Below are 144179 nucleotides of genomic sequence, written 5' to 3'. Positions count from 1 at the left end.
ATAGATGTCATCTACTTCACAAGTGAAGGTACAGTACTTTCCTAACAGCAATTTTACACTGCAGTCCTGAATAGAGTTACATCATTCTAGCCCATTTACTTCAATATAATTCTGGGATTACACTATTACTCTGGGTTTTTTTGTAATCCATCCCCATTTGAATTCCCTTTTGGGGGGGGGAGTTATCATTATGGTATATTTTAACTTATGTTGTACACTTCATGAAAGAGTGTACCTTTTCATATCTATAAAGCAACAGAATAAAAGCATCATCATGTATAAACTTTGATGGAACTGTGATGGTAGCCTATTTTTATACAGTTCACATTAGAGGGTGCAGATTTTCAGTCAACATTCCCAGAATTCAATACTGCAATTGTGCGTCATACTAAAACAAACAGGATTTCTCTTAATGCAAGACTGGTTTGTTGGTAAAGCTCCAACCCCATAGGCCAAATCTGTTCCTTGTGAAAGCCCACTGAAGTTTGTTGGGCTCTACCACAAATGGATCTGGCCCATATGCAAACAGATCTGTTTTATGCTTTAGAACAGGAAAAAAGTCAGAGTTCAGTGTTTCTGGGGCAGGAATGTGCAAGCTAATGGAAAAACGTGATTAATTTCTGCTCTACTTAGAATTTGGTCACACTAATGGGTGAAGAGATGCGTTTATTTAATGGGAATTGTATTGTAGATTGTTGAATTAATATTACCCCCTCCCCCCAAAAAACAATTATTGAGAAACCGAAACCTGGCATTACTATGGAAATGTAGAGACGGATTTGTTACTGTGTAAATATGCACAAGGCTTAAGACTGGTTTGTACAAAGAGTAAAACTGGTGATTCAAGTAAGTGATGCTCACTGCGACGGCAGTATTACAAGCCTAGTCTATACAAGCAACAGAATATGGTGGCAGAATTCTGGAAGACTTTAGACTACAGGTAGAAGTACTTGCATTTTGGATGTTCTATCAAAAATACCCAGCAAATTGAAGATCAGGACCTCAGGGGGAGAGACTCTGGCATAATCCTACCCATTCTATGTTGGTTTTCCATGCACAGAGATTGGTTAATGAGAGCCAGCACTGTATAGTGGTTAGAGCATTTGACTAGGATCTGGGAGACCCAGGTTCAAATCCCTACTCCGCCATAGAAGGTTGCTGGTAACCCTGAGCCAGTCACACGTTTTCAGCCTAACCTACCTCACAGGGTTCTTGTAAGGATGAAATAAAAGAAAGGAGAATGATTTAAGCTTCTTTGGGCCCGTATTGAGGGGAAAGGCGGGCTATAAATGAAGCGAACAAAATTAAAAGCAACTTTGAAAAAAAAGTTACCTGTGGTCTGAAGTAGCACATTCTATTCTGCCAACTCAATCCGCAGATCACTCTGGGGTGTGTCTAAACCAGACAATACTTGTTAGTACTCCTGAATGGACATTCCCTCAGTGAAAAAATCTTCTTCTCTCCCTATCCCCTGAGCCTACACTTCACTTTATTTTCTCCCGTACTCAAAAATCTTCAAGTATTATTAGTGTGCATATACAGAGGGATGTCAGCTTTTCCTCTCTTTCTGACAACTGTGTGACGAGAAACAGAAATTCAGATGGTGCCATTTTCCCCAGAAATCAGACAGGAAATGCTTCACCTAAATTTAGGAAAGAAGTCAGTAATACTTAACATGGCTTACATACAATTCCTCCTGTGTAGAAAAAGTTTTTATTGTTTTACAGTTAAATGCTGGTAACATATTCTATTGTTTGTTTTTATCTTACTTGGGAGTAGCTGCATAGCTGCCTTATCTTTTTATGTAGTTTGGCTTGTTTAATGATTATATGTTGACTGATGGTTAACACCATGAACAAAAAAGATGAAAACCACTTATTAGCAACTGGCGAATTACAACTGACAGCCAGAGCAAACCATAGCATAATTTTCAGGCCAATTAGGCTCTACTTGTGGAACATAAGGGTTGCCAATCTTCAGGTGGCAGCTGGAGATCTCCAGGAATTATAATTGGTCTCCAGGCCATAGAGATTAGTTTGGGGGAAATACAGGGGTCAAGTTACAAATAGAGATGGGGTGCCCATGAGGTTTGTGGTTTGTGGGTTTTCATGAACCAAGAACCACAAACTGGCACAAACTGAGGCAAGTTTACGAACTAGTTCGTGGTTCGTGGTTCATGGGGTTTAAATGCCCCTTTCCAGCCACTTAGCAGTGGCAGGGAAAGAGGCATTTGACAGTTTAAAGGGCCCTTTCTTTCCTTGCAAGTGGCAGGTCCCTTTAAACTATCAGCTGGCAGGTGGCAGGGGGGGATCCTCCCCTCTCTGCCTGCCAGTGAATAGTTTAAAGAGACCTACCGCTTGCAAGTGGCAGGGCCCTTTAAACTACCCAAACCCCAGCCCCCAGCCCCGCCCTGCCCCCACCCCGACACTTACCTTACCCTGCGGGCCTGCGGCGTCCTCCCCCTCCTCCCACGAGGGGTGGGAAAGCCATTTTTGGCCTTTTCCGCTGCTGCGTGGGCCCGCAGGGCAGCAGCGGAGGCTGAAAACGGCCTTCCCACCCCTCAAATGGCTGCTGCTTTGGTATCAGAGGCGTGTGGAGTGAAGGAGAAAAGCTGCCAGCATTCAGTGAGTGCACAGTCCCTTTACGGATGTGTGGAAATGGCCATTGTTGCAGCAGGCTTGCTTGTAACTGCAGATTGATGAAACACCCCCAGAAATATTGGAAACCAAGTCTCAGAAAATAATATCGAATGAAGAATATTGTGTGAGTGTAGTCACTATGTGAAGCTGTCAGATTCAAATTCAACTGTCTAATTACTAAACCACTCCTTGCAGCTCCTAGTATTGTTATGTGCCCCTGACTTCTCTAAGCAGTGAGAAGTTCTAGGGACAGTTTTCTTTGGAGGAGAAAGCACCAGATACTTAATGAGGTTTTTGTAGCATTTATTTCCAAAAATGGAGGCAAGAAAGCACTCCTGCAGGGCAGCAAAACTGTTACTCCATATCAGATCTCCAGACAGAAAGACAGGGCACCCACCAGCTGCTTCAGCTATACGGCTTCTCTCTCTGTTCCTATCACAATCTCAACTGCTATTATTGCCCCCTCCATTCAGTTGGTTATCCTAATGATTGCTTGCCATTTCAATTAAGACCCATTGAGGAAACATATACAATCATTAAGAAACATTGCTTTTCTTTTGTCGTAGACTGTAGCTCTACTTTAGTCTAAGTCTATAAGATAGATCAATTCATAATCAGGTTCAAAATTCACAACGGTATCCCAGAGAAGGAGATTTGGATGGGGAAGGCAGGAGGAATTTTTCAGTTCTTTAGTTTCTACCCTGTGATTCCTTGCTAGCTTTTCCAGTTGGTATTACAAAATCCAAAAGTCTTAAATAGCGTACCTTTCGTGTCATTCAAATTAATCACACACTGTATTAGGAAATAATGTCGGTGTACTAATTACATTAATGTAATACCATATTGTTTGCATTTCTCTTACTTCCTGTTTATCTATTTCTTTGGGCCATCTCATGTGTCTAACTATTTAGGACATCCTCAAGATAATTTGGACAAATATTGCTATATAGATACTTGAGGGTAGGGCAACTATATTATCTCCTTCCAAAAATGCTCAAATGATGACACTCTATAACAGCGAGGATCAAATAGAGGCATTTTACAGTGAAGTCCTAAACAGACTTAACTCTTCTACAGCAGTTGACTTAAAGGCATTTAGAAGGGTTTAACTCTGTTTAGGATTGTTCTATTAGTTACTTTGTGATTTTGTAAGTTGTCCCTGTTGTTGCCTTCAGTTTTCTGTTTTCTTTGTTTTTGATTATTCCTTTGTTGCTTTTATGCCATTTTTATATAATTTTGTTCATTTTTATCTACTTATAAAATTTATAACCCATTTTTCTGCCCTTATCTGGGCCACCAATGCAGCTGACAGATTAAAAACACACATAATAAAAACAGGGCCTAAAAACCATTAAAACCAAACAAAAACACATCATTAAAATAATGAAATCCAAGCAAAAAGACACATATAAAACATAAAGATAACGAAACACAAGAGAGGAAGAAGAGATTGTTGAGGAAATGCTAGACAAACAAACTGGCAGATGGTGGCAACGGAAAGGGACAGGTGGGAACAGAGTTTCAGAGTTTGGGTGCCATGACTGAGAAGAGCCTCTCCCAGGTTGTCACCCACTTAATCTCAGAAGGTGGGGGCTCCTGAGGCATGACCTTGGAAGATGACTGTAGTGGTTGGGTAGGTAAAGGGTGTAAAGGAATGTAAAGTTGAAAAAGCTGACAAACAAAACCAACATGGGGATATTTAAATTCAACCAAATAATTTTTGAACTTGGAATGAATCCCTGCTACAGAACTTCTTTAGATTCATTTGGCAGTCTTTTGTCCTTTGTTTTATTGCACATTGATTTGAGGACTGTATGATGGAAAAGTAAATTATAAATTTGGATATAAATAAGAGACTACTACGAAATTAGTATAGTTTCTGAGCTGGTTTACAGTTGATTGCTAAAAGACCACCTTGGCTGTTCAGTTCTCTTTTCTCATTCTTTAGAGGCAGTAGAGACTCTCAAATATTAGAATTGAGTTTTTGCCTGTTATCATCACTGGAATTATATAAAATCTAGCAAGACAATGGAATGAATAAAAATAGCCATGCCCTAGGAAAGACACTTAATGAAAAGGATAAAAACCTTCGATAATCTGCAACTGTGGCTATGAGGAAGAAAATTCAGTCTCCAACTCCATCACTCTCATTTCTGTTGGTTGCATTATACCAAAGACTCAATCTGAAAGCTAAAATGATGGAAGTTTTCCCTAAAAGATTATTATTTTATTCATGTAAAAGGAAAATATAATATGTGTGGACATGCTATGGAACAACCCCTATAGGGAACACTGGTTTTAGACTTCCTCTGTCCTTAACAGAAATGACACACTTGTCTCGGGGGGGGGGGATCTTGTTTTGCTGGGCCTTTTCCAGATGGCTTACCTGAAGCCGCTCCATGCCGCAATGTTGTGGATTGTGCCGGGGAAAACGTGAAATACCGCGTTTTCCCCGGCACGATCCACAACATTGTGGCATGGAGCGGCTTCAGGTAAGCCATCTGGAAACGGCCTTGTTCTTTCTTTCATTTTGTAGTGTTCATTATACTAATTATGTAGCCTGTAGGTAGCTCTGGTAGACTTCACTTCTAAATATACTACTATTACTATTACAATTACTGCTGCTGCTGCTGCTACTGCTACTATTACTACTGTTGTTGTTGTTGTCTGTCTTTTTCACTCAGACCCAAGATGGATTATATAGTGCAAGTCAATACAATATAATCAACAGCTAGAGCATTCACTGAACAGAATACAATATAATCAACACTTTGGACATTCATTCAACAGATACAATAGGATATGGTTGCAGAAAATTTTTTAAAAAGCATAAATCCAAACACAGAGGTGAAACATTTCTGAAACAAAGTGTAACTAATTAACACATCTTTAGCAATGTGGAAACTACTCAGAGGGAGGATATCTATAGTACCCAATAGTATAGTCTATAGTTCCTGTCCTGTACCAAGGCATCTATTTGATCTATCTCTTATGACCCAGCCCTATAATCTGAATAGAAAGCCCTTCCGAATAATTCAGTTTTGCATAGTTTGCAATTCACTCTTCTGTATCAAGGGTATGCTGTATTCCAAACATCTGTTCTAGGTCTTCGGGGCAAGATATGCTAGAGAATCTCTTACTTGTTCAATTGGTCTAAATAAAAACTGCACTCGAGAATTTAATGCAAGACGGCTGATGAATCACCTTTGAGAACACAAGAGAGGCCTAACAGAGAGAGTCTTGCATCCATTGTCCCTGTTCTGTTTTGCAGCCAATAGGCAGTGGTCTTCCTGAGCCTGGCAGGCAGACAAGAGTCAGGGCATGCAGGCAGCAGGAGTTAAAGTGAACTACCAGGCCAGAAGCAGGCAGGTGACAAGGCAGACAAGAGTCAGGAGGACAGGCATAAGGCAGGCGGGGTAAGGCAGAATGGGCAGAGTATGGAGGCAAGCAGGCAGAAGCCAAGGCAATGACAGCAAGCTTATGGGAGCAGTTGAACCAGCAAAACTTTCAAGCTTCTGCAGGCTTATATATGAACCAGGGATCCCTGACCATTCTATGATCTGGTTAAAGTCCTAGGTCATATCAAGAGCTACTACATCTCACCTCCCTTTGAGAGACTAGAAAAATGCAAGTGCTGGGCATCTTATTGTATGTTCCTTCATCAGGTCCCTGTGTCTGCCCCGTCCTCCCGAGTCTCTGACTCTGAAGATCGGGGGGGGGGGGGGCTCTGTGCTTGGCAGGGCTCCTTCAGCAGCCCAGATCATTGGAAAGTGCCAACAGGGTGCCGGACTTTCCAAGTGGTTCCTAGTCTATTGGCTTACTTGGGGCAGGGTGCACAACTGCCTGCAGTGGCAGGATCATAGGGTCTGCTGCAGAATGTTCAGATGGGTCTAAACCTCAGAGATCTCAGGGCCTGAGAGGGACTCAGTGTCCCAGTAGAACCCTTCCATCAAAATGAACTTCCATCTTTCCAGGTAATTGCCCAATTAAATGGCTCTTAATTACTCACAGGAATATCTGTATCTTGGGAATTTTTTTCTGTTCCCTTTGTCTGTAGTTAATACATGCTGGAATCAGTCCTTCCAAATTCACTGCTAATAGAAATTCTACCTGGATTATTTTTTTTTAAAAAAAATTGTGATCCAAGTTGATTTGGTAATTAAATGGAACTGCATGCATAGTCTTTTCACCCATTTCTCATACATGTGTTTAGTATTGGAAGGGGGTTGGTATGTATTGGCGAGTTTATAATTGTTAATGTTAGATGAATTACTTATTACTTTGGTGTGGGTGAGTTCGGGGTGTCTTACAGAATATTCTGCCAGATTCTGTGTCATGCACAGGTGATAACAGATTGAAAACCACTGGATTTAGAAAATCTCATTTCCCTTTCCCTCATTTCCCATCAGGGGATAAGAGATACAAAGGTCAACTGTACTAGAAGCAGAAAATGAATTAAAACTCCTGTCTAGTTTTAGTGTGTAGCCATGTGGGTCTGCAGTAGAACAGCAGGATTTGAGTCCAGTGGCATCTTAAAGACCAGCACAATTTTCAGGGTATGAACTTTTGAGAGCCGGAGCTCCCTTTTTCTGATACTCTGAAGAAGGGAGCTCTGACTCTTGTAAAGCTCATACCCTAAAACTCTTGTTGGTCTCTAAGGTGCTACTAGACTCAAAGCTTGTTGATCTCCTGTCTAGGGTTTCATTACCTTGTCTGCTCTACTTCCTATTTAATATCAGCTAAATAGATCACCAGGAAGTCTTGCTATTGAACATATTGCTATTGAACATACAGGTTCACAGCCTTGGAATGCTGCTAGCTCCATTGCTGGGGCTGGATGCCCAGTTGCGGCATCTGTTATTATTATCATCTGCTGAGAAGGCTACAGTGCTTTTCATCAGAACTGGTGTGATGAAAATCTGGTGACTACAATTCATTCTTTTGTAACTGTAGCTATTGCTGCTGTTATGATGCTGTCCTTGACAACTATTTCGAAACTTCAGCTGAGGTAGCAAACTGCCATCTACTTCTTGGTGGTGGTGGTTTCTCCAAAAGTATGTTGTATTACTGTTTAAGCTTTGTACTGGCAGCTGTTGTCTTCCATGTACAAGTCAAGGTTTTGTTTGGCCTACGATGGCTTCAATTGAACATGTTTAGGAAAATGTCCGTATTCCACAATTAAAATGATGAAAAGCCTTTTTATTGAGCTACTATCTGTGTACATTGTTAGGACATGATCAAATGTATTCTTGTGACCAACAACTGTGGAACGCTTCTTTCTGCATATGCCTGAGCATCTTTCAGAAGTACTGTGAGCCTTTTTTAAAAATGGGCTTTTTATTAAATTGGTGAAGGGATATGGAACAGTATAGCATAGCCCGATTTCAGATCTTAGAAGCTAAGTAGGGTTGCTGGCTGGATGGTGGACCACTGAAGAAGACTCTGCAGAGGAAGACAGTGGCAAACCACCTCTGCTTCTCCCTTGCCTGGAAAGCCCCTTGTTGAGGTCACCATAAGTCAGCTGCAAATTAATGAGTACATATATACATATTACATTGGTAAGAGTCACATATCATTTTAGGATTTGTTTACATTCACCTCTTTTTAATTGCCTGTTTTGATTGGTGTGTGAAGGTAGGTTACCAAGTCCTGGTTGGGAAATTCTTGGAGTTTTGGGGTAAAACCTGGGGAAGGTACAGTTTGGGAAGGGGAGTGACCACAGTGGGGTATTATGCCATAGAACTCACCCTCCAATCCTGGGAATCTGATCTCTGTAGTTTGGAGATAGTTGTAATTCTGGGAAATCTCCAGACCCCACCAGGAGGTTGGCAGACCTAGTGGAGAGACATCATGGGAAGTTGCATCATGGGACTACAGTGCATCTGTGATTGGTTTAGCATACAGGAGAAAATAATTTCTCTGTAATCATAGTGGGTTCAACCACTTTTAAATTCTTGTAAAGAAACATAACTTGATTTTATCATGTATCTTTTTTAAAAAGAGAGCAAGGGCAGTTTTTTTTACTCAGATATATATGCAAATATTTATAAAAACCATTAAAATATATTCAGTAAGAATATATGAAATCTGGGACTATAAATTATAGTCCGTCCTTCCTTCCTTCCTTCCTTCCTTCCTTCCTTCCTTGGAAAATGAATTCTCTTTCTTCAATCTATAGAGACAGCCTTGAAATTAGTCAGGCCATTGAAGCTCCCTTCCCCCCTGCCACCACTACAGGAAGCCCTGCTTAACTCCCACTCCGATGTTTGAGTACCAGAACAACCTCTCCCTATATGCGTTGAACAAAGAAAAGGGCTTGGTAGATGGCCAAGTGAACAAAAGTTCCACATGGTCTCCTGCACATTCTGATCCTCTGTTTATTCAGAAGAAAGTCCCACTGAGTTCAATGCCTCCTGCTTTTAAACAATTGTGGATAGGACTGCAGCTGTTAATCTCCTGCTTTCTGCTGCATGGAGCCTGACAGGTTCCACACAGGTAAGTCTAACAGATAGATTTATGGTTCAGTGCTTTGCATCTCTTTGTTGTTGCCATGGTGGATTTAGAAACAAAGGGAAACCCTGGAGCAGGACATCTCCTTATCCCCAGTTGACTTGGTATCCCTAAAGGAGATCCTTGCTATCCTATGTTAAAAGGAAATCACTGTACGTAATACTGCTAGTCTAGTCTCATAGTTTAGAAGCTTGGAAGCTTAGAATGGACTACTCCAGCCTGGGAGGGAAGGCATTAAGGATGTATGGATATGCCATTCTTTTATTTTATTTTTCAGATATGTTTACTGTTAATGTTTTTGTCCCGGCTATTTTATTTGCTGGTTTTTGTCACTATTTATTTCTTTTTTGCCATTTTTATATGCAAAACCAGGCATCAAATAACAGTAATATTTCTACCACATTTTGTAGATATGATAAAGAGAAAAGATGAGTAGTTTTGTTCCACGTGAGGAGAGTCCATGTGAAGAACTGGAAAAGTGTGCCCATGAAATTCAGTAACATCCCTAGAAAACACCCAGATTCTTCTGCTCTGAGAGCTCGGATATTGACTAAACTCCATGTGCTACTCCTTGTGACTCTGGGAGTGGTTAGTTCTTGATCCCCTGCTGTCCACCTTCCTCACATGTACCTTCCTTCCATACACCATAGTACAGGATGATCTTATTGGTCCAGGAACCGCAGTCTTCTCAGGGAGCTACTAGTTGTCAAATCCTTCTTCTTTGTGTTGGTCAAAGATTAAACTACGTCCAATGCTTGCCTTTGAAAATGCCTCATGTGTATTTTATTAGTTCTAGAGGGGTTGCTATGCTACTCTTTTAGGAGCCTTCTGGCACTTTAAAGACTAACACATTTACTGGTTGCCACCTACAGTTCCTAGATTAAGGCAGCCCAATGTACCATGAAAGATCTAGAACCCATCTTTGGTAATCAAACTTCTTTCTCACAGACTGTGGGGTCAAGTCTTTTCTTGCTTACAGACAGCCACCTAATATAATACAGCTTCTTATGAACAATAATGGGCCACCTAACAGATACACAAACTCAGGGACCATACCCTTCAACAAAACAGGACACCAACTTTGTCCTTCTGTACTCTCAGGAAATACTATTACAGGACCCAATAATATCAGCTATACCGTCTTGGGCTCATCCTCTAGCTCATCCTCAAATGTGATATATGACATCATTTGGCAACGATGCCCTTCTCTACATAGGACAAGTAGGTCCTTATCTACACAAAAGAACAAATGTACATAATTCTGACATTAAAAAAATCACAAGATTCAGAAAATAGTGGAAGAAAATGTTAATCTACCAAGATGCTCAGCTTCTGACCTGAGAACCACAGTTCTTCAGCCAAAGAATTTCAAAAGAAGAAGCCAGTGTGAAACTGCTAAATGTGAATTCACACTACCTCTCCCCAGTAATGAAGAAGTAGTTAGGATTTTTGACACACTGGTAATTATTTTAATAAAATCTGGACCTGCCTGCCCATTATGGGTGTTAGCTAGCTTAGCATAACAAGTGAATAGTCTTCAAATTTTTCTTAATTAGATTTGAAGTTTACATAGTTACCTTTCATCTTAAACTTCCTGCTTATCCTGGCCCCTGCTGTGTATATTCTTTTCATAGCCATTTCATAATATGTCTGCATAATGAGAATCCACTCATTGCATATGAAGAAGTGAGGCTCTAATCCACAAAAACTTATACTGGAATAAATTTTGTTAGGCTTTAATGTTCCAAAAACCTTGTTTATTGCACTTTAGGCAGATGTTCAGAGGCAGGAATTTATTCTGATTTTCATGTAATAATAGCCAGGATGTCCACAGGGGCTTAGAGCCTTCCATTATAAAGCCTATGCAACAGTCATTGACCCATAAACAATTAGCCTGAATAATAATATATCATATATTAATGTTATTAATCACTACTTGTTATTACTTATTATATATTCCAGTGAGTAGCTGTTTTGGTCTGTAGTAGAAGACCAAGATTAGGGTCCAGTAGCACCTTAAAGCCCAACTAGATTTCCAGGGTTATGACCCTTCCAGAGTCAAAGTGCCCTTCGTCAGATATGAGGAGAGCTCTGACTCTCAAAAGCTCATACCTTGGAAATCTAGTTGGGTGCTACTGGACCCAAGTCTTGAACTTCTACTTATTATATATCAGCTTTTGAACTAGGGAAAAGAACAGGAGCTACAGACAATAGAAAATGGAATGCACATTTTGACCAACATCCCCACTATGTTTAATTAACAAAATAGTACTGTCTACATAGGATTTCCCAAGCAATTGAGGGAAACAATGCACTGGAATAGATGGAATACAAATAGAGCTATTTCAAGCTACAGAAATGGAGTCCATCAGAATCTTAAAAAGAATCTGTGAACAAATATGGAAAACAATACAATGACCCACGGACTGGAAATGCTCAGTCTACATTCCAATTCCAAAAAAGGAGATGCCAAAGATTGCAGCAACTATCAGACTATCACATTAATTTCCCATGCAAACAAAGTGATGCTCAAAATTCTACAGCAAAGACTCTTACCATATATGTAACGAGAAATGCCAAGTGTTCAAACTGGATTCAGAAAAGGAAGAGGCATCACACTGCAAATTTTTGATGGCTAATGGAACATACTAGGGAATTTCAGTAGAAAATCAGCCTGTTTTTTATAGATTACAGCAAAGCTTTTGACTCTGTGGATCATGAAAAGCTATGGAGAGTTTTAAAAGAAATGGGAGTGCCACAACATCCGATTGTTTTGATGAACAACTTGTACTCTGGACAAGAGGATACTGTCAGGAGAGAATATGAGGAAACAGAATGGTTTCTAATTGGCAAAGATGTCAAAGGTTGCATATTATCTCCCTACCTATTAAATCTCAATGCAGAGTATATCATAAGGAAAGATGGATTAGATTTAGAAGAAGATGGAGTAAAAATTGGTGGAAGGAACATTAACAATTTGAGATATGCAGATGACACCATGTTACTCGCAGAAAATAGTGAAGACCTGAAATTACTACTGATGAAGGTTAAAGGAGAAAGAGACAAAGTAGGATTACAGCTGAACATCAGGAAGAGTAAAGTAATGACTACTGAGGAATTACACAATTTTAAAGTTGACAATGAGGAAATTGAAATTATTCAAGATTTTCTATTCCTTGGCTCAGTCATCAACCAAAAGGGAGACTGCAATGAAGAAATCAGAAGATTGAGACTTGGAACAGCAGCTGTGAGGGAGCTAGATAAGATCCTTAAAGATAAAGATGTCTCTCTGGGAACCAAGATCAAGATAATCCAAACTATGGTATTCCCCATTATGATGTATGAATGTGAAAGTTGGACAGTGAAGAAAGCTGACAGAAAGAAAATTCATTTGAAATGTGGTGCTGGAGGAGAGTTTTGCAGATACCACGGACAGCCAAAAAGACAAATAAGTGGGTACTAGATCAAATCAAGCCTGAATTCTCCGTAGAAGCTAAAATGTCAAAACTAAGGCTATCATACTTCAGTCACATCATAAGGAGACAAGATTCTCTGGAAAATCAATAATGCCAGGAAAAATGGAAGGCAGTAGGAATAGAGGAAGACCTAAAACGAGATGGCTTGACTCAATTAAAGAAGCAGGATTTGAGCAAGTCTGTTAATGATAGGTCGTTTTGGAGGTCTTTCCCTCATAGGGTCATCAAGGCAACTTGACAGCACATCACATGCATGCGCGCGCACTCCTGTCTACATACATAGTTTGTTGTTCTAGGCTCTATAGCAGCAAATAGGCCATTCTCCTTAGAAGGTTTCTTTAAGTTTCATTCAACTGGCCAGATGTGTCTTTTGATGTAGCTGGGATTAAGCACATCTCTAGGGTGTGCAGAGGTCACAAGATGCTGTACATGACTGGAGCCTATGACTAAAAGTTCAAAGTTTCTAAACACAGTGTAAATTCCACAAATGAGATGTGTTGTAATGATAGAAAATATATATTAATGAATGAATCATTGACTAACATTATAGAAACATTTCTTTGGGAGGGGGTGGGATTGTAGGGAAATTTTAAGTAAGAACTTTGGTTCCAGTTCTAAAAGTCTTCTGTGACAACAAAGTATAATCTGCTGCTGAAAAATTAATTTTCAGTTTAAAGCTCCAAAACTTTCTGCTTCTCAAGGCACCAAGTGATTAATCACACAATAAAGCTATTAATGGGAGTTCCTTAAAAGAATGAAGAATGATAGGAAGATTCCAATCTCATTTATAATGAAGTAGATCCATACTCACTCCATTGTCCTTGGAGAATTTTATGTCATTATACTATTATTAATGAGAGCAAACTTCCAACCATTGTTTAAAAATATTGGTTGCCACTGGGTCCAAGGAATGAGAAAAAAGAATTAGGCTGCATTCAGATGGCAAATTTAACCATGGTGAAGTTAACAAAGAGTACGAACCTGATGCTGGGCTTTTTAGGTACTATGCATCTTGCTTCCTCTCCTGCAGTGCGTGATGAAGGAATCCCAGTTAGACTCCAGTCACCCATGATGTACAAATGCTGACATGCAGAATAACTGAAACTAGTTTTCCTCTATAAACTAGGATTCTGTGGATAAAAATCCTGGTTGGTAGGGGCAGAAACTAACTGTGGGCCAAACTACATGTGACGCCTGACACTAGTTGGATGCTTGTCAGCTTCCCTCAAGTTTTGATGGGAAAGGTAGGCAACTTGACGGAATGTTGGACAAGTGACAGTTGAAAAGTCTATTGGACAGCAGTCAGAGAGCCAAGCTGCAAGACCAGGATGCCTACATTTCCCATCAAAACTTGAGGGAAGCTGACAAGTGTCCAACTAGTGTCAGGCATCACTTGTAGTTTGGCCCTGAGGCTAACCTGTGCGCCTGTGTTTTTATGCCATGGGTAACCAAAATTAGTTTCTAACTGGAATTCCTTCATTGTGCACTGTACAAGAAGTGGGTGGGGGAACAAGTCACAGAAGCCTGCCAACACATGACAGGATATCAGGCTTGTTATTTGCATACTTGTATTATGGCCTCATTTAAAGACGTATTAGCGTTTTCTCTTGAGGAACAGGAACAAATATTGTCTGGCATGCACTCCATTATGCAGGAGACTCTCCCCCCATCTGAGGATCATAATTGGGATAATTTTCAATTTTTGAAAACCAAACAAGTTAAATTTAATTTACATGCAGTGACCCTCTATGATTATCATATGGCTCAGCGCATACCGAGGGGGTTGAGAATTCAGAAACACCCGGGTATGTTTTTTGATGACGATGAATTTAAGTCTCAATGGGCGGCAGTGTTCAATAAATGCAGCTTCGATTTGATGCTTTTGCTCATTAGGAGATGTAAGAAGGAGACTGAGTCCCTTAAGGAGGAAATAGACAGGGTAGGGGAAGAGATCAAGTCTACTTCAGAAATCACAGATTTTGAGAGTCGGTTAGCATCCATTGAGAAGGAGGTAGCAGCATTCGAGCAGAGAACTAAGGAAGTAAAAATTACGAAATTTAAAAGGGACAGCCTGGATTACACGAATGGCCGTGTTTATTTATGGTGGGACCAGGCCCCGGCTGATAAAGGAACCAGCAAAAGGAAGCGAGTAGCCTGGGCTAAGACATTAGAAACTTATTCCAATTTGGAAACCTCAGGCCCCTTGGGAGCGGAAAGCTCCGGTGATGAGGGGAGTACTTCTAAGACCTTATGCAGCTGCACCGTCTCTTATCAACAACGCCCTGTTTTAGGGAAGGGCCAGCCCCAATCCAGAGCCAGGAACAGAGTGAGAAATTGATTTTCAATTTATCCTCCCGATCCTTGAGCCGAGAGGAAGAATGTGTATTAAATAAAGGCTTAAATTTTGTTCCAAAACCGACTTACAAGCCCTTTCAGACCCGTGTGGATTTCTTTAAATTAGTGAGGTTAGTGAAACTGAGAAAATTCTTCACGGATGTTCAGATTGGCAATAGAATGGAGGGGGTACCTGTTAAACTGAGACCCAAATCTAGCTTTGTACCTACAGTAGAAGATCACAGGATTGCAACGTTTGAACACATGGTTCTGAGAGATATAGAAAAACTGAAGGCGAAGGGCTTTAGGGGCTGGAATAATTTGTGTAACACAGAGCGCAGGGCGTTAAAGTCCTTGGATGAAGATCCCTCAATAATTATTAAGCCAGCAGACAAGGTGGGTGGGATAGTCATCTTAGATAAAACCGTATATGTGAATGAAGTAGAAAGACAACTCTATGATGAAAGCAACTATAGGAGAATCCCGTACGATCCCACGGGTGAGATTAAAAAGCTTATTAAAATAGTTCTCAATGAAGCCCTAGCAATTGGGGACATACAAGAAGAGGTTTATGATGCACTACATAAGGAGGCAGGCAGAACTCCAGTGTTTTATGTACTGCCTAAAATTCACAAGAAGTTGTTTCCACCGTCAGGCAGACCTATTGTTTCTGGCTGCGGCTCTGTCTTAGAGCCACTTGCCATCTATTTAGACTCCTTTTTGCAGACAGTGGTGGTGAGTGCACCTTCGTATATCAAGGACACGGGCAGTTTCATCAGAGTCATTGAGAATGTCCCTATAGAGGATAATCATGTCTTGCTCACCATGGATGTGAACTCTCTGTACACCTCCATTCCCCACGAAACGGCCAGATTAGTAGTAATGGATGTTCTGCAAAGAAGACAGCATCCCAGGCCAAGTTCTGAGTTTCTGATACAACTCCTTGACCTGATACTTGAGAAGAACTATTTCAGATTTATGAACACCTTCTTCTTACAGGTCAAAGGCATTGCTATGGGGTGTGCTGCTGCCCCTAGCATCGCTAACATCTTTATGACTGTATGGGAAGCCAAATACATTATGAATCCGACTAATCCCTTCTTTAATCATATACAAATGTTCAAGAGGTACATTGATGACCTCTTTTTCTTAATCCAGGATAAGAGTGTGATAGAAGGATTTTGTCAATGGCTCAACAGCCAAGATGAAAACATACAGTTCTCTTGGTGTAGTAATGAGCAAGAGATAAATTTTCTGGACATCACTGTATACAAAGATGATGATAAGGTTCTCAAGGTATGCCCTTATACTAAATCCATGGATAGAAATACATATTTAACTTATAATTCTCATCACCCAGTGCACCTTAGGGACAATATACCATTTGGGCAGTTCCTAAGAATTAAAAGGAATTCCTCACTACAAGAGGACTATACGCGCGGTAGTGACACTATGCAGTCAGCATTTAAGAGCAGGAGTTACCCTGATAGAATCATACATAAGGCAAGGTCAAGGGCTGATCGTATCTCTAGACATCAGTTGCTACAGCCGAAATCTCAGAGTAAGAGGGAGGGACTATTTTGGTCCTTGGATTTTACACCTTTATCCAAATCCTTACAGAACATAGTCAACAAGCATTGGAACCTTGTAACAGACATTGCCGGTTGTGAGAATCCACCATGTGTTAGTTTTAGACATACCAGAAACCTCAAAGAAATGGTTTCACACTCTGACATGATCCGCTCTACAACAGATACCCATATGCCTAGGGGCAATTATAAGTGTGGACATTGTGCCATCTGCCCATTAATTATAGAAGGCAGTGTGCTTGAAATACCAGTCTCCAACAGGAGAATTCATCTTAAGCATTTTGCGACCTGTCAAAGTTCTGCAGTGGTGTACCTTCTTATATGCCCTTGTAATAGGCTTTATATGGGCAATACAATTAGACCTTTAAAGGTGAGAATTTTGGAGCATATCTCACTGTTAAGAAATAGAGTGATGGAAGCACCACTGACAGAGCATTATTTAGAGGCTCAGCATACTACTGCAGACATCAAAGTTGCTGTACTTTTTGTAGCACGACCTACCCCCTCTCACAACACCAATAGGGAATTGCTCAGACGAGAGACAGAATGGATTTTTTCTTTAAATACCCTTAAACCACATGGATTAAACACTGAACTTTCTTTTCAGTGTTTCCTAGGTTAATATTGTGGTCACTGCCCTTTAAAATGTGTTTGGTCTTCTTAATTATTCCTAGAGGATGGTTCCCATATAAAGATTAGCAACACCTGGGAAGGCACGTGGATTAGCTCCTCTGCGTCTCTCCAGGGTGTGATGGAATGAGTCAGCATCAGGGTGAGTTTACAGGGTTTGAATAGACACATAGAGAAAAGGACAACCTGGTTGTTATAATTGTATTTATTGTAATGAAGTTTATTGTCATTTGTGAAATGGTATTATAGCTATGTTGTTTACTATTGCATAGTGAGCCACCAGTCGTCCTGACGAAGTCGTCCTGATGAAAGCTGCCACTAAGCCAGTTGCAGTTAGGACTGTCAGTGGCTGTTTGACTTCTATACCAGCTTTGGGAAGATTCTGTAATCATAAGAAACAACATGAATTACAGAAGACTTTTATGAATGCACTTACCATCATACCATCTTTTTCGCCCTTGGAGTACTTACCTTGCTCAAAGAAGAAACAGAGTGGGGTGTGGAGCCCCCTGTGATTAATGAACTGATTCAAAGAGTTCTGGAGATTCAATTAGTACTATGTACAATGATTGTATTTATGAGCATGATTGTATTGTTTGTATAAACAACATATTTGTATTTTGACATTGAAGAGAAATAGATATAGTACTTTTGTTAGATATCCGGGTGTTTTTCGCTCTGTGTATTGTAACACATGACATGAGGCAGATACATTTAAACTTAATTCAGTTAAGTTTGCTGTCTATATGTATACCATGCCAAAGTGGTCTTCCAGCAGTTATGCATAGATTAGCCCAGATGTGATGCACAATGTTACTGAAACTTTGAGTAGTGTTTTATTTATATTTTCATTCATAACTCACTTATGTAGCATATGGTGCTTAAAGCTTCTGCATTGCTATTCATGTAGTAGTGGTGGTGGTGGTAGTAGTGGTGGTGGTAGTAGTAGTAGTAGTAGTAGTAGTAGTAGTAGTAGTACTAGCAGCAGCAACAGCAGAAGCGCCATTACTAATAACAATAAGAACAGAACTGGAGAAGCTTAACTTATGATGAAGCTCTAGAGTTAGTCATTATTATGTTGTCTACATTTTCAAATAATAGGTATCATTGGTCCCAAACTTCTTTGTTGAAATGATCTTTAGCAAATCCTCTGTGGGTAGACATATGGAAGTCAGACCAATTGAAGAGGTCAGGACTCTGACTGGGTAGCTGTACTCAATCACCTGAATGGCTTGGCAGAGACTGTCAGGTGTCCTCACATTGGCCAGCCACATCAGCAGGCTCTGGGCCACTCCAAAGAAATGCAAGGCGTGCTGTTCCTCTCAGCGTTCTGGAAGCCTCCAGCTGTTCCACTCCACTTCCTTGTCAGCCCTACATCATCCCAGTCAGCAAAGTGGATGTTCAGCTCTTTCAGCAGTCTTGGATCTCCAAGCCAATCAGTCTGGACAGAATCAGCAATCTCTCTCCAAAAGCAGAGCATCAGCTATAAGCTCTTTAAGAAAACTAGGGCACCTTCTTATTTCTCTGTTGCAGCAAAATGGCAGTTTGTCAATTTCAGCTTTTCCTACTTTCAAATAAAAGAGGACTGGGAACTGAGCTGTGGGCAGCCTTTTCTCCCTCAATATGTCCTCAAGGCTTTGGCTTGGTTACACCTTACCCAGGGTAGGAAACACCCACATTTTATATGCAGTAGTCCCCCAAACCATAGCACAAAGTAATAGAACATTTACTTTATTTGCTTACTTGCTTACCTGTTTATATTCCACCATTCTTGCTGAGACTCAAGGTGGCTTATATAACGTAAATCAGTGAAATCAACAGGATGAGGAGACATCTCATAAACAATGTAATGGGACTAGGATTGCAGAAAACTGAAATAATGCAGAAGTATTAAATGGGGCATGTTAAGCAACGGAAGAAATGGTATTACATAAACAGAAATATAATGCAGTGAGAGCAAGATAAAAACATAGACAGTTTTAGAATAGATGGGGGCTAACAAGCTGAAACTTAATCCTGACAAAATGGAAGTGTTATTCGGGGGGGGGGGGTCTGACTCAGGAAATGGGTTATCTCCTGTTCTAGATGGAATTGCTGTCCCTCTAACAGTTCATCATTTGAGGGTTCTGCTGGTTCTGGGCCTCTTGTTGGATAAATAGGTGGCAGTGGTTGCCAGGGGTGCCTTTGACCAGCAACTACCCTTCCTGGGGCAGAAAAAATCTTGCCACTGTAGTACATGCCCTGATAACATTTAGATTAAATGACTGTAGGGTTGCCAGCCTCCAAGTGATGGATGGAGATCTCCCGGAATTACAAGTGATCTCCAGGCCATAGAGATCAGTTCCCCTGGAGAAAATGGCTGCTTTGGAGGATGAATTCTGTGTTGAGGTCCCTTCCCTCCCCAAACCTCACTCTGTCCAGGCTCCACCCTCTAAATCTCCAGGAGTTTCCCAGCCTGGAGATGGCAAGCCTAGACAACTGCAATTTGCTTTACACAGGGCTGCCCTTGAATACTGTCCAGAAAGTGCAGTTGGTACAGAATGCTGAAGCCAGAGTGTTGACTGGAGCAGGTCGTAGGGGCCGTATCACTCCAGTGTTCCATCTACACTGGCTCCCAGATTGCTTCCAGGCCCAATTCAAGGTGTTAGTATTGACCTTTAAAACCCTGTACAACTTGGGGCCAGCATACTTTGAAGACCCCCTTCTCCCATATGAACCTACCCATTCACTCCAGTCATCTTTAGAGGCCCTGCTTTGTAGCACCCCAACCATTTGAGCCTAGATGTGACACCCCAAGAAAGGGCCTACTCAGCCATGGCACCAAAACTTTGGAACTCCCTTTCCAGGGAGAATAATCTCTCTTCCTCTATTGCTGTCTTCTGCTAGCAAGTGAAGACTTTTCTGTTTTATTTGGCATACCCCAATAACTGTTACAGGCCCTCCTTCTTGTTCTCGGAGTTGTGTTTTTTAGTGAGTGCATTTTATTGAATTATTTTTATACTATTTTAAATGTTATTTTATATTAAAATTGTGTTAAATGTTGTTTTAAGTTTTTTTTAATGTTTGCTGCCTTGGGGACCCTATTTGAGTACATAGGCAGTATACAAATATGAAAAATAAATTAAATAAGTAAGTAAACTTGTTGGTATTCTTTTCCCTTTGTCTCTACAAGAATTTAGAATACTCAGAGCTTTTTTTTTAATGGCACTCACTGGTACTGAGTATCGGCACCTTTTTAGAGGGCAATCCCAAGTCCTGAGGGGGAATTTGTGGGAATTAGGGCAACTTACAAATGAGTTGTCCTAATTTTTTTTTTAATTAAAAATTTAATTTTTTTTTTTAATTTTAATTTTTTTAAAATTAGGACCTTTTTTAAAACAAAAAATCTTTTTAAAAACAATTTTTATTTATTTATTTATTTTCGATTTATATTCTGCCCTCCCCACATTTCCAGCGGGCTCAGGGCAGACAAAAAAGCACTGAGAATTCAGCATTCTCAAAAGACTACCTGGGCCGATTCCAGACGACTAACCTGAAGGCGCTGCATGCCGCCATGTTCCGGATCGCGATGGGGACGTCGCGCCAAACTCGCGCGAGAAAACGTGATATTTCACGTTTTCCCCGTCGTGATCCGGAACATGGCGGCATGCAGCGCCTTCAGGTTAGTCGTCTGGAATCGGCCCTGCTATGCACGCAGACGGTCCTCAGCACTTCCAAATAAAGGTATATGATGTGAAAGACCCCTTTCTGAGATTTTGAAGAGATGTAGCAATTCAAAAGTAGACAATACTGGCCAATAGACTGACTCTCTAGTCCTATTCACACATTGCAGTCAACACATGTACATCCTGCAAGTACATGCATGGATCTGTTTGTAAGAGAAAGCCAACTTGCATTTGAACTGGCGACTGGTACCTGAATAAATGTGTGGTTTCTATCACACACATTCAGCTGTACATGCATTTAATGGAATGTGAGAATTACTCAATGCATGTACATTGCGTGTTCACTGTATATGCATATGCATGTTCACTGTAACTTGTGACAAGGGACAGAGTAAGGCAGCTTTGTGTGTTCTAATCTGGCCAGAGAAATGGAGACACTGAAAAAAAACACTCCTCGCACTGCTTTTTAAGTTTAAACTATAGGTAAGGAGATGTAGCCGTGGATGTGCAACGTAAGCAGCTGTGCTTTTTGCTTCAGGTCTCTAATTTTTACTCAGATGCATGCAAACGCAACTGAATAGCTCATTAATCAGCTAAACATTATATTAGTGACTTTAAAAAACAAAACAAAAATCAGGCAACAGCATCAAAAAATCATCAGTATTGGAAGTGAGACCCATGTATGCCACCCTAAACTGAGTGGGTTAAAAATATGCCAGAAAGATAGATAATTGTAATATCTTAGAATAGCCAGTTTTGTGTAGTGGTTAAGAGCAGTGGGACTCTAATCTGGAGAATGGCATTTGATTCCCCATCCCACTCCTTCACTTGAAGCCAGCTGGGTGACCTTGGGTCAGTCACAGCTGCTTGGAGCTCTCACAGACCCACCCACCTCACAGAGTGATTGTCGTGAGGATAATAACAACACACTTTGTAAACTGCTCTGAGTGGGTGTTAAGTTGTTCTGAACGGTGGTATATAAATCGAATGTTATTATTAATAGTCTAATTGTAAGGGGTGTTTTTTCAATAGTAATTAGAATGCAGGTGCTGTATTGAGCACAGAGTGATTTACATAGATAGCATCAGGCTGAAAGTAAACTGTTTTTACTGGCACCATATAAAAACATGAGGTTACAATAGGAGAACACAGCAAGACTATTGCTTTCATAACAGAGAGTAGGATTAATGAATGGATAAGGGCAGAAGTTGGTTGATTCCATCTGGTTTGAAACCTGCGGAAATATTTTAATATCAAATGTTGCAGTGAGTTACCGATGCTATCTTTTGAAAGTTCACGCCATTAGCAATACTACAACAGGCCCAAACTCTTTCCCCAGGTTCTCATCTTTTCTTCTGTGTAGCAGTTCAAGGCACAATAGTCCATAACAACACCCCTAAATTTGAGTTTTATGGTTACCAACTTTTCAGTAAGGCTGCCATCTTTGGACTGGGTAATTCCTGGAGATTTGGGGGCAGAGCCTGGAGAAGGTGGATTTGTGGGGAGTGAGTGAGCTCAACAGAGATGTGATGCCATACAGTCTATCTTTCTAAGCTGCCATTTTCTGCAGGGGGACTGATCTATGTAGGCTGGAGATCAGGTATAATTCCTGGAGATTGCCAGGCCCCGCCTGAAGGTTGGCAACCCTACTTTTCAGCCAACCCCTAATGCTGACTTGAACTACAACATACAGAAGAAGAAAAGGCTGGCAATTCAGCTGCTTTTAAAAACACAGCTTAGAGGGCTGCTTGAAAAGCTGATATCCCTGGATGCTGTGCTATGGTATCCTTGCAAAAAAAAAAGTTCATATTTTATTTATTTATAAAAAAAATATCTACACTGCTTTCTACCCAACTTGGGTACAATATGTTGAGGCATTAAGAATATTACACTTCCATTAAAGGGACTGGCCATTTTTTCCTGGCTAGTTGGGTGTCATGTGACTCATGTCTGTGCCCTATCCATGCCATACTTAATGCTGACCTATTGTTTCCGAACCAATGTTTCATGCTATAACTTGATGTCATATTGCCAATGCCATAACTGTTTCCTCTCACAGGCTTATTGAAGCTCCAGGTGCCTTATCTAATGGGCTGTAGAAACTTTCAGTGCTTCTGGCCTTGTATACTGCTCACACCCATGCACTGCTATGCCTCAACTTTGATCTCTTGCTTTCTCAGTGTCTAGACTTGATAGTACAAATATGCAAGATGTTCCCAGGACGAGTTCGCGCCAAAAGTCCTGTTTTACTGTTGGGAGGGGGAAGGGGCAAACGTGTGTGTTAAGAGGAAGGATTTTCCCACAGGTCGCTATTCCTGTCAACCTGTTCTTACTGCTTAGATGCTTACCTTGCTTCTGAGTAATTCTATGGACATATCTGTGGAAATGATCTGATTTCTGAATAAAGCCATTTAACCAAGAGCCTGGATTTTTTGTTGCAATGGTACAGGGATCTTTCTGCCATAGCCTGTCATCCATAGCCTGACATTGGGAACCTTACTAAACTACAGAGCAACCAAAAGACAAAAAAAAAAGATCAGAGTTATTTTTAAAAGACCATAGCAATTTAAAAGCGAGAGGGGAGTGTTTGGTACAGTGATGCCCCTGGAGGTGACAAATATGCTACCTGCCCAGACTCTCTTTTCTTATTTCTTTACAGCTTCCAGAAGGTGCAGCAGAACTAATGAACGTGTGGCTGGGAGCTGCTGAGTGTAATGCAGGTGCCTTAAAATGGAGAAACTGCTTTTTGCCTCCCATTCATCACTTTATCGAGAATTAGCACTACTTGTGAGTCAAGCGAAGAACAGCTCAGCCTTCAAATCCCTTCTTACACACAGAAAGCCAAGTAATTGTTGAGTTTAGCAAATTTATTGAAAAGAAATACCTGTCTCATTAAAGAGAGAGGTTTTGTGAGGGGATTGTAAAGGTTGAGGACAAGATGGCTGCGCAAGGAAGCTGTTGTTCCAGCCTTTGGAGATGCATGGAAGGAGATATAATAGACATGATGATCCCATGAAGCTACCTTAACACTGTGTCAAACCCACTTCTTTTTTCCTTTCTTTAAAAAAGAGGTGCCAGCTTGTGATTTTCACCACCTTAGGGGCCCAAGACTGCTGGCTGAAAGAGGTGCCCATGCTGCAGAAAGATGTGCTGGTCCTGTGGAAAGATGCGCTGGTGTTGCATACTGCCATGTACCCCCAGAAAAAAGCCCCGGTCAAACCATTAGTTTATCAAGGTTGGTACTGTGTATTCTGATTGGCAGGGGCTGTCCAGGGCCCTAAATCTTTCATATCACTTACTACTTGATCCTTTCAGCTGCAGATGCCAGGGACTGGATCTGAGATCTTCTGCGTGTGAAGTAGATGCTCTACGACTGAGCAACAGCCCCTCCCCAGAGATCAGCAAGAAGGCCACAATCACTTTTAGGGTTGTCAGCTCCCCAGCAGGAGATTTCCTTCCCCTGCCTCTGTTTCCTGCTGCCATTCTAAGGAGCAGTTGAAGAAAAAATATAAAAAATGGCCATTCAGCTGATGGCATCTCAGTCCCAGGGAAAACCCGGAAGTGATGGGTTTTCTAGGAATTGCTGGAAACTCTCTGGTTTTACCCAGGTCTCCCTTCCCCTGCCATCTCCTGCTGGTTGCCAGGCACGGCACCCTAGTAACTTTCATATTCCATCTATCACATTGTCATCACACCTTTTTCTCGAAGGATCTCAAAGTATTGCACATGGCTCCTGCTTCCACTTCATCATTGCAACAACCTGCTGACATAGGTCAGGCTGAGAGGCCCAAGGTCATCAGATGCATTTCATGTGAAGCAGGTATTTGAACGCAGGTCTCCCAGGTCTTACTCTGATGCTGTAGCTTCTCACACCAGTTTCCATTCTTCCACAGCTAGCACAATGATGTCACTTCAGGAGGTGACATCACCGTGCTAGCCAGGAGTTTTTGTGCTGTCCATTTGCCCAGGCTGCCTGCTGGTGGTAGGCGATCGCCGGGTGGCTTGACACCTTCTGCTGATTGGTGATCAACAGGCAGAGGGGCAAATCACCTGGAATTTGCTCACCACCAGCGGGCACCTGGTAACCCTAACCGAGGTCCTGTATCCTCTCTGAAAAACAGAAGAGTATGACCCTTCCCATGCCTTGTTACCACACATCTTAAGGATGTGCCTGTCCTCAATTTGTTAAAGCAATGTGGGATTTTCAACTTTCAAAGTGTTTCTACTTGCATCTCTTATCTCAAAGCATTTCTCTGGTATGTTTTCAGTGGAATCTTGCTGTAATCTGAACTTGAATATGATAGAAATGAAGCTGGTAAAGAAGCAGGCAATAAAGCCGATGGTACAAGTAGGATTTTTTAAAATTACTATTCAGATTAAAATTCCCTATGTCTTTTGCCAAGAAGGCTTTTGGGGGATGGGGGTGGGAACCTACAACTAAATATAACACACGGTTATAAACACTGTGTTCCGATAATTAAAAACTAATTTATGAAAGTTATATAATAGACAAAATATGAAATTGTATTCAATAGCAAATTGTACAGTTATAAAACAGTTAAAAAACAACTACTTGAAAAAGCAAGTTTTTAGAACAGCAAGTGCCTGGTCTATCATTTGGATTGTTTAAAGAGAGGAGAACAAAAATTTCACTTGAATGTGTAAGAGACAAGATAATGAACCTGTAACAAGCAAGTTCTTCTGGCTCAACATAAAAGAAGGCTTTTTAAATTTTCTATTAAAGCAAATATTATTAGCCTCTTTCATCTTTCGATGTTCTTTCAATGAGAATGCAAGTGCAGTAACGATGATTTGGTGAGAGAAGCTGCTTGATATATGTCTCAGTACAGGATGATGCAATCCTTTTATGTTATGCAGGCTATCGCTTGTGTTAAAGTTCTAATGCTACAAAGATTCCCTCGGGATTACACATTGCAGTAATTTGTTACTGCAGAAGAGATCTAATTATTTCCTAACTAGGTATTCTCATGACAGTTCCCAGAGTTTATGAACATGTTATTAATTCTTAGGAGAGTTCTTACTAGATCTTAAACAGTCCTTAACTATTTTTATTAATCTCACACATTTTGTTCATGTTAAATTGTATGTATGCCCTCTAGTTCTCTAGTTTCTAAAAGCCCATTGAATTCAGCTTCACAAGCTTCACGCTGAGTCTCAACAAATCACTCCAGCTCTAAATCTTCCCAGAGGATCTCCATGATTCCTCAAATTTTAAATCCCACTGGGACTCAGGGAGTATGAGGCTTGTTTCAGTGCAATATAAACAGAGAGAGAAAGCCCAAGGAATTTGTAAAAGGAAAAAAGCCAAGGTGTCCCCCTTCCCATAAATCAGTGTGGTGGCAGCTAGGTTTAGCCTGAAGGGATGGTGAGATTAAATGGTGCCAGGGGGCGAGCCTTTAACCTCACCTGTGGCAACTCCTCTGAGAGGCAGTACTGAGTGCCAGGCTACACTCACAGAGAAGGTTATTATAAGGCCTAACCTTGTCATACAAGGATTCAATCTATCTTACTTTATTTCTACAGGCATCGGCCTGTGATGTATGCCTAGGTGTGAATTGGCTTATATCACCCAAATAATAATGATTGCATCCACACAGAGAATGTATGCTGCCTGACTCTCAAACAGGACCAGTTTTTTTAAAAATCATCCACACAATGCCATCTTCCGTCCATACTCCTGTGGCCTTCTGTAGTTTCCCATGTTTTCCACAATCGTTCTGGAAACATCCGTCAAACCAGATTTCCCCACAATGTGGGCAGAGAGGTGCAGATTTATGGACCTGTCCACCCACATCAGTTGCCATTTCCCCTCTTTATCCCCACACACCCATCATCCCCCGTTGCCAATCACAGAATTTTTGCCCGCTTATTTTAAAAAAACAGTAGAAGATAACGGTATACTTCAACACTACAGGAAAATATCTTCCACTTATTTTGATAAAGGAAGATCTGCTGATAGGAGAAAGACAGGATAAGGAGGAAAGAAAGAGAACCACCGCTGTGTAGACACACCACTGCAAATGCCCATGAGGCCACAAAATAAGGGAATTGTCCCCATCTGGACACAGCCAAGTGCTCCAGAAAAAGGCAGCAGACCAGTGCAAGTTCAAATTGAGTACAACAGTTCAGCTATAGTAAGTGTGCAAGAAAAGAATTCATGCTAGAGAGCAACACAAGGAAAAGCAAAGGAATTATCAATCTCACACCTATGCTGGCTAGATCTTATGCCCCGCCCCCAATCATTTGTTAGTCTTTACGGTGCCATCAACCTTTGAACATTTTGCTGCAACGGATTTGACTTAAGGTTCCTGTATGCTCCCAGGCATATAAGAGACCCTACTGTCCTTATCACCTGTCTTTGCAAATCTTTACAGTTCATTTTCCAAAGTCATAATAAACTGGGTTTATAATCCCTGTGTTCTAAATTGAGAGCTACTGTCAAGCTATCAAACCCTCGTATGTAGACATTCTTCAATAATCCAGGATAAATTGGGGCTGGTTGTCACCTCGTGGTGTTTGTCAAAACCACTCTGAAAATGCTTACTCTTTATTATCTACTCATTCTGAACTGTTGGACCTGCACAGGCAAGCAGATGAAGGGAGGGGCTAGACACGCCAGTAACAGGAGCCATGTCACTTTGAAAAGTGCGCTCATCCGGTCACATGTAATGTCTTGTCTTGTGGTTCACCCTCAAGTTTTGCTAATTTGAAATGGGAAGGGCTGCACAGAGTGCTAACTGGTTGGACACATGTGACAGTATGTCTTGCCTTTGATGGACAGGTAATGAAGAGAGCCAATGCAATATGTTAACAGGACACAACTTTATTAAATACAGAAAAGTATCTTTAATAAGGAGCATAAATTACAACAATTCCACTCCTGTACTGGGCATAAAGCTACCAAATGGGATGCAGAGGATTCAGGCCTCCTCTATATAACCACTCCTAAAACCAGGACAATTTCACTCTAGATACAAAATGCTACTCCTTACCAAACTTTGATGTATGAGGAAAGTGTGCCAGAACCTTTCTCTCTAGCTGTGAGGTGTTTGGGTCCTAGATCAGCACAGCGAAATGGGTGTTCCCATCCCATTTCCTGAAAAGACTTTAGGCCTGAGATCCTGGTCTGAAGAACTTCCCCTTCCCCTTTGAATTGATGCCAGGGAGGGAGGGCAGCAGACTTAGTGCTTCTAACTGCTTTACCCACACTGCAGTTGCCAGTTGTGTCCAGGTACCCTCTCAACATCAGCTAAGACTCTAGAAGTCCCTGCTTTGACCTGCAGAGTTAAGTAGGTAGGAGAAAGGGCGGGGGGGGGGGGGAAGCCCTAACAAGGTCAATCTGGTTAATGAGGTTTAGAACTCTTACTTGGCTCCAGAAAGGTGACTGTCCATAAGCCCACTATATAGAGTTGGGAGGGAAGGTGAGTGATGCTTCTGCAGAAAGAGGTTGGGAGCTGGGAAATGGCTGCTTAAATAGATGTCTCTAGCCCCTCTCCTATTGGCTGCTGCAAAAGCAGCTTCATCCAAGAATCTATTGCCCACCCCATGCAGTGCCTCCATATAACCCTCCCAGAAATGGCATCCTCTCTCTTCCCAAAGCAGTTGTTCAGTTTAAAAATAAACTATTTACATTTTTAAAAAGAAGAATCAGATGCTGAATTAATGTTTAAATGTACCAGTGATGGTCTTAGCCACTGGGGAATCAGGGCAGCTACCTAAGGCTCCATGATGGAGGGGGGTGCCAAACCAGCTACAAACACCCCCTGGATGAAGAGCAAGCTCCCACTCATGCCCGCTCTGTCTAGGGCCAAGGAAGCCAGCTTCCAGGGGGCGGGTGGTGGTGGCTCTCACTGGCCTTGCATAAGGGATGGACCACACGTCATGGGGGGCTGGTGGGGGGTAGTGATTCTGGAGCCCCATCACCACAAAGATTGCCTCTGAAATGTATAATAATAAAAACTATGCTTTGAACAAGCATAGCAACTAGTAGGCTGGTTTAAAGTGCAGTGTGTTTGTTTTGATTTAATTGTTCGAGCATGCTTTAGACATGCCCTGTGCAATTTTAAATAATCCAGATACATTTTAAATTCAGTAAGTAGCAATTAAATCCAGTGAGATTAACATCATTTTTTTTTAGTAAATATTTTAAGGATTGGACCGTTAAAGTGATAAAGGCAGCTAAATGTTATGAGGAAACAACCTGAAAACAGGACCTACAAGCTTGTTTAGCTGGATTGGTAGAATTCACTCTGGTTTGGCTGCATGGAGTAAACTGGCTTCGTTCCAAATAATCTCGTTTAACTGGTTTGCGGATTGCTTTGCAACCTTAGCCCCTGGGGAAGCTGTGTACCGTGGTGAGAAAGTAATACACTAGCAAGTTGTTTGCTACTCAGTTGGAAGGCGGGACATAATAAGAAAAGTGCCAGAATTTGCAATTAGGTTTGCTTACTGTCAGGAAAGGGAGTGGGAAGACATAAGCACGTTTCTGTCCCCTTAATAGGAAGGCGGCTGTCCAAAAATCAGCCTATGAAGCGCTTTCTGGCGCGGAGTTAAACACGACGCGCCGCTAATTGCTGCAGATCACTTCAGAGGAGCAACTTGGCAATCTCCCCTACAGTCTACCTAGGCGGTCTGCTTTGCAAGCGATTCTCACAAGGGCGGAGTGCATGCGTGAAAGCTAGTTCGGAGCTGCAAGCTTAAGCAAATTTATTTGGAAACAAATCCCACAGGAGCCCATGGGGTTTACCGCCGGGATCAAGCTGCGAAAAACTCATTGCCTAAGCACATGGCCTCTGACGATTCGCTCGGGTGACGTCCCCGCCACAGGGGCCGGTGCAGCGGCCGAGCATCCAGCCCGCCTCTCGCCGGCGCCGCGCCGCTTTCCCATGCACGCGCCCGAGTGTGACGTCACTTCATTCATACCTAGATGTGCCGAACAGTCGAGACGCCGGGAGCGCGGGAACAAAGGGGCGGGCAGGTGGGTCGTCGCGCTTCGCTCCTCTAGCTACAAATGCAGCCGAACGGGTCGTGTTGGTTGCTAACCACATGCCAGGAGCAGGGCGACCTCTGCCAGCGCTAAATGCAGGTCTCTGTTCTTACTTATGTTTCCGCAGCGGGCTTTCGGTGTCAGCACAGACCGCCGAAGAGTGCCTCTCCCCCCCCGCCCCCTCGCAGATCTCGGTGGTGCAATCCATTTTTGACATTCCGCAAGGAAACCTGTCGGGCTTCCTCAGCTACAGGGGACGAGGTCGCTGCTTGGTTTAAAGTCTGACTCTTTTTAATGGACTTGAATGTAATTCTCATCTTTGGAGGGGTGGGGTGGGGTGGGGGGAGAAAAACAAAGGACAAGATCTGGGCAGAGTTTTCAGCGGGTGAGAAATGTAGTACAATCCTATGTAATCGGTACTCTTTAAGTCCCATTGCCTTTAATGGGATTTACTTCCTGGTAAGCATGTGTAGGGCAGTATCCTTAGTATCTCTCTCACTGAAATCAATGGATTGGAATTACTTAATTTTGAATGAATGATGTCCAGCAAAGATAAGGGCTTTTTTTAAAGAAGAAGAAAGGCAAGCAAAACGTGACAATGTTGTACAGGAACATTAAAAAGTAAATAATCTGTAACATTAAAAAAGAAATAGTAAAAAGAAGTTACTGTTAACAATTATCCATTCAAACAAAAGAAACTGTGGAAATATCTTTCTAAAGTCTGTTACAATTATTCTGTGCAGTAACATTCACTGAAAACATTAAGCAAGAAAAAGACTTATAAATACACACATGCAAATGTGAATATTGGTTGTTTGCGAAACTGAATTTTGCAGTTGCTTTGTTAATGCAATTTCAACGGAAAGGATGGTTTGGACTCTGCCAGGGGCCAGCTAACAGGCTGCATCATCTCCTACCCTGAAACACTACCATGGGAGAGAGAAGGCCTACCCAGGCTGGCCAGAGAACAGCTTTCTTCATCTGTCTCCCAGAAAGAACTCTGAAGGTTACTGTCACTTGGTTGTTGTCATTACAGGATTGAAGGCCATTGAATAGATGCACTGCCTGTATCCCAGCACCTCCAAGGGAAGATCAGCTTGGATGCCATTGGATGATAATCCCACTCTTTCACTCTACGTTGGTCAGACTGATCTTCCTCCTCCACCTTTTCCCATTCTCTCTTATAAGGCTGTAAACATCAGGAATCTCTCTTCTAGTATGGTTAGATGAGTAACCATGTTGGTCTGCAGTAGGACAGCTGGATTGGAGTCCAGTGGTACCTTGGAGACCAACACGATTTTCAGGTATGAGCTGTCCAGATTCAGCTCCCTTTTTCAGACAGCTCCCTTCTTCGGAAGAGCAAGAATCCAGTAGCGCCTATAAGATTAACAAAATCTGTGATATGGTATGAGCTTTTGTGAGTCAGCTCCCTTCTTCATACAGACTGAGAATCTTGTTGGTCTCTAAGGCACCTGTGGACTCACATCCTGCTGTTCTTCTAGTATGGTGCTTGCTGTCTGCAATTTGAGGGCCAATATTAAAAAATATTTTAAGAGCATAAGAAGAGCCCTGTTGGATTGAACTAGGGGTCCTAGTCCAACATTCTGTTTCACATAGTGCCCAAACCAGGTACCCCAGAGGTCCAACACAGAGCATAAAGATCAAGGCCTTTCTCTGATACTGCTTCCTAACTGGCATTTCAGACGGCTGCCGTCTCAGACTACAGAGATTTCCTTTGGTCACCATGGCTAGTACCCACTGACAGATCTGTCCTCCATAAATCGGCCTGATTCCTTCTCAAAGTCATTAATGTTTGCAGTGATCACTACATCCAGTGGCAGTGAATTCCACAACCGAATCACTCATCGAGTGAAGAAGTATTTCCCTTTGTCTGTCCTGAATCTGTTGCTCATCAACTTCGTTGGGATGCCCCGGAGCGCTAACATTTTATCCGTTTCATTAATTCATTATAGTTAGTAATATAATATTAAAACATTGTCTAATATATTATCATGGCCCCCTTAGCTGCCATTTTTCTAGAGTCCCAGGTTCTTCAGCCTTGCCCCACAGAAAAGGCACTCCCACTCCTTAATCATCTTTTCTGTACCTTTCCCAGCTCTGCAATCACCTTTTTGAGATGTGCCAACTAGGACAGTTGGTGGTTTGTGTACAAAAGAATGGCCTTGGTGAGCCACCTCCATCCATCCCAGTATGCTATAGATGCTCAGATGCCTCTGGATGCTCCCAAGCAGGGCATGAAGGCCCTCCCTCCTAATCTGCTCCTCTGTACATTGGAGTTCAACACTCCTGCTTTAAGAAAATGTGCATGGAGGTAATTCTTCCAGAGTCATAGCTTGGTCTGAACAAGATGATTTACAGTTCCATCACAGGAATGCTTTCCAGGGAGTGAGCTACCACCCTCAGACTTCGGTAGGATTCTGCATAGACCTGCTTCGCAGCGAGTCCATTGTTAGACTGCAATCCTAACAATACCTTCCTAAGAGTAAACTTTTAATCCGGCTCCTGCAATGAGAAGGAATTCTTCATACTCAACCATGCCTAACAGTTTAACAAGTTTAGTCAAAGATTAATAGTCTACTATGAGTGGGGTTGCCAGTGTTTCAACTGGTCCCTCTCACTGTCCCTTGAATATCAATTCAATCTCCAAGCAATTGTCAGGTAATGTTATTTAACTTCATGCCGTGAAAAACATCAGTAGCCCTTGTTTATTAATTTAATACCGGCTCAAGGGACAGAGCAGAAAGAAAAAGCAAACCAGGTGGCATCACACTAAATGCAGAATAGGACTAGAAATAAATTATAGATTTCAGATTAAGTAAATTGTCATAACTAGAATGAAAATTCCTAGTGCGAGGCTGCTTTAACTGAGATAATATTACCCCTACCCTACAATTAGTTGGTTACCTGTTCGTTCCTGACGAATCTCAAGATGGGCGATGCAACACTTTGATATTCTTGCCCAATATTATCTCCAGCAATAATTGACATTTGTATACATAGGGTCACTAAACTGTTTATCATTTATAACCCAACTTTCTCCCCTGCAGAGACCCAAAGCAGCTTACCTCATTCACCTTCATTTTATCATCACAACAACCCTGTAAGGTAGGTCATGCCAAGAGGGTGTGATTGGCCCAAGGTCACCCAACCAATTTCTATGGCCCAGTAGGGATTCAAACCAGGCTCTCCCAGATCTTAGTCTGACACATCACACTGACAAACAAAATATGAATGGATAGCTATTAACATATTTCAGACATGGTACATGATGAACAATGAACAACTTCACTGTTGTATAATCCTGTTGTTTTTTTAAAGACAAGGTAGAAGTCCCCCCCCCCCCATCAACTTAAGAAAATTTGGAGCAATAATTGATCTAGTACCATTTATGGGTTAAATGATCTGGAGTCAGATAACTAATTAATAGAAAAAGGAAAACTTTAGCCACAAATATGTACTGGAAAAGTGGCTAAAATTATTGATTGGGCAGTTAGGATGCTTAAAACTAACCGAAGTAAACTTGGGGATACACCGTGAAATCTGTTTCAGTTGGGTAGCCATGTTGGTCTGTAGTAGAAGAGGAAGATTTGGGTCCAGGAACACCCTTAAGACCAACTAGATTTTCAGGGTATGAGCTTAAAGCTCCCTGCGTCAGATCCCAGATATCTGATGAAGGGAGCTCTGCCTCACCAAAGCTCATACTCTGGAACTCCAGTTGGTCTTTAAGGTGCTATTAGGCCCAAATCTTACTGTGATTGTTATTGATCCTGAGACCCCAACCAGAAGATGATACTTATTCCAGACCAGAAGTACTTGTGAACACTTTAGTGCAGCAAGATCTACAGCAAGGTGACACAGAAGTCTCACTGGAGTTCAATTACTCCCTGCCAGGTGCATCTAAATGCCAATATGTAATAAGCAACTGCATTTTTAAACTTTATTTCCAGAGCATATAACGTGAAACAAGGTTGAGAGGAGATGGGGGAAAGATGGGTCCCCACCATACTGTGGTTAGTTCGTATTTTCTCCTTATAGCCTTACAATGACACCATTCTTTTTTTTAAAAAAAAAACCTGCTGCTTTTGTCCAGGGCAGAGGCCAAGTCTAGGGAAATAATCCAAATGACAAAAACGACTGAAACCAGCTTCTCGATTTGTGACGAACAGCACTTTGTTCTTGGTGGGATTTACCATTCGAATTTGCAAACGTTGGGCTAAATCCGTTAGCAGTTTTCCCGGGGGAGGGGCGGCATCCTCTCGTTCAGCATCAGGAGGAAGGCGAGCGTGAAAAAACGGTTGCGAGGGCCGTCGGGCGGGTGATTTCGTTCCGACTGTTGCCAGTGCCTCCCCTCCCCGGTTGGAGAGCTGCCTGGCTAGGAAAGGAATGAATGAGCTGAGAGAAGCGAGGGAGGGAGCGGCACTAAGACCGCCTCGGCTGGGTTTCCGCCTAGGGTGGATTGCAGAAGCAGAGAGGAGGAGGAGATCTCCAGACACGAGAGGAGGTTATAGGAAGCGGCGAAAAAGCAATGCTCCATCAAGGCTATAGCTGAGAGAGCGAGGCAGGAGAAGGCGAAGCGATCCCCGGCCCAGAGGCGTTCCGAAAAGGGTCCCCGGCAGACGGCAGAGGAAAAGCGGTTCTCCCCAAGACCGGTCCAATGAACATGTCAGTGTTGACTCTGCAAGAATACGAATTCGAGAAGCAGTTCAACGAGAACGAGGCGATTCAATGGATGCAGGAGAACTGGTAGGTGGCGGCGGCTAGCGCGGGACTCGCCCGGTTGGGTGCGCAAACGTCTGGCGCTGGAGGACGAGCCCTTTCTCCCCTCTCGGATGGTGTGGGGAGAGCAGAGCGCGGGGTGCGTGGAGCCAGGCTGGGGCGAGCCGTGCGTCTGCGTGCGTGCGCCGCGAGCATGTGTGTGCGCGCACACGGTATGGGGCTACGCATCGCATCCGCGCTTTCTCGGAACGGGCCGGTCCGGTATTGGAGAACCTGGTGGGTGAAACGGATGTCTGCGGCGAGGGAGCGGGGCTCGGGCTCCGCAGTTGGTTTCAGAGTCAAATTATATAATACGGAACGCCTTGCGAATCATTTCTTGCTGCAAGAGAATCCAACCGGCTTCCTCCACTCATCCCGTAATTGTACGCGGGGGTCTCCGATTCCACCCTTCCTTTCACCAGCGCTTAAGCAGGCCCCGTCCCCAACTAGCACAAGGTGGGGCGGGCCAGACCACTTCCAGGCCTGCCCGCCCCCAATGCAAAGACCGCTTTGTTGCTCTGCTGCATCTCTGTTGCTATTCGCTTTCGCTCGAGGCAATTCGGCGACTCTCTTACGGGTCTCTCTCACGATCGCTTGGAATGAGGAGGGATAATCGCGTCAGGGCTTGGTTGTTGCTTGGCGGCGGAGAGGCCGGGAAGTTGGGAGAGCCCAAGCGGTGGTGCGGAAGACAGCCGGGACGCACAGTAAGCAGCGCTCGGGAAGAACACTTGCATTTTACACACGTCCCTTATTGCTTCCGCTGATACAGCGAGACGCCGATGTGATTCTGCATCAGGAGCCCCATCTGATCGCTATAGACGATCTCTGTTCTAGCAGACTGGTGTGTGCCTTTGATTGCCCAAATTTCGGCGCCCTGGCTCGCCTGAGATGCCCCCGTGAGAATGACGATGTGCATCTCGGGGAAGGGGTTCCGTCTTTCCAGATGCTGGTTGGCAGCATCCCTCCGTAAGCCCATCACGAGCCTGCTTGCGCCTGCCTTTCCCCCCAAGCACGCCCTTCCCGACTCACGGAGAGGGCGCGAAAGGAGGCGAAGCTCTCGGAGTTCTGCGCCCCGGCACCTATCGGGATGGAAGCCAGGCGCAAGGCAAGGCCTTGGCCTCCTGAACGCAAACGGGGATTAAGGGCTTCGGGGCCGAGAGTAGCGCCGTGGGGGGAGCGGTGCAGGGCGCGTTGCACGGGGTGAGAAACTCCTCTTTGCCCTGTTAAAGCAGAGGATGAAGCCGATAGGGGCTGCGTGGTGCCGCTTGTCTTCCGGGCCCGCTGGTACTGCGCGGCGGCCGCCATCCTCCGCTCTCCCTCGCGCGAACACGTGCTCGCTCCTCGCCCGGCCAGGTTCAAACCTTCCAGCCGGCTTTCTCCTCCTCCCCCGCCCGCCGGCCGATCTGCCTAGGCGGGCCTTAGCGTGCCGGAGCCGCCCCTCGCTTTCCCAGCCGCGCCGCTTTCTCCTTTCAGGAGCGTGGGGTGAGGTGCCCGGGCCCAATCGCAGAGGCACCGAGCAGAAGGCGGCGGCCAGGACGGACCACGCGCTGGTCACCGTCGCGGGGGGAGGATTGCATCACTGTGCTCCGAGCCTTTGGACATCAGGCCATCCGGCGCTGCCCGGCTGATCCTTGGCCCACCTGGCTCCGAGCTGACAGATTAGTAGTCTGGAGCTCATCCTTCCCAGGAGTGTGCCAGCTGGCCAGGAGAGAGAAACCCTGGCCAGACGTGCACTTGTTCCTTTTAATAAGAGACAGGAGAAATGAGCGAGTGAAAGGAATTGCAAGGTTTGGGTCCAGTAGCACCCGAAAGATAGACTGGATTTCCCGAATCTTGCTCTTCTTCTTCAGACCAATAGGGCTACCCACCTTAAGCTACGTTCATGAAAGAACTGTTATCGCTTCATGATTGCATTGGCTAAGACTTGGGCTGCAGGGCCAGTTCCTTTAGTTAATGGAAATAACTGTTCAACATGTTGCCCTACAGATTTTGGAAAAATAACGTTTTAAAATTCTAAACCCTGTCTCAAAACCTGATGCTCCCTGTATCTCCACATTCGCTACCGTCCCCCCTACAACCCTTTTGCAGGTGCTGGGAAGGAAACACTGATCTGGGATTTCTCCTGTGTCTCCTGCTTGTTTTATCAGGAAGCAAAGACGCCAAGCACATCAGCAGGCCTGCATGACTTGGAGCCCTACAAGCCTGTAAAGCTTCTCCCTTCTCCCGTCTTGCCCTCCTCTCCGCTCCCTCTACTCTTCTCCCCCAATAGTGCTGCTTGTGATCCATAGACAAGGGAAGCAGCCCCTGCTGCTGTAGGTGCCACTGCCGGAAGGGAGGCGAAATGTTTCCTCCCTCCTTGGGTAAACACAGCAATAAAGTGGGAACAGAAAACGCAGCCCATTCTCTTACTTGTATTCTTACTTGCGACTTGCCACACTAAGAGTGGCTATGCCTAAGCGAGAGCTGGTCTGAACCACCTCACATTCTTTCTTATAGAGAGATGGTGTGGTGTAGTGGTTAGAGTGTTGGAGTAGGATTGGAGAGACCCAGGTTGGAAGGTGCCACTGCCATAGAAGCTGGCTGGATGGCCTTGAGCTCATCATAAACTCTTAACCTACCTGACAGGATTGTTGTGAGGATAAAATGGAGAAGAGAACAATGTAAGTAGCTTTGGATCCCTGTTGGAGAGAAAGGTGGGGTATAATGATGTAAATAAGTATTCTCTTATACTTGTGCCGGAGAGTGAAAGGGTCTCGTATATCATACAGTGGCCCTTAGTTCTCCCATGGTGCTGTCAAGTCATGTCAGACTTATGGCAACCCCTCTGGGGTTTTCAAGGGAAGAGACTAATAGAGGTGGTTTGCCATTGCCTGCTTCTCCAACCCTGGTCTTTCTTGGAGGTCACCCATCCAATTACTAACCAAGGCCGACCTTGCTTAGCTTCCGTGACCTGACGAAATTGGGCTTGCCTGGGCTGTCCAGGGCAGGGCTAGTTCTCCTTTATGTATAAGAATTCCAACACATCTGGCGATACTGCCCTTCCCTTGTTCCCTCCCTGACCCTTCTCAGCCCTTTCTTGGTAACATGGGAGGATCTGGGGTTCAGACCTGCTTGGGAGTAGCACACTGTCTTGGAAACAGCTTTCCCCTCCTCCTAGATGTGTGTGTGCTAACTGTAGCTGGTTAGGGGAAGGAAGACCACTCTCTGTTTCAGCCCTGAGGCTAAGCCCTGGTTCAAATGAAGACCTGATTGCCCCTATTCTGACTCCCCACCCACTGCGCTCTTAGCTCTTGTGCTGCACCGCATACCAGCATCTAGGTCCCTGTTCTGCATGACCATCCAGTCCTCAGGCTGAAAATGATTTAGAGCCGGGCAGAAGCTGTTTTGCAGCTTTTCTAGTGGTATGCAGTTTTCTGTAGGATCCTCTGATGAACTTGAGTGGAGAATTGCCATTCCTTGTGGCCGCTTTTCTCATGTTAATCCAATAGCACAGGGAGCCTCTTCCCTATTTGTGAGAAGGCGTGTTGTGGGACCAGTCAGGTAGCTCTCTCCCAGCCAGTTGTTGATTGGGCAAAAGAGCCACCCAAATTGGCCCCACTCTCCTTGATGTGCTGTATAGATGCTGACAACAGCAGCTTAGGATTTTACCCCAGGTGCCCACGTTGCTGAGCAGTCATGGAAAAGGCTCAGGTATCTGCCTTCCCATGTGGTTATAAAGATCAGGCAACAGTCTTCAAAGTGGCTACTGTATGGCTTCCAGTAATATAGCCTGACACATTGTAATGGAGTCACATAAAGTGGTATGTCTGTGGTTTCTGACAGTGTAGTTCAGCACAGCTGTCTGCTTCATTTATAAATTGCTGCGCCCTAAATCTAGTGCATAGCAGTAGGGGCTGACTTTTTCTAATGGTCAGAGACATCATAGCTTTAATGGCTGCATAACTGCAATCTAAACGGGCCATGGTTTTCCAGTGCTCAGTTGCCTGTAGTCCAGCTGTTCAATGGCCAGAGTTCCTGGCCATAAAAAGGTAGTGACTCTAAGTAGGACAAAGGCTTCTACCATAAAAGCCTGCCCCCACTACCATTCAATCTAAAACAGATGTCAGTTGACTTAGATGGGAGTAACTGTGCATAGGATCGTACTGTTAAGTGTCTTAAGTCTGAGTATTGAGCGTGTTACTTAGTTAATGTATTTTTTATCTCAAACTGGAAGGGGAATTTCAGAGGATTTTGTTTTGCTTATTTTTGGTCAGTTTTGTTGTTATTTCTTCTTTGGAAATTAAAATTTAAATTGCCCGGAATGTAATCTTGATAATTCTCAGGTCCAGTCCAATGATAACTCTCTCATAAGGAGAGGGCTTCTTCTCTGGAGCCTGCCGGTAGATAGCAGGGGACAACTGTTCTGTTGTTGAGCAGGCTTAAGTTCCATCTTCCAAAAAGTCAGATACCAGCAACTTTTAGCTGAAATGAAGAACCGAACCCAGGGCTGTCATAGTTTATATCCAGGTCACCAGCCTTCTCTTTAATGAAAGCTGCTTCTGAGTAATTTATTTAATAACTTCACCAAATGTTTTTAATTGTTCTTAATTGTGTTTATGTATTTATGCTGTAAATCCACTCTGAGCCTGCAGGGAGAGTGGACTATAAATTCAATTAATTAATTAATTAATTAATTAATTAATTCTCCTTTCTCCCCAAAGCAGCTTACATCGTTCTCCTCCCCTCCGTTTTATCCTCATAACAACCCTCGTGAGGTAGGTTAGGCCGTAAGTGTGTTACTGGCCCAAAGTCACCCAGCAAGCTTCCATGGCAGAGGCCATATAGAAGCATCCTTCATGCCCCACCTCCTTTTATTTCCAAACACCCACCCTCTCTCCCTCAGGCACAAGCTTATCTTACCAGAACAAAATCTACAAAGATACATGAAAATATGCTGATGTGTTTCTCTTTCCCAAGCCCAACATGTTACCAAGTTTTGTTCTGGCTTAGCACCAGAAAGGAAGCTATCAGCTAAGCAGCACAGAGAAAAATCCTATGAAATAAAAAAAGCATGGAGACTCATGCTTTACAGTCTTGAAAGTGTCCTGGCTTTATTAACCAAACTGGAAGACATTGTAAGACAGTTAGGTAAAACTTCGTAGATTTTGTTCTGGTAAGATAAGCTTGTGCCTGAGGGAGAGAGGGTGGGTGTTTGAAAATAAAAGGAGGCGGGGCATGAAGGATGCTTCTACATGGCAGTTGGACAATAAGGCACAGGAAAAATCAAGGATGTAGTCCTCTTTTAGCAGGAGCTACTCAGGCATGGCATTCTACTTCAGCTGAGATACGTCTTTGATCAAACTCTGCTGCCTCAATCGTTTCTCGACATCTTTGTATCTGTATTCACACAACCCCTTCCGGGCAGAATGGTGCTGTCTCTGGTTTTTGTTAGTATCATTTACCCTCCTCAGCTCTCTACTACTATTTCTTCCTTATGCATTTGCATTTTTGTTTTTCTTTCCCATATGGAATGTCATTCAGTTCTTCCTCTTCTGTATGGTGCGTACTGTTGTTTTCCTATAGTTGTCAGGGCTGTACCCTGTTCCGTTTGTGTATTTAAATATTTGTAGCCTGAGAGACCCAAAGCAGCTCACAACAGCTAGAGGTAAATAAAAAGAAGCCGACAAGAAGCAAGGCTGCTGCTCCAGAATTTCATGTAACAACAAACAGGGCTTCCCCTGGGTGGACCACAGTCAAGAACAGCAAAAAAACCGGAGGAGAAAAAATATTTTTAACTCACAATTTGAAACAGAGTATATATTAGTCATGCAAGGTAAGAACCTACTAATGGTGTATTCAGTAAGTGTATCATCTACATCTACAATCCTATGTAGGATTTTCTCCACGTCGCAATGGGTCATGTAGCAGGCAAGTTTGGAATGTGACACCATAAGGTGGTTGCCCCTGAGGAAGTCTCCAAGGACGAAGAACTAAAGAGATAAAGTGCCGGCTGTGGTTCCGGGCATAATCTACAAAAAGAAAAGATATAAGAGAAGAAAACAATTATATCAGAAGTCTTTGTATAACATCTTTAAGGCTTACCTGTTTTGTTTCCATCTGCCTGTACACCCTTGAATCCCCAGCGTGGGGACTCTGTGTTATGAATTCATGATGTATATGTGTAATTAATGTGAAATGTAGATGATACACTTACTGAATACACCATTAGTAGGTTCTTACCTTGCATGACTAATATATATTCTGTTTCAAATTGTGAGTTAAAAATATTTTTTCTCCGGTTTTTTTGCTCCAGAATATCATAGCTGGCTTGTTCAAACAAACTAGCTGTGAGCCACGGGCTGAGTCCCAGGGCCCAAAGCCCATTAACTTTTAGGCATTTCAAGTTTCTAGCCATTTTGGCCTGTATAACCTAAGGAAAGGAACAGCTAGTACAGTCCTAAGCAGAGTTACACACTTCTAACAGGGCAATCCTATGGTAAGTTATCCCATCTAAGCCCATTGAAGTAAATGCGCTTAGACTGGAGTAACTCTCCACAGGATTGCAGTGTATGGTTCACTTAAAGTCAATGGGCTTAGGTAGGTAATATCTCTTCTTGTGACTGCACTATAAATCTTCAAGGTAACTTCAAGCCACTTTCCAACTGTGTTTTAAAACAAAGTTAATTTGTTGCAGTACCTTTCAAATCTGACAAGGCGTGTTTGGTTATCATTATACAGTGTTCTTGTTATTGAATTTGATATATTAATTGAAAATGATGACATTAGATATTGAAGCACCTGACTGAAAGTACCATTACTATGCTATAGTTAAATATCACATTCCATTCAGTATCATGTGCAGACATAAACATTGTAATAATTATGAAGGTGGAACAGCAAGTAGATTAAATTATCATGAGACGTTATGGTCTAAGCGCATGCTTCGGAGTTATAACTATGCATTTTTAGTTAGGCCATTCTGTTTATTGAGTGGCCTTGCAGGAATCTTGTATCTGCCTCTGTTTCTCTGGTTGTAATACGAGGATGCGAATGCCTGTCCCAAAGAGGATAATTAATCCTTTTAATATTTTTGGAATGTGCTGTGAACATGGTAAATGCAGAATGTGGTGTGTTGTATTAATAATGAGAAACAGCAGTCATCATTATAAAAACCCTTGGGTGCCTTAATTTGTCGCAAAAGTTTACCTGCTGGGATTTCAGTAATGGTAAACTCACATCTAATTCACAAGAGAAATCCTTACTTAGCACTTCTCCCTGCCGTCTTCAGATGCTGAGTCAGTTGCTTGTTGGCTTCAGAAGGTTGGATGGGACCAACTCCTCCACTGTTGAAAAGGGGAGGAGACGGTCCCCTTTGACCACCACCAAAACTGTGATGGGGATCATGGGATCCGCATGAAGAAACACAATGTGGGACACAGGCTCTAGGAAGCAGGGGAGTTGGTCATGAGGTTGCAAAAATAAACCCAAACCTGACTGGATCCAACCAACAATTCTGTTAGATTCTAAAAATGGCTATCTTCCTTTTCTATCAGCTGTTTCAGCCCCCATGGTGGTTTGAAATGAGGAAACACTAATGTTAGAACACTGTAGAAAATGGAATAGAGAGTCTAGAATTGTTCCCTACATTTCTTGAATGTACTAGGAATGTTTTTCTTATTTAAAGGCACTCAGTTTGTTAATATGGGAGATCCATTTGGCTACTGGACAACTAATTTCCCCAGTATTCCAGGGATGAGTACCAACTGCGCAAGCTGGATGTTTGGAGTTTGCTTCTCCCTTTTGGATTTTGCTTTCCTCATTGTTAGAGAAACAAATTCTTGAATCTTTCTTTTATGCCATTTTCTATGTATTTGCACCAAATCAAGTGAAGGATTTTAAAAATCCTGCTTCTTTTTTTGCAGCCAGCTTCTGCCTTGTCATGGGGGCTACATCGTTTTCCACGTTGTGGTTGGAGACCTGTCAAAGTAAACCATTCTCTCCCACACACAAAAGCAGTTCACTAACAAAGGACTAAGCTATTATTTCAAAATCGTTCTTCCAGTTGGCGTATCAGTATCTGGAAGGACAGATTGTATTGCTTCGGGAACTGGAGCTGGCCTATAGGACCTGCCAGCTGCCTCATTGCTGGAATATAATGCAGTCAAGGGTAACAACTCCCAAACGTGGATAATATTGATTTACGGATCCGTGCTGCAATTCAGCATATAATCATTGGTTCATAACTCCTCACTGACTTCAGTGTGATTTAGGCAACTTAATTTATGGCCGAAATAATGGGTTTTTAAAGCTCTAAATGAATATTCTAAGCAAGTTCCCTTTCTAATTGTTGTATAGTAAATTTGAATGTCAAATGGCTGAGATTCAAATGAAATACTAAAGTCTCTCCAGACTGTTATCCATGTTGTTGTCCCAGAATAGCAGCAAAGGTGTATGGGTCCATGTGCACAGACATGGGAAGCAGCAAGTGTTGTTGTTATCCAAGATATTTCCAACCCTGCTTTTAAAAAATGCAGTAGTTGGTGGAGTTGCCTTTGCTCAGAATTGGCTCTGTCCAGGAGGTTGCAGTTGCTCTTCCATTCCCACTCAAGGTGAGCCACTTAAAACCTCTTTGCTGCAGCTTTGGAGGTCTAGTTCACACATGACGGGGAATGAGATGGCAGTGGGGTGGCAAAGGCCTGAGGTCATAGAAAGGAGTGCACTCCTTCAGACCTATGGTTAAAACTCCATGGAGAAAACCAACATAGACAGAGGTCACTCTTGTGCTTGATTTTCATTTGCATTGAGGGTTTTTTTTAAAGCCAAGGAACTGGATCTGCAGTCTGAAATGGTATGGTCCATCCCACCCCTACCCCCCATTGCCCCTTTATATTCTTGCATGTGTGCACCAAGCTCAACAAGCATGTCTCCTGCTTTTCCTTGCAAATTGTAACCATAGCAGCTTGCCCAGAGAGCCCTTGGGGGTTGATAAGAAACAAATAACATCACCAATGTACTACAGACCTGTATTTGGGCATACCCAGGCTCTAGGCAGGCAATAATAGTTGCAGGAACAAGTCCCCCTGACCCAAAAGGTTATATGAGATGGCAGTGCAAGCCTCCAATCCTTAAGCCACTTTATAACTTTCTGATGTTCACATTGAAGGTGCAACATGATCAGATTACAGAAGCAATGATTGGTGTTTTGTTTGTCTGGATCAGGGCTTTTTTTCAGCTGGAGCGCGGTGGAACAGAGTTCCGGCACCTCTTGAAAATGGTCACATGGCCGGTGGCCCCACCCCCTGATCTCCAGACAGAGGAGAGTTTAGATTGCTCTCTGTGCCGCTCCAGCGGCCAAGTGACCATTTTCACCAAGGGTGATTTAAACTTTAAAAAACTCCCCCTCTTGTTCCAGCTGACCCAAAGTGACATCATTATGCGGTCCTGAGTTCCACCGCTGAGTTCCACCACCTCTTTTCCCAGAAAAAAAGCTCTGGTCTGGATGATACGGGTTTTATGTTCTCTACTGTAGATAGCACTTCATGTACCTTAACACTGGGACAGGGTGCTTCTTGTCCTCTTTGCATGGGTCCTTATGCACATAGTTCTCTGCCATTTAAACCTCTTCCCCCAGCCACTCCAATCCCTCTGTAGCACACATAGTCATAATCTCTGCCTCTTGGTCCTCCGTAAGACTTTCCTTTTTCCACACCATCCCTCTGTATTCCTTATACCATTCAGTGGTGTGTCTTTTTTTCTTTTGAGCAGTACAGTGATATAGCAGACTGTTCACTGGCTCAGCAGCTGCGATTGTGTATGGATGTCCTCTGAAATTCAATGTTTAGATTTATCTTGTTATATAACACCTTCATTTTTTTGTCCAAACAACAACAACAAAAGATTTACAGGAAGAATGAACAAAAATGTGCTTCTGGATCTCTACAGGTTCTCTAGGGTTTTTTTCTGATTATATATATATATTTAATTTATAAGATTATCTGGAAGTAAAACTACACAAATGCAGTAATAGACATGTCTCATTTGTGTGTTGAGTCGAAACAATCTACTTGACATTCTAGGTACTAGTCTGATCCTTCTTTAACGTGCAGAAGGCAACCAGAGCAGATTTTAAACATTTTTTTTTTTGCAAAGCATAATGAATTCACATGAGCAAGTTTTCATGTACCACATCTGCTGTCACATAACACTACGTTTCTGAAACTCAATCCTGTGGCAAGGCTGCACCATTTGCCACGCACCCATAAGCAAAGTTTCACAAATGACCTCAATGACCTTGTTATAACCCTGCTTAGAACTGAGCTTTTAGTCAATTGGCAAAATTAATCAGTCAAATTTTTTTGATTGGTTAAAAAGTTGTCTGATTAATTAGGCACCAGAAATGATGTGAACAGTGATGTGTGCATTCAGATTCCTTTTCTCCAGAACTGTTACTTATATGCAAATTTTATCAGTGAATGAATAAAAATCAGTGACCGTTTCTTCAACTGGGTGATGGCTATGTGTCTTAGCTGTCATGGACAGTGCCACTTATTTGTACGCAGGCTCTGTCCATTAATGTGCAGTGGTTCTGGGAACCCTCCTGTTGGTCAAAGAACCTCATAGTACCCACTGCAGAACCCCTTGAGCCTTATAGAAAATGTGGGGTCAAGCTTTAGTGAGCCCAGTCACTTTTTTGCAAGACACTGGTGAATGCTGTGAGACGTCATTGCCATGCATAAATTGAAGAGTGTCCCTAGAACAAGCTTTCCCAGCAGCTGGCACCGCAATAGAAAACTAGTCATGCTGAAAAAATGTCCATTGGCGAAATTTTCTTTGGGGAACCCCTTGGTAAGTTTCCAAGGAATGCAGCGTTCCTTGGAACACAATTTGAAAACCAGCAGCTTACAACATGACAGTTGCATGTGACGATATGAAGTCCAGTGAGCCTTTAAAGAGAGAGAACATTGATTCCAGCATGAGCTTTTGTGAGTTCACTTCTCCCAATGCAATGCAGATACATATCTGTATAGGGGATTTACAAGTTGATGGGACGGTGATCAAGTTAGATTATAGGCATGAGGTTTATGAATGAGCTTAGATCCCCATTCAACTGTGAACCGCATTATCACTTCCCTCAAACAATGAAATCTCTTAATGTGCCAGCCAGCACACGGCAATTGTGGCAGTGCAGTAAAGACTGTAAAGGACTTGGCTGAAAGGTACTAGAGAAAGAATGTCGAATTGTTTCGTTACAATGTGTATGAAATGAATATAGGTTGTGCTTGCTAAGGATTTAAGACCAAAAACTTTCCAGGTTTGTTTGGTTGTTGCTGAAATGAGGTATATTCTGTTGAAACATAGCTGGGCATTAATTTTTCATTTAAAATATTTATATTATGCCTGTGATGTGGTAGCAAACCCCTCTATGCTTAAGGACAAACACTGAGTTGCATCCTGCCAGCTTTTTTATTCCATTTCCCTCCTTACTACAGCCCCCATCCAGTGTGGCTTTTATACATGCAGGATCACCATTTTTTTTTGTGTTTTACCAGTGGAAAAGCTGATTGGATCCATCCCATCATTATTGTTCAGCAAAGATCACACCCAATTTTATTTAGAACATTTTAAGCCTGCCTTTCCTTGATACCAGACTCACGGCAGGTCACAATGATAATAAAAACAACATGCACTTTGAAAATCTACAAAAATACTGACCAATCCGTCTTGTACAACTTACAGAATCTAAATAGAGTAGAATCTTTTCTATCAGTTTCAGAAATGTTATTCTGAACAGCAGTGAAAATAACAGTAGACCTGTAGTGGCTGCCCTAACGGTCCTGCAGAAGAGAACAGCCAACAGCTGTTGGTCCAAAGAGTGGAACTATTTCACAACTGGTACTGATACTAATTTTTTTTTTTAAATTTTAGTTTGTATAATTGAATAACAGTTAACATTTCAACTTTCAAACAATATAAAACAAATCGACAAACAAACATAATACATGTATTTCTCAGGTATTAGAACAATGTCTGAACATTAACTTAGGGCAACCAAAAAAAAGATAAATGTTTAGGAGGATGTATATCATTGATAATTAGAAATTCAAAAAACGGAAACCATTTAGTTACAAAGTTAGATTCTTTTGAACGGAGTTGTGATTGACTAGTGAGGTCCGCAATTCTTTCTTGGATAAAGAAATCCCATAGCTTAATTAACCAATTCTCAATAGAGGAGATGAATTCCAGTTGGACGCTAATAGAGACTTGGCGGCCATCAAAAAGTTGCAAATTAACTCTTTCCTTATTTCAGGAACATCTACAGATTCGCATTGGTTCAAAAAATTAGTTTTGGATCAAATGGGATAGAATATCCAGTGATACCTTGTATATTTGTTAAAATTTCTTGCCAATATTTCTCAACGTATGGGCAAGCCCACCAGCAATGTGCGAACGTGCCAACTTCGCCACACCCTTTCCAGCGGAGTGGAGAATGCTTTGGATAGATTAAAGAGAGTTTTGGTACTGATATTAATATCTGTAGGCATTTCTTAATTGGAATCAATTGTGTGGGAATCCTTCAAGCCTATAAAATGAATTATATTGCCATGCTGCTAAATAGGATGACTGTTTTTACTATGGGAGAAATATTTTAAGGAAATATTTCCCGTTTGAATTGCATTTCCCCTCCCCTGAGTGTCAGGGGGCTAAGGGGACAAACTTCTGGGGATTTTCATCACCCTGGAGGCACAACAAGACAGGCAAGTCTTGTGATGGTTCTCCAGAGGAAACCTTTGAAAAGGGGACCATAATTAGGATTCCCAGGTGCCCACTGGTGGTGGCTAATCTTCCAAGAATTTCTGCCTCTGCCCACCATCTTTGGGCACTGATGGTTGCTGGGAAGAGGCCAGCCTCCTTGGGATTGCCAGCCCACAGCAAGCAGGTTGGGGAAATGCTTACATCCCTTCCCTTCAGCTGTCAGGAACCCCACAGAACAGATCGGTCCTCTCTTGATTAAACGTCCCTGGAGTACTCTTCTTCTGACTTTTCATTGCATTGATTAGAAACAGAAAGTTTCCAATCCACCCGAAGTTTGAGGAGCAGTATCTGACGTGTACAGGCAAACATATCAAAACTAGCACAGAAGGAAAGTTTTTCTTAGTTTAAGCGGTACATTTACTAGCACTCCAAGTCTCAAAAATAAGATTATGTGGCATGGTATAACTCTACAGCGCACTGTCATCTTATGTCTGGTATTGTGTGTGTGTGTGTTTACTGAATCTATCAATTAAGGCAAAATTTTACCCAAAACTAAATTAGGAATACACTCCACATATTTTACTTGTTTTCTTTTACAAAACTAATTAAATATAGACTTGTCTTGTAAATGGATTGTAGACTGATCAGAAATCAATTAAATGAAGAACTGGCTCTTTCTAAAGAATACTTAGTTATCCATGTGTTGTGCAGGATGTCTCCCCACAGCAGACATCTTTTGGGGAGGGAGGTATTTTTTATCTTTTTAATTGTATTTGATTTTAATTTGAAATGTTTATTACCTGAAACCTGCTTGGAGCCAAAAGGAAAGACAGACTCAATAAAATAAACCCTGTTCCTGTTCTTCCCTGTGAGAGCAATCCTAAGCAGATCTGTTTAAAAGTAACTCTCATGTTTTTGAATGGGGCTTACTCTTAGGAAAGCAGCCTTAGGATTGCAGCCCATGAGACTTAAGAGAATACACTGAATAGTTGCTGTTGCTTTGAAGTCAGAAGCCTAGTACCTGAGTTGAATGTTGTTTGTTTTCCTGGGTTGGGGTGTAAGCAGGGCTTTTTTTCAGCTGGAACGCAGTGGAACGGAGTTCCAGAACCTCTTGAAAATGGTCACATGGCTGGTGGCCCCGCCCCCTGATCTCCAGACAGAGGGGAGTTTAGATTGCCCTCTGCGCTGCTCGGCGGCACGGAGGGCAATCTAAACTCCCCTCTGTCTGGAGATCAGGGGGCGGGGCCACCAGCCATGTGACCATCTTCTCCGAGGGCAACCCACTGAGTTCCGCCGCCTCTTTTCCCAGAAAAAAAACCCCTGGGTGTAAGGAGTGTGATGGGCCTGTATTCTGTTGGGTTGCATCCAGTGAGCTTTTTTGCTTGATCTTGACTAATTCGGTTCCTTATTACAGGCCCTATTCTGCTTTTGTCCATGCAGTTCCCAGGATCCCCAGGATAGCCTTTTTGGTGGCCTCCTCCCTTTTTCATGAACAGAAAAGCTGGTTGGATCCAACCCATTCCTTTCTACGTGTGTGTTGTTTAATATATTAAACGTGTGTTATTAAACATCCAATACAGTGTAGTTCCACAGAACCTCCAGTGCTTTATTATTTAAAATTTAACTGAAGATAGTTGACTCATGACTGATTGCGTTGTTGTCTTGGTAGTAACGTTTACTTTTGCTCTAGATGTTGAACTCTTCTAATCAGAATAAAGGCAGAGTGGGCTGATGAGTCGTTATTAAAAACATGCTAGTTTCCTCTCTGGGCATATCCTAGTGGTAATCTTAAACTGGTGTAAAATGCATGTATTTATTTTCATTTATACTCCTTTCTCACTGGGACTCAGGGCTGCCAATTCCACCAACCTAAAAACAGAGGAGGGGTGTGGGGATCTGGGGCAAGAGGTATGGGTCAATGATGTCACTTCCAGCACAACCTGGAAGCAACAGGTCTCACCAAGGCAATTCAGTAAAAATCAGCCCAAAACATGGAGTTTGGGGGGGGGGGTTTACTGCATCGGCCCTGTGTGACCCTTCTCTCCTGGGTTGATCATCATGCAGAAACACAGATGCCCACAGACCTGCATCCCCAGCCTACCTACCTCTATTTCGTCTCTCTTTCCCCTGTCAGCCAGAAGAGCGGCAGCAAAGCCAGAGGATCCCCCATCCACATGGGAGATCAAGCAACCTTACTGTGACTCAAGGTGGATTACGATAGAACTATTCAGTCGGCTAATTACAAAATATGACAATGTTTGAATTGTCATGAATTCCACCAGATTGTTCTCTGAATCGCATTTTGGTCAGGGTGCTGAATTCTCTTATAACTTCTATCCTCCATGGAGCAGCAGTGAATTCACTGGGAAGAGGCAATAATTTTAAAGTTTAAGTCTATCATTGTCGGGTTCAGCCACGGGTGCAGCAGTGACTGACCCCTGAGCTTCTGCGGGGATAGTCCCAGAGACGTCCAGGCTCAGCGTAGGCTCCTGCCTAGTGGTCGGAGGGGGGTATATATCACCCTCGCACCCTCTCAGCCATTTCTGGGCCTACTCCGCCACTTGCCTCTACTCCCTCCTCTGTTCCTTGCTACATACCTCCTCCTTCTCCTCCTCCTCCTCTCTCTCTCTCTCTCTCTCTCTCTCTCTCTCGTACTTGCAGTATGTGACGCTTGAGATGGCAACAGCCCCTTTTATGAACTGACTTTCTCCAAATCTCACCTGCAGATTTACCAAATTATTAAAATGTGCCTAGTTTTTACCTTTTCCTCATCTTGAGTTGCCCACTTGCTAATCTACCTCCATCTGTGTCTCTCTGCTTCGTGTTTATGTTCCAACCAACATCCTTCCCTTCTCCCAGCCCTGCAATTCCAGCATGTGCTATTTAATCTCATGTATCAGATTGCCCAATACTGGGCAAGGCTTAGATTAGGCAAAGTCTCATTCTCTATGCTGGCGCTCTTGCCTTTGTTGTGGTAATGGGACACAGCTTGTTTACTGGCCTAGACAAAGATGGAGAAGAAGAGCAGGGCTCAGCATCCAAATGGGAGACTAAAGGGAGAACAAATACAAATGTTCCTGCATTTATGTTGCCTAAAAAAACAGGATGAGGGACCTTTGCCAAGGAATCATGTAATTTTAGCCTCAGGGTATCCTTAGTCCTGCCACAGCCTATTCATCTGCCTGTTTACCTGACCTGGTGTATAGTCCTTCTCTAGAACATCATTCTGCCTAAGTTTATCTGCAGGATGGCATAAACATAAATTTGGCTTTCTCCAAATTAGGTATGTGCCACACATTAAAAGCATATGTACTACATGCATACCTGTGGCATTCTCCATACATTTTAAGAGGGAGAAGCATCTTTTTAATGATACTTTTTAATGATACTTGGCAAGGACTCAAGACCCACTTGTGCATTCCCTTGAGGCGCATACATGCTTTTGGGGGGAGGGGCACAGGTTCTTCTTCTTCCACATTATGGGTAGGTATAGTACACTTGGCAATTTCATAAAATGTATTTATTCATTTAAAGCCCACTTTTCTCCCCAACTGGTTCCCAAAGTGATTTGCAACATTCTCCCTTACTCCATCTTATCCTTGCAACAAACCTGTAAGGTAGGTTAGGCTGAATGTGTGTGACCGGCCCAAGGTCATTTAGCAAGCTTCCATGGCAGACTGGGGAATTTTAATTTTTTTAAAAAATTATTTATTTATTCAATTTTTTGCCCACCCTCTCCACGAATGGGCTCAGAGCAAGTTACAACAGATATAAATATAATATAAAATCACAATAAAATCAGGTAATCATAACACACATAAAATTTACAGCTTGCAATCCCCAAGATGGCGGTCCTCATCCTTGGCATAGTAATAATACACAGGGGAGGAAGGGAAGGAGGGGGCAATGTTCGAATTGTGCTGATTCATATGGGGGGGCAGGATGATTATACAGCCCCCTCCCAAACAGGAGACAGGTAGGGAGGCTCACCAGATAGCACAGAATGGTCTCAACCATATACCTGGCGGAACATCTCTTTTACAGCTAGGAGTGCCATTCACCTGCCCGGGGCAGGAGGTCCCCTGCTCTCACCCTTCCCCCCTGCACCTACTTACTTGGCTGTGGGGGCATGCTCCCCGCAGTGCCCCCCCCAGGCAGTGTAGCGCACTCCCGTGCCCACAGCAACCTGATTTGGGCCGAAACATGCCCTGTAGCAGGTCTGTTTCAGGCAAATCGTGCACCTCAGCGGGCCGATCCAACCCATGGGAGCACTCCCAGCTGCCCTTTGACCCCGGAAGTGACATCATCATGCAAGCCAGGAGCGTGCGTGCAAGACTACGACCCAGGAGCACCGCACGGTAGGTGCTAGGCTCCCAATCTCCTGCTGGGGGAGTCAAGAGACCTGGAAACCCTACTTACAGGCCCACCAAAAAGATAGAAGGTCTTGGCATGCCCAAGTGTCCACAGACAGAGAGTTCCACCAGGTTGGAGCCAGAACTGAGAAGGCCCTAGCTTTAGACTAGGCCAGTTGAGCCTCCCTGGGGCCGGGGACCACCAGTAATTGTTTGTCAGCAGATCTAAGTTCTCTCTAGGGTACATAAAGTGAGAGGCGGTCCTGTAGGTATGCTAGTCCCATTCTACTTAGGGCTTTCTAGATCAAAACCAAAACTTTGAATCTGATCTGGAATTCCCCAGGAAGCCACTGTAGCTGTTGCAAGATGGGAGTAAATATGTGCCCTATATGGGTTCCAGTTAGGACATGCGCAGCAGCATTCTGGACCCATTGCAGTTTCTGACCCAAGGGAAACCCACCGTAGAGCGAATTACATTAGTCCAAACTGGAGGTGACTGTTTCATGGATCACTGTTGTTAGGTCATGGGTTGACAGGTAGGGGGCAAGCTGCCTGACCTGCCAGAGATGGCAAAAAGCAGATCGGGCAACTGCTGCAACTTGGCCCTCCATTGATCCACCTCAAGGTTTCTGTCAGCTGGAACGGGCACAAGTTGTGCCCCATCAAAGGTCAGGAGCCGGATCCCCAAACCCGAGAACCCACAGGACCTCTGTCTTCATGGGATTCAATTTCAGTTGAATCTCTCAGATCTTAGTCAAACACTCTAGCCACTACTCCATGTATTGGGCACATGATCTTGGCTTTTGAGCCCCACCAAGTTCTGCCTTGAAAAATGTCTAGCACATTCTTTTGGTCATGGTTAAGTATTTAGGAGATAATTATCTTTCCCTTGTATCTGTCATTGGTCTTAGTCATGGTTGCCTTGTACAATAAAACAGTATAAAAATATTTCCAAATTGTAGAGTACATCGATGGATTCTGAGAGATGCCACCACATTTGTTTAAGTGAGCAGCCACATAACTTACATTGTAGGATCCCCAAGCCTGAAGCGCTTCTGTTGTTATTATTTCCTTTATTTCCTTTGTGGTTCAGAACAGCTTACAGATTGAAATGTAAAACGGAAAGGACAATACAACCCCAACTAGCCGCCTTGACCTTCCCCAAAATTCCTGCAGCCCACAACTAATTTGTCAGAAGTACATAACATTGCGACTGAAGATAGAAGTGAATGAACAAAGGTGCATAAAGCCAAGCTGATACTCAGTTTCAACTCATTCTTTCTTATTCATGTTACTTGTGTATAATTTCTGACTTTGAATGTAAGCTTTCAGGAAGGGACTATCTCTATTTGTTTCAGTGCACCGTGACTGCCTGCTGTAGCCTCTTGATAAATATTAAATATGATTGGGAGAGATTTGTGTAGGTTGCAGGATGAAAATTTAGGAATGCGAAAGTATGCAGTTCATACAGTCAGATTTGATGGCTTCCAAATACTGTTTTGTCTGACTTTTCTTCCTTGTCTGACTTTTCTTCCTTTATGTTTGGGGCTCTGTGGTTGACCTGGAATAGATGAACTAGCCATGCTACATTTTGGTACAGCCATTTCAAACACAGAGACAACTTAAAAAGGAATTTGTTATTTAAATCTTCGGTATAGCAAACTCCTCTGCTGATTGTTACTTTTGCAGCTGGATAACCATACTGGTAGATATTTTAGTCATGTTTTGGTCTGACTGTTCCTTCCGTGGAAAGTTAGCTAAGTGCAGTTTGCAGATGGTAAACTGCCACAGAAATCAGGTGAGAACTGTGAAATAAGCAACAGAGCTTGTGTGAAGATTGATAGCTGAAAAAGTATCAAAAATTGGTTGATGGCTGTACAATTTGCAACAAAAAAAGCCACAAAAAGTCCTTGTGCAAGCAGCAAATTCCCACTCTTATTCATTTGTGCATTGTCAGTCTTTTTGCTATCAGCAATGAATGACAGTTACTCCCCTTGCAATTGTCCAGCCAATAATAATCATCTTCTGATGACTGCTGATGCAGAGTACACCAGTAGGAAGCCAGGAGGCCACTGCTGACTGCTCAGATATTATGTGAGGCTATGTCTTTGGAAGGCTTGCCTGAAATGCCATCAAAACTTTGCTCATGTGCCAGTGCAACTGCTGTGCAGCGTTAAGAGCAGCTCTGCTTTGCAGAACAGTCAGTTTTTAAGACCAGGTTTGCTTTTAGATTCATGTATTTCTGACGTTTGATTTTTTTCCCTTTAAAATTCTGATGAGAAGCTTAACGTGGAATAAATGCTGCCTATAGGTCAGACTGAAAGCATGCTTTCAATATATTTAACACAGTCTTAGTAGCTGAAAAGGCTTTGCTTCTACTGAGGCAATGTTCAAATAATCTAAATCATATGTTTCAAAAGGCATCTTTATAAATCAGTGGCAAACAGACCTGTATGCATAATGTTCTTTACAAAAAATTACACAAGCAGTTGCTTGTTCCATGGTCACTTTTTATTACCAAGCAAGCCAAATTTTAGTTTAAAATGGCCTTGATTTAACACTTCAATGGCAAAATATAAAAATAGATTTTTGATTAGAGTTCTAAATTCTCCCTTTCTCTCTCTTTTTTTAAAAAAGCAATTACTCTCCATTGTGTTCTAATTGTACCTATTTATGGACATGTGGGTACCACCTAATTACGGTACTTTGGCCAAAGTATTGATTTTAAATCACATTTTGAATGTCATATAGTTTCTTGTCAAGCATGCAGGTTACTTGCTTTCTGTACACAAGTGTACAACTTGTTAGTTCGGTATACATTCTAGCAGCATAGTCTGAAACAATAGGCCAGTTATTCTACATGCCTTTTGCCGTTAGGGTTACCATCTTTGGGCTGGGAAATTCCTGGAGATCTGGGAGTGGTGTCAGTGGAGGGCATAGTGGGGGGGGGGGAGGGACCTCAGTTGGCATAATTCCATTGAATCCATCCTCCAAGGCAGCCATTTTCTCCAAGGGAACTGATGTATGCTGTCAGGAGATCAGTTGTAATCCTGGGAGATCTCCAGGCCCAGCCTGTAGTTTGGAAACCTGGTTTTCATTATGGCAGGGAAATGTGAAATTAAGAATTTATGGTCTGGCTCTCTCTAGGCACATATTAAGGATGCTAAACAAGATGATTTACTTGAAGATCACATATCAGGAACTTAGCATAAACATGGACTGGGCGGAATAGTGTTTCCCCATCGCACTGATGATTTGCATAGTCAAATTATGAATTTTTAGACTATAAAGAATTTGACTGTGTAACATTTGCATTGCTTTTGCCCCTGTTTTATTCTTTTTACATAGAAAACTTGACTTTGTATCGTGTTCAGATTCTGAAATGCAGAATCTACTTCAGGTTATCTGGTTCAGAAAGTCAATGTGGTGTAGTGGGTAAAGTGACAGCCTAGGATCTGGGAGACCCAGGTTCAAATCCCTGCTCTGCCATGGAAGCTTATTGAATGATCTCATGCTAGTCATGCTCTCTCAGCTGAACCTACCTCACAGAGTTGTTCTGAGGATAAAATGGAGAAGAGGAGAATGATGTTAACCACTTTGGGTCCCGAGCCCATCTGTGGGGAGGGTGAGGTATAAATCAAATAAATAAATAAATAAAGGCGGGGTATAAATATAGTAAATAAATAAAATTCTGTTTTGAGAGATTTGAGAGAGGTTTTGATAAGTTTGCATTCTATTCATGTACCACCTTTAAAACCTCTTATGTGATAGGGGTATGTATTGTAATTTTTTAAAAGTATTTTGATCTTTTTTTAAAAAAATGATTTCTTTTTAAAAAACTGAATACACGTTTACCCGCCACCAGCGGACACTTGGGAATCCTAATGCATAGAGAAGTGAGATAGATTTCATCGATTAAGAAAAAAATACATTAAAATCCTAACGCTTCACCCTTTAGGTAGGCTTTCCCCTCATTGCCATTAACAGAATGAACACATTCTATCCTTCCCTGGTGTGAAGGGTTAGCGGAATTAATCCCTTGTGTTTTCTTTGTTTAGTTGATTCCTTGCCATCACATACAATGGTTCTGAGGATTAATGAAATAAAACTGGGCAGGTGAGCCTGATCTTGTCAGATCTCAGAAGCTAAGCAGGGTCTGCCTTGTTTAGTAATTGAGTGGGAGACCTCCAACAAAGACCAGGGTTGCAGAGGCAGGCAATGGCAAACCACCTCTTTTAGTCCCTTGCCATGGAAACTCCACCAGGGGTCGCCATGAGTCAGCTGTGACTTGAGGGCGCTCACCATCACTAAGGTGCTACTTCGAACTAAAATGTTTTGATCAGGGCTTTTTTTCTGGGAAAATTGGTGGTGGAACTCAGTGGGTTGCCCTCAGAAAAAATGGTCACATGGCTGGTGGCCCCATCCCCTGCTCTCCAGACAGAGGGGAGTTTAGATTGCCCTCCATGCTGCTGCACGGAGGGCAATCTAAACTCCCCTCTGTCTGGAGATCAGGGGGCGGGGCCACCAGCCATGTGACCATTTTCAAGAGGTTCCGGAACTCCGTTCCACTGCGTTCCTGCTGAAAAAAAGCCCTGGATTATTAGAATTCTATTTGTTTCTCTGTACTGTCTAAATATAAACTGAAATAGCCATTGATCAATCTTTTAGTACTTAATTCTCTTGAGACGTATTCCTTCTTTCCTGTCTTGATTGTAGTGACCACTAGGGCATTCCTATGCAGTTGTACTGGTCAAAATCAATAGATTTCAATGGTTTTAGGAGACTATCATCCAGTAGAACAAAAACCCTGTTATGTACCAGTTGTTAAATACAGAGAACTGGATATGCAGATCGTTTTATTTATTTATTGTTCATTCAGTCTGAACCATATGCTATTGCAAAATGGCAAAATATCCTGAGAGCTCTCATAAAACGAAAAGCTCCTCTGTGGTTTGAGAACGAATGGAGGGCGGTGAGAGTCTGTTTCTTCAAATAAAGAAAAGACCTGTGCTTTTTAGCATGACCCAAGGCCAGTTCACTCAAAGATCCATAACCACTGTGGACAAAAGGTTGTCGATGAAGGGCAAAACTTGGAAAGAGCCAAAGTGGTTAGGAAGCTAAGGGGGACTTGAATGCTGTCCTAGCATTGTATTGCAAAGCAGTGATATTGCCATTATTACAAGGGTGTGATGTTGATGTTAGTGGTGCATCTTCCAGTACCAGTTTTTAGGGTTGGTGTGGTTGTGGCTTATCAGGTTATCTCAGGTTTACACAAGAGTTAATGTTGTATCAGAAAAGTCCCATTGTTTCCAGCAATATCAATACACAGTTTTTGCTGACCTACCTTATTTAGGGGAGGGGGAGGGTTCCTATTCCTTCCTTTGCTAGCAGTGATGCCAAACAGAAATTCAACATATGAAATATTTTTCCTTGAATGAAGAAACGTTAGGTAATGTTTCACTTGTTGACATCGCACCTGGCATCCAACTGATAAAGACAGAGGAGACCCACTGGGAAAATGGTGACAGTTGCCCCTCATGACAAGAGAAAGTAAAGGGCTTTGGCGTGTTAAAGTTTCTCTGAAATCAAGGAAGCTGCAGAAAAATGGGGTGCCTCACAAAGCATATTTTTGACAGTAAAGGTTAAACTCAGGGCTTTTTTTCTGGGAAAAGAGGCGGCGGAACTCAGTGGGTTGCCCTCGGAGAAAATGGTCACGTGGCCGGTGGCCCTGCCCCCTGATCTCCAGATAGAGGGGAGTTGAGATTGCCCTCCGTGCTGCTCAGCGGCGTGTAGGGCAATCTAAACTCCCCTCTGTCTGGAGATCAGGGGGCAGAGCCACTGGCCATGTGACCATTTTCAAGAGGTTCCGGAACTCCGTTCCACCACGTTCCTGCTGAAAAAAAGCCCTGGTTAAACTAATATATATTTAGATATATTATTTGGGGTATTTATTGCATGCAGTCTACTGAAAATAATTATGATATCTCAAAGTCAAGAGAGCTGGTGTAGCCAAGGGGCGTAGTGTGCGTTTTTATCAGTGGCTAGCTATCTGCTTCTAGAACATTCCCAAGTGGGACATCAAGGCAAAAAGCTTTGATTTGGCTACCTGACTATGCACTATTGATAATCCTAGATTCTGTGAATTTGCTCTGCTCCTTTTAAATCTATGTAGGCTAGGGCTATCCCTGCAGTTTGTGATGCTTAATCCCTAGGTAAATAGTGCATTTGGTGAAGGACTTTGGAGTGGGGGGATCAATTTCATTGAATGATTCCAAGTTATGAGGGAGAGGGCTTTATTTAATCTCTCTATACCATTCATAATTTTACTATCCTTTCTCTCAATCACCTTCTTCCTACCTTTAAGTAAAGAAAAAAACCCCAAGCACTTTATCTTTTGTCTTGTAGGGAAGATGCTCCAATACCTTTGTCTGTTTGGTTGTTCTTTTCTGTATGCCATTCCTTTTTTTTCTTTTTTTTAGTATTAAAAATTTTATTGAAACTGCATAACATACAAAAAGATGTAAAGGACATTAGAAATCGTACAATGCTAATTACAAATAATTACAGATAAAAATGAAACAAAACACATTGCATTGAATTACAAGAGATTATAGCTTTTGTATTGCAGATTTCAGAGAAAGTGTGTTAAACAATAACCAACATGGATAATCTTTAAACAATAAGCAATATTCAGTGTAAGCACGAAGATAACTTACACATTTGCATACATATGAAATAATTTTAAACCAGGTAAGGAACTGCTGCTTTCAAGGTACTCAAAAAATGGAAACCATTTCTCTATCAAATTTGTAGTTCTCGGAAAGTGTTCTATTTGATAGACTTTATCATATAATTTCTACAAAATAATCCCAAATTTTTGCGTACCAGTTGTCAATAGATGGGATAGATTTTGATTTCCAGATGTCTCTTTCGAGATTGGGCAAACAGAACTGTGCACGGTGAAACTGGATTCAGTGTTTTTGTTCTGCTGATGTTGGAGCTTTCCCCTACTGCAAATAGCCTTGTGCCACTGGGCATGCCTCTTCTGCTGGAAGGACATTGAAGGAAAGTACCACTGTTAGCAGAATGGTAACGTTGGATCTAACCCCCAAATCCAAATGTGACAGCATCGTAGATTTATATTAGTCCTAACGTGGGTAAAAATGTTATGTACCTCCTCCCTTGGAAAACCTGCTGGGGAGGAAGTGTTTTCATGATTGATAAGAGGACCAACCCATCACCACTGAGGTAGCTTCATAATTGATACAAAGACCGGCCAATCAGTACTATGCCAATCTGGCTCCTGCTGCAACCTGAATCCTGTTTTCCATTGAGCTGATCCAGAGGAGAAGGCTGCATGTCTGCCAAAGTGCAGTGATTGGACTCACAATGGACTGGCCAGAGAAATATGTACCCCATACTTACACCTACAGTCTGTGTAAATACCATCCAGATTTTTACCCTGCCAGCCTTAAACAGAAATGGATAAGAAAACTGTAAATGTGGCCTTACCAGAAATATTGTAGAAACATATAGAACCTAGTGCAGAAACGGAGGATTTGACAGAATCTGATACATTGTTTAGTTCAGCAGACTTGGAAAGAGGTCTGATTGCATATATTGATATTAGTAATTGGAATTGTGTGTAAACCTAACAGATGGGGGAGACTTGCTGAGTCACTGTTGTGCTATTTCTACTCTCTTCCACCCTCACAATTCAATTTTTAAAACCTTTGCGACAATGGCTGTGCTTTCAGATTGCATGCTAACTTGTGTGATTATTTAAAACGTAATTTTCCCTGGCAATGCTACTAGACAACCTCTGTTTGCCTGGCTATCTGATGAGATGTGCATTTAAAATCTCTGACAACTCTTCCAAGCCAGGCCGAGCTGGCCTCTCTCATATTACAGCCTCCATTGTATAGTCAATGCCATTATTGACATTTGTTCGGCAGTTTGGCAGCCTTGTGTGCAAATCCGGAGTTGCACCATGTTGCTCTAATACTGGATACAGCTGTTGCTCATTTGTATTTTCCTGCAGTAGTTCCTAACAAGGCCTGTAAATCTCAGTCGTAGAGTGTTCCCGAATTTGGTAGCTGAAACTGGGAAGAGCGCAAGATTCGTTCCTCCGTTGAAACTGTTCAGTTGTCCCGGAGAAAAATCTTTTTACTGGATCTGCATTGGGAGCAAAGAAGCTGATTGGTTCCCATGCACTTTGAATTTCCTGTCTTCCATTTTTTGAACTGGCAACATCAACACCTTTTTTTTTTTTGAGGGAGGGGTCTTGTAATAAGTGAGGCAAGTGGTATACCTAGCCTACTATCTAGGGCTGTGGTATCCAACCATAAGTTGACCCATAAGATTGAATTTGATTGGTGGGCAGGCCCAGTGTTTTTTGGGACCCTAGGTGATCTATGGTCTTGGTGAGCATCTCGTCCAGTGTTCCATTTTCTACAGTGGCCAGCCATAAATTTCTGAGAAACTGACAAACATCCCACAAATGATGCAGTTGCCTTCAAGCAACGTTCCAAAGTACATAGTTTTTGCCTTTGACTGCCCTGTCCTTCTCCATTATTCTTTCTAATCCCCTCTAAGATTCTAAGATACCCGTTTTCTTTATCAATCGCATGCATATGCAGTGAATTAAAAATACCAACTATTGCATGTCAATGGAAGACATTGTTTCTGGTTTCCAAAATACGGGTTGCCTTGCCTTGCCTCAAATTAAACACTGAAGTTTGTTCTTCTAAGAGCCCCTTCACACCTGACGACTTTCCTATAGAAATGTTATTCTTCATAAGAAAACATGTATGCCTTTCACTCATAGTCAAATGTCATGTTTTGCTTTCTGAGGTAGTACAGTTGGTTGCATTCATCATACATGGTAGCGTATTTTCTTTTCTCTGCAAAACAGAAATATCAAGGCAGGTAAACCATATAACAATGGCCCCTGGGGATGGGTGGTATATAAATTGAAAAAATAAAATAAATAAATAAAAAATAAAGTTTTCAACCTCAGTACAGTGCAAGGGGCTTAGTGTGGTACAAACTGTGAAAGCACCCATTTAAATGTAGAAGACAGATATGGTTCTTTTACTACTGGGTAAAAAACACCATGCATGGGAGAGTAGCTGCTAATACAGCTGTTAGCTCAGAACTGCTTAACATTGAGCATTATACTGCCTTTAACCACCTTCAGAGTGGTTGAAGTGTTGACTTTCATCAGTGTTTGCATTGTGAAAAGAGGAAAGATTTGACACATATTACTGATTTTCTGAGTAAAATCAGTAAAGGTACTGTAAAGGGTCTGGTTACTGGGTGGCTTTTCCCTTCTCATCATTGTCAGAAAGGGAGAGGGAGGCAAGAAAGTTGGTAAGGAGGAACAGCAGAGAAAGAGAGTAATACAAGGAGCAGCCATTAGGGAGGGCTTGCCTGCAACTCACTTCGTGAACCACTTTTGGGTCCCAACCATGATGATGTCACAAAGCCTATGACTAGGAGTGAAAGGCATACATGTTTTCTTATGCAGAATAACATTTCTATAGGAAAATCATAGCCTTACTACCAAAAATAGTCTTAAGAATTAACTTTGGGGCCTGATCTGTACCATAGCAGCAAATTTAATCAGAACACTTCAGTCAACTGTCAGTTCTTCCCAATAATTTCCTCATCCCAGCATTAATAAAGAATTATGTTATAGCCAAGACAATGGATTTTTAAAAAAGCATTTGAATCCAGGATGGAGCCAAAATGCAGAGAGACATCTTTTGTTACAACTTTGTAATCCCCCCCTCCCCACACACACACATGCATACACTGCGCCATACATTTTGGTGATTTCATGGAGAAAATGTTGCCCATTCAGAGTGAAGGAATGAATATCATTCTTGCTCTGGTTTGGCTTTGTGACATCATCATGTAACCAAATATGATTGGTATTGTGCTTACCGGTGCAGTTGGTGTAATTCTTGACCGGCTGAGATCATTTCAAGAAGCCTTTAAAAAAATGGCATTTTGAAAAAATTCAAAGAAGCAACTGTGAATAGGTAGCAAACAGAAAAGGTGAACAAGGAGGGACTTATGAAACTTTTTGTTCCAACTAATTCCCCCTCCCCCCTTTAGCCCAACATTTTCAGGGCTGAAGGGCATTTCCATTCAATTTGTAATAAAATATTGTTTCACATGAAGTTCAGAACAATCTCATTTGGTGGAATGATCAGGAGAGATTTATGCTGTCCATGGACTGGTCTGTTTATTTACAACTTGACAGCATGAGCAGGGGTTATCTGGGGTACAGAATGAAACGCTTGGACAGTATCAGCACTTTATCAGGATAGTATCTTACAAATCTAAACTAGCACAGTCAATATCAAGGACATTTCCATAAACAATGCCATAGGGTAAATAAACACGTTTACAAAGACATAAATTAGCAAGAATCCAATACAGAGTTGAAGAAATGGTGAAACAGACTGACATTAGACAACATAGAACTACCCAGTAGAGTCATACTTGAAGCACAGGAAGCACATAGGAACACATACTTGAAGCAACTGATAGTACATAAGGCAACATATATTGAATCCATTAACTTCTACGGCAAACTGCGGACGTAACCCACCCACCCCCCGCGCCGCCTCTTGTGCAAGCTCCATTAAAATGATAGGAGCGGGACAAAGGACCAGGCCTTTTTTATGGGAAAAGAGGTGGTGGATGGAACTCAGTGGGTTGCCAGCACAGGGGGCAACTCCTGCTGGGAGGTGGTGCCCCTGGAACTGCATGCGCAAAGTGCACGCACGTTCCCGAGACCGCGCAATGATGTCACTTTGGGTCAGCTGGAACGGGGGGGGGGTTAAAAGTTTAAATCGCCCTCAGTGAAAATGGTCACATGGCTGCTGGCCCCTCCCCCTAATCTCCAGACAGAGGGGAGTTTAGATCACCCTCAGCACTGCTCCAATGGTGCAGAGGGCGATCTAAACTCCCTTCTGTCTGGAGATCAGGGGGCGGGGCCACCGGCCATGTGACCATTTTCAGGAGGTGCCGAAACTCCGTTCCACCACGTTCCAGCTGAAAAAAAGCCCTGCAAAGGACTACATGTTCTTGCCCAACTCTTCTTGATTTTAAAGGGATGTTGTGCAGGAAAACTTACAGGGAATTATGTTATCTAGCTTTCTGTGCATATTGTACATACCTCTCTCATATATTGTAATATACTTAAATTTTTATAGAGGCTCTGCAGTCTATGCTAGGAGGCTAGCAGAAGCATTAGAGATGTTCTTGTGCTTGAGATGCAAAGCGTGGCCTGATCAATCTTTGGTAGCAAAACAAAGAATGACGTTTCTGCTGGTACTGTATGTTCGTCCTTCCTCCTTCTGCATTTGCATTTCTTTCATGTCAAAAGCATATTGTGTAAAGAAGGTATTTGTAAAGAATGGCAAAACTGCAAGGGGGAGGGTGGTGCATTGGTAAAGGCCCCTGGCTCAATGCCTGGAATCTTCAGTTAAAGCATCTTGTGCGGGCGGAGGAATGAATGTTAGGAAGGACTCATCTCTGCCCAAGAGCCATTCCCAGCCAGAGCAGACCACACTTAAGATAAATGGACCAAATAGCCTGAATGAATACAAGACAGCTTCATATACTATATGTAAATTCAGAAATATTTTTCCCCTTACACCAGAAAGGATGCAGAAACAAAAACAATTGCGGGACTAAATGAAAATTGTTTGAATACCTCTGATGTCTCTTAATGGATAAATATTTCTTAATGTACTACAGTGTTTTTTGTAAGGGAAGGGATGGATGGCTTCCACTATTTACCTGGCACAGTGCCACACTGAGTACATTTGAGTACTCAGGAAAATGTATTCCTCTTTCTGTCTGTGTGATACCTGTTCCTGTAAGCTTTATCCTATAATAACCTGTATCTTTCGCTGCTGCTGTATAGTGAATTACTCAGAGTAAGGTTGTTTAGCTTAATACTCAAGCAAGGAACCTCTTGTAAGGGAATGCTGCATTTATTGGCCACATTAAGCTTCTTTCTGTGAATGAGCTGTAAGCACTTCCGTGCATATGTGGGAAGAGGTTGTGTTTCTTTCTGGTGCAGCCCCTTGGTTCTTAGGGGTGTTACTCCAAAGAGGACCCCAACTCTGGAAGAATTGTTGGGTTCCATAGTTACTGTAGCTGGAGGAAGGGGACCTGTCTGCCAGGTACACCCTGTACTGCTTTGGCTGTCTGACTACTTGAGAGAGAACTGCAAGCTGGTGTACCCTAAGCTACCTTAGTACATGCATATTAACTTTTATTAACTGAAAAACAGAAAAATTAGGAGTTAAACAGAAAACGCAAGTTTTGTGGTAAATAACATAAAATATATTATTTGGTCAGGAAAAGGGTCATGTACAATCAAACTAATAGTGTATTTTGATATGCAGTTAAACTTTATAATGTTCAAAGCATCAAACCAATCAATAGTGTATTATCAGCATACATATTATAGCATTTTAATTATATGCAAAATTAGTCACATTTAAAAATTAAAGTATCAGCCCCTCACATTTCTAGTCAGAATCAGTTTCTGAAACTTTTGTTTCTGAGCCTTCTTTTTTATACTCTTTAGAAAACTTGAGGTTTGTGCAGATTAAAACAAGTTTCTCTACTCTTTCATACTGTAGGTGCAGAAATGCATCTTGGATTTAAGGACTGTATATGTCTACAGCATGCTTACCTTGTCTTTAAAAGCATTTCACACATTCTAAAAGAGAATTTCATAGGAGGAGTTGTTTTTTTAGTACTCCCCAAAATTTCCAGTTTTTCTACTGGAAACAGTTTTTTTTAAAAAAAATCTGTTTTTTATGTTTCCTATGAGGAGAGGATGCTTTTCTGGTGCTTTTCAAATTTGGGGGGGGGGGGGACGGCTAACAGGGGACATAATAGAAGTTTATAAAATTATGCATGGTGTGGAAGAAGAGGCTAGAAAGTTTTTTCTCCCTCTCCTATAACACTAGAACGTAGGGAGCATCCAGTGAAATGAATGAGCAATTGGTACAGAAGAGACAAAAGGCAATACGTCTTTATTCAATGAGTAATTAAATTGTGGAATTCACTGCCATTGGCTAGAAGTGTGTGTGGTTTTAAAATGGGGGATTGACAGATTTATTTATTTATTTTTTATTTTATCATATTTATATTCCGCCCTCCCCGCAAGCAGGTTCAGGTTCATCAGTGTTTAGTAGCATTGGTGTCTAAAGGGAACCTCCATAGTTAGCGGCAGCAAACCAATGAAAACCAGTGTTAGGAGGTGACATCAAGGGAAGATCTTGGCCTCTTTGCCATGCTTGTTGGCCCCTGTATAAAAACAGGATGCTGGACTAGATGGACCATTGGTCTGACTCAGTAGGGCACCTCTAATGTTCTTATAGACAAATTTAAAAACGAATTATCTTTCATTGAAAATTAATCATGATAGCTAGATGGAACCTGCATGTTCAGAGACAGTCTATCTCAGGTACCAGGCACGGGAGGACATTTTTCATGCTCTCAGTCTAGAGGCATCTAGCTGGCCGCTATTAGAAAAGGAATGCTGAACCAGATGATCATCTGATATGACTCAACAAAGTTCTGTAGGTCTTCTTGTTGTAACCTGGGCCGTTCCATGTTCTCCGATCTGAGCAATTACCAGACTGTCCTGCAACTTTCTAATGTGTGAACATACAGTATAATAAGGTTCCATTCATATTCTATGGTAATCTGCAACACAGGTGTTCGTAGGTGCCTCTTGTTCCTTTCTCCTGGCTCATTTGAATCCTAGTTTGCAGTAACATGGCACTTGATCCAGCTAGCAATTGTTCATTTAAGCTCTGTGAGCAGCAAACTATGCTCAAAGTGGAGTTTAATTGCAGCTTATTATGACATCTGAACACAGTCTCAGTGGTGAAACAAATATATATATTTGCTACTCCCAATGATGCATGTATAACCTACAAGAGATGGACAGTAAAAAAAACACCAGCATTTTTTTAAAAAATTCAGGTATCAGGAAGGTCATAAATATTGGTAATCCCACTATTTGGGTCCGCACATACTGATTTTGTATTTGGAACTGAGGGTGTTTTTTTCAGGATTCTGATATTATTTGGCTCCATTATTCCCTATGGGGGAAATCTTTCAGGGGTAGGGACACGTTGTGGGGCTGTTTTTTATTCAAATCTCACCAAAATTGCAACAGAGTGAAGGCTGCCTGTCTTCTAAAGACCCCTCAAGTTTCAAGTAGCTTGGGTCAACGAATCCAATTCTGCAGGTCCCTGAACAAGATGCTCCTGGCTTGTTAGGTTATTCCTGAATATTTCTAGGATTGTTCGAGACCACCAGTTCTAGTATATCTGATACGATCAGGATTCCTGAATTCATAAGGTATATCTTTACTGGATTCATCGAATCACATACCCGTATAACCTACATATCTAGAACTTATATTTATGTAGGAAATTGTTAGTAAGTGAAGCAGCCCCAAGTCATGACATCTTCAGCCTTTGATAATCATGCTGCTACCATGTTAATCTGGCACTTTTTCTTTTCCTTCATCTTGCTCCTGCAATTTAAATCATTCTTAGACACACATGAATTTTAAATCCCACTGAATTTAGTGATACAAACAGAAATCCATCTAATTTTTTGTAGTATAGCAAAGTTGAGGTTGTCCTTAAATATCTCTCCAAAGATCCATTTGAAGGAACACAACAAAGCTGCCCTTCTGTTAGTAGAGGAAGCAGATTTTTCTCTCATGGCTGCCACAAAACCATGGCCGTTTCCAGATGGCTTACCTGCACCCGGAACATCGTGCCACGTTGCAGGGAAAACGCGAAATACCGCATTTTCTCGTGCAAGTTTTGTACGACGTTCCAGGTGCAGGTAAGCCATCTGGAAACAGCCCATGTAGAGAATGTGGAATATGTAACATCATTAAGACTGGCAAGTCCTGTAAAGCTTCCCCTCTGGGTGACTGCAGGCACAGAACCCAGGGGGGCTTGTTTGACTCTTTTTGCTTCCCACTGTGGGTCATCAAAAAATCGTATCGGTGCCCTGAGTCACAGCAGGGTTGCAACTTTTAGCACTGTAACCTTCTTCTGGTAATGACACGGGAAGGGAATAGCTGGAAAAGGGACAGTTGCGAGAAGGGTTTGTCCAACTGTATCTCCTTCCTTTAGCTGCACAGAGAATAGGGGGAGCAGCTGTAGCTAAATCCATTGTTACAGCTAGCTGTGATGGAACATTTGGTGTCTATGGCTGTAATACTAAGAATAGTTTCCTGGGAGGAAACCCCAGTGAATATAATTGTACTTTCTTCTGAGTAAATATGCTCAGGATTGCTCCCTGTGTATCAGGATGTTCATTTACAAGATATAGTTGGAATTTAGTTGATGTAAAAATGACGAGAAACAAGAAGCTTAACATGGTAAAATTACACAACAGCCCAATCTGGTGCAGTTGACATGATTGCTAGACAGTAGCTTAGGTTGCAAAGTATTGATGTGTGGCTGACTATTAGCCTAAATTAATGATAAAATTTTGTTTTAAAATAAATTATATCATCTGTTTTTAGTGAATTTTACTTTTTAAAAAATACAACACTTTGAAGAGGCTCATCCACTCTGGATTTTGAATCAGTTGATGGAGTATTGGAAAGAGATGAAAGGGGATATGGATGTTCGATGTATTGTCGAAGGCTTTCACGGCCGGAGAACGATGGTTGTTGGGGGTTTTCCGGGCTGTATTGCCGTGGTCTTGGCATTGTAGTTCCTGACGTTTCGCCAGCAGCTGTGGCTGGCATCTTCAGAGGTGTAGCACCAAAAGACAGAGATCTCTCAGTGTCACAGTGTGGAAAAGATGTAGGTCATTTGTATCTACTCAGGAGGGGTGGGGTTGAGCTGAGTCATTCTGTAAGAGTTTCCCAGGGTGTGGAATGCTAATGGCGGGAGGCTTCATTGTATCCTGAGGAGGTTCTTTTGCATATGGATTGGTGCTTGATGTGCTAATCTTCTCTGCAGGGCTATTGTCGGGTGTGGAGTGTTTTGTTGGCCTGGTGTTTTTCAGAACTGGAGCCCATGCTCTGTTCATTCTTAAGGTTTCTTCTTTCCTGTTGAAGTTTTGCTTATGCTTGTGAATTTCAATGGCTTCCCTGTGCAGTCTGACAAAGTAGTTGGAAGTGTTGTCCAGTATTTTGGTGTCCTGGAATAAGATACTGTGCCCTGTTTGAGTTAGGCTATGTTCAGCCACTGCTGATTTTTCAGGCTGTCCAAGTCTGCAGTGTCTTTCATGTTCTTTTATTCTTGTCTGGATGCTACGCTTTGTGGTCCCGATGTAAACTTGTCCACAGCTGCAGGGTATACGGTATACTCCTGCAGAGGTGAGGGGGTCTCTGCTGTCTTTTGCTGATCGTAGCATCTGTTGTATTTTTCGGGTGGGTCTGAATACTGCTTGAAGGTTATGCTTTTTCATAAGCTTTCCCATCTGATCAGTAATTCCTTTGATATATGGCAAAAACACTTTTCCTGTAGGTGACTGTTTTTCCTTGGTTGTTTGATTCATCCTGGGTTTGATTGCTCTTCGGATTTCATTTCTGGAGTAGCCATTTGCCTGAAGTGCGTGGTTTAGATGATTAATTTCCTCATTGAGAAAGCGCGGCTCACATATCCGTCTTGCACGATCCACTAATGTTTTCATTATGCCTCTTTTCTGTCGGGGGTGGTGATTGAAGTAACTGGTTGTCAGACAATGATGGAATAAGGCTGTTACATCCTCTGGGAAAATCTGATTAATCAGTGCAATAGTGTCTTTCCCAGAGGATGTAACAGCCTTATTCCATCATTGTCTGACAACCAGTTACTTCCAATGGGACAACAAATTCTATGAACAGATGGATGGGGTGGCCATGGGGAGCCCACTCAGCCCAGTTATAGCAAACTTCTACATGGAACATTTTGAAAAAACAGCTCTAGAATCAGCACCCCACAAACCCAGTGTATGGTTCCGGTTTGTGGATGATACATTCATCATTTGGAGCCATGGGGAGGAAGAATTGATGGAGTTTTTGAATCATCTCAACAACATCCACCTGAACATACAATTCACAATGGAGAAAGAAAGTGAGGGAAAACTCTCATTCCTGGATACCTTGGTCATCCGCAAAGCAAACTTTCAGTTAGGTCACAAGGTCTACAGGAAACCAACTCACACTGATCGGTACTTACACAAAAACTCCAATCACCACCCCCGACAGAAAAGAGGCATAATGAAAACATTAGTGGATCGTGCAAGACGGATATGTGAGCCGCGCTTTCTCAATGAGGAAATTAATCATCTAAACCACGCACTTCAGGCAAATGGCTACTCCAGAAATGAAATCCGAAGAGCAATCAAACCCAGGATGAATCAAACAACCAAGGAAAAACAGTCACCTACAGGAAAAGTGTTTTTGCCATATATCAAAGGAATTACTGATCAGATGGGAAAGCTTATGAAAAAGCATAACCTTCAAGCAGTATTCAGACCCACCCGAAAAATACAACAGATGCTACGATCAGCAAAAGACAGCAGAGACCCCCTCACCTCTGCAGGAGTATACCGTATACCCTGCAGCTGTGGACAAGTTTACATCGGGACCACAAAGCGTAGCATCCAGACAAGAATAAAAGAACATGAAAGACACTGCAGACTTGGACAGCCTGAAAAATCAGCAGTGGCTGAACATAGCCTAACTCAAACAGGGCACAGTATCTTATTCCAGGACACCAAAATACTGGACAACACTTCCAACTACTTTGTCAGACTGCACAGGGAAGCCATTGAAATTCACAAGCATAAGCAAAACTTCAACAGGAAAGAAGAAACCTTAAGAATGAACAGAGCATGGGCTCCAGTTCTGAAAAACACCAGGCCAACAAAACACTCCACACCCGACAATAGCCCTGCAGAGAAGATTAGCACATCAAGCACCAATCCATATGCAAAAGAACCTCCTCAGGATACAATGAAGCCTCCCGCCATTAGCATTCCACACCCTGGGAAACTCTTACAGAATGACTCAGCTCAACCCCACCCCTCCTGAGTAGATACAAATGACCTACATCTTTTCCACACTGTGACACTGAGAGATCTCTGTCTTTTGGTGCTACACCTCTGAAGATGCCAGCCACAGCTGCTGGCGAAACGTCAGGAACTACAATGCCAAGACCACGGCAATACAGCCCGGAAAACCCCCAACAACCATCGATATGGATGTTGCTTGCGTTTTTCATTCCCCAGACCATCTCGCTGTGCTTCTTGCACTTGTACCAAGGGGGAGGAAAGCTCTGCAGAGATTCTTCCCTGTGTGGGCACCCCACATGACAAAAAAATGGCTTTATCTTTGATTAGATTCAACATAATTTACATGTCTTGACCTGTAAATAAGAGTCTAAATCATGATTATCTTATATACTAATAGCCAAGTGGCCCTGATATATGCATGCTTAAATCCAGAGATGGGAGCCATAAACAGACAAGACTGATCTTCCTATAAACCTGAAAAATGCCCCAGGTTTGCAGAAAAATCTGAAATCTTAAAAAAAAAAAATCGTTTTTTTTTTTAAACTCAAATGATAAAAGCTTTAAATAGATGCCCTCAGTGGCAGTTGCTATGCAACCATAACAGTATCCCAGGCTTGGTTTCTTTCAATAACAGGCAGGGAGAAGGGCAGGGACTTTACCAGGGCTGTTTTGGCCTTCAAGGGAGGACTCATTGGGGCCAGGCACAGGAGCAACCACTGGGTGACTTAATACCACTTGTCCAGTTGCTTGCTACTGTCGAACAGCAGCAGCCCCCCCCCCAGTCACAAAAGCGAGTATAGTGTAATGGTTCGAGTTTCAGAGTGGGCCGTGGGAGACCCAGGTTCAAGTCACCAGTCTGCTGTGGAAGCTCACTGGGTAACTTTGATCCAGCCACACACTCTCAGCCTAACCTACCTCTCAGGGTTGTTGTGAGGATAATATGGTGGCGAAGAGAATGATGTAAGTTTCTTTGGGTCTCCCATTGTGGAGAAAGGCAGTATATAAATGAAGTAAATTAATATAGAAGAAGATGGGGGGCAGATAAAAGGTGTTTAGTGGGTTTGAAGGAGAGAAGGACATAAGGAAAGGTGAGCGAGGCTGGCAAGAGGGGAGAAATGAAATGGTGAGGGGATGGGGATACGGGGTGGGGGAAAGTGAAGTACTGCCTGTAAGACCTTGCAGATTCTCCACTATGCAACTGGTCCCTGCTCAGCCAGACTCATCCACCTGGGCCATAGAGGAGAAGCTGCCAGAGGCGATGGCGGGGGGGGTGGAATGGTGAAGACAAGGAAGACAAAGGTGGGTGAGAAAGAGAGAAGGAAGCAGAAAAAGAGGGGAGGCTATAAAGGGGCCAGGAAATGGAAAGAGGACATGGGGGGGGTAGGCTTGCCAGCCTCCAGGTGACAGCTGGCGATCTCCCAGAATTACAACTGATCTCCAGGCAACATAGATCAGTTCCCCTGGAGAAAATGGTTGCTTTGAAGAGTGAGGCCCCTCCCCTCCCCAAACCCTCCCCTCTTCAGGCTCCACCCCCCAAATCTCCAGGAATTCCCCAACCTGGACCTGGCAACCCTAGGTGGGGGAGGGGAAATGAGATTTACACACACAGAGTAAATTCTTGTGGGTTCTGCACTTATGTTTCTATGATTGTTATAACCAGAGCAGAGTAACAAATAAGCATTTATTTCTGCTGAGTTGCACAATCCCTGTAACAACAATGCATTTTCCTAATTGCTTGTATCATGAGTTGCACAAAAATGCTTTTCATTTTTTTGTGGCAGCAGCTCCACCATGTGCCCCATTCATTCTGTCTTCTCATCCAAATCCCATCCACTATCCATAACCCTAACTTTAGCAGAGATTGAGGAAAAGTGATGCACAAAATGGTAAAGAATGGGTGGGGTTTATAAGCTTTATCTTCTCATTGATTGTTAGAACAGGAAGTGATGTTTCAGTGAATCCCTTGATCTGTAAAAGAAGCCTTTATGTTCCATTTTTAGAGTTCTGGCAAATTAGGTTCAAGCCAGCAGCTTTACAACAGAAAATAATTTGATCCAATCAGTACATAAGAAGATCATAGGCACCAAAGAATATTTGTTGCAATGCTTACACAATCTTATGGTGACATCCAATGAAATGACAGTTCAAAATCCCCTAGAGGATTGATTTAAATAATCACTGCCAAGGTGGTACAGCCTCAAAGTAGGACCACCACAAGTTCTTTTGTTTGTTTGTTTGTTTGTTTGTTTGTTTGTTTGTTTGTTTGTTTGTTTGTTTGTTTATAGTCTGCTCTGTTTTTAACTTTGTATTGTGACGGCCTTTGGCCATATACAATTAAACCTACTACTACTATTTATAGTCTGCCTTTCTCACTGAGACCCAAGGCAGGTTACCCAGTGTAAGTCCATGCAGTGAACTGTTGGGACATTTAATAAACAATACAATAGAGTATGCATGGCAGATATGGGGGAAAACATACAATTCTAATATAGGAATATATATGGAGTTACATGTTTACAAGTTCCATAGTATGAAAACTAGGTCCCACCTCAAGGAGCCAGTTTGGTGTAGTGGTTAAGAGCGCGGGACTCTAATCTGGAGGACTGGATTTGATTCCCCACTCCTCCACTTGAAGCCAGCTGGTGACCTTGGGTCAGTCATAGCTTCTAGGCCTTCTCTCAGCCCTACCCATCTCACAGGGTGATTATTGTTGTGGGGATAATAATAACATACTTTGTAAACTGCTCTGAGAGGGTGTTAAGTCGTCCTGAAGGGTGGTATATAAATCAAATGTTATTGTTGTTAAAGCTTGCTGCCTCGGCAAGAGACTTGAAAGTCATAAATTGTACTGTGGTGTGGAGAAGTGTTCTAATCAATGTGGCGAATCTGAGCATGTAGGTAGTCTTTGCGGGTACATCACCCCACTGTATGTCAAACCTCAATGTGATTTATATCTTAGGAGCGCCAAATTTATGGCCTAGTTGCTTCTTCTGTACGCAATGCCTGTTGCTATAAACCATGTAATAGGACTTCTATACTCAGTATGTATACTAAAGGTGCATATAACTTTGCTTTGAAGAAGTAGATGTATTGAAAATACTGCTGTAGTAATTATGAGGTCTTACCAAAAATGCGTTTAAAATATACTGATATTTTGAAGTTAACTTTTAAGATAGTAGCCGATAGCATGCCCTTGATGAATTTTATGCAATCTTGCAGGAATCTCTCTTTCTCTCCTGTACAGTGGATTAGATTCAACCAGTTTTTTCACTCAGCCATCTAATTTCCCTTCTTCTACAGCCATGTGGCTTTTGTTCATAAGTCATACGGTCCCTCCTGTAGCTTTTTATGGTGCTCAAAGGGGACTCCCCCTCCTGTCTTTTGCAGCAGCAGGAAAGTTGGTTGGATCAAGCCCTGTAATCTGACACACACACACACCCTTTATAGTTGTAGTCTGCCTTTCTTCTATCATAGCATTTAGGTCAGTTTACACAGGGTTGATTACCAGCAGGTCTCCCATCGAGGCCCTGAACAGCCCTAGAGCATCTTAGATTCAGCACAGCCACAGTATCACATGATCTCAAAACAGGTGTGGTCTGGGAATGAGATAATGCCATATGACAGCAAGAGCCACTGGGAAGAATGTAAAAAATAGCTTACCCCTTAGCAATTGCCATGTTTGCTCTGGCAATTGTATAGCTCACTTCTGTTAAAAAGGCAAATAAAAAAATGCCTGATACAAAGTAAAAGTAAATGAAAAGGAAAAGAACACAGAGCGTATTACACTTTGGCAATCAAAGAGGACTTAAGGCTGGGTAGTGCTAACATACATACGTATAGACATATGCAGGTGAGCAAGAGGAGAGAAAGGGCCTGGGAGATTTTGGCTTGCATAAGCCAAAGGTAGAAGTTTACATGGTAATCCCTGGTAAATTTTGAAATGTTTGGTGATTCAACTTGTATACCTGCCAAGTATATGAGCCTCATATATTTTGTAGCTCTGGCAGTAAGCCACATGCAAATTCAGTAGGGCTGAGTGTGAAAGTCTTACGGCAGTGGTACCGGTTCTGTTTTTCTTCACCACAAAACAGTCATTATTTTACTTCTGTTGCTGAGTTCGGTGACTTTTTGTTGAATTAAGTTTAGCTACCTAAATTTGGGGAAGCTTTCTGAGACCTGAGCTGCTTCTGTTCTTCAATGGCATCTGTGGATAGTTATCTTCCTCTGCATGTAGAAAAAAATATGAGGGAAGTTTATCATATTTCCTGCAATGAAATCAAGGATTCACGCCCGCCCGCCCCCCGCGCCGTGCATTTTCTCCTCATAACAATCCTGTGAGGTAGGTTAAACTAAAAGTGAGTAAATGACCTGAAGTTGCCCACTGAATTTTATAACTGAAGAGGGATTTAGGTCTAAATATTTAAATAAATAAATATGCAAGCATGCCCCAAGTCAGGTACATTCTAATACACAACCAAGGGATGCTTTTTGTATTAAAGGTCAGTGTTTTCACTTTCTTGGAACACTGACAAGGCCGTGTCTAAAAGGGGGAGATGTAGAAAGAATAGTGGGTTAAATGCTAACATGTACTGACAAAAAGATCAAGTTTTGCTTGTAGCACTGCAAATTAATAGTCCCAGTCTTAACTAACCTAAGAACTGTCATACAGTTACATAAAAACATTTTGAACTGCAACTGACTAGGTTTCTCTCATGTTTGTGGACAGAATTATTCCAATAGTCTCCTTCAGTCGTGTAGAACTGAGTGTGTATGTGGATAAGTCAGTATGTGATTTTTCCTTCTGTTTTTTGTTAAAAAATGTGTAACTTGCAGAACCCACTAAGGATAGACAACAACACTGATTAACAGTTTTAAAATACATTTTAAAATTCAGCTAACCTGATTCTGAGCCTATTTAAGGCTACTAAAGAGCAACAAGTCATATTTTGGATCTAGAAACTAATCCATTGCCTGTTTGCTGACCCTCTGGAAAAAATCAAATCCTTTCCAACTAATTTTTCATTCTAGTCATCGTTCCTCCTCATAAACATCCCCCCAACTATGACTGGGTTTCCCTGCGTGGGTCTGTGGGAATTAGCACTTTCATTTATCTAAACCTCTCATTATCTATGTGTGTTTGGATCACTGTTCAGATGAATCATGTTATAGTAATAGTATGTTGTCAATTTGGGTGTGGATTTCTGGAGCAAAGAGAAATCTCTACATTCCACAATATCAGATTTTTATTTACAGCCTTGCCTACACTGCTACTTCTGTACCCGCCTGCCGCTTGGCCAGCCTCCACTAGTTGCCACCCCACCCTGTATAGATTCTGATCATTCAAACAAGCCAGCCAAGGAAAAGCAATGGTGTTTTCACTGTGCCTTGAAATGCCTATATATAGCAGAAATTGCCCAGTTTTGGCTTCTGAACTACAATCACTTTTGTTAGTTCCTTGTCTATACAATATTGCCTTGTGAAATGAAAGGATACAAGGTACCAGCAGGGTACCATTGCACTAACACGTGAGCAATACTAACAGAGCAATGGTATTTAAAAGCTAAAAACAAAGCTCCATAATTCATAAGGAAAAGTTTGAAAAAGAATGTTTTCATATACCAGAGGAAAAATTGTATAGTGAGAGTGCCTGATGGAACCCTCTGAACAGTGATACTTGCATTCTTAGGACGGTAAAAGAGGTTTTTATTTCATTACCGAAAGTCCCTTCTAGAATAGGCAGAAGTACTGCTTTTAAGTTACTTCCTGGGGAAGACGGACTTCTCTTACCCAAAGAGATTCTGCCTCCTATGCAGATTGTCAGGGCCCCTCCCCTCATGCTCTTGGCTATGTAGGAAGTCATTCTTTACATTAAGGCAACAACAAAGTCCTTTTCTCACCCCTTTCCCAAACTTCCCCATTCTTAGCCCCATTCTTAGTGGAGGGGGGAGCTTAGTAGGGGGGGAGCTGAGGTTGCCAGCTTCTGTGAAGGCTTATGAGTGGTCCAGATGGCCTATTGAAAGTTAGAGGGTGTGAGATATAGGGAACAACAAGTGCCAAGAATTGACCTCAGTTGCTGGAGGGACTCCTTAGCTTGTTAGTGGAGGCCTTGTTAGCAGTCTCTTTCTTTTTCCCTTCCCCAGTCCAGGGCAGTCCATGTTGTCCCAGGTGGTGGCATGGGGGAAAGAAGGAAGGCTGCAGGCTTGTTGCCTGCTTGTGTACATTTGAGGACCACAGGAGTGCCTTGACAGGATCATTCAAATCACAGGTTGATTGCCGAGCCAAAGCACTAGATCCGCTTCCAGGGAGCAGCAGCCCAGCTCCTTACTTGATGATCTTGTTTATCTTACTATTACGGGTAAGAGGATTGAGTGGGGAAAGGGCAATCTCCAAGCCTTTACATCTTTATTCCGCTGGCTGATTTATTTATGAAATTTTTATCCAACCTCCAAGGATCTTGGGGTCCCTCATCCACACATTCAGATTGCTCTGCTCAGCAAGGAACCTCATGCTCTCCAGAGAGCTGATACTATGCCTCTGCTAGTTTCTCCAGTTTAAACACAACAGAACAGAGACCTCTTTGGAGGCCTCATCCATGCTAGATGAAGTCAGGCATATAATAAAAAGCAGTTATTAAGAAAAACAATTCCAGGTAATCCTTTCAACATACTTTCTGTAGCTTTTTGGAGTGATGAATCTCTCATCTGGACCAATAATGAATCACGTGCATGACTTTTTATGAGAGTGAGAGTGCACAAGAGAGAAATGTATGCTTGCCTTTCATCCACAAGGAGACCTTGTATCTAACTGTATTGTCTTGGGAAAACGGCTTGATGTTGACTTGCCGTAGAAGGAAAGTATGCAGTTAGGTAAGCAGAGACAAGCTAAGCCTTGTAAAGCTGCTTACCTTGTATTAGAGACGCTGTAAACTAAAGAGAAGACTCTATTCCTTCTCCGCAGTTATTTCAGGAATGTCATTGGAAGGCACAGTGAATACTGGCTATTTGGTGTGCTCAGTTGCTGAACTTTCTCGAGAAAGCTATCAGAATAAAAAGTCAGGCCATCCACTGATGTACAGCAGTGTTTTGTTTTTAATAACCTTGATACAGAGACAAGTAGTGGATTGGATTTTCTGCGTACCAAAGATCAAAATGCAAACTTGAGTTATTAACAGAGATGTTATTGTGTAACAAGACTTTGATGACCGTAGCATTCCAGGGGGCTGTCTAAATGTGCCATTCTGGCAACCTGTCCCATAAGGCTCCAAAATCAGCAGGAAACCCTCATGCAATACAGTAGATTTAAATGCAATATACCTGCTTCAGGTATGATTGCAGGAGAGCAGCCACAGGTCATGTGAGTTGGTATAACTGGTTTTAGCCTTGCTGTTGACTGTTAAGGCTTGTTTGCAGCCGGAGTGTTTTCTTTTTAAAGGCCTTCCCTTCCTTTTCTAACTTTCAGTCAGGGCGGCGTTGCTGCTTAAAGGATGAGCATTCAAATAACACAGAATGTACTTTAATGTAATTTATTCTGGGCAATGTAAAGATGAACAGTTCCAGTGTTGATATTTCTCGCTCCCCCCATTATTGTCGTCTGTGTGAATAGGTAACTGCATTTCATAAGAATGTAGCAATTGCTTTCCTGAACATTTACCCGAGCCTAGCATTCCGTTGGCAATAGCGGCAAACAATCGACCTCAAGGTGCTCATAAGGACAACGTAAAGGTTCTGAACCTTTCCTTTCTTTTTCACCTCAACAGCAATGCTTCTGTGAATGGAGGTCCCATTAGGTGTGAGTAGTGGTTAGAGTGTTCCACTAGGATCTGGGAGACCCAGGTTCAAATCCCCACTCTGCCATGGAAGCTTGCTGGGTGACCTTGGGCCAGTCACACATTTTCAGCCTATCCTACCTCACAGAGTTGTCGTGAGGATAAAATGGAGGAGGGGAGAATTATGTAAGCCACTCTAGGTTGCCTCTGGAAAGAAAGGCAGGGTACAAATGAAGTAAGTAAATAAATAGATGTACTACTGCCATATGCTTCTGTTGTAATAGCTAAGGGAGGTGTATCTCTTCTGCACAAGTTCCTTTTTGGATGTTTGGATAGAAATGCAAGAAGCAGAAGCAGGACGTATTTATACATCCTCTTGAAGCCATTTAAAGTAATATTGGAGCCACCCCAAACAGAAGCAGAGTAGTATGTATTTGTACCCTCAGAACATGCTAGCAGATTTGGGGGATGATACAACAGTTACACACCTCACCACAACATCTGTGGCTACATTTTGCTTTCTGTTTCTATTTTCCTCATGCTGCCTTTAAGTTTCTGCTTCCCTGGAGTGGTGAGGAGGATCAATGAAGGAAAGAGAACACATTATCCATATTGAGAATACATGCAAATCATTTTCCTGGCTGACTGGTTAGGGAGAGCTCTCATTCTACATAACTTGAGCTCTGTTTGACTGTGAGCTGCTGCAGATAATGGGCATTAGCTATGTGGTAGGAGTCGACAAATGCCTTACGTGCAACTAAGAGCAGAGAGAACACAGTGTTTCGGATATAGGTTTTTTAAAATCTGAGCCAGCATGCTGTAGTGGTTGGGTGTGGGAGACCCGGGCTTGAATGCTGACCCTGCCATGGAAGCTTGATGGGTGCATATAACTCCAGTTCTACAGCAACTACACTGGCTCCCCATGGAGTTCTGAATCAGATCCAAGGTGCTGGTTTTAACCTATAAAGCCGTTAGTGGACTAGGACCAGCATATCTGCAGGACTGCTTCTCCCCATATGTTCCCCTGAGGGTGCTCCAATCAGCTGATAAAAATTTGCCTCGACCAGAGCCAGGGCTTTTTTGGTCCTGGCACCAGCCTGGTGGAACACTCTGTCTGTTGAGACCCTGGCCCAACAAGATTTATTATCTTTTCACTGGGCCTGCAAGACAGAGATGTTCCGCTATGGCCAGGCTGGTTGAGGCTGGGCCGTGGATGAGCCTTCCAGTCATTTGCTCTGAGCCCACTCACGGGGAGAGCGGACTATAAGTTAAATAAATAATGGTGGTGGTGGTGGTGGGTGACCTTGGGCTACTCACACTCCTTCTAAGCTTATCCTACCTCACAGGATTGTTGTGAGGATAAAATGGAAGGGAGAAGGATATTGTAAGCCAGAGCCCCCACAGGGAAGAAAAGTGGGATATGCTCAGTAAGTCAGTAAAAGTACCCTTTCCCAAGAAGTTTGCTGCATGCCTAGTGGTTGGGGGCAAAAGGAAGAGAAAGGAAAAGCTTCTCTGCTGCCTGGACAGAGTCGGCTACTAGTTGTGTTATTTGTGTGCTTTGCAGAGCAGATATAACTGGGATATCCACTAATAGTAAAAAATACATCTCATTTTGCTGCCCCAAACAGTGGAAGCGTGGTGTGAAAGGAAGCGTTTCCCCCCCCCCCTCATGCTGTCCCAGCTCCAAGATTTTTGTAGTCCTTTGGAGTTGGGGTGGCAGCATTCCAGATGGGGGCAGAGGTGTGCCTGCTCCTATGTGGTCCTACGGTGCTCCAGGTGGCAGCAGCATATTTCCTCCACACTCATGCCAGCTCCAAGGACTACAGAAGATCTCTGCTGCTTGATGGCTTTAAAAGGGGGTTAAAAAGAATTGTGGAGGATAGGTCCATCAATGGCTATGAGCCATGGTTACTAAAGTGAACCCAAGTGGTGGGGGGGGGGACGGACGGACAGGAGGCAGCTACTAATGCAATGAAAAGAGATATAATAAATATGGAACATTATTAAAACATATTATCTTTTCATTGCACCAGTCAGAAGCGTAACAATGCCTGCTGCAGGAAAAGGTGGAGGGGAAAAAACAAATCTCCGTGCTTCTCTGTGGCTGCTCTGCTCAGAACGTTATTGCCCTGTAAAATGTGGTCTGTTTCCCTTGAGGAAGGAGCTTGGGTGAGGGGTACATTACTTGAGGATTACATTCTGAGAGAAGGAGCGTTAACAGGTGAGAATGTGCACTTCAGTTTGAAACTAATAGAAAGATCACCTGAGAACAGTAAAGATAATGCATATATCATGTAATGTTATTGAAGTATCTGAACCAAACTTGCAATGGAGCAAATGAGCCTGCTCTGAACAATATAGATATAATCGCCCTATTATTTTATATTAAGTTGTATTAATTTCCAGGTGCTCTGTTTCAACATCAGTTTTGAAAGCTCTTCTTATATTTTATTTTACTAAACACACACCATGATAGTTAAAATAAATTTTCAGTGACTGACAGTGCAATCTGATGAGTATTCCAAACTTCTTTTTCAAGCTGCATATCCCTCTGACTCAGATTCTGTTGCAGCTGCTACAGGCAAAATGAAAGTGCTGGAGACTGAGAGTAAAATTAATACAAGAATAGGTGTCTAGACTATTATAGACATAGGGTTGCCAGGTCCAGGTTGGGAAATTCCTGGAGATTCTGGGGGTGGAGCCTTGAGAGGGTGGGGTTTGGGGAGGGGAGGCGCCTCCACTGGGTACACTGCCATAGAGTTCACCCTTCATAGCAGCCATTTTCTTCTGGGGAACTGATTTCTGTCACCTGGAGACAAGTTGTAATTCTGGGAGATCTCCAGCTACCACCTGGAGGCTGGTAACCCTATATAGACAGGGTTACACTCCTCTGGAGGAGCAGTTACACACCCTGGGGGTATTCTAGGTTGCCACTTTGTCTTTAGGGAGGCATGTATCTGAAATTGTTTGCACTGTCTTTTTCTAACTTTTTCTGCAGCTGTTCCTGCAGAATGCTAATCTGGCCATTCTCATATATGCCCTGGTAAGCAACCAGACTGGATTACTGTTAACAAAATGTGTATAGGGCTTCCCCTGAAGGCGGTATGGAATTTTAAATGTGGAAACTGAATTACTATCTAGAACCTGCTGCAACAGTCATATAAAACCAACTGCACTGGCTTCCAGTTTGTTTCCAACCCCAGTTCAGGATGCTGGTTTTCATTGCTGAAGTCCTAAACAGCTTGTGTCCAAATTTCTGGAGGGATTGTGTGTTCCCATATCAACTTGCCAGACATTTAAGCTGAAGTGCAATTAGCAAAGAATCGTGGGAGCCAACCAGGTTAGGGATGTTCCTTCTCCAAGCAGCGAAGCTGGCACCACCTTCTGGAGGAAGCTTTCTTTCTGTTTCAGGAGATCTTTAAATATGTGATGGAAGCTAGAAGTGGCTATTGATTGGGGTTGATGTTGAATGATGTATTAAATGTATGATTATTTTGCAATAATTATACTTTGATTGTTATGGTTGTGAGTCACCTTAAGTGCTTTGATTAAAAATGCCATTGAAGAATTCTGTTTGTAGTGGCCTTTTCATTGATTCCAGAGAAGAGGATATTAATTTGGTCAAATCCTGGTTCGTTTTTTAAAAAAATCATGCTTCAGCACACTACAGTGCTAACAGCAGTAGATGCATTGTGCAGATTAAATATCCTACCGGTAAAAGTGACCCTACAGTCCCTGTAGACAGTGGACAGATTTGAACTAATGAACCAGAGATAAAAGGATCTAGATCTCATTACGAAGCCACCGTTCAGTCCCTCTCATTAACATTTTAGTGGGAAAAGCTCAAATGATTTATTTCATTAATAGTCATGAAACCAATTACATTGAAGTGCATCCATTAGGATCAGAGACAGCTTTGTCCTACAGAGTCCTCGTTGCATAGATGTTATTCTTCGAGCAAACAGAATGAAACCAGTTCAAATTATGAAGCTGACAGCTGCATTTATACAACATACTGAAGGTGTGTTCCAAATACAGACTTGGATCCTGTGCCCTTTCTGTGTAGTATGTGCTTTTACTTGTGGGAGCGGAGCAGGGCGATTTTTGCGAATTCCTCCCACTTTGACTCTCAAGATATTACTTGGGATTCACTTATCCAAGGGGGCATAATTTTAGGAGGAACCGAAGTTGGAAATGAAAGGAGATGAGAAAGTCATAAATTATGCATCCCTTGCTCTGCACAGGATCCAAGCCACAGAGTGCAAGATCCTGATTCCTTTGAATGCAATCCAGTCAGTAAATAGATGGGAAGATGTGCTTGATGAATAAAGAGAGATCACATAGGGTGGGTTTTTTTTTTCATTTGTTGTATTAGCACCTGCAGCGTGCTACCGAATCCTTGTCTCTTTAATCCTTACAACTGCTCTGTGACAAAGGCCTGCCTTGGACTCCCATAGAAGTAGGAGAGAGGAAGAACAAACTACACGTGCTTTTTTGTTTATGTTTTCTGGAGGTGGCATTCAACTTGGATGGGGTTGCGCTATGCTTTAAGGCTCCCAACCTGAACATGCTCCTATATTCAGCACTGCTTTTGGATCCAGAAGTTGTATTCATAGCCTTTTTTAAAAACACTTTGTTTTCCCAGTTTCAAAACAGCGTTATCCATTCTCTTTTGTCATCCAGTTGTGATCATTGGTGCTGTTTCTGAAAAGTCTTTGGAAACTTCTGCTGATTTACAATGTGGTTGTTGTTGTGGCTTGTTACACCTGTTGTATAAGATCTCATTGGCTCACAGTTCTAGGTGCACTTCAAAGTACTGGCTTTGTCCTTTTAGATCCTCCATGGCCTAGTAATCTGCATGTGTGCTGAGATAATATTTGGAGGCACCAGTACGACTATGTTGGAAGTGATTACATGTACATAATATGTGCAAGATCTTGTTTGGCAGGTCTGACCCTAATTCTAATCACTCACTTCATGATCAGAAGGGACTTTGAACCAGAGGCAGCAAGGCAGTTATTAGTTAATAAATTCAGCTGAACAAGGGTGGGAGAGGCCTGAAAAACTTTTCAGAGTTGCTCATAGAAATAAGTCCTGACCTGGATAGCCTGGATGAGCCTGATCTTGTCAGATCTCAGAAGCTAAGCAGGGTCTTGCCACTTATTAACAATTTGCTAGATTGCTGGGCTTTCATGTGCACATGGGTGAGCATGGCCAGGTTCCATCTCATTCACAGTTATATTTTGAGAGCATGCATAAAGTTTGCAACAAATTTTGTGCATGGACAGTTGACATTCGCCATGTTGATACAGAATCAGAATTTACAGGATGGAATTACATTTCTTAGGTGTCAGTGGAAATGAAATATTAGTGGTTTAGAATGCACAAGCATGCTCAGCTTTGGGAGTCAGGCAAGCAAAATGCAGACAGCAAATCTAATGATGTGAAGCACTGGTTGGGGACAGAAGTTGGGGAAAGCTTTTCCCATTTTTTTCAAAGGACATTTTCCCATTTTTTCCTATGGAAAAATTAGGAGTTTCATGTCTTAAGATGTGTCAACTTCATGTGAATTTTATCCAGTGATTAGATGTTTGTTCAGAAAAACTTAGGAGCTGTTGGACATAGAGTACATCTAGAACAGAGAAATAAGCGATCCATATAGCGCAGGTCCAAATGCTGTTTGAATAAAACACTGGAGTCCCAGTTTGCCTATAAGTAACCTCAAAGTGACACTAGGATTGTAAGCATTGAATGGATTCTTTTACCTGTTTCCCTTGCTGTTACCACCACCCTCACTAGTTACCATTACCATAACATACTGCTTGAAGCAAATGATGGCTACGCTACTTGGTTAGTATAGTCTTCTAGAGATGAACTTCCTATGCAGAGATTCTAATTTTTGCCTCTGAAGCCTTTGGATTTCTGTGCATCCTTCTCCTACACATGGTAACCAAGGATGTTAAAACTGGTGAAATAGGCTTCCTCAATGGCTTCGATCCTGTGCTGTCTTGCACCATAATTGTGCCTGTGCTGCAGTATCTGGTCTTCATGCAGACACATCAGCTTAAAATGCATCTAGGGTGTAACCAGACATGATGTTGAAGAGCTATTTTTATAAGTGTTTCAACACTGCATAGGAGTTGTATGCCTTGGGCTTCATATTTTTTCATTTAAACAACCAGCAGTACATATTAACTCTTCTCAGCTATGAGAACAGGACCTGTATCTCTTTCTTGCCAAGCACAGAATTTAGAGAACGGGCTGAGGCAACACCTCACCCTGAAGGGGTGAGCCGCTCCTGGAAGTTAGGCAAGAGCTTCATAAAGGTGAGATTTCTTGTTAATTGTTGAATTATGGGCATTCCTCTTCCATCTGAATAATTGCCAGTGCTTTATAAATCCTATTGAAGTAGCACTTGCAAGATTCTGTGGCTACATTCCTGCTGCATAAGCTAAAGAACATAGTGACGTTATTCAAAGTCACAGAAAGATCTTTTGGAACAGGCATTAAAAATCCTTACCTGTACCACTGAACCACTTTGTTTCCCACATATTTTAGCTGGGTATGCCTGGAAATCTAGTGTTTTGCAGACAAGTGAATGCACAAATCCAATTCTGCATTTAATCATATGCCAACTGAATTGTAAAAGTGATTATTAACCCACCAGCGTCAGAAGAGAGAGATAAATGCCCAGCCCAGAGAGTTAACTGAATCTTCTGTGCTCTAGTGTTAACTTAGGTTAACTAATCTATGAAGTAAGAGCTGTACATAAATATATGAATATTCAAATGAACACGTTTATGACATTTGTTTTCTTGGAATGCAGAAATAGACTTGGCATGTCTTCAGTATACCCCTAAAATAAAGAGCAAAGACATTGTACATAACTCAGTTTGACTTATGGAAAAAGTAGTGAATGCTCCAGGGGAAGAAATTACCATCTTTTCAAATTACGTTGTGGAAACTACAAATACATAGTTGCAGAAATTTGAGTGAAAAGGAGAAGCGCTAGAAAATGTTCGTCATTTGTGCTTCCCGTGATTTCTGTACTTGAATCTTTCCCATTGCATTGTGGGCCAGTTTAGTCTCATGTGTACGTGGTACAGTTATATGGGAATGGGCTTTTGAGTCTGAATCTGGATGTGGTGTCAGGCCACTTCACTTGTGCCTGTCCACTGAGTTCCTCCTGCTGCCGCAGCAGGTGAGTACACCATGCTGGATGTTCAGTGAGGAGATTGTACTCATACCCTGCCCTCTTATATGAGGCCTTATATATCGGTATCTGTGTCTTTTCTTTCTTTTTGCTCCCCCCCCCCCCCAAATGTAATTCAGGGGGTATAAACCTAACAACAGAGATTTATGGATAAATTAATCTAGTTGGGTTTCCTACTACTCTGGGTAATTTATTTCTTTGTTCCTGTGGCGAAAAGCTGTTTGTTGAGGCCAGCAGTAAATCCTGAAAGAAATATCCACAAGTTCTTTCTGTTACACTATAGACATTTCAGAGGCCTAGTTGTGAGCCTAAGGTTACCAACTTCCAGGTTGTTTTCCTCCAGAATTCCAACTGATCTCTATTCTCTAGACTACAGAGATCAGTTCCCCTGGAGGAAATGACAGCTGTGGAGGGCAGATTCTGTGGCATGACATCCTTGCTATGATCCCTCCCATGTCCCATCCAAGCTCTACCCTTTCCAAACATTGCTCTCCAGGAACTTACCAAGCCAGAGCTGGCAACCCTGTGTAAGCTTTTCAGGTATGCAGTCTGCATTATGTAGCCTGACTTTTCCAAAAGCTTAATTGTATTTCCCAAACTTGCAGAGAAGCAAAAAGCTATTCAAAGGCCTAGCTCAACCCTGCCCTGTGATCTTGCTCAGCCATCTTGGGGCTTCTGTCTGTGCTTTTTCATCTTACGCGAGCTGTTCCTGTACCAGTTATTCATTGTTGCTCGCTGTCTGAGACCAAATAATAATCCCCTGCTATTTCAGATATAATCACTGGAGCAACATACTCCGGGATTCAAATATGACTTTTAAGCAAGCTTTATTTATATATAGCCAACTTTTCAAAATGTATGTAAAGTGGATAACAATATACATAAAATAAACCAGTAATCAAACAATACATCAACAATAAGATTAAACAATTCATAGAAACATCCATAATATGCTGAAGTCAACTCATCCAGGTATACTAGAATTTTAGCCCAAAAGCTCTTGAAGTTTAGCCCAAAAGGTTATTGAAATGATAAAAGGAAGGAGGCACAGCAGAATTCCTCCAATTCATCTTGGGGCTATGATGCTAAAGGAAGGTATCCTTGCTGATGTCAGTTGTGTTTGCTGGCTTGTTGGGATCACTAACAAATATTTATCTGCTGACCTAAGTTGGTGAGCAGAACATGTCCAGTGTATGGATTCAGTCCAGTGTATGGATTCCAGAGTGTGATTGATTTTAAAGATAAGAATCAGCATCTTGAGCTGAGCCCGGAAATACACAGACAAACAATGAAACTGTTTTAAAATTGGCATCATGTGCTTATGACATCACGGCCTTTTTAGAAGGTGAAGTGCCATATTTTCCATCAGTGAGTGCCTCCACAGTCCCTCCAAGGGCAGCCCTACAGAGAATGCATTGCAGTAATCCAACTTGAGAAGTCTTAGATGCCTTAATCATCATGGCAAGATCAGGGGGCAGGGGCAATTTTCAGGTCTTTCAGCCATCCTGACCTTTTCCTCCAGTAACAGAGCTGAGTCAAAAAGCACTGCTATGCTGTTTTCCAGCCATCATCTCCTCTGTCTTGTCTGGGTTAAATTTTTGTTTGTTTGTTTGTTTTATAATCTGCCTTTCTCACTGAGACTCGAGGCAAATTACACAGTGTTAAGTCAATACGCTCAACAACTGAGATATTCAAAAAACAATACAACAGGATATGCATTGCGGAAATCTGAAAAGAAGCATAAATTCAAATATGGGAATACAGAGGTAGACCTTACTGAAACAAAAGTAGTTTGATGTGACATATTAAACGATGCAGAAATTATCCAGTAGGAGCATATCTACATCAATAGACAATACTCAAATAGTATACAGTCCCTGTCCCTTTATTAAAGCATATCTCTGAACCATTTCCTTACAGCACTGCCCTGTGGCCTAAGTAAAAAAAGCCCTCCTGATTAATTCAGTTATCTATATTTTGCAGACTATTCCATAAAATGGGGGCCACTCCAGCATGTGTATGTGCAGGCAGTTGTTGATTTTTCCCATTTACAGGGTGCTATCTGCAGAAGGCCCTGTTCAGATGAGTGAAGCTGCCACAGTGAAGCATAGTAGGAGAGGCAGCCCTGTAGATATGAGGGACTGAGTCCATGAATGGCTTTCTGTGTGATGGTCAGAACCTTGAACTGAGTCCAGTAACTGATGGTTAGCCAATGGAGTGACTGCAAAATGGGAGTCACGTGCATGCTCCACCTAGCTCCAGTTGAGCCATGGCATTCTCCAGCTGGAGTCTCTGAGTCAACTTTAAAGAAAAACCTGTGTAGAATGTGTGACAGTAGTCTAGTCTCGATGATACCATGGCATGAGTCCAGGTGGCCAGATTGGCCATGTCAAGGTAGGCAGGTTACCTTTCAGGCTAGTTTGAGTTGGGAGAAAGCCTTTGTTACTAGCTGCATTTACTTGCTTCTCTAGCAGCAGTGCTAGAGAAGCAAGTAAATGCAGTAAACCCCTGGTCTCTTATCTGAGAGCCAAGCTCTCAGATCAAGTGGAGTGCAAGTGAATGACAAGTGAACAGGGAGGGATGCACATGAGTCTGTTCACTTGCTAGGCAAGTGCAATTGTAGCTTGTAGCTTGGCTCTGAGCCTGCAAGGGTCAGACAAAGCCTTGCAGTAGGAAGCACAATGGCCTCTTCAATATCTCTGCCTTCCCAACCAGCGTTGCTTCTGTCTTGTCTGGGTTCAGTTTCAATTTTTTTTCTTTCAGCAATTTGACCACAGCTGTCAGGCAGCAACTCAGTTTTTCCCTTATCCACTTGGCCACGAGATACAGACACCAGCCTAGAACAGAGGGTGGCAGTCCTGTGAAAGAGATCTGGAGCTGGATTTCCCCAGCATATTGATGACACCCTTTTTAGAGCCTTCAATTATATTTTTAAAAAACACTGAAGACGGGAAAGAATTCTGTAGGACACTCCTGTCCAGTTTTCTGATTGGCGATAAATTTGGGGGGGGGGGGCGGGGAATGATGCTACTGAAGACTTGGACCTGGGATCCTGAATTCCCTCTCCCATCAGTTTAATGAGATGCCATGACTAACTGTATCAAAAGTTGTTGATTAGCTTAACAGAAGCAAGAGAGGTATCACCCTTCTCCATTGGAACTTGGATCATCCACCATAAATACTAAAAGCAGTCTCTATCTCATAGCCAGGCCTGGATCCTTTCTGGAAACAGTCAAGGGATGAGCAGGCCAGAAGTTGTTCTTCCACTACACTTTCAATTATCTTTCCCAAGAAAGTGAGATTTGACACTAGTCTGTAATTAACTAGGATTTGTTTATCCAAAGATTGCTTCTTTAAATAAAAGTCTTGCCACAGCCTCTTTCAGACCTTTTGGGAAACTCCTCTCCTGTTCAAAAGAACATTAATCTCATCTTAGTAAAATTAGGCAACACACATGAACTAACAATTAGCCAGAAGGGTGATGGATCTCAGTTATGTGTGGTAGCATACAACTGCAAGAATTCTGTCGTCATCAAATGAGCACACTGCCAAAGTGATCCAAGCAACCTGGACAAGCAGGTATACCCAACACTTCTGGAAGCAGACCAGCTCTCGATCTGATACCCCATTTGGAACAGCTGAGACTTTATCTTGAAAGAATCTTCCAAATCTGTCACAACAGCCATTTCAAAGCAACTAGCATTAGGTGTTTACATGCCTCAGGTAATATTTGTCATCTTTCACCTGGAGTACCACCACCACCATATTTCCCAAACCTGCCCATCCCATCATAAGTACAAGCTCCTACATACTTCAAGGAATAGCAATATCTAAACATCCATTAGCCAACAGAAAAGATGGTCTGCAAAATGTTGAATGTCACATTGGAAGACAATTCCCTCTGTCATAGCCTTCCAGAGGCTTTGGCAGCAACACCATCTAAAAAAGGACAACCAGTTCCAGAACACAGAGTCACAGATAATTCCAGATCTGGGTTGGGGGGAGGGGCTGATGCCACTGTCACTGTTCCAGCCATCAAGATCAATCATACTGCCCAGTGAGAATGCAACAGGAAGCATACTGGGTGGCCTTAGGCCAGTCATATATTCTCAGCCTAATCTACCTAACAGGATTGTTGTATGGATAAAATGGAGGCGAGGAGAGTGAAGTAAATCTTTTCATGTCCCCACTGGGGGAAAAGGCAAAATATAAATGGAGTAAATAAATAAAGCATAGACAGGGGTTAAAGCTGAATTACAAAGTAGAAGATGGTCTTAAAAACAACAAAGTTTATCAGATTCCATAGATATTGGGGTGGATCCAACAGCACATTCCCACAGGTGCAAAGACTTTCCCCTACAGAATACAAATTTGGCAGCTCCTTCCTCATGTGTCAGTCCAAAAAGTTCCCTGCAATTCTGCTCCTTGGAGAGCCTGGACCTCCGCGAGCAGGACTTCAGGGTCTGTTTCAGGCTGCTACAGGAAGGGAGGAACTGCAAAAGTCACACTCCGAGGGCAGAAGACCTTGCATCTGTGGAAATGCACCATTGGATGCACTCCGCCAGTCACAGTAAATGCAAGTTTATTCATGTTAAACAAAAGTCCTGGACAGTTCAGAATTGCCTTTTCAGAACAGTAGAACATTTGTATAGCTAATGACCCAAGTATTTAAACATTCTGGATGGCATGTCTATTATCCACTTATTATAGTTTCATGTAAAAACATTCGATTACTCAACTGCTATTATTAGGGAGCATTACATTAGTGGATTATGAGCTGCATATAAAAATGTTGTGCTCAGTTCATAATTTTTGTTGCAAACCCCCACCCCCATCCTAGTCAGTGTGAGGCATCATGAAAAAAAGTAAGTAATCCTTGATATCTAGATTCTCTTTCCATAAGTCATTCAATGGTCAATCTTCTAAATCCTTCAACATTTTTATAGAGTGTTCACAATTGTTTGGCTGTATGGACTAAATGAGAGCCATTCCATTAAAATCATCTGTCAACCTCTCATCCACAATGTGATCTAAAGATTTCATTGCATGATTATTTTTTTACATTGGTTAGAGTAAATACAACATATGGATATCTTCTGTTCAAAAGCAGATCCTTTAACGATTGATTGATTGATTGATTGATTGATTGATTGATTGATTGATTGATTGATTGATTGATTGATTGATTGATTGATTGATTGATTGATTGATTGATTGATTGATTGATGTGGCTTTATGTATACCCTGCCTTTTTCCTCAATAAAGTTCCCAAAGTGGCTTATATTGTTCTTCTAAATTTTATCTTCACAACAACCCTGTGAGGTAGGTTAGGTTGCGAGTGTATGACTGATCCAAGGTCACCCACCAAGCTCCCATGGTAGAGTGGAAATTTGAACCTGACTCACCCAGATCATAGTCTAACGCTCTAACCATTATACCAGGCTGGCTATCAAGTATAATGTTCATTACTGCCAATTAAGCAGTCTGAAATTAATTAAAAATAATTAAAAAATTAAACCCATAAAATTATTACTTGTTATATTATGTTCGTTGCCTGTCACTTCCCTCCAAAAAAGCATTTATAAAACTTTGGGACATCAACCAGACAGCAGAACTTACTGCTTGTATATAGGATTTTATATTATTCTTAAAGGTTTAAAATATCATACATCATGAAAAATATCTCAAGTATCTTATATACTAATAGCCAAGTGGCCCTGATCTATGAATATTTAAATCCAGAGACTGGAGCCATGGTTGGACAAGACAGAGCTTCCTACACACCTGAAAAATGTCCCAGGTTTGCAGAAAAATCTGAAATCTTAAAAAAATTAAAGAAACATTTAAAGGATCACTTGTAGCTTTAACCAGATGCCCTCAGTAGCTGTTGCTTGGCAACCATAACAGTTTAATTAGTATTCCAGGCTTGTTTTCTGTCAATGAAAGGCAGGGAGGAGGGGACAGGGCCCATCCTGGGGCTGCTTTAGCCTTTGAGGGGAGACTCATTGGGGCCAGACCAAGAAGTAAACCACTGGGCCTCTTGATACATCATAAATGACCAGGCCTGGCTGTTTGCTAATGTTCCATAGCACCCCAGTGTATTGTAATGTAGTGGTTAGAGTTTCAAAGTTACATCTGGGAGACCCTGGTTTGAATCACTGCTCTGTTGTGGAAGCACACTGGGTGATTTGATCAGTCTACCACTCTTAGGGTTGTTATGAGGATAATATGGAGACAAAGAGAATTATGTAAACTGCTTTGGGTCCCCATTGTGAAGAATATAATATACTTCTATCAATTATACTATCAAATATTCTGTCAATATAATATACATCTATCGGTTATACTATCAATATAGTATACATCTTATACCCCTCAATATAGCAGACCAGTATAATATCATATAATATATAACAAAAATCTTAGTTTAAACATATTCTATTCCTTTTAACCATATATTCTATCAAATATACTACTGTCAATATAATATGTATTAAAACCCCTACTGTGTGCCCTGCCACCAATGTGGCACAGCACACAACACCATATCACACAGTCATTATATAATATACAATCTGATCCACTAACATAATCCATTATATATAGTATATATAGTATACCCCATTAGTATATTTATTTAACTATACCCTTATTCATATACTCTGAAAAAGAATTCCCCTAACCCTTATACTAGCTTAGATTATAGTTACATTTCCCCTATATGGTAAGATCCCCCCTCTCTCTTATCCTTATTTTTCTTTAAAAATTCTCAAACTGCCACAGTTCTCCTTTTACATCCCTTTTTTTTCCAAAAATTGTTTCAATTTCCCCCAATCAGTAATATATTGCCCTAGGTCAAGATCTTTAAGTTTCCTAGTCATTTTATCCATTTCTGCCATGTACAGCAATTTATAAATCCAATCTTCTACAGTTGGTATTTCTTGTGTCTTCCATTTCTGCGCATACAAAAGTCTTGCCGGAGCAGTCATGTAAAATAACAATGTTCTATACTGCACTGGAACAGTCTCCATTCCAAGGTTCAGTAGCAACAGTTCTGGGTTCTTATTAATTTGAATTTGCAGAATCTCGTGAATTGCTTCAATTATTTCTCCCCAGTACTGCTTGGCTACTTCACAGGTCCACCACATGTGATATAGTGAACCTTCATGCTTTCTGCATTTCCAGCATTTGTCCGACATATTGGTATTTCCAAGCGCAATTTTCTTTGGTGTTAGATACCATCTGTAGATCATTTTGTACACATTCTCTTTGACGTTCGTACACGTTGAAATCTTCAATGTATTTTTCCATAGATGCTCCCACGCCTCCATCGTTATCTCTTTATGAAAATTTATTGCCCACTTCACCATCTGAACTTTTACTGTTTCGTCCTCTGTATACCATTTCAGAAGTAATTTATAAATTTTAGATATTTCTTTCTTGCCTTCTTGTAGTAACACTTCCTCCAACTCCGATTTTTCCAATCTTATACCTCCTCTCAGGCAGTCCGCATTATAAAGATCTCTGATCTGTCTGTACTGAAACCATCCATAACAAGGAGACAATTCTTCTTCTGTCTTTATTCTCAGCTTTGAATATTGTATTTGTGTAATCTCCTTGTACGTTAAGCATTGCTGTTCATTGTCAACAGTTCTCGGATCTATTACTTCATACGGAACCACCCATGAAGGAATTCTATCCTCCATGTACGCTTTGTATTTCTTCCAGACCGTGAAGAGGCTTCTTCGAATGTAATGGTGCAAAAACATAGAGTCCACTTTTACTTTGTCATACCACATGTATGCATGCCATCCAAATAATATTTTATGTCCTTCCAAGGCCAGAAGCTTACGGTTTTTTAACATTATCCAATCTTTCAGCCATACCAGACATATTGCTTCATGGTATAACCTTATGTTGGGCAGTTGCAGACCACCTCTTTCCTTCGCATCTTGTAGTACCTTCATTTTCACTCGAGGTTTCTTGCCTGCCCACACAAAGTCTGAAATTTTCCTTTGCCATTTATCAAATTGTTTGGAGTCTCGGATGATTGGAATATTTTGCAACAAGAACATTACTCGTGGTAAAACATTCATTTTTACTGCTGCTATTCTTCCCAACCAGGATAGGTTCAGTTTGTTCCATTTTATTAAGTCTCTCTCTATTTGTATCCATAGTTTCTCATAATTGTATTGTCTATTTTTAGGATATTGTCTCCTCCATACATCCTCTAGGTTTTCTTGTTCCTTAAGCTCAAAAAAAGTCTTTGGCAATAGTCCTCTTTTTTTGTGAGCTGCTTTAGACTGCTTATCGTCTTCCAAGTTTGTAACTCCATTGAAGTCACCTGCCAGGATTATGTGATCATAGGATAGGTCATCTAATTGTTTCTCTAAGTCCTTAAAAAAATTCTCTCTTGCACCATTTGGTGCGTAAATTCCAATCAACAATGTCTTCTTAGAATTCCATATAATTTCCACTGCTACATATCTGGCTTCTACGTCGTTTAACACTAGTCTGGGCTGCAATTCATCTTTTATATATAATACAACACCTCTCTTTTTCTTTTTAGAAGCAGCAACAAATTCTTTTCCCAGTTTAGCAAGTTTTAAATATTTTACATCTTGCTTTCTAATATGTGTCTCCTGCAGACAGACTATGTTACATTTTTGTTTTAACAGCCAGTGGAAGGTAGCTCTACGTTTACAAGGTGAATTTAGTCCATTAACATTCCAAGATATGATTTTACACTCCATGATCACTTTCTTGTGGTTTTTGGTAAGTCCTTTTCATTTTCCCTAATAAAAGTCTCCATCTCCTGACCAGATCTGATGCTCTTTCTTGCTCCACCAAACTCAAATGTCAGTCCTTCTGGTATTTCCCATCTGTATCTGATTTTCAGCTCCTTTAACATCTGAACCAGTTCTCTGTATTTTTTCCGCTCCAACAACACCGATCTGGGCAACTCTTTCATGATTCTCACCTCTTTTCCATCGACTTCTAATAGATCCTGAAATTGTTTGCTCACAATTAATTCTCTTGTGTTTCTGGTCGTGAATTGCACAAATGTCCCTTGGTAATTTCCTCTGGGCTGCGAATCTGGAATTAATTCTGTACACCACGTCCAGAAGAGCTGCAATCTCTTCCTCCTCCTTCCCCAGGTAGCCTGCCAAAATCTCTGTAATCTGATTTCTGGGTATTTTTCCCTCCACTTCTGGGATCGCACAAAACCTTAGTTGCTTTTCCATCTGTTTACATTCCGCAACGGCCATTCTTCCTCTCATTCCCCTCATCTCGGTCTTGTGCACGTCTGCCATCGTCTCTACCGTTTCCTCAACTGCATTAACTCTCTGCTGTGTAACTTGTAGGTCATTCTGTATTTTATCCATACCTTTCGTCAGTTCTGCCATTTCTGATTTGAGTGTCTCTTTAAAGTCTTTTAGTTCTTTCGCCATCTCTAACATCATGTCTTTAAGCTCTTTATTCCCCTCTGAAACTTTTTTGTCCAAGTTATCCATCGCGGTTTGCCACTCTTTCTTCGACATCATGGGGCTTGCTCTGCTCCGCTCCCACGAGTCTGCCCGTTTCCTTAACTCCGTGGCGCTGATTTATTACTTTCTGATGTTTTTTAAAAGTCCAAATCCAGTTTATTTTGGCTAGACACTATTTCAAAGTGTTCAAAATGTCGGGCGTTTTTTCTCTATGGTTTTATGCTGAAGTATTCGCCCTTACCTTCTTCAAAGATGGCCTACTTCCGTTTAAATTGAAGTCTTCCCTTACCCTATTCCAAAATGGCGTCTCCCTTCTTCCGGCGTTCAAACATGAACCCTTCTCACCAGTCTCTTTATGGTTTTGACGTACTTCCTGTTCCCCTACGTTACACAGCAGTTCTTGCGATTTTTTAAACTTTCTCACAGTCCATTATCTCTTCCCGGCCGCAGGTATGTAAACAATAGTCCAATTTCCGTGCTAACTTCTTTTGCAAAATTACTTTTTCAAACTTTTTCTTGCCGGAATCTTCCCCCTTACGTTCCCAATCTGTAGCAGTTCTTAAATCCACTTTAGCCACTTAATTCTTTTTAAAATCTGTCCTGTACTAAGAGATAGCGATCTTTACCTTCTTAGGCGTTTTTCTTGGGTTGTAATCACTGCTTCTTTTATTCAATTAAGTCCAAAGCCCCTTGCTGTTTCACTGAAGCTTGGGCATGAAGATCTTATGCCAAAATTTGACTCCAGAGCCACTGCAGAGATCTAGGCAACCTTTCTTCGGGTGGGACCCCAAGGGTGGGTGGGAGTTCGTTGCGTGGAACCCCCTCCTCACCCGAGATCAATGCTCCCTCAGGTGCACGAGCGTACTCACCTGTTCTCCGCCTGAGAACAGGAGGCTGCGGGCTATTTTTCGCCCCCCCAGCCTTCCAAACAGTGGCATGGACAGCTCAGCTCTTAGAGCTGCGTTAGACCTCTATGGATCCCAAACCGGAAGTCTGAGTCACTGCTCACTTCTTCAGATGTGGAAATCAAATGTAGAATGCTTCATATGGGGCAGGTTGGGCAGGGTGGGGATTAAGATCAAGGATGAATTCTCTCATGAGTCTTTCAAGTGCAGATTCATTATGTGGAAAATGAAAACATGAGAATGATTCTCAGGTTGATTTCTATACATATCTGAAGAAGTCAGCACTGACTCGCAAAAGCTCATCTTGCAATAAATGTGCTAGTCTTTAAGGTGCCACTGGGTGTCTGCTTTATTTTGCAGCAACAGACTAACACAGCTACCTTTTTGCAATCAGCATGAATCTATCCGTTTCCATACAGAAGTATACTCTGATTTTTGTGGCCCTTTCACCTAATGGGACTAGATGGTCTTGGACAACTGGTTTTTATTGTTTTTTTTTAAATACTTTTATTGCAGTTAAACCATTACAACATACTAACATACACATATAAACCGAAACATTACTGGTTTTTATTGTTAATATATTTTGATTGTAATCAAAATGTATTACATGGTTTTTGTTTTTGGATTCTGCAAAGGCTAGAAATCAATGAGTTGAGACTGGAGTAACTTTGTACAGGATTATACTGTAAATCTCTCCACCTACCTGCTGCAATCTTGTTGGAATAGAGAAGGCTAACATGTGCCCAGGATGCAGACCCTAGCACATGTTCTCAGATATATTTATATTTGTATATCAAACAGGTGGGAAGGAGAAGTATTAATAACTTTACCTGCAGAGTAATTTAGTTTGATATTTAGAATCCATGTTTGAATAACTGCTTGAATTTTCACTTCTAAGTGAGAAACAATACACATTAAAGTAGTTTGTAGTTTATGTTTGTATGTTTTGTATGTTTGTAGACTGAAATAATTTTTTTTAAAAAAAGGAGGTGCGCTCAAAGTTTTAATGAAAGTTGTTTTGGCTCATAAAGTAGATTTTTAGCTCACAGCACTGCACAGCTTAGAGGGAACATTGCTCCTCACCCCCCACCAATCAGGTCTGCGCAAGGGGAGACTCCTCCCCTCCCTGCCTATCAGCTTAGGAAATTTTTGGAAGGGAAACTTCAATCATAGACTGCAATTCAAAAGACACTTCCCTGGTAGTAAGTAGAGATAGGCACGAAACAAAATACAAACCAAAATTAAGCACGAACCAGGCTGGTTTGTGGTTTGCGAACCAGAGGTTCATCAGATCCCATTTCTGACAAACCGCCACGAACTTTAGGCTGGTTTGTTTGGTTCGTTTTTTGGTTCATCGCTGCAGACAGCCTAGTACCAATCAGTCAGTTTCCTAGGCAACATGGGATGGGCTTACTGCAGACCTTCTGCTGGCCTGGAAGTGACCTTCTGCTGGCCTGGAAGCGATGATATTCTGACCTGGATATGACGTTTTCATGAACCAAACGATCCAGTTCACCAACCAGGGACAGGTTCGTGAAAGTTCGTGATTCATGAAATTTGACGAACCATGAACCACATTGTTCGGTTTTTTTCCAGTTTGTGCCCATCTCTAGTAGTAAGCACAAGGAAACTTGCCACCAGAGGCCACAATTTATTGGTACTATAGAAAAAGAAAAAAGTGAACAGAAAAGTTTTGTAAAAGGTGAGTGGGAAGGAGAGAAGGAAACAAAAAGAGGGAGAAGCTATGGGTGCGGGGAGAAAGAAGATATGGGGGAGGAGGAGAAAATGACATGCCTCCCACAAGTCCTTGTGAGTTCCCGCTTGTATCCCAGAATTACCAAGGTCACTAGGTCAGTCATACTTTCATGTCTGTAAATATTCCTTTAAAAATTATAGTGTATATATGGCCTTATGTTTTATGGCAATTACTATAGAGCTTAGTTCCATAAGCTTCCCAATATTTTGTTTGTTTATTGCTTCAATATCTTTCTTTTCTTTCACTATGGAGCACAGGGCAATTTATGTAGGGTTCTGAGGAGGTGGCCCTAGAAAGGCACTGAGCAGACCTCTACAAGCATAGCTGCAGTAAGGGTGCTGCTGTCTTTTGTTAAGGGAGAGAGAGAGAGAGAGAGAGAGAGAACTTATAATGGTAGAGCATTAGTAGACCTTCCTTTTACCTTTATTGTTCTCCCTCTTTCTTTGCTGTTTTCCTGATGCCTGAATAGGCTTTCTTGGAGGCAGGCAGCACTTACTCTCTCTATGTCTGACAGGAAGCACTCTTTTTGGAGCAGATAGGTTTTTCTACCTTTCTTTATTTCTCTGTCTCCACAACCCTTTCCACAGACTTTTACTGTTACTTTATTTTTTTCCTTTTCCCATATTTAGCATGACAATGTAGATAAGCAATGTACTCAGTAGTTACAAACTGTGGTTGGTTAGTAAGCAGGAATCCCTCATTCTCCCGCTTAGTGGGCCTGATCTGAATTGCCTCTGCTGCACATTTACTCATCAGTTGCCACCAGGAACTAGTAGCTGCAGTATAGCTGCAAGTCTCAGTGGAGAACTTGTGCAGTTTACAACTATCTAGTTAGAGACTGAGAAATCACAGATCAGGTTTATCTGTGATGAGGATGGGAGCTTGTTGTTCCCCTCCTTAGGTCATATTTATTTGAGGTCACACTCAAATAAAATTTTATTTTATTTCTTTTAAATAAAATTTAAATAAAATTCTTTATTTTAAATAAAAATTTATTTTATTTATTTTATTTCTTTTAATTTATTAATACCCCCAAAACAGCTTACACCATTCTCCTCCATTTCCCCCCTCACAACACCCTGTGAGGTGGCTTAGGCTCTTACACGATTTTCCAAATGTGTGTGAAGAAGAGGGGGAATTGCGTTAAGATTATTCACATGGAACAGGGACAAAAATTCAAGCAGGCTTCCTAAGATAGATATAAGGTGATGTCACTCTGCTTCCTCTCGGGACCAAATCCAGGTTCAAGGCCCATTCCCCTATCGGCTCCAGTCACCAGCTGATGGGCATTTAATACAGGTTGTTTTCTCCTACAGCCACTATCCTATTTGCCTGGTTATGGGTTGAAAACGATATTGTGTCACATGGTAGTTTTCAAGCAAACGCCCCGTTTTCCCACAGACAAACTGCACCGTTTTTATATAAGTGTCACCTTCTAGGACCAGGGCTCTAAGTTACATTATCCATTATCTTTAAATTCCTTTGGAATTTAACTTTTGAGTGCATCTTCTAAATGGCTCTTTGGAGCCCAGGCTCTGTTGTGAATTTATATAGAATACCACAGAATTACAATCCCATTTTTTCCTGTCACAGACAGTTGGATGCAACAGGACTTCAATACGTGATATTACTGCCTAAATCTAAGATCCTGTCTAAGTTTTTGAGTTTTTAATAAGCACACTGTATATTCTTAACAAAAATGGAACAGAAGAGATTCCCAACATTTCTGTGATTGAACTGATTTAAATAGGTCAGCTACTATACTTAACCCAATTAGTATATTAGATCACTTCCCATATTTTTAATTAGCTCTTTAATCCTGACTTTTAAAGGTCATAAATACTATCTGCATCATATTTGTAAGATACTCTGAGAGATCTTGCAGGCCAGATAAATAGCAGGCATAATGATTGGGCAGTAGAAGACATATCAGTTGAAATGGGACATTATGGTACTAATTTATGACGGCACTCAAAGAGCAAACGGGGGGAAATAATAATTTTGGTGAATATTCGTGACCAGGTACTAATAGGATTGCCATCTTCAGGCTGGGAAATTCCTGGAGATTTGGGGGGGGGGGGTGGCGCCTAGAGAGGGCAGAGTTTGGGGAGGGGAGGGGAGGGACCTCAGCCAGGTATAATGCCGTAGAGTCCACCCTCCAAAGCAGCCATTTTCTCCAGGGGAACTGATCTCTGTAACCTGGAGATCAGCTGTAATTCTGGGAGATCTCCAGCCACCCACTGGAGAATAGCAACCCTTGATTCTCCCCTGTCTTGTTTACAATGGCTGAAACAGCCTGGGAAGCACAGGTGGGAGTATTCCTTTCTCTATGGGAGCCAGCACACTCAGCACATGCACTGGCTCTCAGTGGAACAAATCATTCTCCCGCAGCATCCCCCAAGCAGTTTCAGCTGCCAAAAACAGCACAAAGGAGAAGGAATTCCTCCTCCTTCACACCAGTCCCAATCCTATTTGGGACTTGCTATTTGGGACTTACTCATGAGTTGCCATCAGGAACTAGCAGCTAGAAGATACCTGTAAATCCCCATGGTGAACCTGTGTAGTGTGTAATGTTTAGTTAGGCTCTGAATGACAGCAAGTAAGGGGTGTGTTTTTAAATTACCTAGTTTTCATGTGGGGCTGTTGGACAGTAACTTTACCAACTTTACCACCCCCTCCCCCCATCACTTCTCCATCAGTAGGGAGGGAGAGATACAGGAACCCTTCTGTCTTTATCACTTTCACAGGAAAGCAACTGTAGGGGAGTTTGATCACAAAAATGATCCAAAGGGAAAGAGTGAAGCACCTGCTCTCTGTTCTTGAATCAGAATGGTAGATTTTCCCACTCTCGTTTTATGGCTGAAAGTGTCAGAAAGTGATTATATATCTCCACGTATCTAGTCCAGTTTGGTCTTTAGTTATTTTAGTTTCCAGGAAAGAGATTGCATTTTTAAAAATAAAAATGCAAGCCATTGGAAGCCCATGTTTCCTGTTGTTAGAAAAGTTTTAATTTGTTCATTTATTGGCTGTTCTCTTAAGAATTGCAGCATGGTATGGTTTACTTTCTGTGAGAAGGTCATGTCTTTATTTTGGAGATTCTCATATTCTTTCACATGGAAGCCATTCCTCAGTTGCTACATGTAGAAAAGTTTGTATCTCTCAGCAGACCAACCATGAGGGGGAAAATTATAAGTAATGCAGAAGTCCTGGTGTGGCTAAACAGTGAGGGTTAAAAATGGGAAACGCCTCCCCCCCCCAAACCCAATTGGGTCCATTTGGAAAATGCTGCAATCTTACCACTATATTTTGTCCTGAGCCTGCATTAAGTATGAAGTTTTTAAAAAATGTATTGTTGGTATGTTTGAACTGGAACTCCGCAAGCTGGATTTTGAATTCAGACCTGAATTCAGTTGGGTAAGCTAGAAATGTGTTTTTTATTCTTTTATTTTAATTACAAAGGCTTTCTATTTAGGCTACTCTAAGTCCTTGTAAATAGTAGTGCTGGGATTTTGTTTATTTTACTGTTTTGTTCTGTACTTATGAAGGACTGCTGTGTGTGTCATATTAGAACAAGTTACAGTCTTTCAGGAACTAAATGTCACGGGCTAGGCCAGCCCAAGCAGGGTGGTGCAAGTCCAAACCTCAATACCAAGTCCAGAGGGAGTTTCAGGAGCCAAAAGCCAAGTCAAAGCAGTGGTCAGAGCACAAGCTAATGCCAGAGGTGAGTCCAGAGTCCAAGAGCAAGGTCAGGCACAGTCCAAGGTCAGTTGCCGATAGTGTCAGGTCCAACAGTAGGCACGGGCAAGGTTCACGGAGTGGTTGCAGGCAGTAGACACGTTGCTTCCACTCCTGGCTGTTGCTCCCGACTGGCTTTTATAGCCAGGCATGGTTTTCAGCCAGCTGCTGGGGCTCCATCCTGAAGCTACTCATCATCACTCTCCAGCAGCTGGCGTCGGCTCAGGAGACGAGCACTGCGCCGTCTCTCCTGCAGCTCCAGTCTCTGGCGCTGTCTGCGGCGTTCTCTGGGTGTGGGTGAACCTGGGGGGGGTGGAAGCCTCTGCCTGGGCTTCCCCTGTGGTGCTGGCAGTCCCTGACTGAGCTTCCCCTGTGGAAGTCTCTGGCTGCACTTCCCCTGTGGTGCTGGGGCTGGAGAGTACTGATGGCTCTGCTTCAGCTGCTGGCTGTAGGCTCCGATTAGCCTACAGCTGTGGCTCCTGATTACCAGCCTCTGCTGAGTCAGGGCTGGCTGCATGGAGCTCCTCTTCTCCTGAGGAGTCCTGGCTGGCTACACGAAGCCCCTCTCCTCCTGAGGAGGAGTCCTCGCTCTCACTGAGCCCAGGCTGGGCCATGACAATAAAATAGGAATCCAGTGAGACCTTATAGACCATACGCTTTTCTGATTCAGAGCTCACTTCATTTGAGGCGTTGATATATTAGCATCTACAGTGTGCAAAGAATACCTTCCTTTCAGTCCTTAAGGTGCCAGTGGACTCCTGTTTTGTTTTGCTGCTACAGAGCAACCCATCCAGTATTTCAGGAGTGTTTGGAAGGGATCAGAATGCACAAGGTTAGATTCCTAGCCAAAATCTTAATTGCTTCTCTCTGTCTCACATTTTATGCCTCATCTCCCCCAAGGAGCTCGAGTTGGCTTATGTTGTTTGGCTTTCCTCTATGTTCTCATTGCAACAAACCTGAAAAATAGGTTAGGCTGAGCCAGAGAGACTGGTCCAAGATAGGCTTGCCAGGTCCCACACCCCCGCCTCCACTCCTTACCACCACTCACCTGGATGGCAGGGGGAGAGAAAGTTGAATAGAGGCAGGCTGGTTTAAACCAGAAGCTATGGTATCTCATTGTGAATACAGTCTTTGGAGCCTGCTGAGATGCTGTAGCTTCCAGACATGACATCACTGGGGGCTCTACAGGTAAAGAGGATCATCACCGTGGCAACCTCCCCTCCCCCAACCCACACACTCACACCCACTTTTCAGGTAGGGTGGCCTGGCAACCCTAATCCAAGACCACCTATTGAACTTCATAGCTGAATGGGGATTGAGGTCATCATTAAGCATTATTTGACCCTGGCTGTCCTTTTCTAGATAGCTATTGGTCTGAATACCAGTCACATGCTTAGAATGTTCTCTTTTCTAACACAATTAATTTACAGACAATATGGATCAAGGGTAGTGTCATAACCTCCCTAAGGATGCCTCTGCCTCTGTGACACCAAACAATCATAACAGTTGATTTGGTATAACAGAAGACCTCTCCTTCTGATCATCCATATGAATAGGATGATATTAGAAAGAAACCAGAAGCAAATAAATTGCATGCTATGATAAAAGTCTGTGTGACATGAATATTATAATAATAAAACCAAGATATTTCATGAAAGCAATCATACCATGTACTCCACAGATAAGTGACGAGTTTCAAATTACCAGCCAATCTGATGTGGCAGAGTTCTTCCCACTTATTCATATACTCAAAGGTTTTGTTTGGAGCATGAAATAGTAACATACGAATAGGCAGAGCTGCCTTATACTGAGTCACGCCACTAGTGACTAAATCGGTATTATTTTCATCGCCTGGCAATGGCTTTCCAGGGTCTCGGGCAAAGGAACGTTTTTCCAGATTACTGATACACGAGATGATTTCAGTAGGTCTGGCCAGCAGTTGAACCTGAGAGCTTCTGCAAGCAAAGCATGTGCGCAGCCACTGACCCATAATGCTGTGTAAGAATATCCCACATTCAAATGCACCCACTTGTTTTTCCATTGGCGGCATTGTTCCTCCTGACAGGAAGGAAGAAAACAGTAACTCCTACAGAGTCGCAACAACCTTCTCTTGAGGACAGATCATTCTCCTGAATCTCCATTAGGAAAGACTGGATCAATCATACCCAATTCGAAGATGAAAAATTACTCCTTTTTAGCAGATTAGTGGTGCAGACCAGACAGCTTCCTCTGTGCGTGTCTACTTTGAATTTTGCTACAGGCAGCTAAAGCACTGACTGAATATCGTAGAGTGATTGTAGTTTTGCTTTTCTTTTACAGGAAGAAATCTTTCCTGTTTTCTGCTCTGTATGCTGCCTTTATATTCGGTGGCCGGCATGTAATGAATAAGAGAGCAAAATTTGAGCTGAGGAAACCACTAGTGCTCTGGTCTCTGAGCCTTGCTCTCTTCAGGTAAGCCTCTTTTTAAAGGAATCGTCTGCATGCATTTTATGGACAGGTTTAAATAAATAAAAACATTGTGTTAATTCTATGATTATTATCCTTTATTACTTCAGGTTTCTTAAACTTTGTAACATGCCTATTGCATTTTGCAGTACATTACAACAGGAAAGTAAAGGATGATCCCTAAAACCAATTCAGATATGAATGAGAAAATTTTATTGAGGTACCAAATGCCCTTCATTGTGAAAAATTTTCATAGAAACATGTACATTTTTCTGAAAAGCACACTGTAAAAGTAAGACCTTTGTTAAATTTCTCAATCTGTGTTGTAATTTTAAAAATTGTAATGATGACCTACAGATTATATTTTTCATAATATCTAGACCCAAGTCTATAACTAGGAAGGGACCATTGGGTAAATGGCCCTATTTGGGGCATTAATTTCCGCTACCTAAGATTTTGGGTTTTGTTTTTTAAAAAAGGTCACATTGCAAACTTCATCAAATGTTCATCCGTAACAAAAACTGGAGACAAATGTGGCAAAAGCTCCACTGAAACAAATAGATCCTAGTGGGCAAGCATGTTTTCCATGTGGTGAAAGCACCACCATGTGGTAAGATTATAGATGTTTAAATAACGAAAAAGAATTCTCTGTTTTCTGTCATATTACTCAGTCTTTTCAAATGGAGGTGCTTGTCATTAAAAAAAACCTATTCTGGAAAAAAAATGGAGGTGCTTGTCAAACCACCCGTCCTCAGAAACACAGGCTTCTCTCACATGGATATCAAGCCCTTCCACCAAGGAGCAGAGAACAGGATACATGTTTCTTTCCTCCCTCCAATTTTGTCCTTACAGTAACTCTGTGAGCTAGTTTAGGGTAACAGTGTGACCTCCGAGAGAGCTCCATGGCTGTACAATAAAATATGATAAAATCTTAAACATTTTTTACCTTCAGTTCTCCATTTTGTGCTTTTCAAACATTCTGGAAAACTTGGTACTTACAAATGGGGGACCCACAAGGACCTGTGAGGGGCATCTCATTTCCCCACCGTGTCCTTTTCCCCTTCCCTGCCCCCCATAGCCTCTCCACATTTTTCTGCTTCTTTCTCTCCTCCTCACTCATTGTTGTCTTCATATTTCCCCTTCCTGCCACTCCCACCCCCCAGCAGCCTCTCGCTTGTCTCCCAGTTGCATGGTGCTGGCTGAGCTGGGCTCAGTTGCATGGCAGGGAATCTACAAGAACTTGCAAGGGGTATTTCACTTTTATCTGTATTCCCTTCCCCACACGATTTCCTCTTTCTCTCCTTCTGGCAGCCTCCATACGCTCACCTTTCCCTATGTCCTTCAGACCCACCGAACAGCTTACCTTTTATCTGCTCCCGTTTCACCTAATTTACTTCATTTATATACTGCCTTTATTCACAATGGGACCCCAGAGCAGCTTACATCATTCTCCTTGCCTCCATATTATCCTCACAGCATCCCTGAGAGGTAAGTTAGGCTGAGAGTATGTGGATCAAAACTACTCAGTGAGCTTCCATGGCAGAATAGTGATTTGAACCTGGGTCTCACAGATCCTGCTCTGAAATTCTAACCATTTGGGGTTCTTGTTAAACCTCCCAATGTCTTTTAGATTTCAGATTTTTCACCAAACCTGTGGCATTTTTCAGGTGTGTAGGAAGCTCTGTCTTGTCTGTTCATGGCTTCGGTCTCTGTATTCAGATCAGGGCCACTTGTTTATTAGTATATAAGATGTTAGAATTACCCTTACTGATTTGCTGTAAGGCCACTTCTAAAGATTTTCATTCATGCTGAAATGCTAATGACCCAGTGCAGTTTTGCCAGCCTCTCTGACAAGCAAGACCTGAAGAAATCTATTCGTTTAAGATTCTGTAATTGCCAGTTGTTTTATGGATCTGGACAGTTCATTATAATTGCTTCCATCCAAACTATCAATTACTGTCTAAGTAATTTCTATTATATCCCATTTATTTTCTATTGTACAGTTTTAGTCTTGTTGGTTAGATTGACTTGCCTTATGCCTTTCTTACTTTTAACATTATTGCCCTAAGATAATTTTTAACTTGAGAATACTTTGAAGCTGCAAGTATTCTAGTTGCTGTAACAACTTTGATCGTATAAGAACCTTAAAAGTTTCCTCTTAAGAGCAGGTATTCTGCTGACAGCGAATGGGGGGATTACTTTTCAAATCTCTAGATTACTGCAGTTATTCCAAAGATAAGGCTTTTTTCTGTAATAATACAGGAGTATGTCCCCAAAGAATTCTTTAAGGGTTTCTTAAATATATCAGGCTCATGAATTCCTGTCAGGTAACTTTAAAGATTTTTAAATGTATTCCCTAATACTTGAGATGTTTTTTGCCATGCATAGGATCTAAGCTAAAAACTGAATTTTGCCTGCACCCTTGTGTGTGTGTAAAAAAAAAAAATCTAGTTGCTTCTCCCTTGAAATATGTTATCAGTTACATTACAGCAGCCATCCCCAATGTGGCACTTTTTGGCACCACGGTGCCTACTAATGTGTTTCTTGGTGCCTGACTACTTTATTGGCTTCATTAATGATCCACATTTCCACTAAGCCTCAAGGCAGATTACAGAGTTATAAAAATAATGCAATAAAGACCACTGTGATACATATAATGAAAAAGGCAATAAAGCTGGATTACACAATTAAGGACCAGTATAACATATCCCATAAATTGGATTTCAAGAACATTGATCCAATAAACTGGATTTCACAATTAGAGAACAGTGTCATAAAGACAGTATAACATATCCAACAAACAATGCAATATAACAAGAGAGAAAAAGAAAACAGTTGGGAAAACTTGTACAGAATTTTAAAATTTGAACCCTGTTACTTTTCAAAAAAATGCCCTTCTTGCAGGATTCACATCATTATTTCATCTATAAGAATGCCCTCCTGAGCATTAATTCTTGAATCTTGGGGATAAAATCCAAGTGGTTGAATGGAGCAAGGGGAACAACGGTTCTGACTGACTAGCAAACTACTGAACTCATCCAAGGCAGATGGATCAGTCATGTATTCCTTCTTGACCATAGACACAAACGTTAGTGATTCTGGACCTGGAAGCCTTTCCCTCTGGCTGCGCAGAGAACAAACCTTCCTCTTTCTTTGGAACATGAAACTGAATCGCATCTCTTCCCCAAAGCAAAGAGCTGATCCTTATCCCTCTCCCATTTTAGACATTTTGTTAGTGGTTCCATCTCCGACAAAGCCTTTTTATGATTGCCCCCACCCAAAAGCTATTTTATAGTAGTGCCCAGTACCCATTTCTCAACATTCCTAAAGGGCCCACGGGTTCACCAAGGTTGGGGGTCCTGGTTTTAAAGATGTATTTAATTATTTACACCCTGTTTACAACAGCATTTCTCCTTCTCTTCCTCACAAGAAGAATGGTGAGAGAGATGGGATAGGCTGAGAAAGAGAGACTGGCCCAAGGTCACCCAAGTTGCTTCTGGGGCAGAGTGGGGATTCAAACCTGGGTCTCCGACCCCTTGTCCAACATTCTTACCATTGTGCTATGCTAACACAAGTATGCTTGGCTTTGATATGTCAGTTGGTAAATGTTTGGATTTACAAAGAAGAGAAAACGTTTGGATCTACCATTGGGCTAGGCAACTGGTCATTGCCACCTCCTCCTCCTGCAGATCCTACTAGGAATCTTTATATCCCCTTTGTTCAGTTCTGTGCATGGTATGGGAATTCTCTCCCTACAGTCTAGTGAACGTGTATAAATTGGGCTGGGATCTGATACCACAATCTGTGTTCCACTTACACAGATATGCACACACACACTTTAAACGACTGCTTGAAAGAGGCCTTCAGCTCTGGATTGTGAAAATCTTCATTAGGAAGAATAAGCAATGAACTGGAAGTAATTTGCATCTGTTTTAAATAAGAAAGGACTAGGGGAATCTGATCTTTCTTTTACAGTTGCTCAATAATACAGAATGTGCTACTCCACATAGCATGGCACATTGCAGATCTGTTTAATTATTCTGCCCCTTTTAAGGTGTTCAGTCTTCCACACATCTATTGTTCCTAACAAAGAAGGGGAAACGAATGTGAAGTGATTGTTCTGTGTAATGCTATTGAGGTTCTCTCTGGGATCACTCTTCATGAATGAAAACTTAAGGTGCAAAGAAAGGGGAAATAATCAGGGACTATATTTTTCATTAACTTTTTGACGTCTTGTGTGCAGTGGCTTTATATTAGTTTAGAATATTCATCCCTCTAAATGTATTAGTACTACTGAATACTAAAGTAAGTCATGCTGAAACAAGTGTGATGAATTTTGAATATATATAAAGGCATGTCCCAGTTAGAATAAAACAAATTGTTTAATAAAAAAAAATAACTCAGTTCCCTGATAATGGTCAACAGCTATCTTTGGAAAGGTGAGATAAAATGCTCCAAGACATAAAGGAGCTGCAAAAAAGGGAAGATTTTTTTTTTAATGATGCCTGTAACTCTCTCGTTAAACGATTGCTTGAAAGAGTCGTATGCAGTTCTGGATAATAAAACTCTTCATTAATAAAAAGTAGTGAAAGCCTTTGACAATATGTCCTGAGGTTCTTTTTAGTCATTCCTGTTATTGATATTGAGGGGGAACGGCAGGGATAGTGTTCTGTATTCTTGAATTCCATCAGTGGCCACCCTCTCCTACTCTAGCACTTCCTCACCGCTAGCACCTCTGGCCTCCATGTGATCAACAAGTCATCTTCATAGCGTGAACTCGTGGAGAAAGTACCCATGAAAATGCCTCCTCCCTAGGATCAGTGACCCTGCTTTCTAAATGTTGCTGATCATTGGGAAGGGGGCACACACACTCAGGCTCTTCTTTTGCACCTTTTCACCATGCAGATAACTCAGCAATTGCATAGAGACGGGGAAGCGGGGCCAGTGCTGTTGTGACCTCTTTATGCCCCTGTGTTGTGAGTCAATGCACAGGTGGGATGTCAGCGCCAGTAAATCTCTATCTGGATTCCATATAGATACATGTCTTGGACGCAGGGAGATGAGTTTTCATAAATATCCTCAAGCATGATTTAAACTTTACTGCACTGACTGATATGTTTTAATCTAATTCATGCTGTTTTAATTGTATTTATTACCACCTGTGATCCGCTCTGAGCCCGCTTTCAGGGAAAGCAGAATATAAATTGAATAAAATAAATGAATGATTTAACCTCATATTTCTCCCTTACGGTAATCAGATTGGCCAGGCTTCCTGGATTTCTGGTCCCTGGTAAAGTGTACCCCACCCCTCCCATAACATTGACCCTAAGCAAAGGAGTTTCCTTTGTCAAGAGCAAGTTGGTATGAATGTACGAAACTGATACCCATAGCTAGAATTAATTTTTTTAATGTAAAGAACCAAAATTCTTATGTCATTAACTTCCTTGAAGGTAATGGTTTTTGGAATATATAGGAAATAATTTCACAGCATCAAGCCAGTAGTTGAAGTATTCTAGTATCCTTCTGCCAAAAGAACTAGATGTTTTAGGGTTCTTATGAGTTAAGGCTATAAGTTCACCGTAGTCTAAATGTAAAAGGTATGCGGGAGGGGTACCTCTCCTCCCTGGCCTCTGTGAATCTGTCTGTCTTTTTGGCCTTTTATTCACTGCTTGTTCTTTGTGTTCTTTTTATGGTCCTGAAGTATATTTGGTGCTGTTCGAACGGGTGCTTATATGCTATACATTTTGATGACCAAAGGGCTAAAGCCATCAGTTTGTGACCAGAGTTTTTACAATGGACCTGTCAGCAAATTCTGGGCATATGCGTTTGTTCTAAGCAAAGCACCAGAACTAGGTGAGTGCCTCTTCTTCTTTTCACCTCTTCTTGTATTGAAGCACAAGAAGGAAGACATGGAAGAATTTCTCAGCAGTGGCTGGGAAAAATGCTTTTTGTAAAAATTGCAGTCCACCATGCAGTCCTAAGCAAACCCATTCTAAGTGTCTTGACTGCAAGGGATGTAGAAGGGGTACTCTGTTTAACCAGTCCCCATCCCTGTTCTTCCCTTATTGGTGATCTATAAAGATGTTTCTCAACTGACTAAAATTATAACATGATGGTAAGTAAGATGACACCTCCACCCCAAGAAGAAATATTTATCTTTAACTAGTTTCTGGTGGGTAGCTGTGTTGTTCTGCAGTAGAACAGCAGGATTTGAGTCCAGTGGCACCTATGAGACCAACAAGATTTTCAGGGCATAAGCTCCCTTCTTCATATACCAGAAGAGTAACTAGGGATTCTATCATTCCCCCCCCCCACCTTGTTTAACTTGTTTTGCTTTATCTGCAATTAAAACCCATTAGAGTCTATTTGGGGACTGTTTTCTGTTTCCTCACATTTAATTTTGCTCATAATATGTTTACATGTTGCTGTTTTGTTTCTGTAAATGGCGTGTGAATGGCCCTGAATCAAAGAAGGGAATAATAATAATAATAAATAATAACTGCACTTATATACCGCTCTTGTAGACAGAATAGTGCCTCACCCAGAGTGGTGGGGATTATTATCCCCATGATACAGCGGGGGAGCTGAGGCTGAGAGGAGTGGTTTACCCAAGGACACTTGGGCCGATTCCAGATGACTAACCTTAAGGCGCTTCATGCTGTTCTCTTCCGGATCGCGACGGGGAAAATGAGAAATATTGCGTTTCCTCGCATGAGTTTTGCGCGTCGTCGCATGAAGCGCCTTAAGGTTAGTCATCTGGAATCGGCCCAAGTGTCCTTGGGTAAACCACTCCTCTCAGCCCCAGCTCCCCCACTGTATCATGGGGATACAGGTTAGTCATCTGGAATCGGCCCTACTGCGCTCATGGCAGTAGTGGGATTCAAACCAGTAGAGAGCTGGTTTGCAGCCGAACTACTTAACCACTGTGTTACAGCAGCTCAGCAATGAAAATTAGCAGAACAAAAAGCCTGGCATTGAGAACTTAACAAAAACAGAAAGAAATGGAAAAAGCATGCTGGTACATCCCTATCCTTAGCCCATGTTGTTTTGATTTGGATTAGTAGGACTTGTGGATTCTTTTAGCAGCGCTGTTCCATCATTGTGTTCTGGTTTTCACCAAACCAGTGAATAGTCAATGTTGCCACAAAAGCTTAAACTTTCACTGCTACAGAGGCACTCTGGTGTCTTCCACAGTCATGCACTCTCTGCTGTTATTTACTTTGAAGTAGTCCCATCAGAATCACATAGATGTGTGATGCAGACCATTCTCTGTTGTCATCTGCAAGTTATATAACATCTAACTGAATAGAAAAATATTCAAATATTCAGCTTCAATGGTATGTGTGAGTAAGGAAGTTTGAGTAGTTCAGGTAACTGCAGAATAGGGTTTTGTTTTTGTTTTTGACATGTGAGAGAGCTCTAAAAATATATTTTGAAAAAACGATCTGAATGAAAGCAGTTCTTAAAATATAGCATATGAGTTTGTTTATTTGTTTTTCCCAGAATGAGTAATTTGTTCTGGAACTGTGAGTTTTGATATAATGGTTGGAACAGGTTGAATACCAGGTAGTAATCTGTCTGTGAAACATGTGGCAAGTCTGTAATCTGGAATATTCCTGCCAAATGGTAAGGAAAATTCTACCATACCTCTGCATCTCTGGAATTCTGACTAGGTGCACATATGCGGTAATGTTTTCCACACCATTCTGAAACATTCCAGTATACTTCCACACTGTATGATACAATCTGGTAAATGGGGCAGAAGTCCAGAGTTCACTGGTTTAGTAGGGAGTCCTAATGTTAAGCTGTGACTGTCAAACCCTTTTCAGCATGGTAGTACTTACTTATTGCTTTCTATAGGAGGGCATAACAACATTAAGTCCAGAATCTAAAATTGCACAATCGTACCACTGCTCACAGAGACTAAAGATATTTTGGTTTAGGATAGAAAAAGCAAAATAGTCCCATACTATGCAAGGTTATTTAGTGCCAATGTCTGATTGGGCTTGGTCCCAAGTAATTGTGTGTAGGATTGCATCCTAAAAGTTTCTCTCACATTGTCAAGTCAAGTTTGAACTTTGCTGAGACAGATGAAATTCAGAGCTTAAGTAGGGCCATTAGAATGCACTTTAATAATGCTTCATGGCATCTGTAGTATGTCTGTGAAATCTCATGTAAATGTTAACTATTGAGCACCTCAATTCTATATGAGGTGGAGGAGTGGTTTGATTCCCGCTCCTCCAGTTGAAGCCAGCTGGGTCAGTCACAGCTTCTCAGAGCTCTCTCAGCCCCACCCATCTCACAGGGTGACTGTTGTGAGGATAATAATAACATACCTTTAAACTGCTCTGAGTGGGAACAACTTGTCCTGAAGGGCGGTATATAAATCAAATGTTATTATTATATATTCATACATAAAAGAGTACCTGTTCACGTCTGACCCTTGTAGACTCAGTTAAGATCCTAGGGGTTATAATAGATCCAGCGCTACTAGTAGAAAAGCAAATTAAGGCAGCTGCAAAAGATGCTTCATGGCAGCTTCACTCATCTGAACAGGGTCTCCTGCAGATGCCACCCTGCACAAGTGTGAAATCAACAGCAACCCATACACGTGAATTCTCTGTGGTGGCTCCTGCCCTATGGAACAGCCAGCCTGAGGAGGTCAGGAGAGCCTCCATTCTCCTGGCCTTCTGCAAATAATGCAAAACTGAACTATTCAAAAGGGCTTTTTACACAGAAAGGAGGGCTATATTGTAGGGAGGAGCTCTCAACAAGATGCTTCACTAATGAGTTAGGGACCATAGACTTCACCACTACGTTACCTTACGTTCTATCTGTGGCTTTAAGTAGGTGCTCCTATGTACTACCTGTTGGTTTAAGTATGACCCTACTGGGTGGTTCAGTGTTGTCTAATGTCAGTCCTAGAATTGCCTATGCTCTGTTCCAGCATTTCTTCAACTTTCTATTGGATTTCTGCTAAAGTTATGTCTTCGTAAACTTGCATTTATTTATCCTGTGTTTATTGAAATGTCCTTGATGTTGACTGTGCTAATTTCTCTCTATGTAATCTGCCTTGAGTCTCAGCGAGAAAGGCAGACTATAAATAACATAAATAAATAAAAATAAATAAATAAATAAACAATTATAAGCCAGTTTCCCTGTAGAGGTGGGGTAAAATTCTGTAAATAAATAAAATAATCTCCCCCCACCAAGACCCCTGAGTCCCAAGGTGTTCTGAGAAATAAGGCTAACAAGCTACTCATCTAGAAATAAAGGTTTCTTGCCCCATGCAAGTGATAATTGCAGAAGAGGCTTGGTTAATGTGTCTTTTATTCCAAGGGGAAGAGAACCCTCCATAGTATTTTTCTCTCTAGCCCACATGGTAGCGCTTGAGAAAAGATTTGTTTTCATTTTTTCCCCGATTAGGGCCTGTGTCTATTACTGCAATTATATGCACATACTTGGCAATGTCTCACTGAAATAATCGGCAACACATTTGAGTATGCATGCATAAGATCCAGCTGTAAAAGAGAAAATCTCTTCCTCCTCAGAAATAGCAAAGACACCGTGGTTAGGTTTGTCAGCCTCCAAGTAGGGACCGGAGATCATCCAGAATTACACCTGCTTTCCAGACTTCATAGATCAATTCCCCTGGAGAAAATGGCTGCTTTGGAGAGTGGACTCTATGCCATTATACCTGCTCTCACCTAGCTCCACCCCTAAAATCTCCAGGATTTTCCCAAACTGAAGCTGATAACTCTAACTGTGGGCCGCACTCAAATGCTTGCTATTTTATGATGTTCTCCCAGATGTTGGAGAATAAGGAGGGCCCACACTGCCCTGCAGCTGTGGGTGCCGTAGGAGACGCCTTCTGTGAGGTGCTCAGGCCAGACACTGTATCTTCTGGGCAGAAGAAGATGGCTGAAGAAGATGGGTTTGAAATGTGGGCATCAGCACTTTCATAATCTCTTCCTCTTCCTTCACCATTCTCCTGTGTCACTCTGAAAGGCCTGCCGCTTGCTTCAGAGGAAACTGGGAAAGGCTTACCGATGATGGGCCCCTCCTCCACTTCCTCCAAAATCCTCCAGGTCCCTGGCTTGAGCGCAAGGGACGGAAAACTCACATCCCCTAAGCCCACCCAAAAAGACTCCTCATGCTTCTCCTCCTCCTCCCACTGCTGGGAGCTAGAGAGAGGGGAGCCTCAGCAGCAGGCCCCTGCCCAGTGCCAGCTCCTGCCTCAGGCACCTGTGGTGGGGGTGTTCCTGCAGCTGCCTCAGGAAAGATTTTATTTTTATTTATATTTCAATTTATATACCGCCCATCCCCAGGGGCTCTGGGGATGGCCTTGCGAACCACCTTGCTATCGCCAGAAGCTAGGTTGGTGAACAGCAGCTGCGCTGGGGTGGTCCACCTCCGTGCAGGTGGGAGGAGAGCCACAGCCCTCACCCTCTCCTCTAGTCTTAGCCCTCACCTTTCTCTCAGAGCCCCTCTCTGGTCTCCTGCTACTCATTTTTCTGCCCCCTGTAACCTACATTTACTAGTAACTAACTTTATTAAATAGTTAAATGACCTACCTGCCTACTCAGAAAGCTTGCTTTGTAGGTCTGAACCTGGAGATGGACACACAGATCTCTTTTTAAAAGGTCTTATTTAGGTATGTGGCACTACATAGCAAACAGCTTCAGGAATGAAGCTATCCCTGAACCTCAATCTACAGGTAAGCCTATGACAAAAAAAAACATACTTCTAATATGCCTGACCTAGCTCCAAGCAAGCCAGAGGCGGACAGGCAAAGCCTAGTTAAATGTAACTAATGGGCAGCCTATTTATCTATAGAATTTGAGTAGAACACGAACACGCCTGAACCCTTCTTAATTCCTACACAAGCCTATTGCAAGGGGGGGGGGGGGAACTTGGTTGTCCCTAAAAACTAATGTTGTGCTTTACAAGATCTACAACTAGCCTACCTTAAAAATACTTCTTAAAAGTTCGTGTGTGTGTGTGTGTGTGTACACACACGCAACCCTCTCTGAATACGCAAAGTAGATCCAACATCCAAACGCCACTAGGAAGAGGGAACCAAGCAGCACCCCTACAAACACACACCCTCCTCAAAAGAAGAACAACCTACCAACAAAAATCTACAGTGAGCATCAAGCCAAACCTCTATGCCAACAGAAAACAGAAACACCAACCAAACTACCATAAAGAAAGAGCAGCAACAGGGAAAAACAACAACCCACCCCCTACACATACAAAGAACCAACAAAAATTTACAGCAACAAAACACCCACAACAGGAGAAAACACAGAATTCACCCCCCCCCCAGCAAAGAAGAAGGGAATATAATAAGCAGGAATTATAGAACAGCAAATAAAGCACACCTACAACAGGATAAAACAAAAGAACCCCCCTCAAAGAAAAGCAAAGTGAACACTAATTATTTTAAGTGAAAGCACCCACACTTACACACAGCAAAAAAAAAAACCCAAAGGACAGCTCAGCCACAGAGTAAACTTCAGTTCAGGAATAGTGAATCTAATTCAGTATTCCCTTTTGAGTTCAGTAATACCGGATTCCCCTAATCAGGTGGAATTTGGTATTTTAAGGGAATACTGAACCCTAATTGTACATCTCTGCTTTTAAGCAACAAACCTGTAATATGTACATCATTGTTTGCTTATCCTGAGGTTTCAGTGTAGCTCTAATTAGAAACAGGAAAAAATGATTCACTAGACTGTATAAAGTTTGTTTCTAAGGAAACCTCACAGAGCTGCAGACTTCACTAAATAATGATGAATATTAAGATTATGTTGTTTCAGAGATTTTTTAAAAAAACTTCATCACAAGCTATGAGAAGGGAATAATCTACAGCCTTTATGTGTCAAGAGACTTTGAATTCCTACTGTTTGATATATATATATATATATATATATATATATATATATATATATATATATATATATATATATATATATATATATATATATATATATATATATATATATATATATATATATATATATATATATATATACACACACACACACACACACATATGAAAACCTACTGAGGTTTGGCTAAATTAGTCCTGTGATAGCTTTTCAAAATGTGACTTCGCATTTCTGCAGCTAATGAAGCAGTCAGGAACTAGGGGGCTTTATTGCTGACTTAGACTGTTCTCTTAGGCACGCTTACTCAGAGGTAACCCCAACAGATTTTCTTGCAATGAAACATGTTAATAACTGAGGCACAGTTTTCAATCCACCCCTTACTGATATTCTTTATTTGAGTTTCTAAGGATGCACGTGCAAGAGAAATATATTTTGTGTCTTGGAAGCAGCCCAAGGGTCTTTTCCTCTTCCAAACCTCTGTGGCTTTAAATTGATTGATATGTAGTAGGCAAGTGAACTGAATTAAAAAGAACTTTAAGAGATGTAGTAAAAACGAAAAGTGGTTTGAAGATGGAGAGAGAGAGAGATGTTAACAGAATAAAAGGCACATTTCTGCAACTGGAAAAGGAGGGTTTGCAGGATGGAATAAAATCTAACACTTCCATCTTAAATACATTGACCCAGTTTGAAAAACCACGGAACTGGTTGTGTGGGCCCAAGGGAACTCTAGCCTTGTGTTTTTCCAGCCCAACAGCATCCATTCCACACAGCAAAGCGCTTTTCAAAACTGAGGGGTGTTTGAAAAGCACTTTATGATATGACATTCCGGAGGAGGGGAGTGTGCAGCTGTTCAAAGAAAAATAAGCTAAAAATTCTGTCATGTGAGCGCAAGCCATTTCCAAGACCTAAGCAGCCTTTTAGTCCATTGGCACCAATCCAGCAAGCCGTGTTGTATTTGCCAGAAGTAGCACATGCAGAGCCAGAGACTTCTGTTTACTTTTAGAAGCCCATCAAACAGACACACTGTGTGTAAAATTCTGCTATATTTAAAACTCACTCTGTGGTTTGGCAGGGAACTGCTGGAGTGAGAATATAAATAAAACACCTGGATCTTGCTATCACAGATATTATTTGGGAAGGGCTAATTCAAGTGTTTGCTGGCTGAGGCATTACAGGCCAGTCACTGGACTATACTGCCTCAGTTTTCATATAAGGAGGGTGTGGGTCATTATAGAGATCCCTTGTTTGAAACGCATCATTCATGTTACAGCTTATCACTTCAGACAGAAGGTTGGTGGTAAACTTAGACATAGATTTGATATTCATACTGGGGTGATTTCAAACCAGTGGCTCCTTTAGTGAATGCCAAAATGGTGTAGTCTGTCTCAGTAGCCCTTTTAAGCACTGAAATTAAAGGACATAGAAGGAGAACAGTCATGGCCTTCTATGACTGTTGCTGCTGTTATTATTTACTTTATACCACACCTTTCTTACCAGTGGGTCAGCTCAAAGCAGTTTATATCATTCTCCTGTCATCCATTTTTATCCTCACAGCAACTCTGTGGGGTATGCTAGGCTGAAAGTGTGTGACCGGCCAAAGGTCACCCAACAAGCTTCCATGGCAGAGTATAGATTTGAATCAAGGGCTCACAGATCCTAGTCTGCCACTGTAACCACTGCACTACACTGGCTCCCTGTCAGACAAAGTTATTAACTATGTTTAGGTCATATGTCATACCATCATTAAAATGTCTTAAGTCCAATTCTTTTTTCAAAACAATGGAATTTTGAAGCAGAAGCTGATCTTTTCTTTCTAATGTATACCTTGCCTTCATTTCACACAGACACTAAAAATGTCTCATTCCAGTCAGTCTCAACCATGAATTGAATATAAGATTCCCCAAACACCTTCATGGTTTTATGAGTTTTGACAATATGGTAATGTACCAAAGTGTTAATTCTTCATAACTTTACACCCTAATCTTAAAAATATGACGTAGTTGTCTTCATGCTTCAATTCTAATTTCTTTTTTTTCTTTTTAACAGGTGATACAATATTTATTATTCTTAGAAAACAGAAGCTCATTTTCCTCCATTGGTACCACCACATTACTGTACTACTTTATTCTTGGTACTCTTACAAGGACATGGTGGCTGGTGGTGGCTGGTTTATGACCATGAACTACGGAGTACATGCTGTCATGTACACTTACTATGCCTTGCGGGCTGCTGGCTTCAGAGTGTCTCGGAAGTTTGCCATGTTTATCACTTTGTCGCAGATTACGCAGATGTTCATGGGCTGTATCATCAACTACTTGGTCTTTGCTTGGATGCAACAGGGCCAGTGCCCTTCGCATGTGTCAAATGTCATGTGGTGTTCTCTCATGTACCTTAGCTACTTTGTGCTCTTCTGCCATTTCTTCTTCGATGCGTACATTGGCAAAACCAGAAAAGCAAGGAAAGCCGAATAAAACCTAGAAGCAAGATGGAAGCCGCAGCTCAGGTCATCTACAAAACAACAACACAGAAATTTTGAGGGGAAAAAAATGGCACAAGGAAATATTTGTATATGGTGCAATTAAAACTCAGCAGCTAGGTGGCGGCTAGGCTTGTTGAAACCAGTAAGTTTATGATCCTGTCTGGGTGATGACTCACTGAATTATCTTGCATCGCAAAAGACTGCTGTCAATAAGACATCTTCTTCCTTGCATCTATCCACTCAAAACACAAATTTTAAAAAAAGGAAAGAAAAGCAAAAGAAGATAATGATTTTGCAAAATAAAAATATGAAAATAAATTGTTTCCCTGACAATAGACGACTTTTATTTAAAAAAACTAATTATTTCTATATCCTTTCTAAACTTTTTAAAAAAAAAAATGCAAAACTTGAACAACAGTAAGTCGAGGAAATACATGGTTTGTGTCACATGAACGTATGAAGCTGCCTTGTATTGTCAGAGCACTGGTCCACCTAGCCTGATGTAGTCTACTTTGACTAGTAGTGGCTTGCCGAGGTGTCAAGCAGATGTTCTGCAACCAGAGCTCCTCTTAAAACTGGAGAATTAAACCTGGGACTTTTTGCATGCAAAGCATCTGCTCTGTCACTGAGCTATGGCCCCTCCCCCAATGATACCAGTCTTCTTGCAAAGTTTACTAACTTTTTCCTTGAAAGGGTGGCTCCATGTGAAAATGAAAGGATGAATGCTCCTGGAAAAGTCATTTAAATGTCCTTAAAATAATAAAATGGGGAAGAACTGGTTGATTTTCACACTGTATCACTTTGCTGTGAACAGATCTGGTTGGTCAGCTAAAGACCTGGGAGTTTCTTAAGATATTTATTCAGTCATCCATGATTGTTGTTGAGGTGCATATGTCAGCAAATTTGTTCAAGTGCATAAAGGCATAAAGGAGAGCAGGCTAACATGCAGCTGATTAGTTGAATTACCTGGGTCTAAAAACAGACGAAAGCAAGGGAAAGGAAAGAAATATGAAGGGAAAGGAAGAAACTGTATATCAAAGCTGATTATTTCTCAGAGTGCCCTTCAAATCCTTGTCTTTTGCTGTCGACAGAGTTTGAGGATCACAGGAACTTTTTCCCTCCTCAGGGCCTGTTCTGACATACTGTTTCTGATGTACAGGATGTCTTTCAGCATAGGTGCCATTTGGTAGGTTTAGCTGGAAAAGAGATCGCCCATGTCTCTTGTCCATAGTCAGTTTCACAACTAGGTCAATCTGGTTCATGCAGTATCTTTGAGACACTGAATGGATCTTCTGCTAAACAATGTATTCCTGTGCATGCAGCCATGGGAATCATACCAAAAGCCATTTTGCGAATGCAAAATATGAGGGTGGGTGCGGTCTTTGGAATAGGAGTCCATGCACAAGTATGCCCTTGTTGTAGTGGCTATACTTTTTTCTTCTACCTGTGGTTCCAAATTCATAACCATTGCCTCAAAAAACCCCTTCAATTTTTGCATCCTATCCTACAACACAAACTAATGAGGTTTGTTCTGGCATGCAATATTTGCAGGTTCACTGTGTAGGAAATGCATCAGAGAATCCATTAACTATGAACAAAGAGCTATCACAGGTAGAAGAAGCCAGCAGCTGCTACAAGCACAGCATAGCCCTGAAATGACAACATTAAGTGCAATTTGAGTGAAAGGTGCAAAAACGAAAATCTAGACAACCTTTTAGAAGGTGGTGGTTAGCGTTAGATAGGAACTTCAGGAACAAAGAAACCTGTGGTATGGTACATATTTTATATTTTTATGAACTTCAAAGAATAGGTATCTGCAATCTTAATAGTATTCTACAGGACTGTATGTGACTTTAGGTAACACTGTGCTTCTGCGTTTGCTTCTAAAGCAGTACAAAGATGTTTAAAGTGCCCTCCTCTGGTCACTTTGAAATACAACAACAAGATGTATTGGAATTGTCATACTGGAAGTTTTATTATGGGACTTGAATGGAGTGATTGTGCTACAACACAAAATTTGTGATCTAGAGAGAACTATACTTACTTTAAAAAAATCTGTAGAAAAATATACTGTAGCATTCTTGATCGCTTAAAAACACATCTGGTTCTTCAGTCAGCTGCAGATATAAGGACAAAAGTATTCCACTCTGAAACTCAGAGAATTAGCTGAAAAGAGCCATATTTTCTACAAGAAAAAGTAGATTGCATTATATGTAAGATTTCAGTCCTTACAAAGCCAAATAAACTATGTTATAATGTTCCAAGTACATCAAAGAAACAAATGTGTAAACTTAATGTTATAACTGTGTGTTAACATAGTATTCTCAATTGTATCCGTTTGGTAGTTGAACTAAAAAATTAGAAGAACTAGAAGGACAGATTAGGAACTGCTGTGCTACATAGAAAATGCATACACACCTATAACTATACTCGTAATACCCACTATGTGGGCTGTCAAAACACAGCATTGGAAGGAGAGGGAAAGAATTGGCTATTTCTTTTCCTGGCTAATGCAAAGGATTGCCATTAACTTTCTTCCTTTCATCTGAGACTATACAAAACAAAGTATTTTTTTCCTTCAACTGTACTGTCTCTCAGTCATGACACAGAACTGACGTGATATTTGTTAGACATAACAAGGGCTTTCAGTGTTTCACTCTGTGAAGAAGAAAAAATCCTGTTACATTCTGTATTATGTGGAAAGTCTTTTTAAGAACAAGAAATCCAAAAGCTCTCCAGAGCTGTCACAACTGTGAAAAAATGGAGGGAAATATGTTTGTGTCATTTAAGTTATTGATATTCAGACATTGCTATTTTTTGCAAAACAACAGCATAGTATTATATTCCAGAGAAAATATAACATGATTATAAGACTCCTGTATAAGTGGAAATATCAAAATGTAAACAATGTTATTTTACAGCATTGGGAGTAGATTATATTTCACAATAAGCCTTTTTTTTAGCAAACACATGCTTAAATATTTTTCCAGCCTGTAATTTTTGAAGCCAACCAAGCTCAATTAATATAGAAAGAGAAACAACAGCAAGCGTTTGTTTGTTTTTAATTGTGGCATTCATTTCTGTATTTTTCACTTTTCATTTAATTTTCTGTGAAGGCTGAAAGACAGATTTCTCCAAACCTTTCTTAAAATAAATAAGGAGAAGTTTCACAAAAGACTCTTAACAATGCTTTATCATTTCTTCCTTCTGTAAACAAAAGGATGAAACTACATTGATTAGAACATAAATTTAGTTTCAGACTTACATTAGTAACAGCAACACTACTTTAGAGACATAAAAGGTGTTCTTAGTTAAGAATCAGAGGAGTTAGCCGTGTTAGTCTGTAGTAGCAAAATCAAAAAGTCCAGTAGCACCTTTAAGACTAACCAATTTTATTATAGCATAAGCTTTCGAGAATCAAGTTCTCTTCATCAGATGCCTGATCAAAACAGGCATCTGATGAAGAGAACTTGATTCTCGAAAGCTTATGCTATAATAAAATTGGTTAGTCTTAAAGGTGCTACTCGACTCTTTTTGACTTAGTTAAGAAAACGTCTTAATTCTTCTTGAATAGTCTGCATTTTTTCATTTAATTCAGACATTTTTATCATTAATATTAAACAGCGAATTAAATATTGCAAATTTAAAACCCATTTATACAAGGCTGCAGAAATAATATTAGAGGAGAATATTAGCACGTGGATTTTTTTTCTTTACAAAAGGTACAATACAACCAAATTTTTAGTTCCACTAGTTTAAATAACAGGATTTAAGCACAACTTTCCCTCTGAAATCAATGGGTGGTTCACAATATGGGGCTAAATTCAGTGATGCCCTTCCAACCCCATGGATCCAGTCTAATGGGGTTGTTATCTTAAGGACATTTTCCTGGTCTTACTTCAGAGTAAACCTGCTTAAAATTGCTCCCTGAGTCTTAAGCGTGCTTAGCTTAGATTTTGCCAGTTTAATTTGTCTTCATATTCAGCACTTCCAGAAAAATAGGTAGCATTTTATAAAATTCATTTTGCTTCTCAAACTGTGAAGTGGTGTTTAACAGCAGAATCCTATACTTGTTTGTCTATCAATATTACTTAATTCAGTGGGATTACTTCTCTAGTAAGTGATTTCAAGTTTTGATCCCACGGCATTCTACATATTCTTATTGTATGACCTTCTGGAACCCAGCAGGGCTCTAAAGGGAACCGCCTTAAGGAATGCTGCCTTTAACAATCTATATGGGAATCCTCGCTGTTCCATCCCAGTGTGTAGTATATATTGTTTAACTGTTCTGTGGCAGCAAGACTGTGTGAATAAATTCTCTGTATGCTCATCTCTCAACTCAGAGATGCTTTCTACATGAATGAATTAAACTATTTTGCCACAGCTTTAAAAATGCATTACAAAAATTACCTGAAAACACAAAGATGGTGCAAACACCACATCTGGAATTACACACTCTGGTTGGATCCAGCCAACTTTTTCACTCAATCACATCCAATTCTTAGTATACAAATATGTTCATAGGTTTCAAAAGTGAGCAGTATCCATGACCATCAGTGACTTGCAAGTGTGAAAGTATCACACATTAGTTTCTGAATTGGCTGTGGAAATGTGAGATTGTGCATTTTTATAAATTAATTAGTTTTTTTTTTAAAAAATCATCCCACAATGTCTTGCAGAAGTGATGATGTGGGAAGGTGCTAGAACAATGCATTAAGTAAGCACATTTTTATGTTGGGTAGCATGGATAGTATGCTGATAAATCCAACATTCCATGAATTTATCAATAGTGGAACTTGCATTTGCAGCTGAATTCTTTCCCATTTCAGAATTATTTGAAAGTCATCGCAGTGCTTCTGAACATGAAGGCTTAAGCCTTTGTAGCTATTATAATATGAAAAAGGTAGCTAAAATATATGACTGAGGCACATGTTTTTAGATGGGTACCAGCATTGTAAGAAAGTACTTTTTCACACGCTTATTGTTCCCCAAAGTAAAAATGGCGTTGATGGCACATCTGAATGAGTGGGTGAGAAGCATTTCAATAGATGATATCTCAACAAGGGTCTGATACAAAGCTGCTGAAATCAATGAACTACTTGGTTCAAGCCAAACCCTATAAAAGTTATAAATGACTTGAAGCGAAGTCTACTGATCTGGATTCTGTGTGCTTTTCTCTGTCTGGCAGCTAATTTAAATGAGACTGGTCACATATAAAGCATTTAGCCGCGCATAATTCTGTGCAGCCTAGTATTGCATTAAAGGATTCTTCACTGGTGCACCACCTCCACATCATGTGCTTGTACATCAACGACTGTGGCCCAGAGGGAAGCCATGCTGGTGGGTAAATGCTGCCTACGAAGCAGCAAGCACATTGGATAAGGATTCTTTAGTCGTGACGCTGGGCTGCGCAGATGCCTGCACATTAAATCAGACCCAGGAGATCGCTTCTCAGAGAAAATGATGGAAGCAAGAAAGGTTCAACATCCCTTAGATATACTTCTGTTGCTGTTAACAAATTTAACCTCCACTCTACGGTTTTTAGAACTTGGGCAATTTGGCATTTAAACACATGGAACTGCTGCCATGGTCTCTTCGACCTTAGAAATCTCTACCATACACTGAATTCAGATGCACAAGTCTGCTTTTATGTAGTCAAACAAAGCTATACTGTGGCTTGCATCTTACAATTGTTTTGACGTAGTTAACGCAGCTAGACATGAATTTTCCCCATTTTTTCATGTAGTGAACATGTCTTCTGAATTTATTTTATCGATCTAGAAAATGTATGCACTGCCTCACAAGAGACCTGCTTGAGAGCTGAGATTCCATTTATAACACAGTGTGTTATAATAACTCCGTTTTCTTTCTCACAGACCATTGTCCTAATCCAAACATAGCTGGCATGGATGTGCGTTACAATACTCACCAGTATCTATTATACTTGATGGATGTGCTTGTTGCAGATGGGGATGTGCATCCTCACCCATGTGACAGGCCACATGTTATCAGTCAAGATTATTGGGTCCTACACAACTAGTAACGGAAGGATTCAATAGTCAATATGCTGGATCCCATGGTTCCCTTCCTCTAAGAGCTGTGTTTTGACAGTCAATGTTACATAGGTCCATGTATGTGTATATATATAGATATATGTTGTATTGTCCAAACAGTGGTATGTTATGTTTTTACATCAGATAATACCACCTAGTAAGTACTGCCACCTATGTCAGCTTACTCTGACCAGCTTTGCTGAGGGATAAACACTTGCTCAGCAGTCTTGTTTTGCACCCAGTTCTGCTGAAGTCATTGCCAATATGATCTGTCCTGCTTGTCATTCATTCCCATTACTGCATGGACCTTTGGTGCCTCTAAAAAGACTGTTGCTCAGACTGTATGGCTAGAGGACTAGCAAAGCTCTGTGGGTAGTGGCCCTGGCTCTCATGCGTGGGTGGGGTCTGAGTGCCTCAGCATATCATCTAGGACTGAGAGATAAGTTGCCTCTTATCAGCAATAGATTTCCATGACGTTCAAAGTGGCTCATTACTTCTAGAATCTCTGTCTATGTTGGTGTCAAAGATGGACTCATATCCTTGCAATGCCCTATATGTTTCCCTGTGCTGGGTAGCAGCAACACACAAGCCTTCTTGCTGAAACGTGCAGGTTGCTAACCTTGTCTGCTTTGTCCAAAGCCGTTTGGGTGCTTTAGGCTCTTTTGTGTCTTAAAGCTTAAGCTAGGTGTATGTTCAGATTCAAGTAGTTCTGTACAATTATCTATGAGATAATGACTAGGGATAGCTTTATTTTCCCATTTCAAATGGATATTTCACTACACAAAAGGAATTTTGATTTTATTTTATTTTTGGTATATGAATATTCAAAATAAAATGTTAATTTTTGGTTTAAAATGATAGATATGTCTCTGTCTTTTTTCCCTTGTGAGTTGGGTAGTTGTGTGTATGCAATTTCATTCATGGTCCAAGAAAATGTTTTTAATGCGTTTACACAGAAACTTGTCAGCATGATCATTTATCTCCTTGGGCCCTATCAGATGGTAATAATGTAGGCAATGTACTGCGTGATGCTGGAGTCTGCCTAACGGTCTATTCATAGCCTATTTGCTAACATTAGGAGTCAATATGGGATAGTAGATAGTCTAGATCTTCATTGGCAGAAATGTTAATGCAACAGGATCCTTTATATGTACACTTTGTAAGTATCCTTTGTATGCACATGATTAATGACCAAGAAATTCAGATTGCCTAGAGTTAGGCAAGAGGAAAATCACATTTTCTTCTGAAACTGCCTTTGTCCTTGGTGAAAATGAAGAGATATTGCTGAATTACACCCAGATAGTTTTCTGGGTAGATAGTTTTCATTAGTTTTCTGCTGGCTCATGTACTGTAGATGTTTTTGTGGGCTTCATGTGGCTGGCAAAGAAGAGTAGGTCTTAGGAAAGAAGAAAGGCCAACAAAACGTCAGCTCTATGCCAACAAATTCTTCCTTGAAAGAACTCAGGAGAGTGAAATGGTTTCTACCATGTTGCCCTATCTTCACAACAATCCTGTTAAGCTGAAGAGTATAACTATATCTAGATCACATTTTCCCCATTACCACTGTGTTAATAGCCACACACTAGCAGCAACCCCAGGATAACCACCCCCACCCCACCCCTGAATTTTGTCCCCATAATTCTCCTCCAGTTGCCTATGACTGGATTGGCATGTTCTGTGGCAGCTGGGGAGTACACTTGAAATGACTGGAAAAGGTGAGTGCTGTAGCCTCAGAGGGTCACATCAGTAGGCCCTGTTTTTGGAGCCAGGCAAGACTGGAATATCTCAATAGGCATTATGAAGCATGCATAAAGAAAGGTGGAGACCTGAAGATCTGGGCTTGAAGCCTATGCATCCATCAAGGTATCTTTATGAGAATTCTGTTGCAGTTATCAGGTGAAGAACATTAATGTGTGACCCTGCAAAGTCTATCATATCTAATTAATATCAGTTCTTCTGGGCTTGCACTGGTTGCTGGACAATTGGCTGCTGCTATTTTTAAACTCATACAAACTCTCTATTTTTTAAACTCTCAAGAACTCCAGATAGATCTTTCCTATATGCCAGTACGGGATCTGTTCTATGTCCTTTTATATTCAGCCAGCAAGCTCTGCAAAATCTCTTTATTTGAGTATTCAATGTGTATTCAATATGCCAATGTTAACTGCATTTTATACATATACATTTTCATTTAACCTTGGCCAATTTTTCTTACTAAAGCCCTCGACTTGCATGGCTTTTTCTGCATGCAGGTCCCATAATCCTCCACACAGCTACTTTTGAGGTTAAAGGGAACACCTCCTATTTTCAATATCAGAGAAGCTGGTTGGATGCAACCCTTACTTCAGAAGGGTTTGTTTGATTGTTTTTTGTATCTGCATATGAACGATGTTGCCAGTTCCAAACATTAGAGAAAGGGCAGGTTATATATTAAAGTAACGCTGATCTAACAGTGAGGTTCCGGTTCTGGTTGTACTGGCAGGGCATTTGTTGGCAGTGTGCTCTAGTTTGATTTTTATGTTTTTAATATTTTTTATTGTTTGGTTCTCAGGTTTTTGTTTTGGGTTTTTTTGGTGGTGGGGAAGAAAAACTATCTTGTAGGGACCTCTTAAGTCACTGCAAAAGAGTTTCTTCTGACCAGCTGTTGTTTTCTCTTTTTTCAGCCCATTTCAGCAGGAGTCTATCAGGCAGAGCAGACATAATTTAACATAATTAGTTCTTGTTCAAAGGAAGTGTTTGCTTTTAGTTCTTTTTTGTTTGTTTTCATTATTTATTTTATCTTTGTTTTATTTGTCTGACTGTTTGAGAGGTGATAGAGCTGCCAGCTGTACTACCTGTGTGTGAGACAGCTGGCAGCAAGTACTGAAGTCTCGAAAGCAGTGCTGTACTTTTAGTTTTATCCAGTTTTTAGTTTATTTTAGCTTGGAGAATTTTTTAAAGAAATTGATATTAACTGGAACTAATCAGGTATATTAATGATAAATTAATTAGTTACCAATAGTAACTATATTATATGATATTCAGGATGGGGAAGAAGACAGGACTCTCTTTTAAGGTTAATATTGCCCCACTGACCAAGCAAAGCAGAATAGAGAATTTTTTACCAGCTAGACCTTCCCGTGCTCTGGCAGATACAAATAGATTCCAGAGCTTTTTGAATGATGCCCCCTTGTCAACTAGTAATGTTTCTATCTTATCACAGCAGTCAGCAAATAGTGTTAAGGAAGTGTCAAATAACAACAGCAGCTTTTTATTTCTGTTCCCTTCATCATTTTTTGAAAGGCCTAGTCGAACAAAACCTGAGAATCTAGATTTATTAGCAAAGCAGACAACGCTTATTCACAAACTTTGGAAAAAAGTATGAGGAAAAGGTATTTTCAAGGTAATTCTATGAAGGAACCATCTACGGAATTGAATACAAATATGGATAGATCTCAGGATTTACATAAACTAGCCTCAGAGAAATCAAAGGATCATCTGAACTCAAGGTTTTAGGGTGCGTCTGGCCCATATAGTGATCCTGCCACAGTATTTCTTAACGTTTTTCCATAACAAGAACACTTTATAAATTGGGCAACTAAGTGGCAAGTAAGGAGGCATTTGGCATATTTACTGCATATATCTTATATTGATCTTTAAAAGGTAGAACTGATACATGGCCCCATTTATCATGATAAAATTCTATTAACTTTTTCTTCACTGAGGATTCCTTCATTACTTTTGTCCCAGCAGGACTATCTTGGGAGATACGGTATAATCCCATTGAGATTTCTTCGAGTTTCTGTAATGAAACCTTTAGTTCATTCAAAGAAGGGTTATGGTCAAAGGCTAATAAGAATTTTCTTCCCTCTGCTTTTTGAAGGTCTAACATAAAAGAGGGAAGATATAGAGATTCGTAGGTTCAGAATTACATATATACTCTCACTTCGGGGAGGAGAAATGTAAAGATTTACAGGATCAGAATTGTTTTTCTATTCAGTGCCAGAATTCTACCAGGGAGGCTATGGGGCTCTCTGAAGCAAATAATGAGAACGAATGTCCAATTCCTGACTTAGCTGATGAATCTAACCAGGATGTCATTTTGGCAAGGAGATTCCAGGATTCAAACACTGATTTAGTGTTAGAACCTACTGAGGCTAATTTGAAGTAACACTACTTAGTGTCCTGCCCACTATTCCCTCCCATCAACCTTTTTGATGAACTTAAATCACCAGCTAAGGATATTTACTCCATTACTGAGGAAATTTCGACTAATTGCTAGAGTGGACTTGCTTATTTGATAAATAAACAAAGACTAATACCAGTATTGCTGTCTACTGAAAGATTTTCTTTTTACGTCCTAGAAGAAAACTGAATGTGTTATTGATTTCAGTTTCTTTTCCAGCCAGCAAGGTCTTCCGTTCAGTTGTGTGCATTGCAAAACCAGAAAGGTGTGGAGCAGCCCATCTGTTGTTTGATGATTCATGGCTGCTTTAAATGACTACATTGGTGGTATATACCAGCAAGAACAGTGTTTAATTATAGCAGAGCAGTTTAATAGAATCATTCATAGGAAGTTGAAGGTTCCTGGGATGTGCTGTATGTGTGTGTATCGGGCCTTTTCCTGCCAGTTCCAACTGTTCTTAATTTTCAGGAACAGTTTCAATTTTCTATCATTGTTCCTGGCAAATCAGTGTATCAACTTTTTATTTTTGCCTTTAGAAATGCCTTGTTAACATTTTGTCAGTGTGACATTCGTTAAGGTGCCGCTCTCCCCTTGTGTGTCTAGAAACTAATATCTAATCAGGTGGGTGCATCTTGTCTATTGTGCATATGCATGAAAACACATGCATGAGAGCAATTTGCCTTATGTAATACAAAGCCTGCTATATCATGCATTATCGTTTCTGAGGCATATTTTGAACTGTTGATAACACAGTATAGGGGATATATGTTAGTTTTTACCAGTGGCTCACTATGTTGAGTTTGTGGGCACTTCCAGAATTTTGAGAACAAGTAGCAGGCAGCACCACAAAATGTCTGCCTTGAGGGCCTAATCACAACCTGACTGCCATAGAGGCAGCCGTTTCTGAATGGGTGCTGGCTGTGGACACAAAGGTGATAATAATAATGATAATAACTGTGCTTATATACTGCTCTTCTAGACAGATTAGTGCCTCACCCAGAGCGGTGAACAAGTTAGTGTTATCATTATCCTGGGGCTGAGAGGCTTACCAAAGGCCACCTGCTGAGCTCAGGGTAGTAGTGGGATTCAAACCAGTAGAGTGCTGATTCGCAGCCAAACCATCATATGCTCTTCTGAAGCACCCCCTGTTCAAATGAGGTAGAGAAAAGCTGGGTGGCTTTTTGGTTTAGGGAAGAATTGCTATGGAGAAGCAAACGGGTTCCAGAAAACACATTGGTAGGTGCTGTGTTACCCTTGGGCATAGGGTTTCCAGTCCCGCACTGGGGGTGGGGGGTCCCTTGCTCTCACCCTCTACACCCTGCCCCTGCTTACCTGCTGGCAGGCGAAAAGGTGGGGAAACGCGCCTCCCAAGGTGCACTCCTGGGTGGCGCAGCACACTCCACAGTGAGCCAATTTGGGGTTGATATTGCCCCACTGCAAATCACACGAGCATTCCAGGGCCCATCACTCCAGCGCTCCCATACTCTGCAGTGGGCCAATTTTGGCCCCAAACAGGCCAAAATCAGCCTGCTGCAAAGCACAGGAGCACTCCAAGGCCCGTTGCACCGCCCCAGGACCATTCCCAGGGGCAGTGCAACAGCAGGCCGATTTTGGCCCCAAATAGGCTGGATTCAGCCCCAAATGGGCCAAAAACGGCCCACTGCAGATCATGGGAATGCTCCCAGGGGTGGCATGAGGCCTGCAAGATGATACCACTTCCCAGAAGTGATGTCATTGTGCAGTCTGGGAGCACATGTGCACAAAGCGCGCATGCGAGGACAACTAAAATGTGAGTGCCAGATCTCCTGCCTCCCACCTGGAGGGTAAGGGGACCTGGCAACCCTACTTGGGCACCATGTTGGGGATTACTACTTTAACAGGAGTAAAACCTTCTTGGCTCTTTAAATGCTGACTTCTCTAGTTATTTAATAAACATTCAGATAAAGACATACTTGATGGCAGATTTCTTCCTTCGCCTCCTAACAGTGCTTCCACTTTCTAAGAATTCCAAATGAATTCAACAGTGAATGAACATTATTGTATATTTTATTTCTTTTCTTTTCTTTCTTTATACCCCACCTCTCCCCTGAATGAAGATCCAAAACAGCTAACATTGTTCTCCTCTCCTCCATTTTATCCTCACGACTACCCTGCGAGTTAGTTAGGCTCAGAGTTTGTGACTGGCCCAAGGTCACCCAGTGACTTTCCATGGCAGAGCAGGGATTCAAACATGGGTGGCCCAGATCCTAGCCTGACACTCTAACCATCATAGAACACTGGCCGCGGTGACTGAACCAAGCAAGTCCAAAATAGACCTGTAGACCACACAGCCTGCATCAGAGCCTGCTACAACTTTTACTGAAATCCAGATGAAAGACATTATGAATCAACCTTAAGAACGTGAACAGACCTTCACTATTTCCTGCTTTGCGACCGCGCCAAAGATTGATATGATACTTCTTAATATTATTCATTAAGACCAAATGAAAACCATGTCGAAAAGATATTGGTTTTGCTAACACATCAAGTCCATGCCCTCCAACATTTTTGAGAGGAAAACAGATACAACCCTGTGCATTTTACATTAGGTGAACAAGGAATTTATAGACTGATAGCAAGCAAATGAAATGAGTGAACCATTTCCATATGGTCTGGGAGTTTGCCCTGCCAAAGAATATTTGAAATATTATCTTCTAAATGTGCAGTACCCTACAACCTGAGATACACACTTTTTACACTTTGCTGTTATATATTTGTATATTGCTATTGTCAAAAGATGCCAAACTCCTGTCTACTATAATACTCAAAAATGTAAAAAAATAATCAGTTGATATACTGTTAAAGTACAAGGCTGCAGTCTAGCTGGTCTACATTGTCCAAAATAGGTATAGTTGGCAGTTGATTTCCAACAAAAAAGTGGGGGAGATGAGCCTTAAGGAGCTCAATTGATATTACCTGTTTTGTTTGCAACTTCATACTGGGGTGGTGGAATAGCAGGGATTCTGGTGCCCGCTTGTGGCAGGCCACCTCCCAGTTGTTTGCCCGCTTGCCTGCCAGTTACTGGTGTAACCCTTATGAGGTAATTGGTTGAGCCCAGTAGGCAGAGTCAATAGCTAGAGCCAGGCAGCTGAAGAAGAAGCTGCAACTGAATTTGGGGAGCATGCTGCAGCACCTGGGAGTGCCCCCCCAGGAGGCCCGTGCCTCACTCACTGGCCAGGTAAGTGGGGGTGGGGTGGAGAATTGGAGTAGGGGATTCCCCCGCCCCCAGCGGGTGACTGGCAACCCTACTGACAACCCTAACCAGGGCTTTTTTCAGTAGGAACGCGGTGGAACGGAGTTCTGGAACCTCTTGACAATGGTCACATGTCTGGTGGCCCCGCCCCCTAATCTCCAGACAGAGGGGAGTTTAGATTACCCTCCGCACCGCTCAGCGGCGTGGAGGGCAATCTAAACTCCCCTCTGTCTGGAGATCAGGGGGCGGGGCCACCAGCCATGTGATCATTTTCTCCGAGGGCAACCCACTGAGTTCCACCACCTCTTTCCCAGAAAAAAAGCCCTGACCCTAACTATATAGGTCATTGGTACATTACATGAAAATGAGAGATCCTGTCAAAGGTATTTATTAGCTTCTAGCTACTGTTGGTATCATACAACGAAGAAAATACAGATTGCCCTCTCTTCAACTACTGGAAAGGTCCTCATATTTTCCTTCCTATTTCTATAGTGGTTGTTGAATGATGACTTGAATCTTGGGGGTATTTAGAGTAATAGATATAAATACTGAAGAACACTCTAGTTGCAGGTTACAGGATTTTCCATCTGTGGCGAATTTTTGGAACTGGTTTAGCAGTCATTAACCTGTAATTGTAAGAAATCAGCAGAGATTATTCCTTTACTATGTGTTTGGTTTTTTTCAGGTAATATCAATTGAGCTCATTAAGGCTCATCTCCCCCACTTCTTCTGTTGGAAGTAATGAGAATAGACACACACTCCAGTGTAGCTCTGTAAGAATACGTTACTAAGAGGATAAAAAAATGGATTACTTTGGAAGAAAATAATAAATTGCTAATAGACTACATTTTGCTAGAAAGGTAACTGAAAGAGAGAGAAACAGCAACTGAAGAAAAAGTAATAAAACTTCAATACATAGCATCACTTAATTGTTCCCCCCACCCAATAAACAAGTTACCCAATAGGAAATCCTAATTCTACTTCATTGTGCCTAGAGAGTCCCCCTTCTACGGTGGGAATCCTTTCTCGAAGCCCTAATGGTTACGTGCAAAGTAAGTTTACTAATTAAGTAGGTAACACAAATAGTTTAACTCTTTTGTGACTGAAAAGGAAACACTTGCAAATCCCCAACAGTAATAAGGCCCCAGTCGGAGACTGCAACTTTGAAAAAAGTGAGGCCTGGCATTTTTCATGGATTTACACTGGTATGCTCTGTGTGCTCTCTTCCTTTGAGCTTTTTATGTTAACCGGTGGTGCCACCATTCTTGAATTCCCTCCCCACCTCTTTGTTGTTTGGTGCCAGGTGAAATCATTTATTTTTAGGCAGGCTTTTTGCTTGTCTACTTTTGGTACTTCACTGTCTAACTACTCTAATGATTAACACCTTCTATATTTTACTTTGGGTTAGATCCTGCCAGCTTCTTCACACAGTCTCATCCAGTCTCATAGCTCCTGTGGCCCATGTGGCTTTTGTGCATGAAGGCCCCTGATCCCCAGCATAGACTTTTTGGAGGCCAAAGGGGTGTCCTTTTTCCTTTTTCACCAGTTGGAAAGCTGGTTGAATCCAGCGCTTTTACTTAATTATGAACAACTTTTAATGCTTTACGATTTAATTATTTTTATCTTGTAAGCAGCCTCAGGCATGCTTACATGGCACGGACATTTTCTAAATGAAGAAATAAAAATATTTTAAAATTTCTTGAATTCACCATGGCTTCTGAATTACCTTTGTTCCCAATGGTCGTGGTTATTGATCATTTGTATAAGTTTCTGCTGATCATTTGTATAAGTTTCTGCTTCTAGTTGATATGCAGTAGTTGTTTGCACTTTTAAGATTATTGCTGCAATTCTAGAAATAGTTATACCTTTCCAAGCTCATTGATTTCAGTTAATTTAGAAGACTGTAACTCTGTTTGCTCAGTAAGCATTGTTACTTTTGTAATTTTTAGGTTTTTTAAATAAAATTGTGTTAAAGGAGGTTGGTAAATTACTGTTGGAGCTATTGGTTGAGAGCACAGGACATACTTTATTGAATAAATAAGTATATAAAATACAATTAGTCTAATTTTCTTATTGGCATTTTGGGGGGAAATAGTTTGAATACTGCTACAGAAAACTACTGTTTTAATCATGAATAGCTCTTGGTATTAAAACTTGTTTATAAACAATGTATAAATATTATTCTAAATATTAAGAAATGATATTGCTGATGCTGTTAAAAAGGCATTTTTACTGACATTTGTTGTAATATAGATGGAAATAGCTGATGATGATGAAGCTTTGTGCAGGTGGGCAAGGCTTAAACTGACAGCTGAGCTTTGCAAAACAGAAAGAGGAGCTATATGGAAAACTGAAGAATGGAACTGTTTAGCTGAAGGATGATCCTCATGTGCGTACTCCCAGCGCTAACCCGGTGCCATCATGCCCACTTCCCTCCAATTGCAAGCAATCAGCAGGCAACGGAGTAAACCCCCCACCCTTGGAGATTTCCCATCGCCGGCAGGCAATTCCCAGCTTCCCAAATGCAGAGTTGGTCTCCGTTTTGTATTTGAGAATTATAATGTGTACTTCTGTACCCATTTCGTGGAATGTGGAGGATATTTATTTAGAAACTACAGAGGGACCGTATTGCCACCATCGGTTTTTCAGACTTTTATTCTTCTTCAGGAAAAACTATTTTATTTAGTTATTTATTTTATTTGACTTATATCCCGCCCTCCCCACAAATGGGCTCAGGGCAGCTCACATCATATTTCCCGAATTTAAAAAGTAACAACAAAATGCTCTTTAAGCCACTGCCTTTATTTATTTATTTTTTAAAAATTATAACCTGTTTTTTTCTGTATAGCCCAAGGCATCTTACAAATATGACTACTGACCAAATAACAGTTTTTTTTAAAAAAAATACACCTCCACACTAAAATGACAAAGCTTTCCAGGGAAGGAGTTACATCTTCAATATATCCACATTTCAATATTTCAGTTTCATCTCAGTAAATCCTATAGCAGACCTTTGGACCCCCTAAGATGGAATTCCTCAAACCCCAACCTCTGAGCTTCAGAGAAACGCTACTGAGGATGTCAGCCTTTCTTGTTTGGGGAGGTAGGAGGGCAGTGGCATTCCCAAAGGAAGGGGGCAATCTAGATTAAACTATAGAATTAGTTTGGCCAGGTAGGTCCTTCTACAATATCAATTTTATTCCTGTTCATTGGACATAGGATTTTTCTCATATTACATATTCTAATTTTCTGCACTTTGCTGTATCAAGCTAATTATAATAACATAATAACATTCGATTTATATACCACCCTTCAGGACAACTTAATGCCACTCAGAGCGGTTTACAAAGTGTTATTATTACCCCATAACAATCACCCTGTGAGGTGGATGGGGCTGAGAGAGCTCCAGAGAACTGTGACTCGCCCAAGGTCACCCAGCTGGCTTCGTGGAGGAGTGGGGAATCAGACCCGGCTCTCCAGATTAGAGTCCCATGCTCCTAACCACTACACCAAACTGGCTAGTATTATAGCTAGCTTCCTTACTCTCTACCCCTCCCACCCTCTGACTGGATTATATAGACGCTTTTCTTTGTCCATTCCTCATATCTGATGAAGAGAGCTTTGACTCTCAAAAACTCACATCTTAGGAATCTAATTGGTCTTTAAGGTGCTATTGAACCTGGATTTTGCTGTACAATTTGAAGCCGTTCTTGTTGAAAGTGAAGGGTGATGCAATGTCTCTTTGCAGCAAGCACACCATGACTGTATTATCATTTCAGACTATTCTGTTGCATCTCCTAAATTATCTAGATTTCTAATCTTAGGAACTGCCTTTCTTCCAGCTCCTCCTCCTTCTCCTCCCTTTCTCTCTCTCTCTGACTTCTAAGATGGCAACTCTGTCTGTTCTAGTTAGCTAGCTAGTTAGAACGCCTGTCTTACCTTTCCTATCACAGTATGGATTTTTTTACCAGTAAATAATCTTGTGCCTGATGAGACACTTTTTCACAGCTGTCTAGTTTGCTTCTGTACTTGCTCCAAAGAAGTCACCTTATATTCTGTGAGTATGCTTTCAGTCTCAGAAAGTCGGTTAGTACACCTGATTCCCTGCAAATCACATGATCTGCTCAACATGCATAGACATGGGTGACCATAATCATGAATTGTGTGCTGGTGATGCTGGGCACATGAAGAATAATGTGTACAAATTCCACACACAGCTTTCCAAGTACTGCTTTGTAACTTTCTCATTGTGTACTAAATGCTGGAACAGGAAATGTAGGGAATCTGCCATGGAGCATTTTCCTCCTCCCATATTAGCACTTAGTAAACCAGACTAGAAAAACTCTTTCACCACCTCCTTCTGCCAACTTCCTGGTGCTACGTACCAGGTACTTACTGACAACAGGACCTAATCGCATGCTACACGGCCCTTTCAGCATGTCTCCACATCACTCCGTTTCAGAGGGTGGGGATGGCTCATAGCAGCATAGGGTGGAAAAGGCGAATGGCATCTGGCAAATTGTATCCCCACCCTGAGTGGTTAGTTATGCATAATGCAGCCAGCTATAAGAAACAAGAATGTTTGTTTACATTTATTTTTATGGTCTTGAGAAATTGATCTGTAGAACAGTCCTATGGGAAGTTGCACCTGGGTACTCCTGAACAGCATCCAGTGTGGCCTGTGTTCTTTCCATCACATCTGTTCTGCGTTTATAGATTATCATAGAAAAAAGTATTCATGCTGTAGCTTATTCTTGCAGGCAAAAGAACTTCTGGTGTTGAAATGTATACAACTTGGGTTGTAAAAACAGCAGTTTTGCAAGGTGTTCTTTTACTAGTCTGCACCAGTTTATAGCACACATCTAGGAAACAAAACATTGATCCAATTGCCAATAAAATCCCAAGTACTGAATCGTACTGGGCATCTGTTTTCAGTGAGACACTGTGACAAATTCCGCTCTCTCCTAATCCTATCATATCTTGACATTGTTCCCAGTGAGCAGAAGCAAGGATGGGGAAATGTGTTTACATCCCTAACACCTCACTGGAAATGTATGGCAGTCATATGTATTTAGTCATCTTTTTAATTAAAAAAATTGGGAATGTAATATATAATTCTTTTAGAATTGTGACTAATTCCCTTTTACCAGTTGAGACAATAGTCCCTAAGCCATTTGTAGCACATGACCTATCAGACAGAGACCCATTTCAAAGATCAGTTAAACCAGGGTTTGTGGATTTAAGCTGCTTTTAGTTAGTTTAGCATTAAACTAAATTTTAGTTAAACCAACCTGAAATCCATGTATTCTGCCCTACTTGGTGGTGAGATCAGGTTGCCTGTTTTCCTAGACTCTTCTGAAACCAACCCACATGTACACGTACTCTGGCTGTGATTGATAAGCTCAATTGTGCACATACAACCACAGATGTGCAGAGTTAATATTCTCTTCTACAAGATGGACTTTATACACAAGACAGGAAATATGGGCTGTTTCTTTCTTCCCGATGATAATGCAAAGTTCCTGAGTATGATATGAGTATGATAATGAAAGTTCTGTGAATATTAAGAATAGTTAATAAATGCACATAATATTTGGATGTGATAAGACTATTGTACATTTCCTGTCATATCATCCTATTCATCATCCTCCACCACTAGCAGTGGGATTTTCTGCAGGCTTTAAAAAACCTATGGTAAATGTAATGCTATAGCATCAAAGTACTATAGCTAGATACCTTTTCTTTAAAAAAAACACTCTGGCAATAGTGGTAGGGAATGATAGGCAGAGAGGGATGTCATGGAGAAACCCTTTTGTGGGACCTGCATATCCATTGTGAAAGCTTCTATATTCACAGCAGCAATGAGTGCATGGTGGTTTTCAACTGAAGCTGTCTATGTATGCCCCATTTTGAAATAGTGCTTTTAAAAGTATAGCAAATGGTTTTGTTTCTTCCTGGTTTAATTGACTTCTTAAAGAACTGGTATTAGAGGAAAGGGAAAAAGAGAGCTCCTAATGGAAAAAATGAAACTTGCCACTTACCCATTTTCTACAAATACATGTGAAACAAATAAAAGTTTAATATTCTAAATCTCTGTTCTTTGTTGCATTATATTCCAAAGACTGGTCTTCCAGCTCTTCACTGTAACCTTTTCACTTTTCTTAGGACATTACTATATTGTTATACACATTCTTTGAAATGAATTATTCATTAGAAGCAACTGTTTAAAGAATTGATCCACAATCAGTGCCTTTCTTTCAGTACTTTTTTGTGCATTGGGTGGCACGTGGTGGTCATAGTTCCAATTCTGACATAACACATAAGGGGTCCAAGGAGGCGAAGATTGCAATTCTCCCTTTTTTTGACGTTATAAATACATATATTATGCTTGGTCAGAATCTTAGTGCAGTTGACTTTGAACAATGTTCCTGATCTCTTCCTAACTCACCAGAATCTTCAGGGGTTGGATCCAGGGGTGCCCTTGCCTAAGTGGAAGGCACAGGTGTGAAAGAGCTGTGACTCAGTGATAGAACATTGGCTTTGCATGCGTAAGGTCCCAAACACAATCACTGCCATCTCTATTAAAAGGCTGTAACAAATATCCTATGACTTCTGTCTGAGACCCTGGAGAGCTGCTGCCCATCTGAGTAACTTAGTAGTTGCTATTCAGGACTTCCCCCCTTCTTTTTTGCATTGTTACCTCTGGTACTGCCCTTGGTTTTTTATAGGTGTTCTCACCTCCCCCTTTTGTGATTTATCAAGGTCATAGCCATGAAATAATGGAGCTGTTAGTTCTCAGGTTCATTTTTACCAGCTAAAATACAAAAATACATGCAAAACCAGATTGCTCAATTTAAACCTAACACAATGGAAATATTTGATGGGAAGGTCAAGAGGAGGTGGAATTATCTGCAACAGTGAACTTACATGAAGTTGACACCTATATACTATTAGGCCATTTGTTCATCTTACTCAATGGCATCTAGTCTGACTTTCAGCAGCTATCCAGTAATGGAAGGTCTTTTCCTTTGCAACATGTACTAAGATGCTTGTAGGTAAAGGTGTCAGAGAAGGAATCTGGAAAGAATATGCTCTATTGCTGAGCCATGAACCCTCACCAAACAGTATTGTTTGAGGAGAACTTCCACTGAATTTCCTTCAGAAAATTTCAGATCCAAAAATACATTTCAAGTGCTCAGCATAAAGAAGTGCTCACTCTATCTTTGATAAAAACAGTCCTTGCCTGATGTTGATGGCCAAATGAGTGATTTTCAAGTGGTATATCGAAATGTTACTACCTGGGGACTTGTGAATGTCTCAAATAGAGATGGGCACGATCCAAAAAAAATTAACTTTCCAGCTGATCGTGGATCGGCGCTGGCGACAATCCTGAATTAACGATCCACACCGATCATCTCCTGTTCCCGAGACGTGGATCGTGGATGCCAAAGCAGGGCACGCTGGTATTCCCAGCTATGTGGGAAGGTGGGCTGTGGTGGCGGCCGACTCTCTCTCTCTCTCTCTCTCTCTCTCTCTCTCTCTCTCTCTCTCTCTCTCTCTCTCTCTCCAAAGGCTAGCAAGTAGCAAGCAAGAGCTCTGTCCCACTCCACTGCTCGCAGAAAGTGAAACCCGGCCTGGGAGACCACGGCTATTTATAAGCACGGGTCTCATTCAGCAACACAGGAGGTCTGTGTTTGGCCATCAGAGCTGCCTATCAGGGTTTGCAGGGATGAGATTGGAGTGCCCATGGCTTCAGAACACCCCCTTCCCCCTCCCTCCCCTGGGTGTCTTCTCCCAGCTTGTGACTGCTTTGCTGCTCCGTGGTTGGAAGGAAGCCCTGCTGATCAAGGAAAGCTGGGCTTCCATTTGGGTTTCCAGGGCGACAGAAGGAGGGCAAACACAGCTCAGGCATTCCCCTGGCTCCGTTGCCAGGGGAATAGATTGCTGGCGCCTGAGTGTCTGAATCCCCGACCCGAGCCCGATGCCCCGATCCAGGCCTCTCCTGACCGCTGGATCATTGGCCGTGGCCGATCACGATCCGCCAGGTCATGATCGCGCGATCGCCATTATTGTGGGGTTTTTTTGTTCGTAATGCGGATCATGCCCATCTCTAGTCTCAAATATAGAGAGGCTTGTTGGAAATGAGTGCTTGAGCCATAACAGCAGAAGAAACTGGGGCTAGGGTCTGCATTGGTGAAAACTGTCATGGTTTCTCCTGTCTGTTGGTCAACAATTGGTCTACAGATAAAAAAAATCTGGCGATTTCTTGACATGTTTGATGAGTGCATAGTTGCTTTCTCTATGGATAAAATTTGTAAAATGAGAAGAGACATTCATTTAGCTTCCATAGCATTTATTTAAAAAACACTTCTGGCTTCAGTAATTAGTAAATGAGGAGCAATATCAGTTTTTAAAAATGTCATTAAAGAAGACAAAGGGTACATAAGTTTGAACATCAATGTGGATGTCTTTCGCTTCACTCTTGAAGTCATAATGTATCTCTGTTACAAACAAGGTACTTAGAACCAAATGAGTCTCTCACTAATGATGGATGAGACCCTAAACCACTGGCAAACCGGCATATGAGCATTCCAGGCAATCATCAGGTACTGGTCTGAAAGGAGCAGTGGCATGCCTGGTGAGATAAGAGACTAGAACATAAATAAGGCTTCTGTCCTGTGGTGGACACTTATTTGGAAGTAAGCTACACTGAAATCTGTGAAACATACTTAAGTAAACATGAGTAGTATCATCCATTATGTAATCCAAATGGTTTCAGAAGAACTCCCTAGACCAATATAATCTCATATAATAAAAACTAGAGTTGTCACCCAATTAAAGAAATCAATGGATTACATCAACATACATGTGTGCATGAATAAAATATACCAGAAGAAAAAGTATACATTATTTTAAGATGATGCATGCATCTGCCACAGCAGGCACGTTTTAAAAGAAGCAATCTCTCTTGCATAAGGGATAAATGTAAGGCTGATATATTGGCTGCAGTGTTAAACTATGACCAGAGAGCCCTGGGCTCAAATCCCCACTGCCACAAAAATGACTCGATAACCCTGTCAATTTCAGAGGAGTATCAAGCAGTATAGTAAGTAGCAAAACAAAACAGACGTCTAATAGCACCTTAAAAACAAACGATGTTTATTCCAGGCATGCACTTCCTCAGATGTAAAGGAAAGAAGAAAACCATTGTAATGTTTTAGCTTATTTTTTGAATACCATCCTGTAATGGTTTGCTATAAACCTTTTACCTTTGGCTTACCTTTTACCTTAAGCTTACATCTTAGGAGGGTCCTGGTCCTTCAAAAGGTTTTCTTCACTGAAGGCTTTTGCCTTAGACCTCCTCTGCTTAACTAGTTTACTTGAAGCCTTGAACCAAAGTAGGATTTATTTATAGGTACATGAGCTTGTTTATCGGTACAGAAGAAGGCTGAGACTTGGAAGAGCAGCCATGAGGGAATGAGGAAAAGATCCTTAAAGAGAAGAATGTTTCTCTGGGGACCAAGATCAAGATAATCCACTCTATGGTATCCTCCATTACTGTGTATCAATGTGAAAATTGGACAGTGAAGAAAGCTGACAGGAAGAAAATTGAGTCATTTGAAATGTGGTCCTGGAGTTTTGCAGATACCATGGATGGCCAAAAAGATAAATAAATGGGTTCTAAATTAAATCAAGCCTGAATTCTCCCTAGAAGCTAAAATGACAAAACTGAACATCATACTTTGGACACATCATGAGAAGACAAGACTCTCTGGAAAAGTCAATAATGCTAGAAAAGGCTGAAGGCAGTAGGAAAAGAGGAAGACCTAAAATGAGATGGCTTGACTCAATAAACAAAGCCACACCCTCCGGTTTGCAAGGTCTGAGTAAGTCTGTTAATGATAGGACGTTTTGTAGGTATTTTCTTCATAGGGTTGCCATAAGTCAGAAGTGACTTGATGGCACATAATACACACAAGCTTTCTAAAAGCTTTTCTAACAAAATTTCTAAAAGGTTCTCCTTCCAAAATACTCTGAATATAACAATTTGTTCAGCTAACATTCCTATAAGTTCTAGCTGGGGTCAGAGTCTAACTCCTGTAGGAATTCAGCCCTATTTCTGCCTTCCCCCTCTATGGTATCTTCCAGTGGAGTGGTAACTGCTGAGTTTCCTGTACTTTACCACCCCCCACATTCTCCTCCTCAGAACCTTCACTTGTATCAATTTTGACAGAAGTCTCCCTACATAAAATCTGTTTCAGGAGCTTCAATTCTCTCTTTCTCTTGTTCAATCTGTTTTTCCTGCCAGAAGTCATCACATTTCAGCCTTTCCCTCTCAAATTTCAATTTCTTCACCCCAAACCTCTCAGCTTCTGTCTGTAGCTCCCTCTCGTATTTCAATTTCTTTCCCTCAAGTCTAAGTTTCTCCTATAATTCCAGATCTCCTAATCTATTCTTCTCTTTCAGAAACTCTATGTACTCTGGTGATACAGAAATTACCTCAGAACCCATTGAAGTTCCTACTGTACCATCCCCCTTTGCATGGTGCTGTATCAGGGACACCTTTAAAATCTTAACTGATTTTTCCTCGTGAGGTATTCCCCATTCAATATATTTTTCAATTAAAGCATCCTTTCTCATTCTCATAAATTCTGCCATATACACACAAACAGTTCAGGTTTCACACAGGTTGCCTGGCTGAACTAAAATAAAACTCCTTTCAGGCTTCCATGCAGTTTCCCTCCTTGGCCCCGAACAAACACTTTCTCTCAGCAGAGTAACTAAAAAAACTGCAGTTCGCCCTGCCCCCTAGGATACAGCTGCTGTCCAATTGGACTCCACTCCACTCACCCATTGAGCTCCCTTCCTTCTTTCCTCAGAGCCATGCAGTTTAACAGCAACAACTTTAAAAACCCTACATTAGCAAGGAGAAAAAAATCTGAACTATTTAAATGCAAAACATTACAACCATTTTCTCATTTTTATTCAGAAAAGGGAGGACTTTCTGCTCCCCTCGCTCATAATTGTCCGAATAAAAATGTTGTTCATCTTTAAGGTGCCAATGGACTTACATTTTGTTTTGATAACTTTGGACCAATCAACAGCTTACAGCCTAATCTACTCAAAGGACTTGTTATGAGATGTATGACATCTTGAGCTCTATGGCAGAAAGACACCATTAAAAAATAAGAGGGAATGGATCTTCAAAGATGGTGCCTGACGTCCACTATTTTTGTGCTAAATGTAATTTAAAATTATTTTTAAATCTGCAGTCTAATTTAGTTGATAAATTTTTTAAGCAATTAGCCAACTAAACATTAACATCCTAGTAAAAAATATATATTTTTTAAAAAATACAGCCCTGAAAAATAATTCCATTCCAATAACTGGCAAAAGACTAAACTGCAGCTCTCAATAGAACACCAAATTTCCAAAGTCTGTTAGTTGTGTGTTAAAATAACTCTTTATCTAAATATATCCCACCCACTCACCCCCCCAAAATAAGACCCTTCAGTGTTTTTCATACAAGAAAACTTACAGATTTTATGGAGGCAATATAGGCAAATCTTTTCTATGGGATAAAAATCCATTCCAAAATTATCATCTAGTTTTGTTTTAAGTAGACTCTCATTAGAGACTGAGGGCCAAGCTACACATGACGAATGACACTTGAACAACAAGTGTATTTCTCCCTGTTCACTTGCCCTCCACTCAATCCACTTGCTTTTCAAGTGTCATTCGTCATGTGTAGCTTGGCCCTGAGAAAGTCTTCTCTCATTCAACAGACTCTAAGGATCCTAGTTTGATTTTCAGAGAGTACACTGTAAAGACATACAACTAGGGGTGATCTGCCAGCCCTGCTATGTCACTGCTAGACGCTAAAAGTGCAGACAATCAAAGGCTTGCAAAGCAACATACCCACCCCCATGAACACCAATGAAAAAGCCCTTCAATTAAACTTTCTCTAATCTTTGCATATTGCAGGATGTTTATTTTTAATTGGAAAAGGGGCATTTCAAAAAGGCAGTGCAATGAAGAAACAGTGAGGCAATCAACCACATCATCTCCTCTCCCACTCCTCCTGTCAGGTGTTTAGCATATTACCAGTCCACACAAGGCCAGCTATCACTGCAGTACTGTTCAAAGCCAAAAATATCATCATAAACTAGATATGAAGAATAGTGGGAGGAGAACACAGAAAACAATGGACTGCAGTAGTTTAGCTTGATGTCTTCTGGATTCTCCATAAAAGCTACGTAAATGAACTGTGGCAATTTCAGACAAGGGCTCACAAACTCATACACATCATGAGTCCATTAAGGGCATTTTTAGGTGATACAACTCCAGAGATTCTTGAAGTTTTAGAAATGGAACATCCAATGCACAAATCTCTTCTTTTTCAAAACAGTCGTTCTACCTCCTGTGAACTCATTCTTCCTCATTCATCTTCATTATCTTCTTTTCCAGAAAAGTACTTTCCTGTATATTAGCAATGCTGGCAAACACTGCAAAGCCTGTATTTTGTGGTAAATTTTGGTAGTTGCTCCTGGTGGATTTAAGATCCCAGATGCCATGTCAGGTCCAAAATAAATCTGTAGACCCTCTTTATACTCTATTGCCTAGTGGCCTCTAGCTATTGCTGAAGGGCAATGAATCACCATCACAAGGTCTCAGACCACATCATCTCCCATCTCTGTTCCATGATGTGGAGGCCACAGCTGAGTCTGAGGGCCAAGCTACACATGACGAATGACACTTGAACAGCAAGTGTATTTCTCTCTGTTCACTTGCCCTCCACTCAATCCACTTGCCGTTCAAGTGTCATTCGTCATGTGTAGCTTGGCCCTGAGACAGACAATCCAAAATCCAGATTGGTTTTCCAGATCCCATCAGACTCTGGGAAAGTATACTGTTTTATTTGCATTATATCAGACAAGATTTTGGCGAGCTCTAGTTATAGCTTCCCATTACCTGGAGTATTTTCCCTCCTGCTTGCTGCCTTATTTTTTAATATACTATATATGAAGACATTTGTTACAGCAACATAATTCAGATGATAATTCAAATGAATCATAATCTCCAGTGCACAGTTCCCCCCCCCCCTCTCTCTCTCTCTGGTGTCCATTTACCTGCTGGCTGAAGTTAGCAAGGCTGGCCTTTGAAGTAGTATCAAGAATGTATTAACCCAGAGAGATCATATCAAGAATATTTCCAGTGTTTCCGGCATGCATAGTATGAGTGGGCAGCATAG

The 144179-nt window shown here is 41.6% G+C and overlaps 1 protein-coding gene across 1 annotated transcript; it reads left to right on the top strand.

Moving 5' to 3' along the window:
• Window positions 1-33896: 33896 nt before the first annotated feature.
• Window positions 33897-120836, top strand: ELOVL6 (ELOVL fatty acid elongase 6). Its single transcript, XM_054989486.1, has 4 exons — window positions 33897-34614; window positions 102979-103110; window positions 108806-108957; window positions 117045-120836. Exons 1-4 carry the CDS (start codon window positions 34526-34528, stop codon window positions 117467-117469), a joined length of 798 nt encoding a protein of 265 aa, XP_054845461.1. The 5' UTR covers window positions 33897-34525; the 3' UTR covers window positions 117470-120836.
• The last annotated feature ends 23343 nt before the right edge of the window (window positions 120837-144179 follow it).

The sequence above is a fragment of the Eublepharis macularius genome, chromosome 10 (genome assembly GCF_028583425.1).
Source record: "Eublepharis macularius isolate TG4126 chromosome 10, MPM_Emac_v1.0, whole genome shotgun sequence".
Classification (NCBI taxonomy): Eukaryota; Metazoa; Chordata; class Lepidosauria; order Squamata; family Eublepharidae; genus Eublepharis; species Eublepharis macularius.
Note: the sequence above shows the minus strand (reverse complement) of the source record. Positions and strands in the feature narration are given on the sequence as shown.

What these genes read in the sequence shown, in the direction of transcription:
- ELOVL6 (XM_054989486.1), top strand. Translation starts at nt 34,526, where the DNA reads ATGAACATGTCAGTGTTGACTCTGCAAGAATACGAATTCGAGAAGCAG. An exon ending in CTGAGCCTTGCTCTCTTCAG is followed by an intron (nt 103,111 to 108,805) that starts GTAAGCCTCTTT and finishes ATGGTCCTGAAG; the next exon opens with TATATTTGGTGCTGTTCGAA. An exon ending in AAGCAAAGCACCAGAACTAG is followed by an intron (nt 108,958 to 117,044) that starts GTGAGTGCCTCT and finishes TCTTTTTAACAG; the next exon opens with GTGATACAATATTTATTATT.